This window comes from Phodopus roborovskii, unplaced genomic scaffold (assembly GCF_943737965.1).
Source record: "Phodopus roborovskii unplaced genomic scaffold, PHOROB, whole genome shotgun sequence".
In the NCBI taxonomy this organism is placed as follows: Eukaryota; Metazoa; Chordata; class Mammalia; order Rodentia; family Cricetidae; genus Phodopus; species Phodopus roborovskii.
Window position 1 is genome coordinate 15937261 of NW_026126511.1, and position 144179 is coordinate 16081439.

At 40.8% G+C, this 144179-nt stretch overlaps 1 protein-coding gene across 1 annotated transcript; it reads right to left on the reverse strand.

The window, feature by feature from the left end:
* Positions 1-1523: 1523 nt before the first annotated feature.
* Scel (sciellin) lies at positions 1524-73568 on the reverse strand. The gene is given in 30 exon segments (XM_051195257.1): positions 1524-2466; positions 3830-3932; positions 6028-6136; positions 8892-8966; positions 11260-11331; positions 12195-12287; positions 15004-15066; positions 17035-17075; positions 18777-18811; positions 20535-20546; positions 20675-20805; positions 23497-23556; positions 25136-25195; positions 28991-29050; positions 30256-30315; positions 30687-30743; positions 32272-32328; positions 34226-34285; positions 34585-34644; positions 36310-36354; positions 40392-40451; positions 42083-42148; positions 44285-44365; positions 59119-59184; positions 60708-60785; positions 62402-62440; positions 66392-66460; positions 69987-70046; positions 72714-72828; positions 73511-73568. Coding segments are annotated over 30 exon segments (1953 nt in total). The 5' UTR covers positions 73554-73568; the 3' UTR covers positions 1524-2443.
* Positions 73569-144179: the final 70611 nt, after the last annotated feature.

The following is a 144179-nucleotide window of genomic DNA, read 5'->3' on the forward strand; positions in this document are numbered from 1 at the left end:
TTTGTCCTTCCTTTAAAAGTGCACGCTTCTTTAACAAAGTCCGTTTCTGAAATGATGGGATTTCTTTTATTTGGCTTTTATAAAAGGTACCATTGTGGGTTTGAGGGGAGGGCTTTGTCACTTTGAGGGGTTTAGTTGCAGAACGAAAGAATGACGGTAGTGTTTGCCTCACAGGGATGAGACTCCAAGTCATCCCCAGCATTTGTGTAAAATCTAGGCATGGTGGTTTGTGCCTGTAATACAGTGCTGGGAAGCAGAGCTGGGAACATTTGAGGGTGACTGCTTGGCTAACAAGAATCAGTGAACTCCAGGTTCAATGAGAGACCATGACTCCAAAGGTGGAGGGAGGTAACTGGCACACAGTATCCAACGTCAACCTCCACACATATGTACATATATATGTAGTTTTACATACATCACACATGCACACATAAGGAAACTATCTTGACAGAACTATTATTTCTCTTATGGAAACTTTAAAAAAATTTACAATCAGAATTCAGAACCTGTTATTGGTGATTTGGTAATTCCTGTCCAGGAGCAGTATGCCAATCATATCATGATTAATTGATGACAAAAATAATGGAATCTTCCAAATCGTTAAAAGGACCTGCCATTTCAATAGTGGGAAAACCCTCAGACATAATGAAGCAGTCTTAATGAATCAGGAAGCTTTGTCTCAATGGTAAGTGTATATTCTGTTTTTCCAACAGCTTTTGGCTTGGTCTAATACATTATTGTACAAGAAAGTGTCCATAAACCTGCTACAGAAAAGTGAGAAATGTGTTCTCTTCAGATTTTTATATTTGTGAATGATGTTCAGATGATTTTTAATTGCTACAAAGGCATTGAGATGTTAATGTACTTTATAAAACAGACGGGGGCAATTTAATCCTTGCTTTCTGCAGTCAATTTCAACTCTAAGAAAATTATTTCTTTTGATCCACTCTGATAGCATGTAATAAAGGAACAATAAAACATATGGCTCAATTACCACTGCTTCTCATCAAGCGTGAATTAATGAATATCAAATTATTATTAATTGTTTTTTCTGGCTCCCTCCCCATAGGACCATTATACATTGCTGAATTTTGATAAGCATTTTGCTTTTAACACTTTGTGGGCCAGGGTCTAAGAGGAACAGATGCATAAAATTATTACACAGGAGAATAATTATTTGAATTTGTCACTATTTGCAAATCATGCAGTCATCTTTTAATTTCCCGAGTTTTCTCACAACTGTGTACCAGTGCCCTAGAATGTATGTACCAGGAAATCCCAGTCACTCTTCCCTCAAGAAATAGTTGCTATGTGCCTATAAAATACTTTATATGTTTAATCTTCCTATGCTAGCAATAATAATGATTCCTTGTATGATTATTGAATTTCCAACTCCAAAAAAGAGAATTCTTTCAAAAGAAAAACTGTTTTAAGCAGTTAAAAATAAGCTAATTCTCATAGCATGAAATACAACTTGTGATCAGTATAATTGACCAAAATCGTTAGTGAATGATATTCAAACATTAGGGAAACTCATTTTATTGTTGTGAGCCTTCTGTAAACATAAACTGTAACATAAACACATATAACATGTTTGTAACCCATAGCTATTACTTCTCAGATTATTTGTACACCCAGATTTTGAAATGCATGCAAAGGAAGCTTAACAAGTTACACATCATATGACTTTACCTATCACCCACAAAGCTATTAATTTCAGTTTTAAGCGTAGTCTATTAAAGATATGCCAGTGATAAACTGAAGGATGACACAGGTGAAATTATTTATGTCCCAATAAACAAATATACCAATATGTTTCTAAACAGCAAACTCAAATTTCTTTTAGACTCAGACAACTGGAAAAGCAAAGGGGACCTTAGAAATCATTTTGTCTAATGCCTGTGGTGTCACCGGGAAGTCACTGAAGAAGTCTGGAAACTTTAAGTGATTTTCTAAGATCCAAACAACTTGTCACATTGACCTTGCTGAAAAACTTCATAAGAAAATTTCTATGTGCATTTTCTTTTCTAGAAAAAAGGAGAAGTATATCTTGCTTCTATCAGCCCATTTGTCAGGGTGTCAATAATGCCCTAATACAAACTATTAGGGGAAGTACAGGCAAGAAGATAGGAAGCTTGGCTATAATGGAAAACACGATGGGCAGGCAAGCAGGAATGGGGCCTGTTCAGGGTTGACAATGCTCACTGTCATTGTCTTTGGTAACTAGAACTATGTGAGTATTTATCACTAAATCTTGCCAGATACCAGATGGTTCTTTTCATGCGTGCGACCTTATTCGAACTAGTTAGATTATTTGTTCAATAACAAAATTGTTATTTTGATACAGGAGGTAATCTTCAATGTAAATCTTTTCTGGATTATATGTTCTTAAATCGTAGCTTTAAATTCCTTGACGAAGGTTTCTCATCTCCATTTCCACATATCAGTGCTGCTGAATCCACTTTGCTGAAAATTTAAAAGCAAAGTTAGACACATAAATCAAGATGAAAATAAAGGCACAATTAAAATTTGAAAAGAACCAGTCATCCTCCCAGGGGACCCTACTGGATCAACCGGTACATCATCCCATCCCTCGGGTCCTGAGTTCCGCACTCTGGCTTTGGTCACTCATGCAGAGCCACACACGGGGTGTTTAATAAATGAGTGAGGATCACAGCTATGAGTATGCTCTTTTAAAGAAAACATTACTCTGGAGTGTACATGGGCAGAGAGGAAGACATGCTCACTGCTGAATCCTTGTTCACCAAACCCCTTACATCACATCAGGGACTCTCAAGATTTGGAGTTACCCCAAACCCACCAAGAGTCAGCATAGACTGGTTAGGACTGCAGAACTAGAAAGAAAAGTGGGTATGAGGAATCCAGAGAAAGCAGACAGAGGAAGGCAGAGCATAAACGTAATCAAGGTTATTCTTTCAATTGATTCTGAAGCCCAATAAAATGTGGGTCTCTGAATATTTTCCCAGATGTAGATACCCAGTAGCTCATTAAAGCTCATGTATTTGTGATTCACTTCTGTGCCTTTGATCCCTTGTAGGAGTCCCAAATAGTCATTCACTACACCAAAATAGGCAGGAACAAAGGCCCTTTAACATTGTAACTGTGGACAACTATGGATCTTACCCTCAACAGCAATTTGTTTCCCTTGTTCTACTTACTATTGAATGTAAAAATAAATTTAATGTACTCTCTTGTAACAATCAATTAAATAATACAGAACCTTATTTTCCTGACATATTCTGCACGTGTTTTAAATCAGCACTTAAATTTCTCATGCTTAGTTAAAAATGCATGCCCATAACATCTTGCTTTCTCCTCACTGAAGCTAATTAAGAGTCCAAATTATAGTAACATTTGTGCTTGCATTGTTAAAATGCTATATTTAACATAGAATTACATAGAATTAACTATTTCAGGTAAAAGTAACATTAAAAGTCATTGGTTGGAATTACCAGACTATATTTAAATATACTTCCAAGTCCAAGTGCAAATGGGCATCCACAGAAACGATTCAACTTAAACAGTCATTTAATCAGCAAAAGTAATTTCTGCTTCAAACTGGAAAAAAATTTAAATGAATGGCCTCTTTGTTTACAATGCACCCTGATAATACAAAAAGAATAGTATAAGCATTGACTCATGTATGTCATTAGACAAAATACTGCCACAGTTTAACTGTCTGTAGCTCCCTCTTTATTAGCTATGTTTCATAAAGTATTGACTTTTCCTGGAATGTTTATATTTATCAACACTAAATAGTCAGCAGTGTTAGTGAGAATGACTGCTGCTCACAGAGTATGACACTTACCCATCACTTTAGAGTAGCAAGGTTCACAATGTATAGTCTGTCTATAAATCCAGATACTGTCACCTGCTTGTAGATTTTCCAAAGGCTGTTTGCATATTTCACACTGAAGAAAACAGTAGATTGGGTTTATATTATAGACTAAGAATGTACCCTCAAGCACGTGAGGACAGGAAAACCTTTCAGTCTTGTAAGGCCACCCTCCTGAGGAAGAAGTCACAGACAGCCCTGGAGAGAGGCCACGGGGAGACTGAGGGCGCTTGCCTATCATCACATGCCAGACTTCTCAAATACATCTCAACAGCATCCTTCTGCGCAGATGCAGCTCAGGGAGTCTTTACCCTGCACAACTCACAATGGAACAGACAGCATTTTCCACAATTTGGCTATGCCAAGGACAGGATAACCGTCCAATGTCTCAAACAAAAATACAGATTTGTGTCTATCCTTTGCTTCTACAAGGGAGAGCTATGTGATTCAGGCACAACCTGTTCAACCAAACAAACTGCTGATCATACAGGGGTGGGGTGAGGTGTTATGGAAAGGATTAGCCTCATTTTTTTTTCTCTCTCTCTTTTTTTCAAGACTCATCTGCTGCTGATTGGCCAACTTCCAAATATGAGTTACTGGTTGGCTTTCAAGAAGAATTCACTAGAGCAAATTGCCTTTGATAGGTTTATTAAACATTTAAACTAGTTTAAGTGATTCTCTGTTACCATGGCTATAGAACAGTTTGTCTTTTTCTATGAGCATGAGGAACATTTTTGTTCTGTCATACATAGTCCCTAATGCTTAAAATTTAAATGAATCACTTAAAATATAATAAATGAAAGTTATTCCTATTTACTAAAGAAATAACCAGGAGAATTTCTCATTTTAGAAGATTTTAATAGAGTATATTTTGAAGCTAGAAATACTTTCCTGTTATAATCAAATGTTTGTTTCATTTACAGACTATATTTTTATCATGCTATATTGAGTTGTGGTTTAGCTTGTTATTTTTTTTATATTTTTTTATGTGCCATGAGACACAAGAGGAGAGGTCAGAGGAGAACTTTGTGGAAATTAGTTTTCTTCCTTACAAGATGTGGGTTCTAAGAATCAAGCTCAGGTCCTCAGACTGGCTGACAGTTAGTATACACACTAAGCTGTCTTGCTAGCTTTGTATTCAAAATAATGTACCATATTTCTGATTGCTAGGTAATTGATGATGACCAAGCAATCAACAAACAAAGTAGATCTATCTGGATAAAGGAAATAATTTTCATTAGCTGTAGAATCCATCATAAGTCCATCACTAGATGGGTCTTCATAGGTCCATCACTAGGAAGGACCCAGACTTAGGCAAGGAATTTTCAAAATGGATGTATATTAGAGAATTCTAAGGAGTTTTAAAAACTACCAGTGTCCAAAAATACTATGAAATCTTAAATTTTCTGTCTGAGTATTCCAAGTTTTTTTCCCCCTTAATCAATCCATATAACAATAACCAGTATTGAGAATCACAGCTTACTCAATGATCTATTTTACAGGTAAGGAAATCATGGCCATTGTCATTTAAATGATTGCCCAAAGCCACATGGACCAAAGTGAGAGACAGAGCCAGAATTGAGGTCTTCAGATACCCAGTCAATTGCACTGAGAGGTATGTGACCAACACACACCATTGAAAAAGTAAGAAGAAAGAGCTGAATAAAACCAAACTTGGACACATTTGCTATTGTACATCTCTGTTCCTGATTAAGCCACAATTAACCACAGTCTTAACAGCAGACTGAGTTTAAAGCATTGTGAAGCCTGAGTCCGAGCTCATGACAAAAGAGCTGCTAGCTTTATACTCAACAGTCTGTTTTCCATGACTGGTGTTGTTGTTGCATATTTGCTGCAGTACATTGTTTGTTCAAATAAATGGTACAGAAACTTAGGAATGAACAACTATTCTTCTTTTCCAGAGACTTAAGTTTCCTGGCTAAGGGACGTGTGAGGAAATGAATTCTAAGCCGAAAGCCAAGGTAGTGATTACAGGCCTTTGAGGGTGAAACTGTAGAGCACAAAGAAATACTTAGGTAGCATATTATTAATGTGGGTTATAGAGTGTTTAAAGCTTTAGCTTCATGCTAAACATTTCAATATGAATGCATATTTTTTTCTTGTGGTCGTGCAGCCTTACACTTAGTAACGTGAAATAAGTATGTGTTTACCTTAAAGCAAGTGGAATGGCAGCAGATCTGTAACTCATCTAAAATCATCTTGGTTTCCACCCCCAAGGGCTTGCGGCAGTAAGTGCACATGTCTCTTTCAATGACAGACCTGTAGTGACATAAGAATTAAAAACAATTTAAAAGTGCCATCAGGTAGGAACAGGCATATCCCCTGTAAAATCGCGTGGGAATGTGTTGATCCTGATGGAGCTTTAGCAATCACACTAACATCCCAAAACATGCTGTTTACTTACCCTCATGATAGGACTAATTCTATAATGATGTCAAGGAAACTGCACAAGGGAAAAGGCTCGGGTTATTAATTTACCAGCAATCAAGAGCATATCTGGGCAGAAAAAGATGCTCAGTTCCCAACTGAGCTAGAACAAAGGCATTCCGTGAAGCTAGAAGATCATTTTAACTAATTTACACATATTACTTCATACACTGCGGAGGGAGATTGTGTGGCCGATTAATGCAAATTTCACTAAAGCATTCAGTAGGCCCCAAATAGAAATCCATTCTGGAATGTGTTTATGAACTCATACATGATGAGTCTATAGAGTCAGGGTCATCTGAACATGTTCTTGGTACCATGGTGAGGCAGGATACAGGGATGTAGATGATGACTAAATTAATTTATTCTCTAAAGGAAGCCATGACCCTGCCACAAATTAGATGAGAGAAAAGGTAGTTTTCCTTGCCTATTTTAGAAACTTAATATTCAACTATAAGTGAACTATACATGATCAACACAGTAAAAAAAAAAAAAAAAAAACTAAATTGTGACAGAACCTTAAATAAAGATCCTTTTCCTTTTGAAAGGACTTAAAGTTGTCTTGACCAGCTTCCATAGACTTTATTGGTTTGGGGCTACTGTCATGATCTGCATCCCTGTGTCCTAACTCTTATCATGACACTGACAGAACTGTCCTGATGACTCTGACAGTACATGAATGTAATACATGTATAGTACAATACTCATGTAGCATCTCCCCATATGCTTTTCTATTGCGGTAAATAAGGATCAGGATAAACAAATAGGCCGAATAGATGTTTATTCAGGGAGAAATAACTTACAACCTAGACAGATGAACACCAGGAAATTCAACCCAATCCTCTCCTGTCCAAGTCATGCCAGCAAAAGAGCGCCTTTCCTGGCCCCCTCCGACCTCCTTCCACAGGTCACTTCCGCCCATGGCTCCACCCCCAATGGGCGTGGTCAGTGCTACAGAAGGACTATCTCACTACACTTTTCTTTAAGAAATTCCTTTCATCCTGAGAAGTTGGGATTGTTATCATCTCCATTACTTTATAGGAAGAAAACAGAGATGCAGACCTGAACGGAAGGAAGCAGTGTGATCGAGCCCGCCCTTCACCTGCCTGTGAGGCCTTCTCACCCCCAGAGCTGAAAAGAGTTAGTCCTGCCTAGCGCCACCCTTCAGTACCAACAGTTCCAAAAGAGCCAGCAGAGAAAAGGGGAATTGAGGGAAGGAGAAAGTGAGAGGAAATGCAGTAAGAGTTGATTAAAAACGTGTCTGGTTTTACACTTTCAGTCATTCCGATTGCATCATCCTAATCACTACATACATAGATATAAATATATGAAGATTTACGTATATGTAGATTACATAATGATTCATCTATATGTGCAAATTGCATAGTTGTTTATATATCTTGATACATGTTTGCAATTTTTAATTTATTCTATGATCACTTGCATATACATGCCTGGCAAATATGTTCCTGTGAATTGTCCATATGTTCATATGTGCATATATATATATGTATATATATATACACACACACACATATATATGTATATATATATATATATATCTTCCCATTTAAGACTACAAGCACATCAAAAGCAGAAAATAGTGCCTCTACATCATCATCTCATTCCATCAGCACTGACAAAAGGCCAGAGACACAAAGAAAGAAGAAATTGCCTCTTCCAACAAGATGTTCTTTTCACTGAGGAGGCCACGGATGTGGGATGCCATCAGAGAAATGGCTGCTCTCCTTATTTCCCTTAGCAAATGGGATGTCAGTTCACATTTTCAGGAATCGCTTACTGTATGCCCGCTAGCTGCTGAGGACTGCATTAGAAACTTACATTCTAAGCTGGAGTAAGTTATGTCCTTACTCCAGATAGTTATGTTTCCAGCCCTTGCTAGAGACACCGTAACAGCAGAAAAGTGGGTTCTTGTGTCATGGCCTGTTTCTAGAAGTTGGGGTGAAACACTAATGATTTCCACTTGCATCTGCAAGCCACCCTCCCTGAGTATCACCTAGAGGCCCCACGGAATGTGACGCAGTAAGGAGGATCCCCGGAAGAAAAAGCCTGGAATGGGGCCAGTTCTCCATCCAGCATTACATGTGTGCTCATCCTAGCCCTTCTAGGAACTGAGCTGAGTCCATGTGTTGGACGAGGAGATCCATGCAGCTGCCTTTGGAAAGCAACAAGGGACAAGGGTTGGGGACATTCTAGTGAGACATAAAGCCTATGTGATTATAATGTTGCAGGCAGGGGGCTCATGGGAATCACCAGCAGGAACAGGTCTGACCAGAGAAGAAATTCAGAAGGCATGGAAAGGACTTCCAGAATAATGTCCATGAAAGCCACACAGCAGCTGGGAAGCAGGTTCCTGAATGCAGAACTGTACTGTGGTCTCATCATGTATTTTCCTAACAGTTTTCTACCTGTCACCTATCAAAATCATCTCTATAATAAAGGACAAAGAAAAATATACATATGTGTATGTGCACATGAAAGTGTGTATAGGTTTATGTGTATATATATATATGTATATATGCATATATACACTTTGTGTCCGTAATGGAAATATAAGCATACTTACCTATCTGAAGTTGAATAAACAGTTTGTATATATTTTCCTGAGATATTTTCCTGATATCCATCCTTTGGTGATTTACTAAAAACATATAGGGACATGAGAGAGTCAGGACATTTTCCCTAGTATTGCCCCCACATAGGTAAGAAAACATGTAATCCTTCACACATTATATTATTTGTAATATTGCAAACACAGATGATGTCTTTATACCTTTCATTATTTAATCTGTAGAAGACATAATGCAAAAGTCCCAGCAAGTCAAACAAACAAACAAAACATCAGAACAGGTTGGGGCAGTCTAAATCTAAGTGTAAGCAACAAAGACATCATTGTTTTTTCAAATACTTAATATTTTTCTTTCACTTATTTACTAAAGTAAAGCCCACTAGCCTAGAGGCACAGGTCTGTAGCCCCACCTGCTTCGGAAGATGAGGCAGGAAGATCACAAGTTCAAGACATGCCTAGGCTAAAGAATGTGCTCAAGGCCAACCTGGCAAACTGGACATATCCTGTCTCAAAACAAAAATCAAATAGGGTCGCTGGGGAGATGGTTTAGTGGTATAAAAAAATTCTTGGTGTGTGTAAGGCACTAAATTTAATTCTCAGAATTGTGAAAATTAACCAATTAAATAATTTAAGTAAAATATTAATTAAATTAAAATACTAACACACACACACTCAAGCACCTTTGCCAAGGCTGTCAGGTTTGTTAATGTTAATGACAATAACTCACTCCTGAACATAACTCTAGAGACTTCACAATATACTGTGCCATCGCCAATGTAGACCTTAAGAAAGCTAGAGATATTAAAGGGACATCACTGTCACCTTAGTAATGGTAAGAAACAAACAGTAGCAAAGCCATCCTTGCAGAATATTCTAACCTATATATTATCTGTCTAACATATTACAGTATTATCTTTTATAGTTAGAATTTTCAAATCTGCATTTGCATCAAAAGCATGTTGAATTTGTTAAAACACAGATGGCCAGGACCCCAATGACATACTTTGTGATTCTTCAGGTCTGGGATGGGACAAGTAATTTTCACTTGAAACAAGTCTGAAGTGATACGGTTGAATTCAGCACAGAAACCACACTTGAGAATTGCTGTCTGTACACATATATTCCAATAACACAATATGCACAGATATTCCAATAACATAACACAGATATTCCAATAACATATGCACAGTAGTCTACAAAAGCAAACTATAGCCAACAGAGCTAAATAATTCAAATGTGGTTTAGTTTAATGAACTATTCAATAAATAAAAACATCTGGAAAATAGTATTTAGTAGACTATGCCTAACTCTAGAGATTTACTGTTTCTTAAAAATTGATATCACAGTTGTCGGACTTCGTTTCAATGAGATATCATTTTAAAAATCAAAATGCATTGACTCTGTAGGGTTACCAGTGTGTGAAAATAGAGTGCCGTGTAAGTATAGAATCAATGCCTTTTTCTTTTATCTTACTTGCCAACATTTTGTGTGTTGTCTTTATATCACCGTCATGCTATTTATGTGTGTGCCTACTTCTTTCAGATTCAGTAACTATTTATTATTTTTCTCTCAAATGTTTTATCTTTCAGTTTAATTATAAGATAGTAGGAATTACTATGAAGCCAAAATAGAGCAAAAATTGAATTAAGGAAAAAAATTATTTTGGAAGCTGTGTGTGTAAACTACACATGGCTTTGACCCAAAGAAGTATTGAGTTGTCCCTGGAGTTCCCATGCACACAGTTGTCCCTGGACTGTTGTCTTGGGCTTCGTTAAAGTAAACACACATGTCATGTCACATATGTCTGCATTTGTGTAGTTCCCATTACATTACCCTGTAATTAGGCCAATTCTCATTTTTTTTTATACTCTTTGAAAACTAAATGTGTTGGAATCCGTGTCCTCTGTTACACTTTTGTCGACATCTTTCATTCCAAGCAGGCAGTTTCATAGGACATCAATAATATGCAATTTGGGTCATAATACGTCAACCTAAAGATATATCTTCCATGTAAGATTAGGAGTAAATAATAAATGGAGCCTTTGAATTAAGGTGATTCAAATTAAAAAGGTTGTTAAAACCAAATGGTCACGCACATTTATGTAACAATATTTGATTACCAATCAAATTACTTACTTATTCATTAGTTATCTGAAATTCCTTTGAGTATATACAATGACTATAAGCCATTTATCGACTACTTAATATTGGGAACAACATAAATATTATATGCATAGAACTTGCAATTTTCCGAAACTATCTTCTCTATGAAAGATACACACCCTGAAACGGTAGCACCCTTACATGGCACAGATCATTCACAGCTGCAAAAAGAAAGGAAATATCAGAAGTACTTTTGCATTACCTACTCTCCACGTACGTCCTTGTATAGACAACAGTGTCCCTGGGCCCAGCATCCCTGCTTCCAGTACTGGAGCTACAATAAAACCATTTAGTTTCCTGTTAAAATGTCACTTGTTGATAAAAACAAAACCATTTTCCAATTCAGTGCAAAAAGGTGTGTGTGTGTGTGTGTGTGTGTGTGTATACTTTCTAAGAAATATATATATTACTTCTAAATCAACTCTCCCATTGAACTCTTAACACCCACTGTCTTGTTCTACTTAGGTATTATTGTGAAAACTAATGATTCAGTAAATTTGTCTTAGAGCATGAAGATCATTTTAACTGTCCAGGTATTGTATTTTAGTATCTATTTCCCTGATGCCCAGTTCATTTCTAAGCCATAGACTTCCCCAATAAACCTTAAGTTAAAAGTGAACTTTAATTGGCTATTCAAACTTCAGATTTAATGATATAGTCAGAAAGATCTTGTTCAAAAATGTGAATACCCAGGTTGGAGAGATGGCTCAGTAGATAACAGCACTGTTGAAGGGAACCCACATTTGGTTTCCAGCACCCACATTGGGTGGCTCCCAGTGACCTATACTTCCAGTTCCAGAGATCTGATGCTTTCTGGATTCTGTGGGTACCAGCAGATGTGTGATGAACATAACATAGACTCAGATATACACATAAAATGAAATCAATATATCTTTAAAAGAATGTCAACATTAATGTCATAATCATGTTTTATATATTTGCAGATATTAAAGCAACAATCACATTTTATATTCTTCTATTTGCATCCCGGCAATAATTGAGTTGCTGACTCAACAATTTCATGTAAGAGTATTTACATATAGAAAGTTTCATGCTTTAAAACAAATGGCTAGCTTACATATAAACAAATAAACACAGGGATAGCTCTGTCATTGGTTTTATAATTGTCTTTAGTACCTGAGGCTGTTTCTGGCTTCATAAGAATAGACAGAGGTTCTTGTGGACTCCTTGAGTTGAGTTTTGGTGAATCCATTGACTTGGCCATCTAACCTGCAAGATGAAACATATGTATTTGGCCTTCAAAATCAAGGTCACTTACAAGCATTTTGCTTTGTTAAGATTTTGCTATGTAGACGATATTTCTTTACATCTACCTGGTTTCTGCACAGAGATATACCATAAAGTATAGATGACTTTACTGATTCCACTGGCTCCACAGAAATTACTGTCTTACCTTAAAGAATAATCCACAAACATGGCTCATGTTATCTAATGCTATGATAGAATGTATTTTCATCAAGGCTAAAACCAGCTGAAAATAGGTTCCTTGATCATTTTCCTAACAGCCATGCCCTCAGATTTGTATCACAGATCTAAGAATTCATCAGCTTAATGAACGATCCAGGGGTTGCTTTGAGACACTTCAGTTCCCATTTGGTTTAAAGAAAGGTAATACTTTGAAGACTACAGAAGTTTGACCTAGATTTCTGCTGATCTAAAAATGTCATCATGTTTAACAGAGCATAAGCACATTCAATTTCTCCCAAGCAACAGAGGAAATTCTCAATGGAAAAAAAATAGTGGAAATTGTAGCACTTTCTCCTCATCTCTAAGTTTTGAGAGTAAAGACATGAAAACCTACACAAGAGTTCAGATTTCTATTAAGCCTTATTATCAAACAGGCTGCCTGTGGGAGGGTGTGTGCACTTCCTTGCTGGTACCCACAGACACCAGAGAAAACAAGCCTTCTCAAGCTGGAAGAGTAGGCATTTGTGAGCTATCCAACATGGGTGCTGGGAATTGAATTCTGGTCCTTTGCATGAGCAGTACATGCTTTAACTACTGATCCTTGTCTCAAGTCTTGTCCTACATAACATTTAAGGAAGAAAATGTGTTACTTGATCATCCCTGACATACAAAAACAAACAAACAAACAAACAAACAAAAAAACAAAACAAAACTAATAAAATAAATGAAAATAGTAGAAGGTACCTGGAGATATCTTAATTTTTAAATTATAAAAAGAAATTAGTCTTGGCTAAATATACACTAAAATTTCCAAGTATGAAGCTATGAATTAAAGTTAGGATAATCTTTCTCTCTGCTTTGTTAAGAAACTTTACAAAGGTGTGTGGTGTGCTGATTTTAAATGCATCAGGTCCTAACATCATAAATTTAAAGCTATTAAATTCATGTGATTATAAATGTGTGTACACATTCCTATGCCAATAAATGTGTGTGCGGAATTGTGCCGCTAATTAATTTATTGTGTACTCATCTATAACAAGTTAATTGGCATTTATTTATCTTTAAAAAATCTTTCTGCTTTAAAGGAGCTGTTTTGTGAGGAAATTTTCCAATTACAGCAAGTAGTAAAAATGTGTGATCAGCACCATCATAGAGGGTTTTCTCTCATGATTATTGGGCTATGTCATTCCACAATAAGCCTGAAGAATATTCAAATTTAGTGCTTTCCTAGAATTCATAAGACCCTGTTTTCAAACTCCAGCCCCACTAAATAAATATTATGATATTCAAATAACATGATACACAGTATAAAATTTAAGAAATGCACAGCTTCACAAAGAAGAAGGCCATGGGTGACCTTGAAATGAATTCACATTGTTTTTAGTGGTGCGAACTTAAAACATCACCAGTTTATAAAATGCACAAACAGAAGTGGGCAAGAATCTGTAAACACGACTGTTCTCGATTGAATTAAGTTCCCTCAAATTCATACACCAACGCCACAATCTTTGACGTATTGTTTCCTCGCCAATGCTGCCTATAAAACCTTGTTTCGTGGACAGAAAATGGAGCAGCTTTTAAGTCAGCTTAAAAGAAAAGTTCCTTAGCTGCGTTGATCACTTCTAAATAATGTTTGGATGAGGTTGGCTATGTGTCAGTCCCGTTCAGTTCTCAAAAGTGACTGCACCTCTACGAGCAGCAGATCCTACTGAACACTTCTTTTCTCTCTTTCTGTCAGAGACTCTGTTGGGGTCACAACAAAAAGGCACACATTATCTGGAGAACCAGCACAACATGGACTCTGTGGGATGCAGGAGCATCTTGCAGACAGTTGGGGAAAGACACCCAGCTCGTCTTTCCATAACCATTCCACACCTGGCAGAAAATACCAACAATATTATTTCTTACCCAATCACAAAAGCTTAAAAAAAAAAAAAAAAGCACAGGCATCTTGGGAAGGTTAAAAAAAAAAAAGAAATGAATATTTTTAGTCTTTCAACCATGTGGAAGTTATCAGTTCCTCCCTAACTTAAGTTGTGTGTCACAAGCAGGTAAAGCTTCCATCCGAATATTCCTCTTAATGCCAAACAGGTATTGCGGTAAAAGGAAATATCAAAATGAGATTTTGCTTTGTTGCTATGAGAAATTTATGTGTGCTTTTAACATGAGATATTCAAGAAAGAGAGTCACAAGGTACTCCTTCCCTACTGAAAACCCACCAAGCGACCGTGAGTAAAAATAAACGCTCACAACCCAAGTAAAGGGCTTTGAATTTTCATGACACCTTTTATACCAAGTAACAGGATGGAGCAACAGGAATGAGAGATTCTAACACAATCAGAACATTGTTAATTTTTTCTGTGTTAGATATTAAGCATATGGTGCTGTAACTTTTCTGATTTGGATAGTGCTTATAAAATGCTACAGTGCAATTCAACTCCTCCAGAAAATTTTCTAAACAATCACTTGGGTACAAAAGGAATTCCTAAGAAATAAAGCCAATTGCAACCAATCTTACCTTCCATTTTTATTTTCAGATACATGAGAATCAATTTCAGTTAAATTTTCTAGGCTCTGGTCTCTAAAGAAAACAAAAATACATAAAAACAAAAGCATAGTGTGTATATGTGGTTTAGTTGTAACACAACTGTAGGAAATTTAAAAATTACAATAAAACATCAGTACATCTTCTTAGACATAGTCATTTTTGATTTGTAAGTGTTCAGGAGGCTGGAAACTGTATACTGAGCTATTTAATCTATTGGCTTGTAGGTAAATATGCAAGTATGACTGGACTATCCATGAAGAGTGGATATCAGCCTTGCCTAGTATGTACAAGGTCCTGGGTTTAATTCTAGCACCATCAAATGGGTGTGGATTTTATAAGTGAAAGAGATATCACTTTTGGAAAGCTTAAGAAATCCAATCTGAAAAGAGTTTCCTGCAGCACTGATCACATGTTCACATGGATTACCTCATTCAGACCTCACAAGATCTTGCAGGACTGGCACCTCCAGCTTGGAAACACTGAGTGAATGTCCTAAAACCCAAGAACTAACTTATAGGAGAATGAAGAACTGAGTGCATACTACCCACCTACAAAAAAAACAACGCTCGGAAGTTTCTAGCTGGAGACCTAATTGACATTGTTGGGTTACAGAAATATAAAACCTCAGACTGACAACTGAATAAGAAATTGACAAGGTAGAGGATGAATGTGGTGATGAGACTCTCAGATCTTAGGCTCAGTGACTGACAGGCTGACTCGGTGACTGACAGGTTGGTTCCTCTGGCATGTTATCCTACATTAGTCATTTGCATAGTAACCTAATGTCAAAAGATCCTGTTTGCTGTTTTCATGAGTTTGGGAAAAGCCTGTGTCATGAAGCCTACTGAAGAGTGAAGCTCATTTCCTCCCCTACGTCCTTCAGTACGTAATTCCTTAGGCTTCTTCTGTCAAAGGAGACTCCTAATATCCAGTACAATAAGGTTTTGGTGAGGAAAACACAAGTCATGGCACAATGATTAAGTTGTGAGTAAAGCAAGTACAAGAAGAGTGATAGTTAAAAGGATGTGGCAATGTAGCAGTGAGTTAGTGGTAAATAGTTAATGGAATGCCGTAATGTCAAAGTGAGTTAGTGATTCCACGGTCCTGAGGGACTTTTAAATTTTCATTTCAGTCCTAAACTTTCCCATCGTTGGAATTAACACCAGTTCCTATAATTCTCCCTTCTCCTGCTCTAAAATGTTGTATTCAAATAAAGTTACTAAACAAAGAATCAGCATGTGGATTCTCACTCACAAAATTAACATTGTTAGGGAAGCAAAATGCAATAAAGTATCCTCGTGTATATGTGGAGATTTAATAGTAATTGATAAACTATGCAAATTAGCCAGCATACTTTAGCTTCTTAAACGTCACACTTAAAAAACTATTTGTGTGCTTTGAAAAACATAGAAATTAATTTAAATATCTTTAATGTGAGTTTTAATATTCCAGGGAAACTGTAAAATGTACAGTACTTCGGGATTATTAATGGATGTTATAATTGAACGATAATGTAAAATTCAAAGCTGGGTTCCCCCACATCATCAGATAAAGCTGAACGTAGTCAATGCTGCAAATTTATAATGCAGATAGAAGACTCTGAATTTGCCTAAATGATGTTTTTCACCAATCATTACACAAGCAACATTGTCATATCTGAGGCTACCATATTATCTTAACAGCCTCCACCAGAAGTGGGGCTTTCCTGGCTTAACGCTGGAGATATGGACTAACTATCCCAGCATTCCTTCAGGGTGGCGATAGTGGGTGGTGAAACATCACTAGCAATTTGCAGGGTTCTTTGGTGCCTGTCTGGAAGCAGAAATTTAGAACATTAATAATTAATCTAACATCAGTTTATTGACTACAGATAATGGGATCGCTCACTGGTGCTGGCTCACATTACTACTAAAAGCCATGCTGTTTCTCGTTGAACAAATGGAAATTCTGTGTGCATCTGCATTGGTTCTGGCTGCTGCGTTCCTGGGATCTCAAGGATGCTTGTGTGTATTTCTGATGGATGAGTGGAGCTTATTCAGTCTCTAACTGTGAATTAAATATGCAGCTGCTGGCAATGTCAGCAAAGTCACACAAAAGATCAGATCCACTTCTGCTTTGTCACTAAATGACCAGTGTTTGTGTCACATTGCACTGCTGAGGGTCTTATGGGGGGTTCATCCCACCAGCATGAGCTTTAAAAGTCCCTTTCTTTACCTATGCTGAAATCATGAGGATGGCATAGCTCCATGGTAGACACAGGTGGCTGAATCAATCCATAAATGCACTCTTCTAAAATAGTTCAGTCTTTTCTATTTGTCTGCTGTGTGATAATTCTCGGCCATTTATCATCCGATCTAGTACACTTCTAAAGAATAGTCAGACAAGTTACCTTAGCTGACCAAACTTCCATCACAGAATTCCATGATGCCTAATTTTATTTTTTATTCTTTTAAATAGTAATATATTTGCTTAAGAAAAAAATGTCCTCTTTCTGTGGATTTCTGGAAAAGGAGTTGCTAGAGTACAAACTACCTTTTATAAAGTTTGCCTCTTGCAGTAAAACCAGAGGCAAGACTCTTACAAGAACTGCCATTCGATGGAGATAGGCAGGAGACAGGAGCTGGAGGACATGTCTCTTGATTACTCATTGCACAATGTGACTATTAGACCTGTTACCAACATGACTGGCAGTCTCCCAAGACTTCCACAGACGACAAAAGAAACCCACCCAAATAATTGGACTTAAGGCTCACTCAACAGGAGGGAAATCATTTCTGGTACTAGAACCCTAGATATCTTCAGGGTTAATGCGATTTTAGACTTTAGAAAACAATCTACTGCTATCACTTTTCTAGATCTGCATAATTTCTTACTACATTCTAAATCGTATCCTTATATCCATAGATACTCAGAGAAGCACATGTCACATGCTATTGTGAAAGACTGCAGGAATAACAGTATCTTCTCCCAGTACCACCGGGAGCAGCAGCTTGCCTGGGTCCCCTTCCCTTCCAGAGGCAGCCTCCCTCCCCAGCCTTGCCAAGGCATGTGTGCCTATGATGGCTTCCAGCACTTGGATGAAGAGTTCTCAGATCTCCCTGATAGAGGAAACATCTCAATCTGAATTTTGAGTCATCCTTAAGAAACTGTTTTTAATTTTTTTTTAAAAAAATCTATAAATATAATAGAACAAATGATTGGCAAATGAACACTACTAAAAACGATTTCTCAGAATAAATTGCTTGAAAACATTTTGTTACAAAATAGGTGCTATGAAGATTAAATGAGACAACAGAGGCGGGAAATCTGTTAAAAACTAAACGGTGACAAATATGCGAGCATTTAAAATGAAGTTAACTCAATATATTAAAGGGAAAAAAGGAATAATAGGGAATAAACCTTCTAGAAGCAAAGGTGTGCTTAAAAGTCACAGCTTGTTTACATGTAAGATTAATCACAATGGATTTCGGTGTGACTGCTCAGACTCTCCATGGGCTTAAGAGAAAATGCTAAGACAAATGTCAAAGCTTCCCTCTCTACACGCTCTACTGAGTGTAAAATAAGACTGTTCATCTAAAAATCTAAAACAGAGATATTCAAATCAGTATTTTGAAAAGCCCAGGAAACACACACACACACACACACACACACACACACACACACACACACACGGGGGGGGGGGAGAAGAGAGAGAAAGAGACAGAGAGAGCTTGCAAGAAACTATGCCCTGACAACATTAGAACTTTAATATTTTCTATTTGATTCGCTCTTGTGAGTGCTGATGGATATACATTGAACTAATTATAAAAACCTTTAATAAGGGACATATCAAAGTCTCAGAAACAAAAGCCAGCAGACATAAACATATGCTATGTGCTGCCACTACTTTTTTATAAAAGGCAACACTGTGTCACCACAGCAAGGAGCTAAGCAATGGTTCCGAATTCCCTCAATAAGTGACAGATGCAACTTATCTCAATGAACTGGAAACACTATTTCCAGGCCTGGATCCCGTGAACATGTGAATGCAATGTTTAAATTTTATCCAGAGAAAATATAACAGCTTCCTTACACAAGTTTCTGATTTGATTTTGTGTTACTGATGGGTTACAGGGTGTACCAGGTATTTAGGCATTATTTCCATGGAGGTTCAGACTCCAAAGCGTATTGTAGTGATCTGTACATTTGTGCTATTGTCATCCATACGTGATCCATCAGACCCTGTCAGACCACTGAGGGACACTTCCCATCCCAGCTGTCCTACAACACAAGCCCCAACCTATCCCTGTAGCCTCCTGGGTTTCCTGAGACATCTAATGAACCTTCATCTATTTGAAGATTGAAGTCTGTGCTGTGGAGTCAAGAACAGAATTCAGCTGGAAACCACAGGACCTCATAGAAGATAGAATTTTTTTCACTCAAGCCTTGATATTGTCATATGCAAACGAGGAGCTTGAACCAGACACTGCCTACAGCTCTGTCCTCTCTAACATCAACTCCGGGAACACAGATGTTACTGCATGTAATGTTTTATTGCAACAGCCTTCCGTTTCACTTTTCTTTCTAAATGCAACTCACTGACAATACATGCTATGTTCAACCAGCAGTACACGGGGGCTCCTAAATGCAATATATTAAACTGACAACCTATTATTGTCTTAGCGTAACATCTCTCTGCCCTGGCACATAATTAGCGTTAATCTATGCTAATTGCCTGCTGTTAATAAGATTGAGTATGACTACCAAATTCTCTTTTTGGTGTCCGTGGCCTGTAATTAGACCTAACATGCAAGCAAAATGACACCTAGTGATAGCTGTGAACCCAGTAGGTGCTCCGTGATTAGTTACTGCCTCAGCAATCACGGAACTACTATCAGTCTTCCTTAATTTTCTCTGTGACCCTGAACAAATCGTTTGACCTCTCCGAGTCCTTGTCCCCTCTTCTGGAAAACAGATTCAGCTGCAAAGGTGGTTTTCAAAGTTGTGCCCATCAACTGTGCTAAGATTTCCCATGTTTCCTCCATCCCTTCAGTAAGGTTTTATGACTTGTATAGGTGTCAACACACTTAAAAATGGAAATTATGAAAACATTCCCAAGATTTTATACAAAAAATACTTGTACACACACACACACACACACACACACACAATTTGACTTGTATATAATCAGAGATAAAAAGTGAATTTAATTACCTTAGAGAAACTACAGAATTATTTACGTTCATATACATTTTATAAGCACAAGTCCTGTAAAGAACAATAAGCCTCCTACACTTTCTAGTGTCCTCCAGAAAACACTTTTCCACAAAGAGTAAATGCACTCACTACTAGTGATGTGTCAAATGAGGCATCTTGGTTTATTCCACAGCTATCATTAATAAATCTTAACTTCAGAAACAAAAGCTTAACATTAATACTTTACAAACCAAGCAGAATGTACCAGCTCCCAGCCTAGCTATATCTCTGCCTCCCCTTGGTTGGTCCGTTAATTTACTTAAGACTAGGAGAAGGCCCTGCTATGTACATGGCTCATCTGCCTGTGTTTTGCTATGTCTAAATACTGAAATTACCATGTAATTTCCAGGTACATATAAAAATAGTGATGATATTTCAAGAATTTCATTGAATTTTCCCATAAAACTGATTATGGTATTTACATTCATATTCTGTTTAGTTGAAAGAAAAACAAAATATAATATTTTCGCTTACCCGGCAGTAGTTTTGACATCTTTGGGGCTTGTATTAATAAGTTCATCAAGACCGTGTTGATTGCTAAAACAAAGTAAAAGGAAGGGTCAAAGTCGGTAAGAAATTGTGTGCCCATGACGGCACACAGGTAATGGGAATAGAATAAACACAATGTGTTACAATGTGTCTATCACAGGTTGTTAGTTACTTTTGGATTTGATTTTGTTTTCAGACAGGGCCTCACCACTTCCTTTATAGAACAGCAGGCTGGTCTTGAAGTCTAATGCCTTGTGACTTAACCTTTCTAAGAGTAAAGGGGTGGCTAGTACCAAACCTTACAGAGTTTCATAGGGAATAATACGCTTCCTAGACCCAGATCCCCAAGAAATGCTGAAGATGCACCACATTGAACCCTGCACACTCTCACTCTGTCCCCTGGGCATCCTTCAGACGGAGCTCAGGGCAGCTGCAGGTGAGCCTGTGTTCTTTCCCTGAGCACCGCAGCTCCTTCCATACCAGCATTATTCTCACAACTGCTTTATGAGCGGCAGCTTGGAGTTGCTCCAATACATAAGCCATCTCAATTTCTCAAGAAGAGAAGTATGTTCAATGCCATGCAAAAATATTCTCATTAACTCTAAACCCGTTATAGTGCCAGTTTTCTCACAAAGTCATTTAAATATTAATCCTGTAATTATGAGAAAGCAGCAAACTGATATTTTCAGTTTATTCATTTTTATACATTTATAACTTATTAACTAAGAGTTTGCAGTATTAACCTACTTATGTGATTATTGTCGCACAAGGAATTTCCCAAGTAGTAATTATACAGAATTAGTATCGGTATTACCATCTTAAACAATATTATAGTGAAATAAGTGGAAGCAATAATAAGAGAAAAACCCTGTCTAGCATTTTATAGATTAACAAATCATGTTCACATTTTTTATTTCCTCTTTTGAAATATCTTTAATCAAATAATCCTACTCTTTTCCATAAATTGGAGGATTTTTTGTTTGTTTGTTTGTTTGTTTGTTTGCTGAGGAGGCCCCTTTGATTAGAGTGCCCAGGTCTTAGGTCCTGAAAATAATACATTGTAATATCAGACAAGGTCAACTAAGAACAATCATTTTATACTTCTCACCCTTATTATCAAATCAAATTCATATTTAGTAACTTAAAACTCCAGCACTCCAGCATGACTTGAATCCTCAAAACAAAACAAAACAAAAAAAAACTTTATTATACATGGTTGGCAAATAAAAAAAAGCCACACACCAAAAATGAACCAGACAAAGTCTATATGTCACAATGGGTTTCTCTACAGTTAGAACAGCCTTTCAGAGCTGGAGCTCTGCACTGCATTCTATACATTCACTGTAAAGAAATTATTTGGTTTCTAAATTCAACGTAGGGCAAGAGGTTTTAGTCTTACTTGGGTCATGAGAACCTCAGGACAACTCAGCACTAAAGGTCAGACACAGGATGAGCATCTCCAGCTTAGCCTTACTAAGATGAAATTATTTATGCAAGGCAGGGCAACTGGCTGTGTTTGAAACGTTGCTTCAACGACCCTGAATTGAATCACCTCTCCCTTCCAAATACAAACTATCAAGGCTAGGGAGCATCTGACCAAGGCCCGCAGAGACAAACTCCTCCTACATACTGGATTTATAACAAAGATTTAGTAGGACACAGACACTCTCGTTTACTTACAAGGCATTTTCTACTTGCTTTCACAGTAGTGGCATGCAGTTAGGTGAGAAGTTACTTTGGCCTCTCACACCTGATCTATTTGCTACTTAGACCTTTGAGCAAAGCTGCTGTGGATCTCTGGTACAGTCTGGATGTGCTTTGTTGTTTGTTACAGTTGTCCACACTGTAGTAAAACAGAGCATCCCTATTCTAAGAGACAGGAAACAGCTGGGAAGCCACTATCTACATACCGTTCACGTCTAACTCAACTCAAGCTGACATAGCAACGTATGCTCATGATTTGGTTATGTTTCTTTGTTTACTCGACGTGGTATGTTATAGGGAAAGTTCTTTCTATATAAGAAAACAAATGTCATTTTTACTTTTCAGGGGATCAAATGTGATTTTTTTTAATGGCCTCCTAGGCTAGGGACATAGCTCAGTGGGTAACACTTGGTACACAAGCCTGAAGACTGTAATTTGGATTCCTACGACCCAGGTAAGATGCGAGGCAGGCGAGATGGAAGGTGAGAACACAGACAGAGATTCCCCAGAGCACACTGGCTAGCTAGCTATGCTGAATGCTAGCTGGACTAGTTCCAGTCTGTGAGCTGCAGTAGAAGGTAAATGCAGCTGGGGGAGACACACTCTGTCAACCTTTGACATCGACATGCACACACAGTACGTAAGTCAGCCCCCACACGTACACACACACACACACACACACACACACACACACTGACTTCCTAACGTTAGAGTTGGCTGGGTTTCAGATCAAAAGAAGAAAGGGAAAAATGGAGGAAGAAGACAGGGGAACCTTTGTCTACTGCACACTCTTATTTGGGCTGCACCAAGCATGGAATACATATGCTAAACTGGAATCAGTTCACCTCTGTATTTCATGGAACCCCTATCTCCCTTAGCCAGGGAAGCCTGTGTAGGGGTTTCAGTACCAGACTGCGGGGTGGTAACATACCTCTAAGGAATGTCTCTAGCACAGTATGAAGCCTTTCTCTGATTTTTAAGAGTGAAATGGAAAAAAAAAAGAGGGGGGAGAGAAAGATGTTTCATACAACTTACCCTTGGTTAGCTCTGTTGGTTGTGAGCACAGCTTTGGTGAAATTGTCAAGATTTTGACCCCTTAAAAATATAGAAGAAAGAACGTTACTAATTAAATGACATAGAATGGTCAAAATTATTTGTTTAAACTGATAAATATTTTATTGCAAAATATTTATTAAAACCTTGACACTAGCCATTTTGTTGAAATTTAGGAATGGAATTGGTTTTGAAAGTATCCAGTGAACACAACAGCTCTGGCTCCTCAGCTAATGACAAAGGCAAAGCCCAAACAAGCTGTCCAGTCCTAACGAGTCTGAGGTGACACCCAGACACACGTCTGGGCTCTAGCCTATCAGGGTCACCCTTCTTCTGCATTGTCCTTCTGCTAAAAGGAGCCAACCAAACACAATGTTTCCTGTATTCATTGAAAAGCAACTCCACTGTGCTGAGAGTCACCTGACAAAACTCTAGAGTAACGTCAGTCGGGATCAGTCTTTACACTTGTAAACAGTGATCAGATTAAAATGGAAAGGGGGACATATTAAATCCTACCCTTGAAAGCCTTTTCCTGATGTCAAATTATTTTTTTATATTTTTTTATTTGAATTTGACACAAGCTTATTTTAAACATCGATTCCAGTTCCCGAACCCTCCCCTGTTCCCCCACCAACCCCCATTCCATCCCCTTCCTGCCCCCCCAGGGAGGGTGAGGCCTTCCATGGGGAGCCTTCAAAGTCTGTCATATCATTTGGAGCAGGGCCCAGGCCCGCCCCCATGTGTCTAGGCTGAGAGAGTATCCCTCTATGTGGAATGGGCTCCCAAAGTCCATTTGTACACTAGGGATAAATACTAGCCTACTACCAGAGGCCCCATAGACTGCACAGTCCTTCCAACTAACACCAATTTCAGGGAATCTGGGTCAGTCCTATACTGGTTTTACAGCTATCAGACTGGAGTCCATGAGCTCCCCCTTGTTCAGGTCAGCAGTTCTGTGGGTTTCTCTCAAATTATTAAGATCTTTGGAACTTTAAACAGACAAACAAACCAAATGAAAACCCACTTGATAAAAGTAGAATTAAATCAACTAGCCATTTTCCTTTGAATCCTATGAACCTATATGCCCTCAAAATAAATTTTAGGATTAAGTTTTGATAGAAATCAAGACTGGTCTAAATTTTCAGCTGACAGGAGTAAAGTTCCAACCTTCATACACATCAGTGATACACTGGCTTCATTTCCCACTTATTCTCAAAACAAATCCCATCATTAGGCCATGGTTGAGATTGTTTTTCATTAGTGTATTTTGGAACAAAGCAACGGTTTACCCAAAAACTTATCCTGTCTCCAGAAACAGCCACACTAATCCTGTGGCCTCAACTCAATGGTGTTTTGATAATAATTCCCATTTCCAGCACGTTTGTTTTAAAAGGATCTTATAGTCATTATCCCACTTGGCCCTTCTTGCTCTCTGTTGCCAGTGATATAATAAGCACATATTCATGATGCTATGACTGCTAGCTGCTGCTCAGTGTCTGTGGGACCCGCTCAGAACCCCATCTTGTAAGCAATGAGCTTCAGACTTTCTGGGTCCAAGAATCCCAGCTCTTCTGCTACATATTAATCAGGAAAGAAGAGAGATAAGACATAATTCTCTTACCCTTGGTTACTCCTGTTCACTTCTGGGGTGACTTTGATCAGATTGTCAAGGCTCTGGCCCCTTAAAAACATTTAAAAAAAAAAACATTTAAAAACATTTAATACTTGTCTCATAGAACATTCCAAAAGCATTCTCTCTTAGTAGCAACCACCAACATGTGTAAAACAATTTTTTTTTTTTTTTGGTGTTTTGAGACAGGGTTTCTCTGTGTAGCTTTGTAGACCAGGCTGGCCTTGAACGCACAAAGATCCACCTGCCCCTGCCTTCCGAGTGCTGGAATTAAAGGCCTGGGCCACCACCACTCAGCTTAAAATCTACATTTTGTTAATATTCTTGGTAAATTTTCTATTATAAAACTGCACTAGGATAAATATACCAATTTGTTTGAAATGAACTCTACACAACCTGGTTATCTACTTCTGGAATTTATAACTCATCAGAATGACACATTGTAACTGATTGTTTGGAGAACAAACAATAAGAAAGCTAAAGTGTATAGACTTCTGAAATGTACCAAAATGCAAGCCATATTGTCTGAACTATAAACTCCACGGTTGCTGAAAACGCTTGAGCACTTTTCTGTCGGCCTTAAAAACACGCCTGCTTCTGATCTTCCGGGAATGATGTTCCTGTCGCTGCATACGCATGTGCTTTCCACATACCAGCAAGCACTGTCTGATCTACAGAGAGTACCACATGGGGAGAGGGGCCTCCTCAGAAGCAAGCATTACCACTCTCTCTCCACACTCCATGACCCCACCAAGATGTCTCTGAGGTTTCATTTACACAACATCAAAGATACAGTGTTTCGAAGCAACCAGATGTTGACCCAAGTTTTTTTTTTTTTTTTTTTTTTTTTTTTGCTTGATCCAGATGTCTCAAGATGATATTCAGACTAAGGACAGCAAAGAAAAGATGTGGATTTTCATCACTACAATAACAAAATGATTAACCCCTCAGAAACAACTGCTGCACTCTGTTGTTTTTCCCCTAAATAAAGCCTATGGGATTTGAATCACACGGTCCTAGGGAAATAACAGAGTGTAAGCACCGTAAGCCCTTCCTTTGAGAGTGTTGGTTGAGGAATTTGCTTTCATTGTATTATGTAGACCTCAGTCTCTTTACATACTAAATGAGCCCTATAACTGTGTAGATTTAAGTTCTTATTGCATAAAGTCAATAAAGAAAAACCAATTAATGTGGTAATCTATTATAACTAAATACTATTTATGTGCTATAGCAGTCCACAAATAGCAAAGACTGATGATCTAGGCTCTGCCAAGTGGTGGGATAGATCAAAACAGACACAGAATTCGCCTACTTGAGGTTTTCATTCCAAGCTGGGGAAAAGCAGAGCATAGACAAACATCTAAGTGAGAGGCACAGTTTTTCAGCTAACAATATATGCTGTTATATGTAGTATTGAGGATAAATGAGGGAGAGTGTATAATTTAACCATATTTAATAGTCAAAAAATGGCCCATTTGAAAGGAAGATAGTACAGTGACAGTATTCCAGGAAATGGGCACAGCGTGTGTAAGTGCCTCAATGCAAGAACAAACCTGAGATTTAAAGGGTTATTTGATAAGAATGTATTGGAAAAGTAAAAGGCTGTCTCTAGGCATTAGAATTTTATTCCACCCAAGATGGAAAAATAGTGAAAGCTTTTTAATAACAAAGACAGTTTTCTATCTATCTATCTATCTATCTATCTATCTATCTATCTATCTATGTCCCTGTCTCTATTTCTTTCTCTTCCCACACGTGTGTGTCTCTCTCCGTGTGTGTGTGTGTGTGTGTGTGTGTGTGTGTGTGTGATGACTTGTGTTTTCCTATATCACTCTTCATGTCATTTTTTGAGGAAAGGGCTTCATACTGAATATAGAGCTCACTAATCTGATTTAGACTAGTTGGGCAGCTATGCCAGGGACCCTCCTGTCTCTACCATCCTAGGACTGGAAATACAGGACTATGTAGAAATGCCTGACTTTTTTAAGAATTCTGAGAATTGAACTCAAGTTCTCATGCTTTTTATTGACAGAGCCCCTAACTATATATTTAAAATATCTACAGAGTCTCATTATGTAAAAAGTAAATTGAACATGCTATCCTTAAAAGCTCATAGAAAGCACATACGAATACGGACACACATTTCATGTGTTCACATGCATACATACACTCATGTATACATACACTCATACATACTCAACTACTATTTTATATATGTAATAATTCACTTGTATAAAATACATACATGCACACATTCATGTACATATCCACCTGTGTACATACACAAGCACATTCTCTCTACTTGTAAGCACACCCATGTGCTTATGTAGGAATAAACAAATGTAAGCAAGCCTTTAAAACATATGCATATAAGTATATATCTAATCATGTGCACACATATCCATTTCAATATATAAAGGATAAGTTTGAAGTGTTCCAATAAATATTAAATAGGAAAATAATTTTAGATGTCAAGATGAACTAAATGTATGAAGACTGTCTAGACCATTATGAAAATATAATCTGAATGTTTTCCTAACACTGACTTCTGATTCATTGGTTTTATTGAATATGTGCTGAGCACCAGAGTTCTATGATTCCTCTTTGGTAGATGAGGGAGACGCTGGCTAGTTTTATGTCAACCTGACCCATGCAAGAGTCATTTTGGGAGTGAGAACCTCAATTGAGAAAATGCTCCTACGAAACTTGCCTTTGATCAAAACTTTGTTGCATTTTCTTGATTGATGTTTGATTTGGTACACCTGCCCCATAGGCAAGTGATGCTACCCCTGGGTGGGGTGGTCCTCGATGGCATAGGGAAGCACACTGAGCAACCATGAGGAGGAGCAAGCCGGTAAATAGCACTTCCTCACGGTCTCTGCACCAGTACCTGTCTCAAGCTTCCACCCTGTTTGCTCCTGCCGTGATTTCCCTTAGAGATGGGCTGTGAAGGTAAAATGAACCATTTCATCCCCAAGTTGCTTTTGGCCATGCTTCATCACAGAAAAGTAACTTAAGACACTGAGGAAACAGAGCCAAGTGACGTAGTTGGTCAGGCGCTGAATTTGAAATGAGGCTTTCAGATTCCCTGTTCACATTAATTCCTCAGTTATCTTCCTGATCTTCCTGAACCACTCAAGGAGTCAAAGAGACCAATGTTTTGTTTTGCTGCTTCTTCTTCTTTTTTTTTTTTTTCAAGAGTTTGGTTGCTTTGCCAAATTCACTGGATGGCTGTGCCTCTGTGCCACGTGGTCAAAAGCAGGGCAGCTTGGCAGCGTGTGCAGCAGCTTTTAGCTGGCTGAGCTTTGCTCTGCCAGCACAGCCTCTGGGGCATTAGTGACACATTTCAGGATCAACAAATAATATCATACACTGAGTTAACTAAGTGGAAAAGAGTTCATGGAATTATTTGATACACTATTTTCAGCTACATGGCAACAAGTTCAGTTTGAAAATACAGTTCACATGTACACACACATACACATGCATATATACTCTGCTCTTACATACACATGTGCTCTCATGTATCCCTCTACTAATACATTCACACACTTTTATAGATCTAATTCTCATACATATGCTTCACATACTATCCATACACATACACACTAATGCAAAGTAAAATAAAATAGCTGAGAAGCTTATTCAAAACTTTCTTGTAATTTCTCAAAATTACCAGATAACAAATGTCACCAATGTCACAAATGTCACTCTTATCAAACTGCTTAATGAAATGTCTTTGAGAAAATAAATGATCCGTTTGGGCTTCAACTCATTGCCCCAAACATGAACAATAGCATTCTAATGTGCATAATGCCTGGCAGGAGGAAGCTGTAGGCACATTACCTCTTCATATTTTTATGTGTTTCAGGATTCATGTTAGTCAATCCATCGATGTCTTGTTTGCTTTGGAAAAGGAAATGAGGTCTAATGAATGTCACTAAAATAAAACACTAGTCAAATTAATAACAGCTCAGATATTAAGAAGTGATAAATGCAAAATTTCTCTGCACCAGTGTGAACACCTAAAGTTCTAAATAAAAATGACAGTTATCTGATATCTCAAGCTGAAGGTCACTGCAGGTTGTTCCGTTGCTAACAGCTCACACACACACACACACACACACACACACACACACACGTGTACTGTCTATTCTGTTCTCAGAACACGAGAGCATGGACACTTCTTCCTGAACAAAGCCAGTCTTGTGTGCAGATCCATCACGTTAGGTCCCGCCCAATGAGCCACAGGGAAGCAAGGTAAGTTAAATGAAGTTATTCACTGGAACCAGACTGCGTACAAATTACTGTCCAATAAACTGACACAATCTTTGTCTTTTTTAGAATGATGATAATTCTAATTTTTATAATGATTTAACAAAATTAAAAATGCTAAGAAAGCATCCCCTCATATAACCCTCCCTATCAATCGTGCCCATGTCAAAACCTTTTAAATATCTTTTGCCTCAGAGTAAATTATTATAAGTAACAAAGCAAGACTTAAAGACGAAACCCATTACATACTAGGGGACATAATGCTTCTCTTCTTACTGGATCTACATGCTGCCCCATTAAAAATCAGGAGGCATGTAAGCTATGCTCAAAGTGGACAGTGAGGGATGGCAGACATAGGGACTGGGTACAAAAGGCATCATAGTTCTGGACAAGTGATGCAGCAGTGAGTCCTTCCTCCCATTTAGGTACCAGTCCAGCCTTGTCTAGGCTGTGGCTGGAAACCATCCTTAGAGGAGGAGACCTGTGAGAGTCTTAGTCAAGACTGGCTTGGCTGACTATGTCATTCTGGAAATGTACTTTGAAAACTTTGAAAACTATGTGAAGGTTACATTTGTTAGATAAAGAATTCTACTCTCTCATCAATCCTTAAAAAGAAGCCAATGCCCCAAATCAAAGAGAAAAGTAACTCAGTATTAAATATTGAGACAATTATTTTAAAATAAATATGTTAATGGAAGACAAGGATGAATGGCCACATCTCCCATCATATTGGTTAATTTCATACTTTAAAATATGGCTATAAAGCTAAAAAGTCAAATAATTTGCCCTCTGATTATTATGTAGAAATCAGATTTGGGGACATTAGTGAGACTCACCCAGAGGTATTTTCATGTCCTTTGAGGTTAATCTTCATAACATTATCAAGATCTCTACTTCTTATGAAAAGAATGTTTGGGTTAGTTTTATGACATTTCCATAGAACCAGATACATATCATCCATTCAACATTTTTTTTTTAGTGATCAATGCAAGCTTTCTGTGAAAATTATTATACTGACATCAAATACATTTCAGCATAAAGTTGACCAAGTAATACAAATAAATCTCCAAGGTTTTGTCATTCTATATATAAATGTAAATTTCAGTGTAATAAAGATACACTCTTCAAAGTATATAATAAGGCTGCTGAAGTAAGGCACAAAAAAGAGAAGGCGTATTCAACGCTGTGATTCTCTCCACACCAGTGAGAAGGTCACCAGTTAAGCCAAGAGAAGCCTGAGACTCAGAGAGAGCCAAGCAATTCTCACCTTCTGCTGTTTTTATCTGCTGTGGCACTCATTTTCGTAACTGGTCTGAGGTCTTGGCTTCATAGGGGGCAAAAAAAAAAAAAAAAAAAAAAAAAAAAAAGCCATCAAAATTTATGTCAACACCAAGGAAACCATGTCTGCCATACAGGAACACTGACACACATATGACTTCACATGGATGTGGCAGAGTGTGCAAGGCCTGCACAGGGTCAAGCCAGATGGGGTCCCATCACTGAGAGGGAGAAGTGATCAGCTCTCTTCCACCTCTGTCCAAGAAGCTCTGCCTAATCAACAACAGAATACAAAGGAAAAGTCTTCTCCACTGGAATGTCACTGGGTATATAACCCTCGCTTAAGTAGGCTCAGCCCCTAGTAGTAGATGACCAACACGAAATGAACTCAATGGTGTTTTAGAATTTGCTTATCTTATATTGGGAATTGCTCTTATCTTACTGGTCTTTTGTACATTATGGTTTTGTTATTGTTATTGTTTTTGTTCTTTTTTTTTTTTTTTTTGCCTGTTTTGTTTTTCTAAAGAAAGAAAGGTGCTGAATTGGGTAAGGAGGTGAGGAGAATCTGGGGAGGAGAAAATGGGAGAGGAAACTGTTCAGAATATATTGTATGAATTTTCAATTTAAAAAGTTAAGTCAGATTACATGCAATATTCTCTGAAACACCATTGAACTGGCTAGTTTTATATCAACTTGACACAAGCTAAAGTCACCTGAGAAGAGGGACTCTCAATGAGAAAACGTCTCCATAAGATGGGGTGGTACAGAGAAGCCTATAGAGCATTTTCTTAGTGGCCGATGGCAGAGGGCCCAGCCCATGGTGAAATGTGCTGTAAGAAGTTTCTAGAAACAACTGACCAGAAAGACTTGGTGCTAATTATCCTTGGCTTACCTTTGTGTGTTCATATATGTGGTCTGTGTTTGTATTCATGTGTACGTCTTGTGTGCATGTGGGTATATGTGTACAAGTGTATGATTGTGTACATGTGAACCTTTGAAGTCAACATTACGTTTCTTACTCTATTGCTTTCTACCTTACATCTGTTACTGAACCTAGGGGTCACAGGTCCAGTTAGACTGGTTGCTCACTGAGCTCTAGGCATCCCCCTGTCCCCTGCCCTCTAGTTCTGGGTTTCTGATGCTCCCCATTTTCCAGGCCTTCACATGAGTTCTGGTGATCTGAACTTATGTCCATATGATTACACAGCAGGTTTTTTACTGGCTCAGCTCTCTATCTCCCTACCCTATTTTCTAGCTTCTTAATTAATTTCCACAGTGGCACTTGACTTAAACATCATGTCATTTTGCATGCAATTTTTCCTTTACATTTCTTGATTCACATTTTAAAAATTGATACATTCTTATTATTTAAGAAAATATAGAATGAGAGATTTGGTAGAGAATTTTCATGGCTCTCCTTTAGAAATGGCATGGATTGCATTCTTTTGACCCACTATTTCTGAATCTAAAGAGTTCATCTGTAGCAGAAAATAACTATAACACCCAACAGCTGACAAGGTGTAAAATACTGGCCAAGACGAAGACCCCCCTCCCAATGAAGGTGTTTTACTCACCCTTTCTCCTTGTCTGTCCTTTGATTGATTTTCTTAAGACTCCCAAAGACTTGATTTCTTCAGAGCATTGGGGTTGAGGAAAGAAAGTGTGTGAGAGAGAAACTCAGCGGCATGTTCAGCATCTCTTAGGACAGCTGTAGATTTCTCACAGCAAGAATGAGATGCAATCAGGGCCTAAGATCTTAGAAGCACCTAACTTAAGGAGCATGGAATGTTAGCCAGACACCTCAGTATCAAGATATCAACCATTACTCAGTTACAACTGAATCAACATGAAAGCAATCTTTACCACCAGGCCTCAGCTTTTTCTTTTTGAGGGTAGATTAGAGGAAGGCTAACTTTAATATATGCATGGCGATTTTTGTCATATTTAAGCACAAAAATTCATTCAATTAATTAATCAACACTTTAAATTGAAATATTTTGAGGACTTGGAGAAGTTTCTTGAGCATCCTGAATGGTCTAGCATCACCTTGAAAAGTAGAAATAACGGCGCTGACTTTAGTACCTTACGCAAACTGATCACATAGAATGAGACTTTAATATACAAAAATCTAAGATTTGTTAGAGGCTACTGGTTGTTCATTACTATAACCAAAGTGCCTGAAAGGCTGAGGCAGGAGGATTGTGTATGAGACTAATTGGGGCTACGTGGCAAGACCCACGTTAGAACAATAACGAACTGAAAGCTAATCCCCTAATATGACAGGAATGACCAAGTGCTACACGCTGACATTTTCATCTCTGACTGGTTTCATTGTGATAAATTTACTGGCATATCAAGTTCTTTCACTGCAGATGAGAGAATACGGACAAAAAACGAGAACTTGGTCCCTCTTATTCCTTGAAGGGCACTTACTCCCGTTTCAGGTCAGGTGTCATCAAGCTATCCCACATTATATCACGGTCCTTCCCTCTTCCACGTCCATACCACGGCTGGGAAGGCTCACCCTGCTTTTCCTGTTTGCTACCATCCTTTTGGAGCTCTCTCTGTTTCTCGTTTCAAAACATCCGAAATCTCATTTTCTCCTCTAAAACACAAACTGACATGGCAAAACTCCTGACTGCTCTCCACCTGCATCCTCCGTTTGGAGGAAGTCACCTACAGTGCACCAGCACGCCTGTCTGTTACTGGGAGCGCTTCCCATCATAGACGCTTTGCTGCGTGTTCTGGATCAGAGAGCCGATATGATGGGACTGACTTGGAAAACGAGAGTATCATTCTGTGCACACACTGGTGCAGATAAACGGCTTCAAAAAATAAATGTGACAACCAAATGCAAAGTAAGTGGCCAGTCTGGGGGAAAGTGGAAGAAACCTCATAAATCCTTAACCTTTGTCATTCTTGACTGCCCAGAAATTTCATTTAATAAGGCTGTCAGAAATGTTATTTCTTTCGATGTGAAATAATATCAGTAATAAAAAGCCCACTTTCTAGTTTGCCATTGTGAGTCTAAAGTTGCAAATTCATCTCTCAAAAGCTACTAGTTTAGGTTTAACCCACTACAAAATTTCTGAATGTCTTTCAACATTAAGGCATTTACAAATACCTATGAAAAGATAAACGTCTAAGACGAGTCTTCTGCATATTAAGGACTTCAGTGTCAAGTGGCTCCTTGCTAGAACCCAAGTGCCTGTGGTCAGTACACTTAGTTTATAAGTTTCCTATAGTAACAAGGTGGGCTTCCTTCATTTTTAACATTAAAGGGTGTGGAGATCACCTAGACCACACTCTTCTCCTTATGAGATGAGGAAGTTGAGGCACGTGACTAGATCACTGAGATCCATGATGGCGGCAGAGCCACTACGAGGCCCCCAGCTCCTCTCTGACCCTTACTCTGAGTCCATGCCACCAGACCGCTTGACCCTGGCCAGAGAAGGTGACCTCCTGCTGACAATACATGGCAGTCGAAGGAAGGGTCACCCCAAGTAGCCTGCCTTGACTGGCTCTTACCCTTTGCCATCTCTGTCCAACTGGGAGTTCATACAGATGAGACTTTCAAGACTCTGGGCTCTGGAAACAAGGAATTGCAATAAAAACCGCATGTTGAAGTGAAATGGTGAGGTATCTTGAAAGGTCAGATATAATAAACATTTTCTATGAATTGCTCATTTACTCTCATTGAATGGAAGAGCAGAGATCCTTCCGGGCAATTATGTCTGAACTAAATGTACAATGCCGGGAGAGCTAGCCCATCTGCTAGTGTGTTTGTCTGCCAGAGGATGCAGCTCCCCACCACCACCTCTGCTGTCTGAAGGGGCAAGGCATGCAGTCTGCGGCACCGGATGTCCAGGACGGACAGGCACACTTACCTTTTGTCTACCGGCTGTGTCTTCAGGTTTGATCGGAAGAGGCCGTCAAGACCCTGATTTCTTTAAGTATATTGATTAAAAAATATCATCAGTAATAATAACAGATGCTTAGCTATAAAAAGCTTATACCAGTTTACATGTAAAATAGAAGCTGGCTGGGAAAGATGGAGGGATGTTTCTGGAAATTGCCTTATTCTACACGGGTTTTCCCAAACTCCAAGTTTAAATGTCAGTAAGCCTTAGAGGAAGAGCAACCAAAGAGATGAACTGGGAATACACAGGCCATGAGCGGTTTGTAGAAATGCTGTTGAGGCCCACGAAATGTTTCCTGTTTCTTCATCTCTTTTCCTTTTCTAGATAACTATGTGCCGGGTACTCTGCCTGCCAGCGTGTCTGTGCTCCATGTGCAACCTCAGTTCCTGTAGAAGTCAGAGGGCATCATGTCCCCTGAAACTAGAGTTGCAGATGGCTATGAGCCATTATGCAGGTCTGGGAACCGAATCCAGGTCCTTTGAAAGAGCATCAAGTACTCTTAACTTCTGAGCCATTTCCAAGCCCCTGTTTTCTTTCTGTTTTTGAAATTAAAATATAATTACATCATTTTCCCTTTCCCCTCTGCCACCCTCTCAGATTCATGGCCTCTATCATCTTTCTCTTTAATTGCTTTAACACAAGTCAGCATTTATAAAGCTATCTGCGTTGTGAGACCATGATGTTCCAGGGTTTTCTGAAAATGTCCTGCAACACTGGCTCCAGCCTCCCATGTGGCTTCCTCAGTGGGTGCTGGGATGCTGTTGATGTTTTCCTTTGCTCTGTCCAGACTCCTTCACTGCCTATACCTCATGAGGTCAGCCACATGCTCTCCTCTACACCTGCCTCGACATCTCCTGGTCTAAAACCTCCTGTCTGTGAAGACAGGAAACTGAAGAGCGGCAAATCTAGGTGAGTTGCGGCATTCATCCCACAGATGATGATTTTCAAAGCAGCATGTGAAAACCATATTTCATAGAGTTAGGTCAATGAAGCCAATGGACAGTTCTTTATTTTGCTCTTCCCTTTGCTATCTGCTGGCCCTTTCCGTCTCTGCCATTCGTCTCTCCTAGAATCTTTTGTTTTGCAATTCCGAGTGACTCAAAACTGGGAGATAATAATAACAAAGATACCAGTGGTTTAACTCCAAATATTCAGCAGTCAAGTGAGACTGGGTATATATAAATATATTTGAATACCAGAAAATCTGACATATGTATAAACATACAACTACCTTGAATTTCTTGGAACATGAAAATCAAAAATACTTAAATATTAGTACTTTAATAACTGATTATTTCTCCAAGCTTTTAATGCAAGCTTCTGTGAGGTATTACTGACTATTCAGATATGCTGATCCTCCTACTCTAAAACCAAACATTGTTTTGTTTTGTTGGGTCTTTTTTGGGGGGGAGGTTGTTGTTGTTTTCTTGGGTTTTTTGTTTGTTTGTTTTTGTTTCTGAGACAGGGTTTCTCTGTATTGCTTTGAAGTCTGTCCTGGAACTAGCTCTGTAGACCAGGCTGGCTTTGAACTCACAGAGTTCCTCCTGCCTCTGCCTCCCAAGTGCTGGGACTAAAGGCGTGCACCACCACGGCCCAGCCCCAAACAGTGTTTTTAATTCTTAAAAGATGATACAAGGATTCACAATGTTTAACTCAACAATAACATGAAAAACAGAACTTTTTAAACCTCACCTGTTCAAGCTTTTGCTCATTCTGATGAGATTGTCCATTTCTTCACTTTGGGAAGAGACAACAAAATCAAATATTAGTTTTATAAAACCTTCCCAAATCAAAAGGCAGATTCACTTTTAAATAGTTCTGAGTACTCGGAAATAGAACATGAGCCTCCATGTTAATTATCTGTGAAACTCTATTTACCCTCAAATGCCATGCTGCCAAAGAAGCCTCTTAGTTGAAGTCTTGCCTGTGTGGAACGCTTGTAGCACGTGGGGTTTTGTGTCTACTTTGTGGGGCTTCACTGCAGTATGTATTACAGCAGTAGCAATTGAGCTTTTGTTGACGTTAATGTACCTTCCCATATGCATTACTTAAAACGCAGGACTGTATTTTACAATGCACCCTGTGGGTCTTTAACATGTTACCTTTAGATAGATGTTCAATGCTCATTTTTAACGGAGACAACAAGTACAGGAACACTGGCTAATTATAGAGTCTATTCTCACACAATGTAGCCGCACAGAAAATAAACTACTCAAAAGACACTGGCTTATTTCTTAAACTCCACTGCGAGTTCATTCTAGGTCAACTAAACTTGCAAGCTTGTTTCCATATTTGAGAACGGTAAACCCCCTTTCTGGCAGCCTTTTTTTGGGTGTGGGCTATTCAAGCTAAGCTTCTGTATTGGAGAATTTTCCCTTAAACCATGGCCTCAGCTGTGTTCTCCAAGCAGGGAGCAGGGCTGGGGTGCTCCCCGAGAGTGTTCTTTATGGCTTCCTCCTGGGTGCTCCTCACAGTGTGCCTTCTCCACAGATTTCCCCCCCCCCCTTCTTCCATCTACTCTCACCCCGTTCCTCTTGCCTTCCTCATTTAGTGTTTCCATCCATGTATCTTGGTTCTCTATCCTTGCTGCTATAGAATCACACATGTCTCCAGCTTTCTTGAGTCACCTCTGGTGTGGACCAGGAGACCAGTATCTATACCTTAAAGCTGCTAAGCCAGGGACATCTATACTGCCATGATTCATCACGTGACCCTGCTGTATTATTGCCTCAGCTCATGTTGCTACAATTTCCCCTTAGGTAATATAATAATATGTTCATCCTTAAAAAGAATCAATAAGTTAATATATAGTTCTGAGCATAATGTCAAGAAAATCATAAATTCTCACCTAATCTTTGCCATTATAATAAATAGGATCAGGTCAATGTTTTTCATGAAATGCATGCTTGCTATAGTCACCTTTTCAATCGAATTTGTAGACAGTAAGATACTGTCAGCGTAGGAGAGACAGAGTGGATGAGGCTGTTCTGTGCGGTGAAGATGCTAGGTAACCCACTACTGCCAGAAGAACTATCCAGGACAGCCCTGTTGGAGACTTTCTTCACTATGTTCAGCTCACCACCAAGATGTAGATGATTCATTTAAAGCAGCTTTGTACATTTAACAATAAGACTGAAAGTTGAGAATGAGTGCTGTGATGTTTGAAAAACAGTTGCTGCCCTTAACAAAGAAGGGGAAGAAGCAATATTCTGCCTTCATGGGAAACAAACTCCTAGTGTCCAAACATGGTGTTCTGTTATTGTTTCTCGCTTGGAATGCTACCTGATAAGCAGAGGCTAGCTGAAAATTTCTTTCTATCCCAAGGGAAAGTGCAACTGTAAGAACCCTGTGCATTTTGGCCCCGGACCTTTGTGACTGGCATGAACCACAATGATGAGATTTTTGAAGAGTCGAGGTCTCTGGTGTTTATCACAAAACAATTAGCATAAATCATGAGAAGACATCCTGTAGTAAATTAAACACCATGGAGACAGAATTCTGTATGAAGAACCCGAGCTCTCAAAAGGACTGCAAATTGATAAAAAGCTTTGGATATTAAGTTTCAACATTGTCTTTGCCACAAATTAAATGCCCTTAATCAGATAGCAACAGCTCTCTATTCCACAAAGAGCAGCTGCGATAAGGAAGCTCTCTCTATTCCCTTTGGAGAACCCATAGTGCATTTCCCCGGACCATGTGAAAGCCGCATTATCTCCCCATGATTAATGTATGTCTCCGTGAGATTTGTGCCTGTAGCTGGGGACCAACTGCTGCTCTCACTGGGTGGAGTGACTCATGCCACACAATTGCTACTCTTCAATGCCAGTCACTTGTCTTCCCCTCACTCTCCAACTTAAAACATGTTCCATTGTTACTGAAAACAACATAGTAACCAGGGTATGGCTGGGCCAGACCTGTAACCCTAGATACCCAGAAAGTTGAGGCAAAAGGATCACCAGTTCAAGGCCTGCTTGGGCTACAGAGAGTTCAAGGCATGGCTGGCAAACTTAAAGGGACCTTGATTTGAATTTTTTTTTAATTGAAAAAAAAAAAAAAGCTGAGGAAATCTCCATGACAGTTTACTAGCCTGTCATGTATAAGGCCTCGGTTTAAGTCTCTGGACTGAAGAGTATACTTTGAAGTAAATAATAATAATATCAGAAATATAGGAGCTTAAATGAGAGAAAAATGAAACCTGAACATGAGACATGTACACACTTTCCGGTCTTCATCTAATACAGAGCTCCTGTTAACCACAGAGAAAACCAAGAGCCGTTGTCCCCTCTGGTGAGGTCTCACTAGTACAGGCTGTCCTTTTCCCTCAGCCTCCCAAGTGTTGAGACTGAACATATGTACCGACACATCCGGACTTTTGGAGCTTTTGGTTTGTTTGGCTTTTAGTGAGATCCACTCTAGCCAGTTCTCCTCATTGCTTAACTACGTTGAACAGGGAAAAACATCTCGCATCTGGGATTAAAGCAATGAGATTTTTGCATCCGGGATTTTCACGTCTTCCTCCTTTGGACGAAGCTGCATGTTCTGGTGTGAATTATCTCTGGTGTCTAAGACAATGTGGCTTCCCTGATGGTGATGATGCAAGGGGTGACCGTGAGATTAGAGGGAAGATTACATGTTTATGCAGATAAGAAGGATCAAAGGCAAACAGGCACAGTGCAATAGAAACCTCAGGTCTCTAATCCCAGAGACGGGCAAGAGTCACACCCTACTGAGTCACGCAAGGAAAGCGTCATAGGGCAGGTGATTGTGATTTGAGACCTACGTCTTGAAAAATGGTAGGGTTAAGTTAGATGGGCATGGTGACATCGAGACTGGCAGAGATCGCCGCACGGAAGGAATGGCAGAAACAAACATGTCTAGGAATTGTAGAAAGATGGTGCTCCAAGCTGGTATCAAACATGGGATAAATATGTGGGTGAAGTCAGAAATGATTCTAGAACCGAATTATTCTTAAACCAGGTTGGCAAACATAGTCGTGTGTAAGTAAATGGGCAAGGCAGGTATTTACAGAAAAATATCTGGCACTCAGGGGCAGGCATGGGGACAGAAGGGAGAGAAGCCAGAGGAGTAGAAGTAAATTTGAATAGCCATGCTAATCTCTTGTCCTGGACACAGTGAGGGTTTGAACTGGCACAGGGCCATGCATGGACAAGAGACACTGTAGACGTTTAGGTGATACAAACCTAGACTTCACAGAGGGTAAGGGAAGGAAGACCCAAGAATGACTTTAGAAGGTCAAGCCTGAAGAACGGAAGAACAGGAACAGGAAACAGCATGTCTGTGAAGAGAGGTGGACATGGCACAAGGATATTTGGAATGGAGGTGCTAAGGGCTATCTGAGTTAGCAACGTGGATATAGGCCTGGAGATCTGATTGAGACCCGAGGTCACTGGGAAGTGTAGATTCAATGGGTGGTCAAGACGGGCGTCCATGAATGTCAGTACCAACCACTATGCAGGGATGCTCACAGAGAGACACTGAAAGGGCTCTTCTTCTACTTCTTCTTCTTCTTCTTCTTCTTCTTCTTCTTCTTCTTCTTCTTCTTCTTCTTCTTCTTCTTCTTCTTCCTCTTCTTCTTCTCTTTATCCTTCTCCTTCTCCTCTTCCTCCTCCTCCTCCTTCTCCTTAGTTATATACATACTACAAGCAGCACTGGGGATTGGCTCATGTTTAGAAATGACAGGGACAGACGGACAGTGACTAGCTTTTAGACACAAAAATGATGGGAAAGCAAGTTTGAGAGCTTTGGGATCTCACCCCTTGTCAGTTTTCTGAAGTGAAGCAGCCACTCTGATGATGTCATCGAGATCCTTGGCCCTTCAAAGAACAGAAAGAGAAGCAGGGTCAGTGGGGATGGAGAGAGACCGTTGGAGCCAAACTTCCTAGAATTCCTGGTGAAGGAAAGAAAGTGTGGTCCACAGTCAGGAGTGGTGAGTGTAATGGAATCATGACTTGGTCCCATCATCGCCACTCATGGGAGACACAGACACTAGCATCCTTCATTGCCACTGACTTCCTTCCCTTCGGTGGACTGGACCATCAAACTCTCACAGAAGATGCACAGGCATCACTTGACACATGCAACACAATGTGGGAGGTGATAAAGGTTCCACAAAAATGTGTAAGGACAGGGAAGTCAGATTCTTTTCAAGTCTAAGGTGTATGTGTGCTCTGTGCTTCAAAGCAGGGCTCTTCTGAGAGTCAAAAGGACAACACAAAAGAAATTTTACTTTGGGAAACAACTTTGTCATTATTTCACTTATTATACCGATGGAACTATGAAATAGTAATGTCATAATTTTTAAGTTTTTTGTTTTTTTGAGACAGGGTTTCTCTGTGTAGCTTTGGAGGCTATCCTGAAACTCACTCTGTAGCCCATGCTAGCCTTGAACTCACAGAGATCTGCCTGCCTCTGCTTCCCAAGTGCTGGGATTAAAAGCATGTGCCGTCACTTCCTGGCCATTTTGTTTTATAAAAGAAAAAAATCAGGACTGGAGAGATGGTTCATCCATTAGATGAGACTCCCCCCCAGAATAGTTTCTTAGATTACAATGTAATTACATCATTTCCTTCCCCCCTTTCCTCCCTCCACACTATCCCTTGCTCCATTGTCCTCCATAGGGAAGAGTACACCAATTGGTTATCCAATACCAAATCGTCAGTCAGCCTTAAAATTGCACATCAAATAACATTATACAGAGTACAAAATAAGCCATTATCTTTCCTAAGTAATAAAGACGAAGGAGGTATACAAACAAAACATATCCAAAACGAATGCTAACCTAGATAGGATGTGCAAAACAGGTGTGAATCAGGACCATGGGGAAATACCTCCTTACCAAATTAATCCACAAGATGGGTGAGCTTCAGGACAGGCTGAGCACAACTGCTACAACCAGAACCTTTTGTAGTACAAGTCAGCTAAGCAAAACTATTTCCCCTTGATCATTCATGCCCACGCATCAACAGTGGCCTATATCTTGATCATTTATCCTCCCCCCACCCCAGCAACAGTTAGTTATCTTGAAGCAAATACAGGAAATGCAGAGACAAGCAAGCCTCCTTCCTTCAAGGGGTTTCATCTCATCCTGTCCTTATGTTCAGACAATTTTGGATCCCCAATGTAAATCTTAAGACAAATTTAAAGAACAAGAACCTATAAAAGCATGAATTACCTAGCCAGGCATGGTGCCACACTTTAATACCAACACTCTGGAGGTAGAGGCAGAAAGACCTCTGTAAAATGGAGACTGGCCTTATGCACATAGCAAGTTCCAGGGCAGCTAGGGGCACATATTGAAACCCTGTCTCAAAAACAAACAGTGCACTTATTTTAGCTGAAGTTGACTAGAAGACTGATTTTATCCAATTTATTATTTGAAAGGACTCCAACAAAGCATGCTTTACCACTGGTACAATTACACACACGTAGACAGGGATGTCTGTACCTTATATTCTTTTCAGCATGTCTATTGGCTTCTTCGTATGCACCGGCTGTAGTTACATGTATCTGCCTAGATTTTTAAAAATAATACGTGTTAGGTAAGAAACTCTTTAATGTTAAATTATATATATATATATATATATATATATATATATATATATATATATGAGAATACATTGTGGTCAGAAATATAAATATTATTGACAAAAAAAATTTACCTTAGTTTTTTTTTTTTTTTTTGTATTGGCTAAAATTCAACCATCCCCCTTTGTGAATGTCTAAAAAGCACAAGGTGCTAATATTATTACATCAACTGCTTTTCATATATTTTAAACCATGAGGTACATTTAGTCATGTCTGATCTAGACATTGTTCATTTTATTTCCATTCATCAAAGTGTTTTGTCTCTAACTCTATTAAATAATTATATAACATTTTAAATATGAAGAACATTTTCGTTGTTGGGTGCCAAAATGATACTTTTCATTCAAGACTTACTACATATGAATACTACCAAGAAATGTATTTGCTCAGATAAGACAGAAATAAGGTTGCATTTCAAATATGTCTACCACACCAAGAAGGGCAACATTGAACCAACAGTAGTAAATTGTACAATGCTAGGCTGTCAGAATTCATAAGACTTCTCTCTTTTCCTTAGACTGTGCTTGACCTACTTATATATTCTTGCTTATTCTCAAGAAGCTATATTCAACTATTTTTTGTTCTCCTGAGGACATGTGTTAATTACTTCCCTTTCATACTCTTTCATTAAAATCACCACGCTGTGATTAAAGTAATCAGGGTTTTAAAAACATGCATGTTGTCCCAATTTTATTTTTTGGATCATTACTGGAAGGTAGAAAGAACAGTAAAAAGTGGATTTGACCAATTCCTATGGAATTGAGCCTTTTCTGAATATAAAACATGTGCCACCCTCTGGTGTCAATGGTTTTAGAACAGAACTTAGGTGGTAAAGGAACCACCTTAAAAAAAAATCTGTTCTAATTATGGCTTAATTTCTTAACACTATAAGACTAAGAGGACCAATCAGGTAAGACAGGAAACTCGAGATATTGCTCTTATGAGATAATTATAATCACTGCAAAAATGAAAAGTTATAAAACTAATCCATATCATTAATTAGTTCAGTGAAAAACTATTCTCCTGACTCATTAAAGCAATATCCTAAGGACAAAATTCCAGGGATCTGGAGGGATTTTGTGGGTAGAAGTTCAGCTCTGGGGTTTTACCCCGCTAAGGATGAACCATGGTGCCACACACACCAATTCTTTCGTCAGTACTCTCTAGCAGGTTACCCTCTTGTTTAAAAAATGATTCTATAATTGTGACTTAGAATAACAGTCCTATAATTGCATCTTACATGGCATCAAAAATCCCCCTCAAGAGGCAAAAATCACAAAAGCAGTATCAGCAGGCATTCAGGCAGATCTGACATGCTCAGTCTCCACTGAGACACTGGGATTTATCCTGACGACGCTAATGAAAAAATGGCACATCCATCTTGAAAAGTAGTTCAAGAGTATCAAACTATGTAACACAGACACAGAGGAACTGTCAAACCTCCGAATGTGTTTGTAAGTATTAATTACAGAGTGACAAACGTTCAAAGTGGTAAAGAACGTGGGTTTTTCCCGATGTGGAGATCAGTTATTTGGACTTTTCTTCAATAATTATGACAGTTTTGATATAAATCAAAAATGCTTTAGTTGAAAAACAATCAAGGAACATCCTAAAGGTTTCTCTAGCATAACTGAAGGCTTGAGTAGTAACACAAAGCTGTAAGAATATTCCTTATCACAACATATAGCTCTTAATGAGAAGCTTAACTGCAAGACAATGGAAATGAAATATATTCTTATATGTTGTTTAATGTGGTGTATATTTAATAGGCATGAGAATTCATTTAAATCGGGTGCTAATATATAAGAAACTTCATCCAAACTCTTCCAATTCCACTGTCCACGGCTGTTTCAAAGATACAGTTCCCTAACACAGGTAATAGCCATCACTATTCTAAGCAAAAGTAATTACATATACACACAGAATTAGAAGTTCTGTGAGCCTTGCATTAGTGAATGTACACAGAAAGCACAGCCATGCTTTGCACAAAGCCATTCATAAATCCTTTACTGTCATTTCCCTTCAATGTCCTGGCAAGACACTCGGAAGGGCAAGTTCTTACCTATTATTCCGTCTCAGTTGTTTAGGAGACGCAATGGGAGAACAGGGTTTGGGAGGTATTGGAGGGTGAACAGCTGGATCCCTTTTAACAGAAAACAGCAGTTCATTACACCATAGAAATGTTACCCACTTTTACCTATTCACCCACAACATCTATCATGTACATGGAAATATCACTTAAACTCATGACCCAATGTATGGAATTCACAGAGTACAAACTCTAAAGAAGTCAATTATTTTAAATATGGGTATTTTAAAGTAACTACAGCTGGAACTATAGCATGCCCTTCAATTAGTTTAGTATTTTGCTAGTATATTTAGCGAGTCATGGCATAGTAAATGGGTCTCTGGTATTAACGAATAAGTTTCTTTAGGGATTATGCCAACTCACAGGCAGACATAGAAACATCAAGATAGTTCTTATGTTATAGATCTCAAAGAAAACTTGGTTTGGAGAGTTTTACATGATTCTTAACTATCAGTAGATGATACTCCAATGATAGCAAAACATAAAATATGCCATTAGTCAACTTGTAATGAGGCACCAAAGTAGACCCAAGAGATTGCACATGGCTGAGTGATGAGGGGACCGGAAATGGGCAGAGATGTTTAATTTTGAATGAAGTCAGCTCCTTACCAAAGCCAGGTCACTCTCCAGCCTCCCACCTCTCACCCCTGCCCTTCAATGCTTCTCTGTTGCCCCAACACTGAGTTCTCTGCACCTAGTGAAAAGTGCCCAATGGTCTGATCCCCTAGTCCTTTGTGGCTGCTGAGTGATATGCACTCGACTACTACAAGGCCACCTGCATTGCCAGCTCCATGGCAATGGGTAACTCTCTTCTGCTTCTTCATCTGTAATAAGCTCTCTAACAGGATCATTGGGGGATTTTCAAGGCTGAATGAAATCATGGCTTTGGTCAGCAAGCATCACTTGGTACCTTTCTCTGTGCAATACACTATGAAGTCAATAATGGCTTTTGTTTCCAACAGGCAATATGTATACAAATAAGTGCAGTTGTATAAAAGCAAATCAGAGTAAAGACATAGAGTAATGGGAGTAGGGAGAGGACGTAGGATGGTGGGGTAGGGACTCATATCTTATTAGCATAGCTTTGGAGAGACCTGCGGGAAATGATAAATACTCCCGAGGACATCTGGGACATCAGCTTAGAGATGGCATTTGACACTTGAAACTGTATGAGATAACCAAGGGAATTAATGCAAAGAGAGACAAGGATGCCTGCCTCACACCCCGTGTTATTTAGGGGTCAGGAGAAAAGAAGATGAATTGGGGGGGGTACCCTAGAAACCAGCCCAGCCTGACTGGCAAACCAAGAAGACAAGGACTGTGAGACCAGCATGGCTGTGGCAGGGTGGCCAGGTCACCCCGAACCCTGACAGGACATTGCGTATTTGGGGGCGCTGTTGTGCACACTATAGGAGTAGATTTAGGAGAAAACATAAAAGAAGGAAGAAAGATCGATTTACAGTAAGGTCCAAGGTCATGTGACTGTGTGCATACATACATGTGTTCTTGTGTGCGTGTGTGTGTGTAACTGTCTGTCTGTCCGTGTGTGTGCATCTGTGTGTTTGGTCTTTGATAGAAGCACAGGTCAGATCGTATCACAAGGCAGAGAGAAGACCAGAGAGCAGCACAATGTGGTGACACTGGACAGGGATGGGCATGGTAGCCCAGGATTGCAACAAGACATTGTGGAGTCTAGGAAGGATGGGAACAGACATGGGATCTGGAGACTGTGGCTCTGTGGAAAAGATGCCATGATCCAAGAGCTGGTGTTTAAGGTGAGGAATTGCCAGACTCAGGACTGGAGGGAGAGAGCTGAAGAGATGAGACATGGCGGTAAGAATAAAGCTTAGGGAGTGACATTGAGTGGCCATTTACAAGGGCCCGGCCCGTGTGCAGTTAAGATAGAGAGAAGAAGATCTCTGGAAAGAAGGCCCAGAATGTAAAATCCCAGAGATGGTGCCCTCCACATAGATATGGAGATCATCAAATACTATGATGGGCTTGGGGTGTTTAATGGAAAACAGAGAGTCTGCGGTCAAAGTCTCTGAAGACTGGGTGTCTCAGAGGCCTTCAGAGGAAGCCAGTGAGGAAGAAAAGTCCATGACAACATGGCTTCCAATGAGAGATAGAGCTTAAGGAGGGAAGAATTAAAATAAAAGGGGAGTAGAGACAGGACCAAACAGGATCCCTTTCTGGCAGAAGAGAGGAGATAAAACACACTGACAGGATGAGCAACGACTGAGCCAGGCTCAGGAGTAGGGGAGTTTGATGATGATGGATGCCAGCCAGTGTGGTAAGTTTGATTCAGGTTGTTATCAGTGTGGTGACATCAGCGATCTCAGAATTTGTGATGATGGCCAAGTAGCTGGAAATGACCTGACTGGATTTCTTATGGTGTCAATGGACACATGCCTTGGGGACATGATGGATTTTGTTCTGAGGCTCTTGAGGATCCCGGGCACAAGGGTTTCCCAGCTCTTGGTTCCATGGCAGTAGGCAGGAGTCACTAGAACAATCTGTGTGGAAATACTCTCCCCATTTTACTTAGTGTCCAATTCTACAGCTGGGATGATCTCATTTACATTGGCCCCATCATCTTTTCTCAGAAACTATCCTTGTGATGGGCACATACATCAACTAATAACCAGTAGTGTATCTCTGTGGATTTGCTGATCAAATGCTTTTCTTCCAGAAACAGATGGAAGATAGGGAGTAATCAATCCAGGTAACACTAGGAGCACTGGCTACACAGACAGGCAAGAGCGTAGTTACCATACGGAAAGGACAGTTACAAAAAATGGGAAGTAGGTCAATGCTGAGCTTTGTTTATGTCAGGTCCACATCAATGGAATCTGAGACGTCCTCTATTTTTAGAATGGCTAAGGCTTCAAAAAGGTGAGTGAATATTTGTTGAGTGAGTCTGGGCAGAAGACATTCGGGGGGGTCTGAGATGGTTGGGGTAGTACTCAGGAAAGAAAGATGGGTATGAGGCCATGAAAGCCAAGAACAGTGGAACATGCTTAGTTCCCTGGGTGGAAGGTTTACACCCTGCTGGGTCAGCCACAGGGCAATGCCCTGCGAGCTTCGCTACTTCACCTCAGAGGGGCTGCTTTGACAGCCACAGATGATAGAACCCAAGCCTGGTGTGAGGGGAGGATGAGAAAAGTCATTCACACTGTGCCAGGAACATTGTGTGATCCAAGCAGGGGGATTGAAAAATGAAAGGCAGGCAGGAAGCTGTGGCCTGGAGTGTTGCGGAGAGAAGGAAACAAAAGACGCTTTTTGGAGTGATCTTAATCCAATTCTTCTTTGAGACGTGACTGTTGAGCGTGCATGATGCCCCCACTCTCTCCTCCACCCTTCCTGGCACCCTGCAAGCTTTCACAGAATCTATACCACATGCCAGTGGATGTCATTGGAAAGAGTTGCTTCAAGGAATAAAACGGCGTTTTGTCAAGAGAAACACATGAAAACTTTCAGATTGTAGCACAAAGACCAGAGCTAGGAAGGGCTGTTTATGTTGGCTGTTTTTCACAAGCCTCTGCAAAGACCATTTCTGGTTTCATTGTTGCTATGGGGTAACATATGTGTCTTGGGACTCATCTCTTACTTCAGCAAAGCCTCAGTTCCACCAAAGGCAACGACACTCATATTTAATTGTGAACGCCCCTCTCCTCTCGCTTCTTATTGCGTTTCTTCTTTCGCACACACAGAATTTCCCTTCTAGCAACAGCAAAGGGGGCGTATGCACCAAGAAGGAAGCTCTCTGCTGCTCTGGCCACCTTGATTGACGCCTGGTACAATGTGGCCCCACCAGGATGGACTCATTCCCCTGAAACCATCCCTGAAGCAACATTGTTGCTTCTATAAGTGGCCTGGGTCATGGTGTTTTATCACAGCAATAGGAAGGTTGTTAATACAGTGAGGACCCGCTACCCCCCAAACCACAATTCCCTATATTGAAATCCTCAAATACCAAAATCTCTAATGTCTGCATTCCTTAAAGTCCAAAATTTCAGAAAATAATTCTAGGAAAATAATTTGGCAGGCTCTCACACACATAATTTTATTAGTTCTATAAGCATAATATATGAGCACCCTCCCCCCCCCCCTCCCAGAGCTAGAAGGTCATGTGATTTCCCTTAGGTCACATAGCTGGCAAGCATCTCGGCAACATTTTGGTGCAGTCCTTTCGATGTCGTATGTTCCTTTCCTCTTTATCAATCTACATCTAACCAAGTATTTTAAATGCAAATTTATCTTCCAAAGGCTGCTAAGTCAGGCATGGTGGCACATCCCCACACTCCCAGCCGTTGGGAGGCTAACGCAGAAGGATTTGGAGTTCAGAGCCAGAGAAGCGGCCATTATCAATCAGTTCTACAAGAACTTGCACCGCAGCTACCTGTGTCTCGGTGTTAGGACAGACCCCCCCTTGCAAAGAGTGGGTGTGGCCACCCACTCTTGCAAAGAGCACAAGGCAATGTGCAAACGGAAGTGACTGTAATGATTTGTGACTTTCTACTGGCTGGGGGTCACTACTAAACCCTAAACACAGTCAGAGTCCCACTATTCCTGTTCCAGACTAGTTTTGCAGCCGACTTCCTGTGAGCATGCAAAGGATGCTACTCTTCCTGAATCTCAGCTTCTTTACCTACAAGAGACAGGCTGCTGTAGGTCTCTGCATGGCCATCCAAGGAGACAGTTCCTGCCGAGAATTGTCCATCCCTGGAGGCCCTGGCTACTTTTGATAGATCAAGTAACTTGACATTGAATGTCCGGCTTTTTCAAATGTATGTAGATGCTGCTGTGGGTAATCAAATTTATTTTAGCATTGATCTAGAACCTAAGTCCACAACAGTGAGTTCCCTAATATGGATGTGATTTTTACCTCCCAAAGGCTGTTCTGTCAGAAAGATTGGTTCCTGGTATGGAAATATGAGGAGCAGAAACCTTCTGGTGGCAGGCTCTAGTGTAAAACGGCTAGAGAATCATACAGTATGGATCCTACTTGAGCTCCCATAGAGGAGAATTAGTAAGAAAAGAATGAGCCTAATGTCTCAATCTGGTAGCCTCTCTCAGGAGACCCTCTCCTCTCTCAGACACTCTTGGGATAAGGTCTTCACCAGGACCTGGACATACGAAGCCACCTGATCTAAGATTTCATTTCCAAAGCTATGAGCTAATCTCTTCCAGATAAGAACAGAGCTTCAGATTTTCCCCTCTCTTGGGGGAAAATTCTACAGTTGGTCAATAGATACAACCTATGAAATATTAGTTCAGTCATACTAGCTTATAGTCCTTAGCTTTGCAAAGAGGTGGTAATAATAGTATAGCCATCATCAGGTGGGGCGGAAAAAACCACGTCAACTCTAAAGTGGTACCTTCTCAGAATGAATTGACCATGTAGACCTCTATGTAAAACACGAAACTAAAAGATAAGTAGGAGAAACTCCTTGTAACCACCGGCTAGACAAAGAATTGCTAGACATGATACCAAAGGCACAATTCACTAACAAAACCTGACCAATCAGATTTCAAGATGTTTTTGTTCTAACAGATATATGGTTAAAAGATTGACAATATCAGCAATAGATTGAAAAAATTGTTAAGTCACATACGTGATAAAAAGATGTATGTTTTCTAAACTCTCAGAACTCAGCAGTAAGCAAATAAGACACCCAAAAGGCAAAACACTTGAAGGTATGCTTCAAAAGAAGTTTTGTATACTTCACAATTTGCTTGTACATTTGACAAACAAGCAGACAAACGGACACATTGCAAGTTTCCAAACCATATTGAGATAAAATACATATTAGAATGGCTAAAGGTTTTTCTTTTTTTTTTTAAACTGGAGATAATTAAATCACATTAAGGAAACAGAGCAAGTAGAACTCTCATCCTTTGCTGGTGTGCATGCAAAAGGGACAGACGTTTTGAACAGAACCTGTGAGGTCTTTACAAAGGTAAGCATGCACTTATCACCCGACCAAGCAACCCACTCATTGCCGTTTGCTTAAGAGAATCATCAGTCACGTGTGCTCACGTAAACCACGTGTTATGTTTTTCCATCACCGAGTGGGTAGGGTGCGTAGATGAAGTGTTCATCTCTACAACAGAACACTACTCACGATAAAAGGAGACTGCTGATTCACACAAGTACTTCGATGTGTTGTGCGTGCACTACACACATTCAAAAGACTGCCACCATCTGAATCGTTCTGTGACTCTTTTTAATAGTTGACAGAGGAGAAGACAAACAAGTATATCCCCCCACTTTCCAAGTAAAGACAGTCTTGAGACAAATAACAGTCTTTGCATGCTCTCCCATTTCAAATGTCCTTCTAAGACACTGTGGTCACAATTTCCCCGTCACCCAGGGCTCCCTGCCTGCAGCTTTTACTCCAAAGCCAGCCCCCTTCCCCTGCTTACTGTACAGGGTAAACCTCCCTTGCCTTACTGAGCTCTACCTCTGCCAATATCAGTAGGGAAGAAACCTGATTTAGGTAACTCTCACTACAAATGGATTACCAGAGACAGCCATTTAGATGTGCCAGGTAGTTTGTGCTTTGAGCTGGAATATAAGGTCTCTAATAGAGATTTGGGCAATGCTGCTGGAGAGTGAAGCCCATCATTCTTGTCCAACCTATCTGGCTTTCGTGGTTGGGGCAGGATGATATTTTGGCAAATGACAAATCTAGGTATCGTGACTCTCCCAGAGTTTTCCTCATCTCTGCTTTGGGCCTGGAACATCTCTGCTTCAGCATCCTCAACTGGTCTCAGGCAGACAGAAACAAGGGGGACTCCAAGGACTAAGAGAGGAGCCATGGGAAACTGGATTGGGCAGTTTTGGTTTTCACTTGTTTGAATATATGAGCTGCTTAAAATTGATGTGGAGAGGCCCAGGGCTGCCTGAGTTGTCCCTATGCAGCTAAAGGAAAACCAAGTCTTTGCTCAAGGTCAAGGCCTTTACTTGCTCATGCTGATCTAGCTTTCTCATTCTACTCCAACGTTACTTTAAAGAAATAACAAACCTTTATCCAGGTTAATGTTTTAATTATTTTGGATGGTTAGAGTATGTAATCTGGACATGTGGGCATGAATTTTCAATTATCTATACTCTGGCATGTTGCCGAGTGTTAGACAATATTAATACTTGTGAGAGATTCTAGTTAATGTAAAGATTTTTATTGAGATGAAAACAAAATCTGTGTGTGTGTGTGTGTGTGTGTGTGTGCCTGCGCGTGCGCGCATGTGCACGTGCGTGCGTGATCAAACTCTGTAGAGGAGTTGACACCGATAGAGTTAAAAATGCAGCGCATAATTAGAAAGGTTACATTTTACCATTTATAGTTACAGACAGAAAATATAACTACAGAGCAAGGTTGCTATGGCAACTTGCTTCGCAATCAGGATTTTTTTTTTCTCCTCTAATTCTACCAATCCGCTGACTGGAAGTGGAAACCATGAAAGAAGAGGTTGTAACAAAACAAGGGTGACAGAATGGTGGCGTGTAGAAGAAAATAGTTATTTTCTCATTTTACCAGGTATGTGTCCACTGTCTTACTTTTATCTAAAATTCATTTCCTTCCTTGTATTTGAAGATGACTCCAGAAGGAAACATACTGGCTTTATTTATTAGTACTGGAAATGGAGCCAGCGGCTGCCTTGCTCTTCCCCACTCAGCACTCTGGATAGCGTTTATGAATATTTATACTGTCTGTTAAGCGAGCACTTTAATATGTCTTAACAAATCGCTTGCTTTGCTTTCAGTCACGGTCTCAGTGTGTGGCTCAGGCTGGCCTTGAACTCATGAGCCTCCTGCATCCACTGCCCATGTTGGGATTGCACCATAGTACCTGGCTAGCAAAGTTCTTAAATGAATTGTGTGTGTGTCATCTAACCACTAAACCTCAAAAATCTTCCAAGTATTTGGAAGTGTTTGAATCCGTTAAGATGTAACGTTTGGTTTAGAAGGCAGAAGGCTGTGTTCCATCGCTGTTACATCCATGTCCCATGTCTTCTGTGTGGTACTTATCATCCGTTCTTTCATTGGCTCTAGCCTAGGAAACACTATCACGTGACAAAATGTGAAGTTAAGAGCCAAATAAAATTATACAGATATGAATTAGTGATTTCTGACAAGTTGCTTTGTGTCAGACTTTCTGTTTTAAATAAAAGCAGTGAGGGAGAATCGGCCAGATAGTTTCCCGTATTGATGCGTGTACTTTCTTCTACTGGAGCTTCACACTAGCATGTAGTCAGAGTCCAAATGTCAAAATAACACAGTGTGGTTATTAAATATAAAGCTGGGACTCCAAACCTGGAGCTTACCAAAGATATGAACGCAAACACCCATAATACTTTCTGCCAGCAGCCATTTCACCGTAAGATATCAGGTTTAGAATGACGGGATTCCCTACCACTCGGGAAGATGCCTGATAAAAGATGGCTAGCCAGAACTCCCAATCCAGGGTCCCATGCACACAGCACACTTGTGGCACTCACACTACGCTTGAGCACACTCGACATGCGCCATCGTTCTGCCATCAGAGTTTGAGTCTTCCTCCTTTACGCTCCCCTCCACCTCACTATGCCTTAGCCTTACTCCTTTAACTGTCACCTACTACATCACAGATGCCTCTTCCATTGCCTGCTCTTATGTGCTGCCCCATATTCTGGCGGTATCTCCACCTTTGTGGTCATCAGATTTCCAAGGACCACTTGAATTGGCCTCCTTGTTCACTGATCCCTGGTAGCTAAGTAGGGGTTAGGTCTACATCTCTGCATTTCTGGCATCGACCCAAGCACTTTCTCACACATAGACAGAGGTCAACAATTACTTTTTGCAACGGAAAGAAACGGGGGATGGTAGAAAAGTATTTAGCCAGCCATCAAGGCAAGCACATAGGATAAGGTCCAGCTAACGGCAAAGACGCAGAGGGGGTGACAATCTGAGAAAATTGCATTGTTTTATATACATTAGGAATTAGAATCCAAGGGTGAATATGTGATTGTTGATAAATCACTATAGATGCATTTCTTAATGCTGCGAAGGATTACACGATGACTCCAATTATTTGATGAAAATACTGCAATAATTGTTTAACGCAATGTACTATTAGCTGCCAAATGAAGATTATTAACAACAATGTTTCTGAGTCCAGCTTTCAGTGAAAAATACATCCCTTGAACAGCATCCCGCATTCATTCCCTTGTTTGATATTTTCTCCATAAGTAACTTCTTTCTAAATATGCCATCCCTAAGTTAGGGCCCCTTAGCATCTTACCCGGATGCCTCCCCACCCCAACCCACCCCCACACCCAAGCATTTCTTATTGCTTGAGAATTCCCTGCACAGAAATTCTAGTGTCCCGGAATCTGCCTGCTCAAAGCAAAGCACCCTAGCAGCATCTTCTGTCCCACTGTACAAGCCCTGGACAATCATTTCAGCTGACACCGAGTCATTGTATCATTATGCTTAAAACCACATTGGGTTCGAAAGTCCTTCCTTGTGTAACTTTTCTGCTTTTCTCCCGGGATCTGTCCCCCAGAAGTTTGCCAGGGGCATCAGATCTCCCATGGGAAGCTGATGCTTCTTCTGTGAATCCACACTGGATCTTGTGTTGTGGCTAAACTGGTTGTTTATGTCTGTAGTTTACACCTTTAGCTCCAGGCTGCTGTGGCCCCTAGGAGCTGTGGTACATGGGTTTTCCAGCACACTCCCAAATGGCATTATCAGGACACGTAAGCTCCCCCCTTATGACCCTTCATCTCCCAGGAGTCCCCTCTACTTCTCTCCTGTGAGTGTAACCCATGTGCTATTTATTGCCTTTTGAGAGAGTCTCACTGCTCTGAACAGGCAAACCGCTCAAAGCACCAGCCAAACTAAGCTCAGCGTGCTACTGCCACCTAGTGACGACTTTTCCTAGGTCAACACTAATCTTGAACAGGGGAGTCAATGATAGAAGCTATCAATGTGGGTTTGTGACTTGAAGTAGTCTTGTTGCAAAAGGGCTGAACTTGCAAGTCTGGAGGGACAAGTGTCCTTTGGTGTCCCGGCATTGATACTGATGCTGAAAGTCAGAGCATGCCATCGGCTGTGAGCTTTGGGAACATCAATACATAAAGATTTGGTATAGGGTCTCGGAGAAGAAAAGATGACTCAAGGAATTGTTTAAAGGAATGTCTAGTCTAGCTGTGCAGTGTGAAAGGGCAAGCCTCTGCAGGACCTGCTAGATCAGCAGCTGGAGGGAGGGGGGATCAAACCCAAGGCCATCAATGACCTAAGCAAGAGCCATTCCCAGGAGATGAAGATAATGGAAAACAGCAAAATGCAGATGGAAATCTTATGCAGGGTGCAAAAGAGAGGAATACCAACCAAGTGGATCTGAGGAACCTGCCCAGAAAACGTCAAAGACTGTATTTTTAAAATGAAAGATTTGAATACAGGGAAAACAGTGTAGCAGAGGCTTGATCCTAGGGGCAGGAGAACAGACAGATGGGTGTAACAAAGTACAACTAATAAAGTTAAAAAATTTTATTCAGTCTCGATAAAAATGAAAGGAAAATATTTGCACTAGTGGCATCAGATAAAACTTCAGAGAATATAAACCGGCTGACAAATCTTGATAATTCAAAACATTGTGCTGGTTATTTGTGTTTCAAAACATTTACAAGTGGGTAAGTAGAGTGACCTCAGAGATCAGCTGGAAGAGGGAGATGGGTTTGCTTAAGCGGATTTTATGTGCAGCGTCCACTATTATGGATTTGTCTAACGTTCATCCCAGATAGAATTAAAACCTTTACATCTTTCAATTTTGCCCTCTACTTTCTTCAATTATTCATAGCCGAGCCCTTCATTTCAAGACTAATGTATATAGAACAGAAAATTATCATGTTTAAGAAAATTTTATTCTATGAGTCTTAGAAATTTTTGTTTGGAAATTATTGAAACCAAAGCAAAGTCATGAGCAACAGCTACGTGATTCAAACAATTTATCACAGTTTATTTTGAAATGTGAGAATCTTTTATTCCTTTTCCTTAATAAGAGTAAAGCCAAACAAAATTAAATTTTTTACCCAGTTTTATTCTTGACTCTTAAAGAGATTTCCTTAAAGAAATTTGAAGGTGATGTTTCAAAAATTAAAATTGGCTTTTGTGCCATTCACATTTTCTCCTGTAAAAAAATGTTTTTGCTTTATTGTTTACAATTTGGCTCATCATCGGGTTTTGGAATTTTGCACATAGTTAAGGAAAGGAGTCCAGACTTAGCTATTGGAAATGTTTAAGTTACAGGACTATGTAAAACTTAGAACATATGAGGGATTTGGGTTTGTTTTTGTTTATCTGCTGTTTTTTGTTTTGGTTTGGTTGGGTTTTTTTTTTTTTTTTTTTTTTGAGACAAGTACTTTTTTGTTTAGCTATAAATGTGATTTTGGTGGGGAAGGGTAGTTTGTTTTGTTCTTGTTATTGTTGCTGTGTGTGGCCCTGGCTAGTCTGGAATGCTCTATGTAGACCAGGCTGACCTTAAACTCAAGGAGATTCACCTTCTTCTGCCTACCAAATGCTGGGATTAAAGGCGTGCACCTAGGCCAAATGTGATTTAAAACAAAACTTTATTTTAACTGAGCTTTCAGACTGGTGCATAATTGTTTAAAGTATAGCCTCTTGTTTACTTAACTATGTAGACACAGCTATAGTTAAAGATGTAGACATAAAAGTTAGTATGCACATACAGATAGATTTACAGTCACAGGCATGAGCATCCATGTGTAAAGATAGAGATAGACAATAAAAATATGAAATCATGCCCTTTGTTAATAAGACAGGTCGAGACCCTTTGTTCCGATTTCTGTTTCATTAAACAAACCTTCAATCCAAACACAACTGATTTTGATTTCTTGACTAGCACATTACCAGGAAGCAAAGGTTGCAGGATGTGAAAGGTTGCAGAGAGGGCTAGGGAAAAATGATTGGGAAGAGGCTGTCTTTGGAATGGTGGTGCAGTCTTAAGGTCTGTTTGAGCATTCATTGGGGTCAGAGATAAAGCAGCATGTCAAGGACAGACTGCATCGTGAAGGCAAACCTGTGCAATAAACAGACAGCATTGAGAGGAGCAGTAAGGGGAAAGTCAGTTCTCTGAGAGAAGAGGGGAGGGAGGGGGGAAGAGAGAAGGGAAATGACCCCAGGGCACTAGCCAAAGATAAAGAGAAATAATTTAACATTATGCTCCAAAGGCGTTAACAATCATAGTCCCCCGGTTTTGTCTGTCTATGACCTATTCTCATTTACTTTGGTCCCTTTGGGAACAGAGACCTGTTTTTATAGCGTTCTCTCCCTTTTGTCATTAATAATCGCTTCTATTTTTTTTCAGTATTTATTAGAAAGTCTACCTACCAACCCTGGGATAGGTATATAAAGATGAGAAGCAGACACTGTGCCCCTACTCCAAGGAAGAGCTCCTTAGACTCAGACCCTTGCGACACTGCCAATATCACCTCTTTCCCTGATGTTCAGTGAGAAGTCCTTCAGTTTAGACAGTATGCAAATAACGGGAGCAGAGAGTTACATTAATCAACAAAACCTAACAACTTCTCATTCCTTAGTTCTAAGCCGGATGTTTTTTTCCAACGGAGCATTATTATTCATTCTATCTTCCCTGTAAGGCACGTTTAGCAAGTTGATGAATTGTTAGGGCTGATAGCCAGGGCTGCCAGCTTCAAGCAAACCCATCCATACCATCTCAACAGGCTTTGCATACATGAGAACTTGACTCATGACCAGCCCTTACCCGTTTTTTACAAAGTTCATTGCAATGACAATTTCTATTAATATCAGGAGCAAGAAGAATGGGTCAACATAAAAAGTTAGTTTATACTTCCAGCAAAAATACCATTTGTTTGTTGTCTATCAAAGAAAAAATTGAAGCTGGGTGGTGGTGGCACATGACTTTAATCCCAGCACTTGGGAGGCAGACACAGGTGGATCTCCGTGAGTTTGAGGCCAGCCTGGTCTACAGAGCAAGTGCCAGGAGAGGCTCCAAAGGTACACAGAGAAACCCTATCTCAAAACACCATAAAAAAGAAAAAATTGAATGGATCTCCTGATACTTGGGGGTGTGGGAGTACTCTAACCAACAAAGGGAAATATGGATAGCTCTATGAATACTGTCATCTGTAGAGCAATTATCTAGTAATACCCTGAGGAAAAAAGATGCTATAAACTAGAAATAAAATCACACTTGGAAGTTAACATAACTGGAAGTCACCTGTAGATATGTATGCTTAGAAACAAAACATTTTAAGAGAAAGTGGATGTTATTCTAAATTATGATTATTCAATATGTTCTATAATTTGATTGACATGCCATATCTATATATAAATATATAGAAAGATTCAGAGTTGGATGTGGAAAGTAACTTAATTTCTTTGACCAACTAAAGTTGATTTGAGTCTTTACAGATCTAACTTAAATTATATGAAAGTTGAATTATAATATTATGTTAGTACATTGAATTGATATATTATGTGTTATATAGTATATTATAAAGTTGGATTATAATAAATTATATTATATATGGGGGAATAGTTTATTTCCACATGTTTCCATCATTTGGGGGAAAAAAAGAGACATTGGGAGCCTCTGTGGCAGATGAACATTTAGAAAATATGCCAAAATTACATTACACACACATACAGTTTCGTAGTTGTAAGCAGGACAAAAATCCCACTGAGATGTGGAAATATTTTGGCGAAGATATTCTCGGCTTCTGGCATGAAAAAATGTTGGATATCTGACCTCCCCCTCCTGTGTTAGTGGTGACACTACGGGATTTCAACACTTGTAGAAGACGCTGTCTCTAAGAACCAAAACACAGGCTCCATGTTCTGTTTTCTGAGAGAGCCCAACAACCCAGACTATTTGATACAGGACTGACTACTGAATCCTTCCTTGTTGATAAGCCATGCAGGGCAACTGTAGAATAAGGGACCCTTCACAAAGTCTACAATTTTAATTACATTTCTTCCCCAAAACAATAAATGAATGGAAAACACTCATTTGTCACTTCACGTTTACAAGGAACTTGCCATTCATACCCTGGCTGGTCAGCTAGGCTCATCACAGCCTGGAAGCAGGTGGCCTCACAATGGAGACCATGTTTGAAATTTGGCTCCGTTCTCTCCCTGTCCCCTGAAATCCCCGTGTGGAAGCCTTGACTGAGAATGTGGCATGATTTTGGGAGCAGGGTCTTTTCAGGTATTGTACGTTAGTATGAGGTCACACTGGAATAAGATGGAGTCCTAACCTAATAGGTCTGATGGTCTTAAAAGAAAGAGAAATGTGGACTCAGCTATATGCACAGGAAAGATGCCACGTGAAGATGAAGGCTGCATGGGAATGGCACACACAGAAGGATGTCTGCTCAGGCTAGGGAATGTCAACTACTGCCAGGAAGCCAGCAGCTATGCGGGAGAGCAGGATTCTGTCACAGCCCTCAGGAGGAGCCAATCCTGCTCCCATTGGGGTCTTTCACAGTGAGACAACACATTTGCACTGTTTATGTCACTGTATTTGTAGCACTTTGTCACGGAAAACATTGCAAATTAATATGGACACCTCCTCGATTCTCACAGCTTATCACAAAGGCACTGATAAACCTGAGCCCACTCCCACCGGGCACTGTCTCCTTCAGAGTTCACAAAACTGCCACCGACTTATTCAGAAACATCCACAATGACATGCTGCCAATGACTAATACAGCATTCCATCAGTGGCACAGCAGTTACATCTGACACCGGCCCTTACCTTCTGCTTGCTCCTGTGTTTGGAGAGGCATTGTGGCCAGGAGGGGGTGGTGGGAACCAGGACTGTCTGTTAAGAAATAACACCCGTCATAAGCTTAGCGTTCGAACGGCTGATCCCACCCATCTGGGGGTGAGGGGTCAGCTGATAGCTAAAAAGGCAACAAGATAATTTTGACAGGAAGCCTTGGAAATAAAACGAGCGGCATTTCATAAATGGAGTATGAGGAAGGGATCTTGTACTTCAGGCTCTCCCCCCCCCCCCAAGTGTACTGCTTTTTTTCATTTCCTTTGACACCAAACAATGTGGACATTTCCTGGAAAAGTGAAAAGCTGGGAAAGAATACTAACTGTCTGGTCTAGATGGCAGGTTTGTGTGTGTTCACCACGTTAGCCTCCCTCCTTTTTTTAACCTTCCTGATCTAGTTCACAATGGAAACAACACCTTTATTCTCCAGTTAAAATATCATGTTCAAACTGTAAGACAGAACACCCTGACAAGGATATTAAGACAGACATGAACAACACAGCAGTGCTGACCTCGGCTTCCACATCTGCTAGAAACAAGACCTTATAGTGCAAGGATATAATCTCATTTAGCTGTAGCCAAGATCCCTGTTGAGAAGGCTACAATAAAAGGAATTAAGGGTAGTTACGTGGGCCAGGGACTATGAGGCTAAGGAGACCCAGCGTCCCGGCCAATATTCTGAAGTGAAATGATTTGAGTTGCTTAATACAAGTTTCGCCAGTTGATATAACTTCAACCTAGGCATAACTGTATGCTAAAAAGTCTTGTTGTGTTATATACCACACTTTCTTCATCTCCTCCATCGTTGGGTACCTCAGATTGTTTTTCACAGCTCAGCTCTTGTACTGGAGTAAACGCTGGTGTATTTGATTGTGTTCATTTTGGCTTTTAAAAAAAAACTAATTTCGGCTCGTTTGCTCTCTCTCTTTCTCCTGCTTTCGGTTGGCCACCAGCTACCCCCCTCTTCTCCTCTCCCCACCTCTCTGTCCCCCTCTCCTCTTCTGTTCCCGGTGCCTCTATGTCTCTTCCCTTCTCCCTCACTTCCTTTCTAAATAAACTCCTCATTTAAGCGAAACAAACAAACAACGTATTTTCTCATATGTGTGATTGTCTGTTGAGAATATTTCTTTCTGCACTCCGTTTCCTTCCCATTTATCTGGAATATATTAGCTTAGAGTCCTTTGAGTTAGTAATTTCTGTTTTATGAGTCACATAAAAACCATTTATGTGTGTGTATACACACACACACACACACACACACACACACGATGAAAACAGAGAAATTGTCTAAAAGAGCAAATAAAACACAAGGTCCCCAGAAAGGGTCTTGACTCTGCTTTAATGTAAATTAGCCTAAGCGTAAAGAGCCAGGGAGGATGCTATGGGTGCATGGTTATTGGTTATTCACCAATGGTCATCTCAAGTTAAGCCACGCCCTGGAGTGCAACTGTACGGAAGGCTGCTTGAAGTAGCATAGCTCTTAACACCTAAGCTCACCACCAACATCATCTAGAGGAGCCTGGAGTACAGCACAGCCAGAGGCGGATACCGGGTGCCCATCTTACCTCTTTTTCTTCACAGGGGTGGTAGCAGGCGTGGGGGCCGTCACGGGAGTGTTTGCATTAAAGGAGCCGCCCAGGGGCCTGTTTAATGGGTACAACAGGTCATTGCCTTCCTCTATCGTCTTCACCACCACCCCCCACCCCCGCCTTTGAAATACCATTGACTCATATCCCAGCCATATCTACAATAAAACATTTCACTTGAGGGTGGAAAGCAGTAAAGAAGAAAAGAACCCTCTTAGTTTACCTGTCCCGTACACTATCAGGCTTACATAGCTGGTTAAAACATGAAAAAGCAACTGGCTGTTTAGCACCTGGTGTTAACCGTGTGAAGTTCAGGCTAAACAGTTGTGACATGTTATAGATTAGTGTACTAGTGTTCTCTTAATTTCAGTATTTTGTTGTGACTGACAAGAGTTATTCTGGCTTTTTTGCATTAGAAATATCTTAAGAAAAAATTGAAAGATACACATTGGTAATCTCCATTTGGCATTTATTCTCCATTTTGGCATATGTTCACATCTGCAAAAAATAGCAATGACCCAGGGCGTGTTTTCCACATTAAGACTGGGATCCAGCATGAAACGCATTTTATCCATAAATACAGTTTTAAAGGTGACTAAGTTAAAGTTCATCCCATATGCCAGGGAACAGACATTTCATAAATTTGTGGTTTAATGACTCCCTGAGATTGCACTGAGGGGACACACTGATATGAGGGGCACTGGGGACCAAGGAGAGGTACAGGATGAGGGAAAGTTGGTTGCCTGAGAAACGGGAAATCAGGCCATTGTTTTTATGTGTACGGGTGTTTGGCCTGCATGCATTTCTGTGCAACACTTGCACTCATGGTGCAAGAGGAGGCCAGAAGATGTCATTAGACCCCCGGAACTGGAGTTACAGAGGGTTGTGAGCTGCCATTTGGATGCTAGGAATCAAAGCTGGGTCCTCTGAAAGATCAGCCAGGGCTCTTAACCTCTGAGCCCATTTTTAAATATAAGACTGAAGGCATTGATCTAAACTTGAGTGATTTTTTTTTTTTTTTAGAGTAATGATAGGTAAGCTTTTTCAGCACAAGTCCTTCATCCTTTGAAGCCTATTTTAGTTTTTCTCCTCTTGCCATCAGCTCTGCCAACACCACAGGGCCTACTTGGATTCCAGTGACACTTTGGCCTGAGGGCTGGAAGCTTCAATAGGACACACACACACACATATGTAGATATCTACATATGTGTGTGTGTGTGTGTGTGTGTGTGTGTGTGTATACACACACATGTATATATCCTATTTTAGATTCCAACCCCAGTTCTCCCTCCTACCTCCCTCGCCTGCCTCAGGCCCACCCACAGTCCACCCCTCCTCACAGGGAAGGGCTCCCATGAGGTGTGAACATAGTCTGGCACAATAGGTTGGGGCAGGGCCAGGCCCCTCTCCCATGCGTTAACACTGAGCATGGCGTCCCACCACGGGGAGTGGGCTCAACAAGCTAGTTCATGTACCAGGTTTGTATCGTGGTCCTACTGCCAGGGGCCCCTCAGCTAGTCCAGGGTTCACAACTGTCTCCCACATATGGAGGGGCCTAGACATCTTAATAGAGAGAGTCTCTATGGGCTTAGGGAGAAACCTGGTGCTAAGGAAGCCCCCAAGAACCCACGGCCTTGATCAAGGAAACACACGTCCGTTAGGAGAATACTTACGTCCTGGTTGATTCTTGGGTCCTCAACACAGACAGTGTTCTGAAAGAAGAAACGATGGCACAGTTTCAGCAACAGTGAAACCCTAGTTAGTTCTTCCTTTCCCTGTGCTTGTCCAATAATTAAAAAACTAGGAAAAACTAGAGGTGAGTTGAGAGGGAGAAATAGCGGCACTAGTTGAATAAATTTTGTGAGGTGCTTTCATGGTGTTTAAAATCTCCTGTACTAACTCCCAAGATACTCTATTTCTTCAGAAAAGTCATTATTATTATTAAAGTCCGATGTCTTGAGATGTTAGATTTGATCATTTCAAATGTAAAATTCCTAATCTTACCACCAGAGCGCCTTAACAGAGACACAGATGAGGTAAGAATGAGGGCCTCAGCAACGGAGCCTCCGGGTTTGGAAGCCGGGCAACATCTTATTCTGCCATGAGCAAAATCAAAGGTTTTACTTAAGAAATGTATACTAAAACTATGACGGGTAATGTGGCCTGCACAAGGCTTGCACCACATCAACCAGTCAACATTGCAGAAGGTAGCGAATACGGGATCTAAGCCCCGCCCCTAACCAAAGAGGCAGTAACAGTTAGTGGCTTCTAGAAAGTCGAGGATGAGAAAGCGTTGGTTGTCCGCCATGTTACTCTGATGGGTTAGGGTGCTGTCTTTGAGAGTGCTGTCCCTGGTGGGTTGGCAATGCTCCCGGGGATGATGGCACACAAATAACTACACAGGCAGCACAGATTTCACTTGGGCTGTACAAAGGAGCAATAACCACGCAGCGTAGGGGTGGGAGCTAGACAGACGGTTCAGCAGTGAAGAGCTCTGACCGCTCTTCCAGGGGCCTAGGTTCAATTCCCAAGACACACACGGCAGCTCTCACTCTCTTCTGGTCTCCTCCCAACACCAAGGCCTGCACATGGTACACAGATATACATGTAGGCAAAACACCCATGAGCACAAAATTAAAACAAGGAGGAAATGTGAAAGCAGACATTGGGGACAGGAAGAAGATCTAGGAGGAGTTAGAGGGAGGCATGGCAGTGAATATGATCAAAATGTATTGTGTGCATATATGAATTTTTTTCAATGAATTAACTATGTATGTTTTAATATATAGAGGCTAAAAATTTACATAAAGATATTAAACATGACTGAAAGTTGTTAGGTAAAAAAATAAGTAACACAAGCCAGGCATTGGTGGTGCACACTTTTAATCCCAGCACTTGGAAGGCAGAGGCAGGCAGAGCTCTGTGAGTTCGAGGCCAGCCTAGTCTACAGAGTGAGTTCCAGGACAGGCTCCAAAGCTACACAGAGAAACCCTGTCTGGAAAAAAAACAAAAAGTAAAAAGTAAATAAGTAACACTTAGAAAGGATTATATTGAGCCTTTTCTGAAGTCCATGAGTGCTGTGCCTATTGGTTAGTTGGTCACCCGAGCTTGGGGCATTAACTGTTTCAGGGTAAGCATGTCCATCTGACGCTGACACACAACACAGAAGTTTGCATAAACATTTAGCTTATCAAACTTCTTCCAAGTCTCTTTTCTGTCTCAACAATTTTATAGTTAATTGCCTTTTTTGTAAAGAGAACTTTTCTGGAAGGGGAATACTCTCTCAGCCTAGACACACGGGGGAGGGCCTGGGCCCTGCTCCAAATGATATGAAAGACTTTGAGGATCCCTCATGGAGGGCCTCACCCTCCCTGGGCAGTGGAAAGGGGATGGGATCGGGTTGGGTGGGGGCAGGGGAGGAGGGGAGGGTGAGGGAACTGGGATTGCCATGTAAAACAAGCTTGTTTCAAATTTAACTTTAAAAAATATTATCATAAAAAAAGTAAACCAGGGGAAAAAAAGAGAGAGAACTTTTCTGTGTTACATGTTACAATACTGGAAAGTAAAAGTTGACTGATGAGGCTATTGTTGTTCACCTTCCCAACTCATAGAGATCTTAACTCATTTACTATTTTTCATATTTTTGTAGTTCAATGAGAATACGTCCTACATTGGTAAAAAGGCATCAGTGAAATACTTCAGTCATCTTTTTAAAAATTCTGTAGCATACATATGGCCTTGTGTCTGCCAAACTAATTTCTTTTTGTCCTGAGCACACAGAAGCCACATTTACAAACTTAAATGGTCATAAAGTTGGAACCACTCAACTGGGTTCTAAAGAGTGTAGCTAGAGATGTTGTTACCCAGCCCAGACTCACCGTAAAATTCCCTGCATACATTTTATGCTCATCCTTCCCCTCCTGCTATAGTTTTGCTGCCCATGGGCTGAAGATGATAACATTAAAACATGGAAAGCATTTCAGAGAGTGCCTGAGTCACTCTGGACACTAGGCTGTCACGAGTCAAGCAATGATCCATTGTGTTAAATCATTTAGATTTGGGGAGAAGGGAGGATGGACTAAAAACACTCTATCTTGACAAATTAGTCTACTGAGGTTAGGCCGTAGGAGAGAACCTACTGCTATTATTCTGTTAAATGGACATATTATTAAATTAGCTCCTAATCACTATAACCAAACATGAATGCATCTGAGAAGCTTCTATTTTCAGTAGGCTGGGATTGACACATTGACTCACAACTGTAGTAAACGATGATTAACACAGAGACCCACAACCAGCTGACATGTAGGGAATAAGACACTGCAGAATATTCAGCCCCAAATGTTCACACCTGTACCACAGTCCCTCCTCTCAAAGCTCAGGGACCTCACTGCAGAAGAGGAGCCAGAAAGAGTGTAAGATACAGAAGCCGTGGGCGGATACAAGGAAACAGTGTGTTCTGGACACAGTGGGGCAGGTGAATACACACTCGCAGCAGTCATGACCATATGCACACAGCCTGTGCAAGCCCACTCCAGTCCAAACCCCAGCACCTTAAGGTGGGAGCTGGGCAGGAAGTTCCTTGGCAATTGTTATCTCGAAGAGAGAGGTGGTTTTCTCTAAAACTGTACCCCCTGAGACGTTGACCACACTCCGGTGGAAGAGCCCATATCAGCACAAATTAGTTTTGATAGGAAAAAACAAAGGAGGACGAGAGGTTGAGTGAGGGTGGTGGCCTGATGAGAATGTCCCCATAGGCTCATGTTTGAATACTTGGTCCCCGGTTGATGACCTGTTTGGGAAGGATTCGGAGGTGTGGCGTCACCAGGGGTGAGCACCATTCCCAATGTGCTCTCCCTTCTTCTGCCTCATGGCTGTGATCAAAATGTGAGCTCTCAGCTTCACCTGCCATCATGGACTCTAAGCCTTTGAAACCAGAAACCAATTAAATGCTCTTTTATAAGCCACCTTGGTCATGGAGCTTCATCAAAGCAATAAAAAAAAAGTAACTAATGCAGAAGCTAATGTGGAATGGTGAGACCTGGGTGTGGATGGGGGGAGAATATCATCAAAACAGGCTGTAGATAACATTTTTACTTCAAAGAAATGATTAAAAACAAACAAACAAAAAAGATCCAAGGGAAAGCTTTAAATCCACAATAGAACACTAGGGGGCGCCCTAACATAGTCTATTAAAATTAATCTCCACACTAGCTAAGATCTTTATTTTTGATGCCACATATTATTTAAACTCCTTTAGCACAGATCATGTTTCTAGCAACACTGCTTATATTTACAAGTAGTTTCCTAGGAACTGCTGCCTCTCCACCATTATAGTTGAAGAACCCAAGACCGGATAGTAAGGGCTGGTATTCCTCAGTTAAAATTTAACTAACAGATTCCATGCAGGGCCTATCCTACCCATACTCAATACTCTCACTAAAATCACAACTTATAAATAAATCCACTGTTCCCTCTGGGAAAAGACTATATCTAGCTAAGATGCAGTGAGTTGAGGAGAGAATTCGGTGTTCTGGGACTTTTCCTCCCTTGAGGTAAAATAACACCAGTAAACATTCCCACCCTCCCTGTGTCTTAGGAATGGGACTTGATGTTAGCACACAATGGGTTAAAAGCACTGACATGGTTCCCAAGCACCTCACCTGTCCAGTGTGTCATCAGATCTGTACCGGCTAATCGTGGCTTTCCGCTCCTCTCTCTCAGGTATTTTCCTATAGCAAACATAGTTACCAAGAGATAAAATTAGCTCACAAAACCTACCATAAATTTGACAAAATAGTGACCCACTTAACTAGGAAAGGTACATGTTAGCAAGGAAATACAAAGATGGCATACACATGTCTTCCACATTTTGCCTTGGATAAAATAAATTAGGTCAAACTCAGTTCCTGCTGCTGACACATGACACGTCACTGGTTCCAATGATTTCTCCGTGGTCTCACAAAGTGCAGGCATGTAGCATCCTCCCGTAGTGAAATGTAACATGCTCACACTGAAGCTCAGGAAATAGGACAGTAATAACCAGTGTATGCTCTTCTGAGCTGGAGGATCTGATCATCATGTGTGCTTTGCCCTGTTTTATTAGATGCTCTAAGCCCTCTTAGGGAACCAACTCCTACAAAGCTTTATTTAACATTCAGCACCATGGACAGGCACAAAAGCCAAACACTTGTAGCAGAACAAGCAGAGAAGGAACAGAAAACCCAGAAAGGAATGGAAAAGAGAGAGTGAAAGATGAAATGATGAATGTGTAAAAGGAAGAGCGATGACAGAAGTTAGGAGAGGAACAAAAGGAAAGAAAAAGCAGGAACAATGGAGGAGAAGAAAATAAAGAGAGGAGGCTCAACATCGAGAAACATGACCAAGCAAGATGAAAGCTAAAAATACTTTCACCCAATGGACCAAACAGAAGCAAGCTTAATGCTTCTCAGAGTCTTATGATCCACACAGAGCAAGCTTTCTGAGAAATCATGGTGTGATTTATTGTGTTTGTGCTTCTTAGTTTAATTTTTAAACTCAAAGTAGTATATAATTCTTTTAATTGGATGTAGGCAATATACAACACATTTTGCTAACTAAAAATGCATCTTGTTTCCCCACTAAGGACTAGAGGGACAAATTACAGACATATATCCCAAGGCAAAAGTGCATGATGTGGTAAAAGAAATTTGGGCAAAATTCAAGGAAGTAATATCTTGAGGAAACTGACTTTTAAATAGAAGAGCCAGAGGATTTCCTGATAAGGTTCAAAAAGATAAACAGATATGAGCGTTTACAGACAGGCTGATTAAACAGTGCAGTGAAGGCAAAAGCAAAGGAAAGGAAACTCTACTACATTTCTCAAATTCTGAAGACAACTTCCAAGCGAAGAAGGCATGAAGTCATAAGAAGGCCCTCTTTGAATGGTTTGTTGCAAAATGACAGAGTGCTGCCTATTATGTGAAAAGTTATGGATTCTGCTCTCAATATTTCAAAACAAACAGGAAAATACACAGAGCAAAAACATAAACAATCTTACAACAACAGCCAGCCCATCCACAAACACCATCACTTTAGATTGTGGTTGGCTTTGTTCTTCCTAGCTTTTAGCATAAGAGTAATGCTTCCTGAAGTTCTGTGACCAATGGACTGTGGGGAATTAGAGCGCTATCCATTATTTACTTTCATTTTCTCTTCTCCCCAACCTTCAACAGGGATGCAGATTGAGTGGAATCGGGAGTTGTCATGTATCCAGTTCTCAGCTCGATGTCTGGCTCCACGGATATTCCGTGGATGATATTAACCTGACTGGCATGATTTCATGATCTGTCTGAGGAACTACACAGTGAGATTTTCTAGTTTCAGATGATGGGGCCATGTTAGCTCAGCTGTTCCAGCTTTTTCTACACACTGTCTCCTCTGCTGGAAACCCCGCCCCTATGCCAGTCAACTGGCCTCACTTCAAAGCTTCCTCCTCATTCTGTAGGCAGTGACATCCACCAAAGACCACTTCCTTGGTGGGGTTTGGGATCATACAGGCCAAAGAAATCTCTCCCTGTTCTCTGTTTCCATGACTCTGTCATATATCTGTTTCATAGCTATTCTTTATGGTAAACCACAGTACTGTGGCTCATGATCTTTTCCATGAATGTAAGAGCTTCATACTGTCTGAGGTTGCCCATGCTTCCTTGGGCTCCCAGAACCCAGCAGATGCTCCAAGGTGGCTAAGTGACCACCACTTGGGGCTGAGTCCGGAAGTGACAAGCAGCATCATTTGGGCCAGTACCAGGAGAGTCTGTGGTATTCCTTATGGAGACTTATTCTATGATATTAGTTATGGGTCATCTCTAGGTTCACAAAACCCTGTTACTAGTGATAAAAGTTTGGTGTACTACTTTAGCCAAAATGCAAGAAGAAGAGTTCAGGAAACATATGATTTTAAATGTAAAGTTAGCATAGGTAGCATCAAGGTCCTAAGGTGCATGGTAGATATGCTGAGAAGACAAAGCTTGGTTCTCACTGCCACAATTTAAAATGGGAATGTGTGTTTTCCAGTGTTCCAGACAAACGCTATTTAACTGCATGGAACAATTTCCATTGGTTGCTGGGCTCAAATAATCAGTTTCTCTTTGCTTGGTGAAACAAGGGCCCACTGTAAACCAGATGCCAATCCCCAAAATAATGAAGTGTAAGGTGAAATCACAAAGGGTGACTCCCTAGACCATAGGACATTAAATTAAAATTCCTTCAGAAAAAAAAAAACTCCATTGGAAAATTGGTTATCATACTGATGGATCAATATTTTATTTTATAAAATAGAATTGTTTTAAAGTACTTTCAAAGATGGTAAATCAGAAAGTGGGGGCAAGGAACAAAATAGAACCAAGTATGTGGCATATGTCTAAAAATTGTCACAATGAAACCTATTATTTTTATACTAACTTTAAAAACAATTAAGACCAGCAGTTGAGCTGAAAGCTGGTAAGTTAGGTACCTTTAGAACAGGTCAAATTTGTGAAAAGGTTTGAAATGGTTAACAGAAATTCACACTTATAAGATTCAAGAAAGGATACTTATCAAGGTGTATACTTAGTTATTTTATTTTTAATCCACACTCCCTTACCAATGACTTCTTACTGGGGCACAAATACAAGCCACTGCACCCGATGAAACTTGACTGCGATGAATATTTAGGTTCTTCTAACAGGTGTGGCTGTCCCTAAACCTGTGAGCGCAAGCCTGCACCCATGAGAATATTATCTGCCTGATGGATCTGAGATTGTTCACATCACTGTGACTCCTCGTTTTATCTGAATGTTACTATTGATCCATACCTGTCAGTCTACTTACTAACACGGATAAGTCAGTGTTTTGCCACAAGCCTATGGCTTTCATCAAAGAACTGTGTCGCCCCACATAGCATATGAGCTCTGAAGCTGCTTCTGTAGTTTTGGCTTCCTTTCCCTACATATCAAAGATGTCTTCTCTGGGCATGTTCTTATGAGAGCCATTTCTCTCCCTGCCAGTGCAGTGGGATAAGTTGATTTATGAGCCTCCTGCAGGCCATAGTTCTGGGAGCTGACCCAGTGCAATTTTCTGGAACAAAGCCCTAATAATATGCCAGGTACCGTTTTTGCACGTGTATGTGTTGAAGAAAGCCCAAGGCTCGCTACAAGTACTCATCGGGCTTGAGTAGGTTTTCTCTCTGAACCTCCATTTTTGTTTTAAGTGATGTAATTGTTAGTTAGAGATGCTCACCTGTCCAGTGCATCGTGGGAGTTATGCCGGTTGAGCACCACCCTGCCATAATTTTCATCTCTGCAGAGAAAGACCCAAATTAAGTTACATCAAAAGTTACCATAATGTTTGCTAAGCACTAAATAAGAGAGACAGGAAGAGAGTGTACAACTTCAGGCAAGGCTAATTTATTTTACTCCGTGCCTAAGAGTACAGCATAAATCTAAATTAACCAGTCACAACTTGCAGGAGTAGAGTGGAGCGAAACAAGTTTGACAGTACAAAAGGCCATTTGTCCCATGAGATTTCCTCATGATTCAACAATGAGTCAGTGCCTTGTTTGTTGTGATTGCTTTCTTTCTTTTTAACCAGAGTATGGGAACATAAGGCCATGGACTTTGTGTGTATTGGCTCTTTCCCACAAGAAGAAAGGACAGAAGAATTCTACAAACGTTCTTCAGGTTTAATTAAAGCCTGTTATGCCTGCACATTTTGATGGATTTGAGCATTTACCTTGACCAAATATAGGGGAACAAGTACTAATGTTTCAAATGGGGGAGATTAGTCACTTGCAGGAGACAAAGCCCACTTTGGGGACCATGGGAACGCATGTGCCTTAAAATGACTTCTGAATGAGAAGGGGAAGACATTGCCTATACTAGTCAGATGAGGTCATTCGTCAGAGATTTTGTGGCTTTCCTAAAATCACATGGTTACCAAGTGACAACGGTGGCTTAGGACAGATCCTTGTTTCCTGTCCTCTATACTCTTTACAGTCAACCCTTCAGCAGAATTTTATACATGAGTTGCCAAAGCTATGCCCTTCCTACTTTATAGAGTGGACACGGAAGTGCAAGCAACATTAGGAAGTAGCCTTGAAAGCCAGCAGAGGACAAGTGCCTCATCTCCTTCCCGCCAACCCCCCAAACCTGAAACACCACATTTCTCTGCTTGAGCATTACCATTAATGTTACCCAACATTCTGAAACTATGTTTAATAAAGCTATAAAGGAAACTGGAGCCGATAATTAAAAAGAAAGGTGAGCAGAGAGACTGAAACAAAATAGCAAAGCATACACCCTCAGCAGGCTGTGGAGGGAAAGTCCCCTCTTTCCTGCCATTCTGCAAGATTCAAGAAAGCAGAGCAGGTACCGGGCACGTTCTCACCTGAAAACAAACCACAGCACACAGCCCAGAACCAGGCCAGTGGGAGCTAGAAAAGTACCAGAGCCAATTTCCCCTTCACTCTGCAGCTACCATGCCATCCAAGCTAGCTTCCCTGGGCCTGATTAGGAGGCTCACTTGGCATAGAATCAACATTCCTACCTACCATGATTTATTGCAGGCATCTCTACCTTCACCCCTCTGCATAAATGCTTGGAAGCCAAACTTTATTACTTACATTTGTTATGACATGGCCACTACAGAAAAGGAGAAGTACTCTCACAGAAGAACTAAGTGCAGATTTGTGGGAAGGAGAGATTGTGGTCCAACAGTGCTCAGTCTAACAGTGATTGAGTCTCTGCACATCACTAACAGTCCTTAATAAGATACAATAACAGAAGGCAACAGATGCTTTTACTACTTATTGCCTGTCATAAGTATGTTCCTCAAATAAGCATGTTTGGATAGTGTGTAAAAGTTAGATGCAGTCTCTCAACTTAGGGCTGCTAACACACAGTGTGTTTGAGAGTTTTGGCTGTGAGGTCTATCCCTCACACTTCAGGATGTTTAACAATACTTTGGACTTCTTCTCACTAAGTGTTAGGGTTATTTCCCAATTTGGTGACCAAAAAGCACCTCCCAACACTGCCAAATATCCCCTGAGGTAAGATTGCCTCTGATTAAAAGACTGGAATAATGTGCAGGCTTAATTTTTCAGTCTGATTTGTATGTAAGGATCACAGGTAGATGTTAAGGCATTTGACCACCTGTTGACTTTAAATTGTAAAGTGGTTTGGTAACACGGGCTAGACTCATAACCATGGTGCTATTCACAAGGTACAAGAAGGTTTACTTGTTTGACACAAGTTAAAGCAAATATGTATTTCTTTAAAAAAAAAAAAACTGGCATAATGGAAAGACAATGGATCATATTAAAATATCAATTCCACTGTGTGCCATTTGGACAAATGACATAGCTTCCCAGAGCTGTAGATTTCTCTCCTATAAAATAAGATTACAATACCTACCTCATATGTTTATAAGACCTTGTGATGCTTCATAAACCAGATACCAAACACAAAGCTTAACACATAAAGAAATTACAAACTGTATCCATGGCTATGCATCATTTATAATTCATAACTAATTAATGATAAAGATGGACCTGGGTTATATGCACACCTATCATAAATCTGTTGTGCAATAATCTTTTCGTACACTGTGAATGTGTGTCACTCTGATTGGTTTAACGAAAAGCTGAGTGGCCAATAAGAAGATACACTTGTAAATCTGAAAAGTTACTGGCACGATCAATACAACATAGAGGGGATTAACCGCTGCCTTTTGGGGAACTGGGATGTCTTGCTTTCTTTCCAGCGCACAAAGGGTGAGCAGACACCTATTCCAGGTGATAGTCGTGCTCCCCTCTGTAATAGCTCACATTATTTTATATGTGCAGGTTTTCTTAAGAATGTGGTACCACTGATTCATGTTCACCAAATCGTTCAAAAATGAGACTATGCAGTCAAGTGCTTTTTAGATGGCCCTATCATCCAGCCACCGCTCCTCCCCCTCCACGCTTACTTTTCCTCCTCGGGGCGTTTCTTTATCCAGCTGTTATCCTGTAAGAAAGCCCTTCTTTTGTTCACATCATGAAAACCCTGCTGTCTCAGTGGCGCCCCCTGGGTGCGCTTCGTATCTATGAAGAGAAATACAACAGCCGCGGTTCAGAGAAGCACAATGTGGGGCGTTCACCAGAAGGTCTTGAGAGCAGCATCTTGTTGGCCTCCTCTGCACCGGCAAGTCTAGTAGCAGGGTGCCCCAGCAAGAAAGAACAAATCCCACACCCCATCAGCAAAGATAACAAATAAAACTGCTCAGGTGCCAACTGAAACCTCCAGAGCAGCTCAGGAGGCCCCGTCTGAGGCCCAGAGATTGCAGGATCGTTAGGCTGAGACAAACCCAAGTAGGGCTTAGTGGCCAGCCATTCTGCCCAATAGAAATGTGCCTTAGAAAGACACTGTGACTCGGGTGCACTTGATGACACATCTCACAGGCACCAGGGCACCAAAAGACTTTTGTGTTGATTTTTAAGTTTTTTAAATTACAGTGGCACAAATGAAAACTATAGCATTTTAAACACGTATTTTAATATTTTAAAGAATTTCAAAAATGAGTACTATGTTTACATCACATTCTCTTCCCCATCTCAATTCTTACTTTAAAAAAAAAAAAAAAAAAAGCCTAACTTAGGCAAAGCTAATATAATGAGGCCATTGTAAACAATGCACATCTAAAGTAAAAACTTATGATCTACTAGTTGCTTGTCTTATATCTTAAAGGTTTTTTACTACTATTTTAGTAAACATTATCTGCATTACCATTTCCAGTGGGAGACTTTTTTCTTGAGGAAAAATCCGACATGCTGGATTGCAGTGAGGATCTAAAATAAAAATGGGGATGAGAGAAAAACACAGTGATGACATTAAGAACCTTCAAGGAGCAATTGAATTGCTAAGATATATTTTTCAGTGATGGTGGCAAAGCCTGCAAATATAACAAATGCTACATAAAGCGCCTTCCGAGAATTTGAGGCTATAACTGTTCCAAGGAACTTATTTTACTTATTTTATACACGGAAAAAATGAGGCCCAGAGTGTTTCACATCCCCAGGGCTATAAAACACGCAATTAAATCAATCCAGTTTTCGATTGATTCATTGATCAATCCATGAGTGTGCACTGAGTACCTGCATTGAGCCTGTCCCTGAGATACCAATAGAAGAAGCAAGCACGATGTCAGACAAGTGTTTGGTCATGGTAGATGGACAGAATGGCAGAGGGGAAGAAGGCCGTAAGACGGACTTACTGATCCCTTCTAGGAAAATCAAAGTAAACCCAGGCAACTGGTGGCCATGAGAAGGGAAGTAGCAGGGTGCACAGATCTAGGGAAGCCCTGGAGATTCTAAACAACCATCCCATGGGGAATCTCCAGGGTCCCTAGCCTTGGCCAGCCACCATTATTAAAGTCTGAACAGCTTAATACAACCCAATCTCAGTTCTTCTGCAACTGATGCCATTTCCCAGAAGCTGTTCATAGCCCCTTCTTATATTTACATGTGTTAAAAAAAAAAAACTGTATTTGATAGGAGCCAGCACAATTTCTCAGCAGGTAAAGGCAACTGTCACCAAGCCCGTAACCCGAATTTAATCCACATAATCTGTACTCAAATGGGTGGAAGGAGAGAACTGACTCCCATTGGTTGTCTTCTGGCCTCCACACATGTGGGCAAGCATACACAGACTCACATAAGAAATAAATGTTAATCCCAGCACTCGGGAGGCAGAGGCAGGTGGGTGTCTGTGAGTTCGAGGTCAGGCTGGTCTACAAAGGTAGTTCCAGGACAGGCTCCAAAGCCACGGAAAAACCCTGTCTCAAAAACTAATAAATAAATAAATAAATAAATAAAATAAATGAAAACGGATCCTTAAAGACTATGGTAGCATAAACACAATTGTGACTGGCTGTAGTATTTGTGTTCATGCTTTTATCCGCTTCTTAAAAGAAATTAAAATGAGAACTAAAAGAAATTAAAATGAGAACACACGAGAATTTTAGGAGCATTGCAGACCTTAGGCACTGGGCCTAGTCAGTCTCCAGTTACCCTCAAAGTGGGGTTTACAGCTGTAAATCCAGAAAGTCCCAAGCAAATGGGGACAGCTAGTCACACTAGATAGGTACTCAAGTCCTTTGTGGCATCCATCTCACCAGACAGCGTACTGAACTTGAAGGACCACTCAGTCTTAACTAAGAAGTAAACTCTATGTCCAGTTTATCACATTCGAGTTCTACAATCATAACCCTGAACTCTCCCCATGAAACAGAGATAATTAAACTTGTCACCTACCTCAAAAGGTCATCGTGATGATAATGATCAAATGAATAATGTTCACACACAAAAAAGTACCTTGCTAAAATATAAATGCTTCTTAGCACAGTATTATCAGCTATCGTACAACCTGGAAATGCTAAAGTCCTCTACCTCCATCTTTTGATGTCAAAAGTACTTCCATCCATATTGTCATGGCCATAAGGACATGTCCATGTAACCTGGAAATGACTGATGTCCAGCCCCTTGTCTCAAGGCAGAGACAATTCTGTGAGGATAATGCGCACTTGGGGGTTACTGTGGGAGCTCGCTGAAGCTCAGTTGGCACAAAGCATATCCTCCCTCAGCTTCTTCTGCCTCCCATTCCTCACCTCCTGCTCCTGAGACTGTACCTGCCATAAGTCACAGACACCCAACGTCCCTCTCAGGCTCTGTTCTAAGGAGCCACATAGACAACAAAGATGAACAGCAACAATCATAGTCACTCCTTTCCTAAGCTGGGAGTCACCGTGGGATCGGGTTTCTCCAAAATAAAGCCAAAAAAAAAAAAAAAAAAAAAAAAAAGGCAAAGTCAAGCTGTTGTGAGACTCAAAGGAGGACCCATGTAGAGTGTCGAATCAGTATTCAGTAACTCTCAACCTTGTGCCTTTATGTTTTGCTCCGGAAAACAGTGAGCAAACACAGGAAAGAGCGAGAGTGTAAGAAAGGGATAGGACAAGCTCTGAACACGGGCAAATGGATTTTCAGTGAGTGTGGGGCTCACTCATTTGGAGGTTGACAAGCTGCGTCACAAAAATAAAGAGAAACCTAAACACAAGCAGTGGGTTACTGAGATGTCTCAGTAGGTGCCTCCCACCAGCCTGGTGAGTTCAGTCCTCAGGATATACCTGGTTAAAGGATGGAACTCACTGCCAGGGACTGTCCTCTGACTCCTGCATACATGCTATAATAAGTGTGACACACACACACACACACACACACACACACTAATTAATTAAGAAAGAAAGAAGGAAGGAAGAAAAAACACATATCTCAATTACTCACTAATTTTGTCTCAATTTTATCCTTACTTCCTGGGATTCCTGGCTTGCCCATTTCCTGTTTCCAAATGGAATCTGGTAACTTTTCCTTTTTCTTTATTGGCTGACAAAGATGGAGAACATCTCAGCTGACAGAACTATGACTCTGAGGTGGTCAACATATTGACTGTATATTTCATTTCACAATTGCAAAGATTGCAAGTTCAATTGTAAGACTAGGAACAGGGTAAGCAGAGGAAAGACATTATATAACTAATCTGTTTACTGGGTTCCAGTGAGCAAGGCTTAGACTTTCTCTTTTGTTCCCAGTGTAGGGACATTGCCTAGCTATTTCCTACTCTGAATCCTGACCCCAAATTCACTTGGTGAACTCTAACCTTACATCAGACTATGATGATACTTGGAGATAGTGACTTTTAAGGGGTAAATTAAAACAAGACCTTTGGGGTAGCAAGGATCATTCACCTGCAAGCCAAGGAGAAAGAACTCAAGTGAACCTGAACACACTGACACCTTGCTTTTGGACACCCAGCCTCCACAATTGCCAGACAATACATTTCTGCTGCTGTGTAGCTCACCACATCTCTGTGTGGTGATTTTTGTGGCATCCCTAGAAAACCAACTCGATGCTTATGAAAGGAATAATGTCCTACTGCCCCTAATTTGTGCCCTCAATTTCTTTAACTGTCATACTACACAGCATTGGCCAATGTCATAAACATATGTTAGCTGAGCCCCTGCTTTGAGTAATGTACATCATAGACACTATCTCTCACCGTCAAATGAACTCAGCGAGGTGGCTATTATTATTGCCAACACTCAGATAAAACATGTGAAATTTGGGAGCACTGTAACTTGCTAAGCCGCAGAGGCAGACGTCTCAAACAAAGTAAACTCTTCTCTGAGCACCCAGCCATCATGAGTCACTCAAAGACTAGACAGGTACCCTGGAGATAGAGTGACAGACATGGTACTCGTTGAGGGTCTGCCTGACTCATGGCATCTCGCAAGTCCAACAAGTTCTACCCATGACGTATCAGAGCAACCAAGGTAGCCTTTCAAGGAACCATGGCTACAGAGGAGCCTTGGTGGAAGAACCACTGTTGTGTATTCTTGAACATTATCTGGGTTATAAAACATTGGTCAACACAAAAACCTGAACAAGAGTGGTCACAGCAACATTTTTCTTATAATAGCAGAAGCCAGTGGAACTAACCCAAACACCCATCAAACGAACGGATAGTTTGGCATATCCACAAAATGGACTCTTGGTCAGGAATACACAGGACTGAGGTACCGTTTCATGACAGAACATGGATGAAACGGGAAACAGGTTAAATGAATGGATCCAGACATGAAACAAAGGTGAACAATAATCTATGAAATGTGAAATAGGCTCTTGGAAAAGAAAATTAACTTGTGCCTTTTAGAAGGTAGGGCAAAGGAAGATGCTGCTAACAGAAATGAGGCTTCTTTGGGGTAAAAAAAAATGTTCTAGAATTAGACAGTGGTGAATTTTTTTAAAGCATTAAATTTTACACTTTTATCTGGGAAAATGTTATGGTATAAGAGTATGGTATAAAACAACCCCACACTAAAAACTGTCAGTAGGCACAGGACTCATGACAGCTCGAGGGAGAGCCCCCATGGTTTTGCCAGGATAAAAGGAAGATTTTATTTCACAGGATTACTTCAGGTCCATCTGGGCTTGTATCTATCCAAACCCTGAGAAACATCCTTGCTTAAAGCCTTCTAGCTCCTAATGAGATCCCAATTTCTGTTTCTGGTTTAGAAACAGAGTCGCCTTCTTTTTCAAGAAAGCATGAATGGGCATCAAAATGAATATGCCAATCCCATCCGAGATTATGACCATGTGAATTATCAGGGGAGATACAGCAGATTGTGTGGCAATATGAGACTATAACGTTCTACCATGTTGCAAAAACATGTAACCATTGGGTACCGTGTTTTCTGACATTTCATTTAGTGTGCTATATAACAACATATATATATAATGTGTGTGTATGTGTGTGTATGTGTGTATTTTTTATAGTAAAATATTGGGTAAATAGGGTAGTTAGTGCATATATGATAAGTATATACTATACTATATATAGTTTATTTACAAAACAAATGCTGTAAGTAGCTATTTCTATATCATTGAAGTTAAAATTCAATGTATAGAAGACATACTTGTTCTCATTTAAAACATATTAACCTCATAATATGTATGCCATATTTTATCCATACCACTTCTGCTAGCTTTCAGAACAAATACCTTCTGCATGTTGTAATTTGCCTTATCATCTACTGGAATATTAATGATGCCTACTAATTTCCATACTTCCTCATATTTGTCTTTATACTTCCCTTCTATTTCAAGGTCAATGTCTCTTTTCCCTTTTGCATCCCATTTTTGGCTTCTTGTTAGGACCCCAGAACTTTCTGTTTTTCTCAAATTCTCATAATCTACTTGACTACTAGCTAGTTTGAAGTAAAATATGTTTGGGCAAGGAGCACATTAACGCTGAGTGGTGGCCCAGAAGAGAGTGATGAGCTGTGATTTAGCCTCAGGCTGAGTCTCAGCTGTGGCATTCATTAGCCACGTGGACCAAGTCATTACTCTGCCTCAGCAAAGTGGGGGTTAGATCGGGTTTAAAAGGTTATTGTGATAACTAAGATAGCACTCTATAAATTATAAATTACTATAAATCATCTAAGCTATTATTGTTGTCTGAACTCTCCCCTTTCCTTACCAGAGCCTACAAAGGCAACAGATGCCTAGGTTGAGAATAAGATTGAGTGAGACATGGGCAAGAGTTCAAGGAGAATTGAATGAACACTACCTACCCAGGTTTGGAGCCAGAGAGCTGCGTATCATGGAAGATGCAACGAGACAGAAACTACAAATCCAGAGAAAGAGAACAAGCCTTCCTCTTAACTACGTACTCCTAGCCATCTCCCAGAGGTTCTACAGTAGAGCCCTTGGGCATTTATATGACATCCAAGCCCAGTCATTAACAGAGAGGAAGAGGTAAAGGACTGGAAGCTGGACCAGATGTCTATGTCCTTTAAGCAAAGGCCTTCTGAAGAATACCTCGTTACCAAAGCATGAGACTGCCACACCTTCCGGGAGGATGTTAAGTCTGTCTTGTGGGAACTAGTCCTAAATAAAAGCAAGAGGCAATTCCTGTTGTTTTGTTTTGTCTTGTATGTAGCACTCTGTAAGACGCTGACAATGTGACATTTTGGAACTCTATCAGGATCGTACTCATCCAGCATCATCCCCAGAGCCTGGCTGCAAACCTGATGAATGGTAGAGCTATGGGAGAAGGAAGCACTGAGCTACTGTAAGAAGTGTGCTTACAAATGTGCCCATACTTGGTGTCCGCATTTTTACTAGTTGAATGCCAGTTACTTTATCCGCCACGTCTTTTGTCAGCTGGTAAGTCACTAGATATATAATTGCTCTCATATGTGGGGCCACATAATGTTCTTTATTTTTTAAAATGAAGTTTTATGGTCTAAAAAAGCTTAATGATCACTGCTTTGATTTTCATATTTACAATGCCACCAGAATTCCAATCGGACCTATAATTCTAGCTACAGGGAACCCTGCTTGGTCCACAGAGCATGTTCAAGGCCAGCCTTGGAAAGTGAATGAGATCTTGTCTCAAATTTTAAAGGGGGGAGGACTGGGGAACCTGCTCAGTGGTAGAGTCCTTGCACAGAATGAAAAACAAAAGGGAACATTCTTAGGATACAATGCTTCTTTTCAAATTAAAAATATTGCTCACATGTGTTTTAACTGTGTGATTCTTCTTATAATCCAATGGCCAGCAAAGGAGCCCTGTGCACATGGGAAAGGAGGAAAGGAAAAGCCTGGATACAGATAATCAGGAAGTTTTTAGAGACTCGTGACAGAATGTCGGTCTCTCTAGTACCCATTCTCCACATTCCCCTTACTCACAGAGAAAACCACACTTGCCAGCTGTTAGCATTCAGGCGTCTGTACTGGCCTGTCCACGTGGTTCTGACAGGATACGCCCTCAGCTGCAGCCACTAAGAGCATCACCTGTGCACACTCACAGTGTTCCCTTTTAAAAGGGCCCTGCCCACCTCCCATCTCTCTCTCTGTCTCTCTTTCTCTCCCCTCTCTCCCCTCCCCCTCTTTATGATCTCTTTTCCTAATTTTAAAAAAAAAAAGACAAAAGACAAGTTCTGCTTGAACCCTGTCTTCCTGTCAGTGATGCTTTTCTTAAATTACAACACCGGCCTCTGTTGAAGCTACAGGTGGGCACATTTATAGTTCAGGCTACCAAGGCTGAAGAAAAAGTCCCTTTTTGCTTCCAGCTGCTCTTCTCTGAAGGTACCAGTGGTTACCTTGGACTTGACAGGGTCATAAAGCTGCCACAATTATCCTGGATTACCCATCTTTAAATGTTTCTCCTAGAAAAATAGCAAAGCTCCTGTTATTAAAAATTTAGTTGCTTCTCATGTTTGTTACTCAAGCCTGAATCTTTCCTTCCATGTTTTCTAAGATGTATGGAACAAATAGGTTTAAAATCTGACAGGGGTCAAAAAAAAAAAAAAAAGTCATGACTCTTAATGGTGAACAGCATCTATATCTGTGATCTAGGCTTTTAGCAAAGGGGCCATTTGTTGAGTTGCTACCATGTGCCAATCAAACACATGATCTTTTTTTAGTCTTCTCAGATGGGTACTATTATCTCTAATTATGGGAGCCCAGAGTGTAACCTGCACAGATCACAGAAAGCAGTGAAGCGGAGCTGTAATTAAGTGTATATGACTATAATGCAGTAAGTGGTTCTACTCAAAGGGCTATGTGACATTGACCACATAAGGCATGCAGAGAACCACTCTGGTATACCAAAAGATGAGCAATGATGGAAGGGTGGTTGGGGGTAGCAACACAATGAAGGCCACCTCCAGCCCCTACAGACAGCTCAGCCTGGAACTTCTCTGCTCCCACCACACTGAAGCCAAGTGTGATGACACTAGTCCTGATAACGCTATCTCCCCGGGGCCATCTTGCTGCCAGACAGCTGAGCAATGCTTCCTATCCATTTCCAACGCTAATGCTGTCCATTGATGCAACCTAGATAATAAAGGAAGATGCATTGCATGCTATTTTCAGGTAATAACAGTTCATTAAGAATTCTGCTTTTTCCTCTGAAATAAAAATGACTGATACTGCAGAAATAAATTTTTTTATTATTGGATTTAAGTGTTATTAAAGTAATGGTTGCCTGCTCAAGGGTTCAAGGTGGGCAAGGTCTGTTCTGTGGGCTTTTTTCTGTCTCTGTTGGAGCCTCTCCCACATAACTTTCCTCAGCCAACCATCATCTCCTTTGATCAACCCATTTGGTGGTCCAGAGCTGTTTCTAGGGGCTTTATAACGTCCATAACAAGCCTCTCTCATCCAGATCCACTTCCCCAGACGTTTTACTGCAATGGATCTCTTCTATTCTGCTCAGGCTAGAAAGTAACATATTTTTCATGTACAGATATTTCTTAAGCAGTTACTAAAAAGGAATCAACAACATACAATGTAAAGAATATACTTATTAAAAATGATGTTTGGAGTGACAGACTTTGATGATTCCCCCATGAGAGGGTTCATGCTCCCTGAGGATTGGTTGGGGGGTGGGATGGGAGCATGGGGGGAAATGGGAGGGAGAGGGAACTAGAATTGGTATGTAAAATAAGGTCATTTTTAATTTAAATGAAAGTGAATTAAAAATGATGTTTGGGAATGACCTGTCAATCACAAGTCTCTCAAATCAAATGCTAAAAATTAACTACAGCAAATATTATTTTTATGGAATTCTTTTTAAGGAGTGAAATTGCCTGCATTTTAAATCACTCAACATCCAACCAGTTCAGGCCACTTTAGTAGTCTTGGTTCAACTAACTGGGATTATTCCGTAAAAAAAAAGAGAGAGAGAGAGTTATTTATTATCTATACAGTGTTCTGCCTGCATGTCAGAAAGGGGCACCAGATCTCATTAGGGATGTTTGTGAGCCACCATCGGGTTGCTGGGAATTGAACTCAGGACCCTGGAAGAACAGCCCGTGCTCTTCTGAGCCATCTCTCCAGCCCCTGGGATTATTCTTAAGGGTTGGTTTCCAGTCTCATTGCAATAAAGTTTATACTTCTTGGGAGAAAGATGAAACTCCTCAAAAAGCTGCTGCCCAAGTCCATGCAAAACAGTGGCATAGTCAGCAACTGTTGTGAGTTGCTTTGGGATTATAGGACAGCAATTATATTTTAAACGTGGAAATTCATAGAAAAACAGTGCTCCAAGTTGGAACCACAAAAATCACCTTTTGGTTTTGTTTCCAAATTCCTCAAAAGAGCATTATGGTATGTTTATAATTATAATACAGCTTATAATTGAGGAGACAAAAAAATCCAGTCCAGGGTCTTACAGCCACCCAGAGTTCTGGACTGGAAATTCTCATCTGAAATCTAATGTTCTTACCACGGTACTCAAGTACCCATAACCACTTATAGTTTAAAGAGCCATAGATGCCGTGTTCAACATTCAAGTCCAAATTTTTAACTTTCAAAGCACTGAGTGCCTGAGCTGAAATTCCATGCATGGAGCCAAACTTCTCAAGGACAGTAGCAAAAACAGAACAAAATAAAGTAAAAGAAAAGCAAATGTAAAAAACTGTCAGCCACCAGCCATTTCCCCAGAAGGTGGTCCTTTGCTTAGACTGTTTGCAAGCTCTGCCCAAAGACATCTGTCCTTAGGTGTTAGACGAAATCACCCTTAAGCTTTGAATCAAGAAACCAAGCAAACTTCTCCGTTCCTGGATGCTTTAGAAACCAACCACATGCCTGCTTCTTAAAACTGCACCCTCTCCACCCTCCTTTTGCTCCAGTCGTCTGGGATGTCATAGTTTGCCATTGTTTATTGTTTATTATTATTTTGCATGCTTGGCAAGCACCCCAGCACTGAGCCTCATCCCTGGCATTTTATGGTTTTAATAGTGACTTTTCCTGGGGCAGCTTTCATGTCCATCAGTTAACTGTTCCCCTTGTCCACCTCCAAATCCCTCAGCTTCTGGAATTCCCTAGGCCACTTCCCAGTTCGCTAAAATGCCTCTTGGCTGAGGTGAGGTTAACAATACCTTTATCTCTTTCTGCTAGCTTTTTCTTAGGATGGTGTGGTGAGAGCAAAAACTTAGACAGGATGGGTGAAGGGTACAGAGAGGGAAGGAATGGAAAGTGAAACAGAAAAGAAAAAGCGTACAGCCGAATGTAAATTAACAAAACAGAGGATAAAGGAAGAAAATGGAAAAAGAAAGGAAAAAACACCCTGGGTCATAGGTAACAAGTTTCTGTTTGATGCACATCATCTCATTTAAGACTCCCACATTTTTAGGTCAGTGGTTTACAACAATTATCACTACTCCATTCCTACATGAAATGCCATGACTCTATGGGGGCCAGGACGTAGAATGGAATCATTTGAATGACAATGTTCCCCCACAGGATTATGTAGTTGAACACTTGGTCCCTGGTTATGGGCATCTGGGGAGGTCTAGGTGATGCTTTGGCCTTTCAACAGGAAGTACTCAATGTCCAGGATGGGCATTGAGATGAAAAAGCTCCACCTGCTTCCAGTTTGTTCGCTCTCCTCCATGCTTATCCCTAAAGATATGAGCTCTCAGCCTCCCACCCCTTGGCCCTGCCTCCACTCTGCCATCAGGAACTCTTAGCCCTGGAACTACAAGCCAATGGAAACTCTATCTTCTTGAAGTTACCTTGGCCATGGTGTTCTATCCCAGCAACAAGAGCAGCTAATGCAATTAATGTAAGATCAGAGTCATTCGACAGAAAGCTAGGATAGGCATTGAAGGACCATTATCTCAGGATGAATGGTTTGCCTGGGGTTACATAGCTGGTGAATTACGCAGTGGAGGTTTAAACTCAGACCAACCTGATACTGGCATTTCTGTCCCAGAAACATAACAAACTAAGGGGGCTGCAGTGAGTGGAAAGTTACTGGACTAAGGGAAATGGTGAATAGCATAGCAGTCCCTTTACAGCAGAGCCTTGGGAGGAGTCAACAGCTACATGAGTTGGAACAGATTTTCAAAACTCATTTTACCTAAATATTGTGAGATCAGCAAAGGGTAGTAACTGGATAGGTTAACTACTCCAGAATCTTTTTCCAATTTAGGGAACTCCTAATGCATTTATGGAAATGGCTGCCTTTTTTTGGAGCACTTGCCTAGAATATATATCTGTAGAATGGAAAGTGGAAAGAAATACAGCAAACTGTGTCTGGAAAAATGGTATAAATGGCATTGGCCTGAGTGGTATGCACTTTGGTTTAGAAAGAAGTCCTGGGTATTTTGTTCCTCAGAAACCACCTTGACAGGCAAAAATCCCCAGGAACAGGAAGAGGACAACTGCTGTAAAAGTATTTTCAGAAGACTAGTAAGAGAGACCAATAATGACAGACCTGTACAGAGAACTAACCTCAAAGAGCTGTTATCATCCAAAACCACGGATCATTAGGGAAGGGGGAGACAAATAGATCTTTCTAAGTATCTTAGCCACATATTTCCTTTTTGACAAGCCTCTTAGATTAATTTGTAAATGGGTTTACCACAATAAACGTCCCTGTTGAGTTGTACCCAGTGAAGGAAATGCAAACTTCTCAGCTATTCTGGACTTAACCTATTACCATGGTTAGGAAGGGATCATTTATTTCCTTTCATGGCCTAAGAGCCTAAGCTTAACAATGGGAAGCTTGCTTACTGCTGATGAAAGGAATCCACATTTTAGCACAAATAACATCTTTTGATATCCAGATCTCTGAATGCTACCAGTTTTTTTTTTTTTTTTTATCTTTATAATGTCCTATCATAACATTGACTCTCTGATGATTCTTGGTTTTAATACATGAAACTTTCCTGATCCTTGCTCAGGATAACTGATATTTCATCTAAGTGATATCCTGATTACTGCCCATTTCCATCCTACAGAGACACTGGCTTAATACTCATTAACAAGCATTCAATCATATAAGAATTACCTACCATTTGAGTCCTATCATGGAACAACCTCTTTGAACTTTTTGCTTACAGATGTCATTTAAGCTTTTGCACACAGCATCCTTAATGGTGAGCAGTGCAGACCTTTTAAGTGAAGTTGGTTTTGTATGCAAACATTCTCTGCTTACCACGTAATTCTTAGGAACCTTTGAGGAACCCATTGCCATCTCCCAGAATGAATGTGATCCAGTGAACCTACTTAGGTTTCACTGTCTTCTAAGGGAACATCCACAAAAAGGAGATTTACTAACATTCCAGAGCCAAGAACCTTGGGTTTGGAGACTAAGCGTGAATTATTTGATTCTTGAGTTCTTGAGTGTGCAGTTACAGTGAGTAGTCAGGGCTATCGGTTTTCCTGTCTACATATAAGCCTATCGGCATTTAACACACAGTTATACAATTCACTCTTCTAATTAATCATCACAATAAAAGAATGATCCATATCTTTAAAAGAATTTGGCAACTGACATAAAACACAAGCGAAATAAATGAAGCTATCATTAGCAAAGCACATACCTGAGGAAGAGCCTTGCCCAACTCTGGAAATCATAATAGATTTGCACCATGGCAAAAGGGAAACACTGGGCAGCTGCAGGTAGGTGCATAGGAACTAATACCTACAACCTCTATTGATTTCAAAGTTCCTAAGATGAGGAAATAGAAGAAGATCCACACATGGCTGAGTAGAGGGATACTGCCATTAAGGATGCTGTGAGGAAACAACTAAGACTTCTCTCTAAGACTCCTGGGCTAAGGGTTTTACCTCCTTGCTCTTAAGAAATGCTTGGAGTTAAAGCATCCACCAACCAGATGCTCTGCAATCATGGCTTCTTGAGCTGACTGCCTGGGAGACTCGACGAAATTCATTCCACAGTATGTGCTCAATCAGTCAAAGCACACTTCTGTTTTGTTTACGAAGTTGCCAGGAATGTGACTCTCTCAAGAAGAGCTATCAGAATTCTTAGAGTCAGGGAAACAGAGCCCGCAGAATAGCAGCTGAGGTGAAGATGCTGATTCAGGGGGAGGGGGCAGACCGTGGCCTGCACATACCTCCCAGACAAGTTCATGCCAAGAGGCTGTTGGCACTTAGTATTTAACCCAACAAATACAAAAAATTAAAGGACCAAGACCAAAACGCCACAAAATGAAAATTTATTTCTATGTCAAAATCACATATCCTATAAGAGCATTGTCACATGTTGCTGGGCAAGGACAATCTTGCTTACATATCATTTACAGTTCTTTTGTAAAAACAGAGTGCAGTTCATGTTGTTACTACTTTTATGTGAAAGAAATTTGAAAAGCCATTGAAAAAATCTAGTAAGGCAAATGATGGAGATCTGACTTCACATTCTGGTTATGCTACTCCAGGCCTAGAACATTACCTAATGCTTTGTTTTCTTCATCTAGAAATTCAAAGGGTAGAGCCAGTAATGTGGCCAGCGGCTAAAGACCTGATTTGATCTCTGAAAACCAAGTTAAGAAAAAAAACAGCAAATGTGGTAGCACATGTGTGTAATCTCAGCATCCCTGCAATGAAGTGAGAGGCAGAGGCAGGATGATTGCCCACAAGCTCGTGAGCCAGCTAGACTGCGGTGCACTACACAGCAGAACCAGAGGAGAAATGATAATGCTATGAGGCAGAGAGAAAGAAATGACTCCTGAAAACTGTCCTCTAATCCCCGCATACATGCTATGGCATGCAACATACTCATACACATCACACATGTACAGACACATATACACACTAATAATAGAAATAGTCATAAACAAGCTTTTTTTAAAAAAATGCAAAGACTGGGCTATGATCCCATGATTTCCTTCCAGTTGAAAGTTTACAGCAACAAGATGCTAAGACTTACATATACCTAAATTTCTATAAAATTCTGACCTGTTTCCATGCATTCTCTGTATATCTTGACATTTAGAATCCAAATGTCTTGGCAAACTCTTAACTGCTTAGCTTTTCCAATATTTTAAATACCAGAGCATAGCCAATATCAGAAAAGCCATATCTATGTGGCCATCTACAGATGTGAAAGACAGTTTTCAACTTCATGAAAAGCAAAACTGTACTCCACACACGCTAACCTTGGGCTTCCTGCTTCCTACACATGTAGAAAAAATAAACCATCAAACTCCTCAGTAAACTTCTGGGAACTGAGCACTGACATGTCTCAGGCACCAACACTTTGGTGGCTTAGTCAGTCGAGAGTAATGCAACCTCAGTTCTTAAATAGAGCCAGCTTTGCAGGAAAAAAAGGGCTGCTGCTACAAGCTGTACTTGATCTCCACTACTCTGTACCATAAACAGAAGGGATAAAGGAAAAAAAGAAAAGAGAGTCAGACAAGACAGCTGTTTTTTAGGCATGGGATGGGCAGAGAGGTTGAAAGTTGCCTCTGTATACTTAATCCATCCTCAGGCTAATTCCGAACATGCATACAGACCGCTGTCATATCACCCACCCTCACTCCATTCCGAGGTTCTCTTATGCAAGCAAGGGTGATTTTCTTCTTTGAAAGAATAAGGCTGACCCTGTGTGCAGTGTTTGTCACAGTTCCAATCAATAAAGTTTAAATTTCTCTAGAAGCATCATTTCTGAAAACAGGAAGTTCTTATAAAACAGTTTTATGGACACTGCAGAGCAGCGACCAGTGAGTGCTGACAGCTCTATTATCTTCCTGTGAATTCCCAAGCTGCCAGCCCCCACGGGAAATCCAAAGGACTCTCCGTTTCTGTGATGCCATGATAAGTACTATGGCCAAGTTAAAAGCCACGGGGAATAAAAGAGCAGAGCTACCGGCACACAGAATGTTCATCAGAGGCTGTCAGAATTAAACTGGAAGCAAGTCAAAGACAACGCAGACAGCCCTGGTCTGAATCGTTTGGAGGGAAAGCAGAGAGAGTCATGCAGGAAAAGCAAAGCAGTTGTGTTTATCTTTGCAAATAGAACCCAACTTACCTCTCTTGCGCAGAAACTCGGGACTCTTGGCTAACCGGCCTGCAGTGATTCCCTGAGTGGATCTGACTGAAACCGATGGGCACCCGGAGCTTCCCAGGAGCAGTTCCCACCTCCACCTGACTCTGTTAATGAACAGCTTAGAGGCTTCTCTCTCAACACTGAGTCACACAGGGAGGAGGTGGGCGGTGTGAAAGAGGGTGTTGCCTTGTCCAAATACCAGCTCAACGAAAACAGTCTCATTCCCCGGCCTACTGTCTCTGTTGGTGAGTCGTTCGTGTAACTTCAGTGCTATGCCCCAAATGCTCTTGTTTTAACTGTTAACTGTTATCCATGACACACAATACTGGCAAGCTGCCACCCCAGCCAACCACTTGTGAATATGCTTTTAAAAAGCAAAAGAGGCCCAAAAAAAAAAAAAAAAAAAAAAAAAAAAAAAAAAAAGAAGAAAAAAGAAAAAACAAACAAACAAAACCTCAGGTAGAAGGCATCTCTCCCTCCGTCCCTACCCATTCTACCTGGGATGTGAGGCCATACACATCTGGACAGGGAACATCTGTTTGAACTCTGGAACCAGAAGGTACAGCAGGAATCCTTTATAGAAATTCCACATCAGAGACATCAGAGGAATATCACACCCCAAATGTAAGAATCCTCATCCTTATATTGTCTCACAATATATTTTAAGAAATGAAATGTAAAAGAGACACAGCAAGTTGGCTCAGTGGGTAAAGGCGCTTGCTGCCCTGAGTTTGTGCCTCAGGGCCCACGTGGTGAAGGGAACGAACTGATCCCTCCCTGCAGGTTGTTCTCTGACCACATACGGAGTCTAACATGCATATCCAAACATACACACACTAAATGCAATTTTAGTTAACGTCTAATGTGATAAGAACGGTTAGTTAAACGGTCTCTTACAGCTGATGGTGGCATAGATTCCTACATCACAGCTGCTTCTGTTGTGAGGAGGCCAGACACAGAAGAGCATCCCGGATGGGGGTTCCTCTCACAGACACTGAAATGCGCCTTTCATAACAGCAAGGAGGACTTAGGGAGCTTAGCATCCTGAAAGATTGCTAAAGGGAACTGGATCATCTACGTTTCCTGGTTTGTCATCTTAATTCACCAGCACACCAACTATTAGCCTCCTCAAGGCTGCTCCTAAAAACTACACTCCATCTTGGCTGTGCCCATGACAAGAATAACAGGAAGTAGGGACATCCCGGTAGGAGAGCCAGACAGTTGCAGGATGGATTGCAACTGATCACTTCCTGATTGCAGGAGATCACTTCATGAATGGTCCTTAATTCTAGGCTGAGAGGGTTTGAAAATCTAAAGCAAAGGCGATTTTCATGATGAAGCACATAGTTATGACTCGTGATGTACACAAAATATTTATGTTATTTTGTATGTGTTTATATGTATGTGTGAGGGTAAGAGGCTGTTTGTATATAAGCACGTGAGTGTACATGCATCTGTACACACATCTCATATGCTAGAAGTTGATCTCAGGTATCTTTCCCAGTTGCTCTCCACCTTAACCAGTTGCTGGGATCCCAGTTGCTCTCCACCTGAAGCAGGCCTCCTTGCTGAAGATCCCCAAGAGTCCACCTGTCTCTGCTTCCACTACTGCAGGGCTAAAGTTATAGACTCCCCCCACCCATTTTACATGGGTACAGGGGACTGAATGCAGTTCTTTACGCTTGCACTGAACGTACTCTACTGAGAGATCTCTGAACTATTTTTAAAACAAAATTTAAATTTGTGCCAAAGTGATAAACATTGATTAGAGGAAGGTTGGGATATTACTAACCCCCACGAGAGAATTGGAAGACAAAATGCCACCTATCTCCTACAAGATCAAAGGCAATCAAAATCCCCTCATGGATGGGGTAGATGGTCTCCAGACCTCACCCCACACTGAGGAGTTATTGGCATCACAGAGTTACTGTGGAGGAAGAATTGTTCCTTATTAAGGACAAGACAGCTGGTAGATTTCCCGCGCCCCAGCAGATGGTTCACCCTTGCCATGTGAACAATACCAACTGGACTTAGTATGCTATCAAGAAATGAAAGAGAAAGTGCATAAATTTGGAAGGGGACATGGTGGGAGAGTTAAAGGGACTAGCGGGGATAGGTATGATCGATCATATTTCATTGTACACATGTACGAGAATGTCAAAATTAAAGAAAAGCTCATAAAAAATAAAATAGTTATAGTCAGAATTAGGACTTGATTAAAATTGAGAGAATAAACAGTTTCAAGATATCTTGTATGGACAAGTAGTAACTTACATTACAGAATGCTTAAATATATGGTTTTGTCTCTCATAAAATACAGAAGAAGAAAAATGACATTTTTTACCTCATGTTAAGGATTAAAAAAAAAATAGCTGTTCAAGATACATTTGGGGTATTTGAGTTTACAAACAATGACGTCTCTGTGTAATTAGTGTTTCTTCCTCCTTGTGTTTCGGGACACCCAGTTTATTAAGCCAGACCTGTATCTTTCAACTCTGATTTAAAAGAGGACTCATCCTAAACACTTGAGTGAAACCCAGACTTCATACTGAAGAGGCATTCTTCAGTGTGACTGTCTAGAACTTGTGAATTTCTGAGGAGTGTAGAGAGGTCAAACCCGAAAGTGTCCGGGTGTGGTGGCAGCCAGGAAGTCATGACCTCAGTTTCACTCCAGCCTGATCTGCAAAGCCCTGACAATGTTTAGAATAACCAGGTTTGGCCAGGCCCATTGCACAATGAGTTCTCAAGGGCTCCAAGTCTAAGCTCACAAGCTGCAATGGCAAAGGTTTTATGTCGGGTGGCCATGTCAAATGATTGGTGGTAGCTGCCTGGAGAATTTGAATGAGGTTTCTAAGACAAATCTGGATCCCCCAAGATTGCACCATAGCATTTTCCACTGTAGACCTTGGACCCTTAGACATCGTGATGACGTGTTGCTTTGTCCATGTATTCTAGCTAAGGAAACACCGGCTCCTGTGAGCACTTGTTCTACATAATATTTGAAAGAGAAAACATGTGCATTGTACTTTCTATGTGCCGAGCATCACTCTAAGAAGCCTTCACATATTATTTTAATAATTGATATTGAGTGAATGTTACCCCTGATCTCGAAGACGTTACAAAATTGACAAATGCAGGTCATTATCTATAGTCTATTTTTCCTGGACTTTGGGATTTTTTTTCCCCCCTTAAGAGGACGCTTCACTTTTCTTGCAGGTGAATGGAATGAATGCTATATGCCAGTTAACACAGAAGACATCATCAGAGCAGTAATTACGGGGGTGATTTCTCTTGCTTGGGAGTAGATAGCAGCCATCACTAATGCATTGCTGGCAGCACTGCCGAAGGTGCTTAATGCGCTTCATGTGCCATCGTGACACATGGGAGGGCACAGCACAGACCCATGCGTGCTGTAGAACACTAGTTTAAGATGTGTTACATGCATTCATGCTGTGGAGCATGTGTTTAATGGCGCTCTTTTCTGTTGCATTTGTTTAACTCTGTAAGGCTGCATTCCTTGGCCCGCCTGAAACACCTGATTGGTCTAATAAAGAGATGAACAGCAAATAGCTAGGCAGGAGAGAGGGATAGGTGGGGCTGGCAGGCAGAGAAAAGGGAGAAGGAGAAAAAGAGAACAGAGGAAGAGGGAGAGAAAAGGAGAAGGAGAGGGGGATGCCAGGCCCAGCCTGCACCCAAAGAGCAAAGAGTAAAAAGCACAACAAAAGAACAAGCAAACAAAAAACAACTACACATGTGAGCCTGGGTTTAATTTCCTGTGCATTCGGCACTCACCATGAGCAAATAATTTAACCCTTGAGCCCATATCTTTCTTGATGCATTGACGTTTGTAGCTACTATCTCTTTTCCAACTGGATGGATCATTTCAAGGTGTTTTTGTCTTGAACAAACTCTAAGCCTATGCTGTAGACAACATCAGAAGGAACCAAAGAACGCAGTCCTAAATCACTGCTACTTTCTGTACCTTCTTCAAGTTCAAAGCAAGTAACAGAGATCTTCTCTTCAGTGAGCATAGCTCTGCTTTGGGTGACCCAGGGCACAGCTCATCCAGTTAATGGCAGAAAGAGAAACTGATACAACTGGATAAGGAAAATCTACAGCTAATCTTTCTTTGGTACTGAAGTTGAAAACCCATACTTCAAAGTTTTGATTTCCCCCTTCTATTCCTATGTCTACCAATAATAAATCCACATGAGAAAAATACAGACAACCACGTTGATTAAGCCAATTAAGAGTATATTATTAAGCCAATTAAGAGTATATGAGTCCTTTAATTTTGGCTGGTGACCAAGAGTAGGCTCATGCCTCAAAGACTCTTGGTGCCAACCTTAGGGGTACAGCAAAAACCACAGGTACATCACCATTAGATGTAACCTTGCAACATTTGTTTATGCAGAACATAGTTATTTCACAAACATGTCACTAATTTTGACATACATTCTTTAGTTATTTTAGTTTAAGTTTTCATAAATATTAATTATTTTGGTGAATACATCTGGACCATGGTCAGGGGCATTTCCAAGGCAGATGTGACTGTTGGTGGGGGAGGGGTAGAGGGTTGAGAACTGTGTAAGCAACCTCAAAATGAAGTCCAGAGACAAGACGATGTTAACCTTAGTCACTTCACACCAAACCCATCCAGTTGTCCCTGAAATCCTGGTTTCTCAGAGTCTGCGCATTATCTGTGTATGCCCAAGTCTCAAGACCTCTGTAGACAGGCATATACTATTATGTAAATATGGTTTGACCATCCTGACTTCAGACTGAAAAAAAAGGACTGCATGGGGACTAGAAGAACAATCTACTTTTCCTTCCACTGAACAATGCAAAATAGCAAGTTATTTGACTAATTACAGTCTTATTTTTAAAATGTGGTCATTCTTTCATAATTTATTTTTCAGTATGGTTGTCCTCAACTCTCTCCAAACTCTTTTACTTTACCCAAATTTCTCTATTGCCAAATATCTAATGGAATTACATGATGAGTGCCTTGAGACCAGGGTCCTCATATCTATCATATTAGTGCTTCTTGATCATAGTAGCCCTTGGTGTTCTTTGGCTGAATGAATGAATAACTACAATAAATAATAAGTGGTTTCCTTGATACCAAATAAGGGGTATGTTTTGTAAACAGAAGTTTAATATATCTTTTTAAAAATTATGACCTGATTTCCTTGTTCAATTTTTCTATCTCTGTCTGGAAGAAAATAAAATTAGCTCTGATACTCACTGCTCTCTTCAAACAAACATTTCTTAGCATTTAATAGATATTGCTCAAACAATAATTATCACAGCATCATTTATTGTGCAGTGTTGAAATCTCCATCACCATTGTCTCTTCCTTTATAGTCTCCTTCTGTTCTAACCACATCCAATTAGTTGGTCCCACATCTCTACTTGGTTGACCCTCCCTTCTCCTTGACTGCCATTGCTACCTCTTTCAGACTTTCAGAGAACTACTTCAGTCAACCCTCGTGTGACATACTCCCACTTAAAATCATCTCCGGGTGACTCACTTAGACGCTTCCAGTTTGTAAGGCTCACAGTTAAGTTCTGGAAACCTCTTGAAATCACACTAACAGAACCTTTGCAGGGAAGAACCCACAAAGCACAACATGATAATACTTAGAACCCACAGTGTATTACAGGAAAAAGATGTGACTGTTACATGACAGTGAGGGTGAGCATCATAAAGGGTGAGCATCATGTAAAGGCTGCCTTACAGTAACAACAGAGAGGCCATATGTGAGCTTCCTTCTCTGAGATTCCTCTCAGCAGCCCCCAGCTTCTCTCCAAACTCAACCACTACTGAGTTATAAATATAATATCCACCTGGAGTTGGGATACCTGGTAGCCTGATGTTCACATGGGAACATTCTACTATACAAGCTGGCCTTATGGGACCTGACCAGATAAAAATAATCTCATCCATATCAATAATCAATACTTGCTAACTGGTACAAACCATCTTGAAACTCAGAGTGCACAGACACAATACAATACTGTTAGGTCTGGGGAGAGGGCTTAACTGGTAAAGTATGTGTCACAGAAGCATGGGGACCTGAAGTCCAATCCCAAGCACGTATGAAAAACCCAGATGCAGAGGCACACATCTGTAACTCCAGCACTGAGGGTGGAGGAAACAGGCAGATCCCTGTGCGTGCGTGCGTGCGTGTGTGTGTGTGTGTGTGTGTGTGTGTGTGTGTGTGTGTGTATACAGGCACACACCTGCTTCCATGTGCCTATGGAGATGAGAGACAACTTTGTGAGTTCTCACATAGCTTGCTGAAGCTTATGCTCCACACTAGCCACTTTGCAAGATTCCAGGCTACCTCCTGTGAGAGCCTCCCAACTCAACAGAGGAAAGCTAGGATTATGGATATGCACCACCACATCCAGAGTTTAACATGGACGCCACCAGAGATCTAAGTCTATCCATCAGGCTTGTGTGATCAGTGTCTTTATGTGCTGAACTATCTCCCCAGTCCTAATTTGCTTTTTTTTTCCATTTTTTTAATTTATTTTTCTTATTTTACATATCGATCCCAGTTCCTTTTCTTTCCCTCCCTCCCTCTCTTCCACCCTCCCATGCCCCACAACCACCCTCCCATCCCATCCCCCCTCCCTACACTCCATATGTAGGGTGATGCCTTCCTGGAAGGATCATCTAAATCTGTCAAGTCATTTGGAGTAGGGACTAGGCCCTTGCTTTTTTATTTCGTGTATCCTGTGCTCTTTTAAATTAAAGTTTGATATGCTTTTAATGTTTTCACCACTGACTTCTATTGTGTCTACTAGATAATCATTTTATTCAGGAAGATTATATATGCTTATATTCCCGTGTCTTTCACAACAACAAAATTTAACTAATACCAGATAAAGAGAAGGTGATGGCAGGCTAAAACATGACACAGCTATGCTTATCTATATACAAGTGTTACATAAATGACATAATAACAACTTGCGATTCCAAAAACCCCCAGCAGTTTAAAACATGACGGCTATTAAAGAAGAAAAAAAAGATACATCTTACAGAACGTTTCCTCCCCGTCGGGTGAGATTCATCCCAGCAATTTAAGAAACCTTCAAATCTAACACTAGAGAATAAAATATGACACACCTTGATTCCCAGCATAGATGAACCACAGGTGTGTCTGTATGATAGCATCACACAACAAACGTGATGACTCTACACGTGCAACTCAGCCAGAGACATGAAATCTTTTTCTTAAAGGCTAGGTAAGAAATACTGGGACCCTGCTGGGCGTCTGAAAACACCTGAGCCCCGGTGTAGGGTGGTGGCAGCATAGAACGGAAGAGAGGGTGGCAGGGTGCCCTGCCGCAGCAACAGCCGTGGCGACTGATGCCTAACCAAACCCTGACCTGTGCGGAACCGTCCTAGTGCAAAGACTCCTCTTGCTCTTCTCTCTCTCCTTGTGCAAGGAGGATGCCAAACGAGAAAAGGAGCGTAGGGTTTAGCAACAATTTTGTTTTACAGACGACGATAATGAGCTTCTGAGTGGTCCGGGAGTCTTGAACAAGATTCATTAACATAGTTTGTGTGGAAGTGATATCGCTGCCCATTCAAGATTATGGGATACATCTGTACCCATGTCCCCTTCTAGCCTTTCATAACTTATCTGATTTCATCCTCCAAGCTTCCTTTTCTCTCTTCTTAATTCTCCTCCCTCCTTTCCTCCCTCCCTTCCTCCCTCCTTCCCCTCTTTTCCCTCCTCCCCTCTTCCCTCCTTCCTTCCTCCCTTCCTTCCTATTTTTCTTTCTTTATTTCTTTGGCAGTTTTTCTCTATGTAGTCCAGGTTGGCCTTGAATTTGCTGCCTCCTGCCTCATCTGCCTCTCAGCATTTCTACTGTTCCTTCTACCCCTGCTCACGTTGTTCTACTTCCCATCATACAATGCTCCACAATGGCTGTGGGAAGCCTTTTCAGTCATGTCTCCATATCCTTTGTGCTGAAAGGTAAACCCTCAAATTCCTACCAGTCCATCCGACATAGCCACATCAACTGACTTGCCTATCCAGCCTAACTATAATTCTGCAACAGAGAAACAGGGAGCGAGTCTTGACTTCACACACCCATGGCCAACCCTGTGGAGAAAGGCTGGGAGTGTACATGTTTGATCTCTGTTATGCAACAACGTGAATCTGAAGAAACCGGTCACCACAACCATAGGGCCTGAGCCAAGTCAATGGACTCTGTGTTTCTTCTCTACTGTGGGACTCCTGGTGAAGCTCAGTGGCTCACACCATTGCCCAAAGCAGAGGGCCAGAGCAGGGCCACAGAAAAATAGGAGGACTTCCCTTCACTCACAGCCAAATGCCTGATGCTTATGGGAAGCACGCCAATATTGATTACATGAGCGCCACCCATTTAATTTGACTTGTTTCCCCAGAATCCCTGATCATCAACTATATGAAGGTGGATACAGAGGAATATAGAGACATTCAAGGAGTACTTCTTCACTCAGTAATGTATTTTTTTATGAGCTTTTGATAAGTACTGCAACTAGACTCTATCATTAAAAGACAGAGCCATTAAGTCTGAATGACAAGCCATGAACCTCGCAGGATAGGGGTGCCGCTGATGTGTTCATATTACATAAACAATGATAATTCTTCACACATCTGTGTGTGAGTGAAAGCCACCATTGCTGACCCATTTCCTTACAGAGATGGGTGTAATCTACTCACTGGTTTTCAACTCAGATTCTAGAATAAGGTGCGTAAAATTTCATTATCCTCAGAAACATGAATTCCCTCACTGCATTTTCTTTCCCAAATAAACCCCATTTTGTTATCTGTTAAATTAAGTTTTGTGACTGTTAAAGATTCAAGAGAAAACATCTGCCTTACAGTAAAAATAACTCCCATTGGGTTCCAATAAAGCCACTGCTGTCCTTCTAAAGCCTTATGACTTCCAATAGTTAAAAATAATAATAATGGAGTCCCTCGGGTGAGGCAACTCATAATAAATACAGCAATACCCAACAGTAAGGACGCAGATTGTAGAATCCAAAGAGGAGCCTGGCATGTCCCTTTGTCTTTATCCTCTCAACAGAGACCTGGGAAAACGGTGAGCTTTTGTGGGCGCTCCTGGAATAACCCCAAAAACACAAGGAAGGAGTATCATCACATGACACATAACTGTGACTTGTCAAGAGCAGAGGCCCATCACAAAATGTTAAAATCTTGGTCCGTCATGTTAAGTGAAGCAGGTTAGACCAGAAAAGCAAATATTGCCATGTTCTCACTTAAGTGTGAAAGCAAAAATGTCAACTTCAGAATCCAAGAACAGAACTCTGGTTACCAGGGACTGGGAAAGATAGGGGTTAGGGGGTACAAGAAGGTCAACAGGCCCAGGGGTGATGTTAGATAGGAAAAGTAATCTCTGATATTGTATAGCATAGTGAGCTAACTGTGGTTGTCACATTTAATTAACAATATTTCATTACTGGTAACAAATAGTACTTCGAAATAGTAAGGATTATTTTGAATGTTCCCAACACAAAGAAATTGTAAGTATTGGGTGTGATAAATTATACCAATTTCCCTGATTTGATCATCACACATGGCAGACACATTGAAATGTCATTCTGTCATGCCTGTAAAATGTGAAAAATCATCATGTGAGAATTTAAAGCTATCACAGTAAGAGCATCAGTAAAAACACATGACCAGTCAAGGGAGTAATTTTCTGAAAGTAAAAGAACTTATTTTAAAATAATAACCAACAACTATCATTTACACACACACACAGAGAGAGAGAGAGAGAGAGAGAGAGAGAGAGAGAGAGAGAGAGAGAGAGAGAGAGAGAACACCTCCAGGCAAATTCCTAACTCCAATACACACCTAAGGTTCCCAAGTTCTTTGCAGGGTAGCTTCCTGGGTCCACAGAAAGGTATGCAGTCTGCCCTGTGCGCTGACCCGCCCTCCACAGCCAAACTTGACAAGGCCTAGCAAACACTGTCAAAGGCATTCTTTGGGGGTTTGTGTAAAGGCATTTGGCAGCAGTGTCTTCCCCATGAGGTGTGGCACAGAGAACAAGTTCCTCAGCTAGAGGCACGGGATTATCTAGAGTTTCTTGAAAGGAAATTACTATTAAATTGTACTTACCCTGAAACCTATATTTATGTTGAAATGTTTATACACTTCCTCTGCTACTGACACCTTTAAGATTAAGAAAAAATTTTTTTCACACTGGCAAGTAGTTTTAGACTGACCCAGGTGAGGCATGGATGCAATGCTGGGAATGTTGCATGACTGTCTCCTGCTTTCCTCACAGGGTTCCCTCTGTGGAATGCTGGAGATGGCACTGTCCTTTTGCAGGCCATCACGGTCGCTGGAAAAGGCAAGGACTTGAGAGGAAGAACTCGTCTCCAAGCTCATCTTTTTTACCTTCATTCCTACTAAATCCAAGCTGAAGTTACATGCTGGATATGTGGTCTGCTTACTTGTGCGGTCTGCTGCTCTGCTGACTTCCCATTGGTGCTGAGAAGTGGCGTGCCAGGTGAGTGAATCAAGGGACGTGCAGAAATGAGCTGTGCTACCCTTGTTGACTCTCGACAGGACTCAGCTGTCACGGTCTGTGAATCATTTGTGAACCATGTGTGACCCTCTTGGAAGCCAGGATGGGAGGGGTGGGGCACTGAATTTTTTTTTTTTTTTTTGATGGTTGTTATTTTGAGTTCATAACGAGGAAGACTGAGTGGATCATCCATGGGGTGAGGCAAATGAAATAATTCAGGCACTTCCTATATGCCTTAAATGACCAGCTGAAAGACAAGAAAGATACAGGAGGAAGCAATTATATAAAATCTTCGGGACATTAGCACAGGGACTACATCACAGTGACCTGCAGACACTGTCTGTGATCACTGCTGATTGTGTACTGGAACAAGGGATGCTACTGAATAATGAACGGCCCACAGCCCTTCTCACTCTCCAGCCCCCTCCAGTGCAGACCTTTTGAGGTCTGGCCTCTCAGCTTCACCCTCTAATCATCGTTTCTATTTCCCCAGAGGATAATCAGCCTAAAAAGACTCATAGATAAAGATCAGCTACACAGCGTGGTCCCTGTACAAGACAGAAGAGGGAACTGTCCTCTCTGAAAAGTCCGTCCATTAGGTGGTGAAAGAACAGACAAGATGGCAGGGGATAATACCTTAGGCATCACAACTCAGTGATGAGCACAACGCAACTGCTATCCAAAACACAAAACACGCTTGATTTACAGTCCCACAGCATAAAAATACTATGATTGCAAACCCTCTATAGGTATATTTGTATTTACTTTTGAGAACTATAGTTTTGTGTGTTTTGTGTTACACAGATTATGTAAGCAACATCCACAAATATACCAAGCAATGGTGTTAGATGCATAAAAGAAACATGCTAAATTAATTTGCATCACCCTCCATGGGCTACACAGAAAATTAAATAAAGATAATGCTTAGAATATGAAACTCCAAAATAGTACATCTAAGAAAAAGCATGGAGTGGGAGGTTATTAACTCTATTGGGAAAAAAATGTAAAGGAGTGACAAATAAATTGTGAGATAAAAATATTTTATGAGTTAGAAAAATATGATAATATCCTAGCAGAAGCTACTAGGCTTCCACCATAATTTGTTTTCCTTTTCTTCTATGATAACAGAACTGTGAATGAGCCCATGGCTGCCCTGCTACAACAGACATTTCTCAGGCCTTTTCAGCCCCTCCCACGGAAGGTAAATTGAGACACTGCTTCCAGCCTTCACCAGGCACTTTCCCTTCCCATTGGCCAAAACCAGGGTGTGGCATCAGGACCACACAGGAGGTTTCTGGGTTATTGAAGGCCTTCACTCCACCTATGTGGATTTAAATAGTGATTACAGTGTGTAAGAACGCAAATTTGGATTGAGCTATATAACCTGGCCGTTTTACTGTGTTTATGGTTTGCTTCCCCTAAAGCCTTTTATTTTTCTTTACAAAAGACTAACCTGGTTACAGAGATCCAACCTTACTGATGCACCACATTTTAGGCAAGAGATAACACTGCTCTGAAGGAGCGTGGTGGTGAGGGCACGAAAGCAAAGTGCATTGGAGATGGAGGGTGGTGAAATGCAGAGGGGAGGGGGATAACTCTGGATGTGAGTGCCCAGAGAGAAGTATTAAGAAAGAGTCCTCGTGTTCTAGGTCCATTCACACGAGCTGACCCGGGCAGTAAGCCTGAAAATCTGGGTCTGAGCTGGGGAAAGAATCTTCCCTGTTCTTCGTGTTCATTAGGGTAACAAGCATGGGACCCTTAGCTGGGATTTCTAAACTCCAAGCCTTTATCTATGTCTCCAGGCTTACCTAAAACACACAGAGCCCAAAACACACCAAAACCCCTCAGAGAATTTCTACACAGTTTCCTGGTATCATCGAAGGGGGGGGGGATTAAGTGAACAAATATCAGCTTCTCATTTCTCTCCTCCAAATAATCTTTTCACTTTATAACTGTTGGTAATGTGTGATTTAATCCTGACTTTTACTCTTCTGTGGTGGTTATTACATATACAATTCTTATAGATACATTTCGGGTATACAGTGCATACAAAACACTTCACTGCCCTAAGAATCCTTCTCCACTTATTCATGCCTTAAGCCCCCTTCCCTAAGCCTTAAAAACCACAGATTTATCTTAGCATTCCTTTAATTACTATTCCTGCAGTTCTGCCTCCTCCCAAAGATTGCAATCATTCAACATGTAGACTCCCCAGACGAGCTTTTTACACTTAATCACATGATGCAACTCACTGTTTTTGCTGAGTGTTAAAAACAAGAAAACTGCGGTCATAGTAAGCCAATTTTAAGCTAACACTTTCACTTACCAATAACTATCACACATATGCATGCATGCATGAATGTAGACATGCACAGTCTCATGTACACATATAGACACACATGTCTGTCACTTAAGATTCATACTCAGCAATATTAAAGTGCCAAATACAAGAAACACTGAATTTAAGTACAAACCAATTCTAGTCATTCTCAAATTAAGTTTATAGCTTTAGGCCAATGGAATACACAAGAATGCACACTAATAACTTTGAAACTTGTTTTGTTCCTAAAATAATACTTATGGAGTGAAAAGGAGGCGAGTATACAACTAAAACCAAGAACTTGTCTTTATTGTATTCTAAGGTGAATTTTATTTGTGTGTGTTTCTGTGTATGTATATGCACACATCTGTGTGAAGGTGCCTGTGGAGGCTAAAAGAGGCAATTGGATCCCTTGGAGCTGGAGTTTACAGAGATTTGTCAATGGTCTGACATAGATGCCTGGATCCAAACTTACGGTAAGAGCAACAAGTGCTCTTAACCGCTGAGCCATCTCTCCGGCTGCAAAAAATTCCTTTTAAAACAGATTTCCTTATAGTGAGTGCATGATTTTACAATTGACTTATTTAAAATAGATTTGCCTATTGTGATGATATGAATGATGAGATTCTGAAACAATTCAGATGTATCATAGGCTCGAGCGGTGAATTAGTGGGTTTATGTCGTTGAAAGCCGGAGTCCCGCTGTGGACGAAGGATCACACAAATATGGTTTTTAAAAAAGGAATGCATTGCAAGAGGAGTGGGAAGGGGAGGGGAGGGGAGGAGGGAGAGGAAAGGAGAGGAGGGAGGGGAGGGGAGAGGAGGGAGGGGAGGGGAGAGGAGGGAGGGGAGGGGAGAGGAGGGAGGGGAGGAGGGGAGAGGAGGGAGGGGAGGGGAGAGGAGGGAGGGGAGGAGGGGAGAGGAGGGAGGGGAGGGGAAGGAAGGGGAGGAGGGGAAGTCTCTTGCCTAATGTAAATAGCTAAGTCCTGGCAAGTAAATGTGGGGTGGGGAGAGAATGAAAAATCATTTTGTACTATCGTAGTATCAAAAGGAAGGTTGGGTCAGACAAGACGTATGCTAAATCTAAAAACAGATTTTGAAGAAGACCAGAAACTTGGCACAGACTTAAAGGGTCTTACCACACATGCTGCTAATTAATTTCAAGTTTAAAACAAAGCAATTATACAGGGTGAAAGCTGAGCAACACTTTCACTTATTAACATCAACAGTGAGGAGCAGATGGCCTTTCTCTGACTGCACATAGCATACCTTGAAAAGGGCACGATGCCCTTGGAGAAGTTTCTCATGCAGAATGCACACTTGACTCTAACCTAGAGGAAACAGAGGACCAATGAGGAATATTTGAGTAAAAAAGAGGAAAATGTCAGTCTTCAAAATGCTATTAGGAAGACAATTGAAGGTTATGGAAATATCAGAGCATACATAGATGGTGAATTAGTGGGTTTATGTCGCTGGGATTAAAGGTGTGTGCCACCACCACCTAGTGAGAACCAAGGCTTCAAAATCATCTTTCAAAACATTCCTCTTTGATAAGATGTCCAGCATCTTTCTTTCAGAGAGAAAAAGCACCTTCAGCATCATCTGAGATTACATTTAGACTGAAGTAACAGAGTAAACATGCCAAGAACTTGAGGCAGAAACATAAGCAGTTAAAGGGACTGTCGGTGAGTCATCAGTGTCCTGGCTCCTTCTGTTTTTGTGTCCTGCCATCTTTGCACATCTATTCCATCCTCAAAGGCACAGAGTTCCAGGGTTCTACTCCTCCAAGCTTGCTTCTGGAGCACACCCATCACATCCATATGCGGCAAGTCTCCTTTGCTAAAAAGACTTAACCAGACTTCCCACCCCAAGCTTTCCACTTCCTTCTTGTTAGCCAGAATTTAGTCTGATGGTCACATCTGACTGCAAGTGAAGATGGAAAATTAAACTGGAGATTTTGCCTCTTCTGTCACCAGGCAGGATCACAATTTTCCAGCCTGCCTGGGCTACAGAGCAAATTCACATCCAGCCTGGAAAACTTAGCAACACTGTCTTAAAATACAATGTAGGCAAGGGGGACATGCTCAGTGGAGGAGCAGTTGCCTAACATGTTCAAGGCCCTAAGATCAATTCCCAGTACCCCCAACCAAACACACACAGGAAGGGAGAAGTATTAATATAGGGTTGGGAATTATCGATATCTAAATACCCATTGTGTATGTGCAGTTGTTTTAATTACAATACATTATATTTTGTCTGTGTTCGTATTAGTTTTTCAAAAAACAGCGAAGCCACTCTCTTTTGTGTGATAACATTAGCTGAAAGAGAAAACTGGTGTACAGAAAGAAAAAGAGCAACAAACATTCTCAGTTTTATTTTAACAATAGTCAGGCACTTTGTTAGACAGAGGCATGAGTGCATAAATCAAAGATCCCTGACTTCACGAAGTCTTCAGTCCTGGAGGGTCCTTGCTCAAGGAGACCTTCATGTCAATGTACCCCTCAAACCCATGCATCTGGCCACTGTGTTTTTACACTAACAATTAGCCCTTCACAAAAATTGCCATCTTAAAATTTAGACCTACAAATACAAGGCCCAGAATCAATACCTTTTGTAGTTACGAGTTCTATTAAAATTGCTAGTAATGACTCCTAAAAGTTGAATAACACGTTCAGTAAAATAGAATTTTCATTGACAATATTTTTTTCTTTAATCTTTTTACCTAAAATGTTTTTCATCTTTTGTTTGTTTGTTTTGGTTTTTTGTTGGTTTGTTTTTCAAGACAGGGTTTCTCTGTATTGTTTTGGAACCTGTCCTGAAACTAGCTCTGCAGACCAGCCTGGCCTCGAACTCACAGAGATCCACTGCCTCTGCTTCTCGAGTGCTGGGATCAAAGGTGTGCGCCACCAACGCCAGGCTAAAATGTTTTTCCTAAAACAATGTTTTCATCGCATTTTACCTCTCACCAAATCCCTTCCAGATTCTCCCCACCTCCCTACCCATGTTTTCTCTCCTTCTAAAAAACAAAACAAAACAAAAAAAACAAACATAAAACAAATAAAATAACAGATAAGGCAAAAAATGATAAAATGAAATTAAAAATTAAAAGGCTATGGAGGGGGGGAGCCATGGAGGTCTGTCCTGGATTATGGTTGATATCTCCAGTCACACCCCATTGGAGAAAACGGATTTCCCCTTTGCCAGAAAATATCAATTGCAAATAGCTTCTTGGTTAGTGGTGGACCTTGTGTCTACTCCCCCATCTGATGTGAGCTTGTGCAAGGTCTCTACGTGTGGTACCACAGTCTCTGCATGTCCATAAGTGCATCAGTCCAGTTGTGTCTCGGAGAAGCTGTCACCTGGTAGGCACCCAGAACCTCTGGTTCTTGCCATCTTTTTGCCTTCTCTTCCACGTGGATCCCTGAGCCTTGAGGGAAGGGGTTTGATGACAGCATTCCATTTAAGACTGAGTGCTCCAAAGTCTCTCACTCTCTGCACGTTGTCTGATTGTGTTAGTTTCCACCTCTTGCAAAAAGAAGCTATCTGCCACACATTAGACGATCTATGGATATAGATATCATTGTGACATTATGAGCCATTTTATTGCTATGTTTTGTCAGAAAAATAACACTAATATATTTTTCCTCTAGCCCCATGACCTATCTAGAAAGTCCTTGACCACTTTAACAGTATCAGGCATGAGTTGCACCTCATGGAGTGGGCCTTAAATTCAATCTAAAGGTGGTTGGTTACTCCTATGTTTGTGCCAGTATTGCACAGTGTATCTTGCAGACCATTGTTGTAGATCACAGGGTTTGTAGATGGGTGACACTGATGGCTACTCTTCTCCTCCAGTAGTATGCAGAGTACCTTTTAGTACTATGAGTAGTAGTTAGTAGGGATGAAGCCTCTAGTTGGGCACCAGCTTGTCTTACCCATGTTTGATGACAAGCAAGTAATGTTGTCAGCAAAAAAAGCTTTACCACCAAGTTATGGACAGCAACCAATAGCCTTAGAGCTTATAGTTTTATAAGTATATATAATAATGAGTTATCACAACTTTGAAACACTCAAATTGCCCAACAATTGCCTCAGTGTATCAAGCAACACTGAACGCAAGGCAATCATCTGGATATTATTTTTCTACTTGACGGAACAAACAACAAAACTTAATTTGTTCCTAACTTGCAGGGGAGTTTGGCACTGTGGGAAGTTCCAGCACAGTTGCCTAGCATATTGAAGAAAATGCTACCTCAAGTAAAAGGTGGGGCTCTAAGACAAGTAAACAAATGCCATGCCAAGAAAGATAAATACGCCCTCTTTTGAAGATTACTCTTAAGTGTCTCTAAAACAAGCCAAAAAAAAAAAAAAAAAAAAAAAAAAAAAGAAAAAAGAAAAAAGAAAAAAAGCATCTCACCCAGGCTTGCTTCATCTCTACCTTACTCTCCCCTCCTTAATACTAATTTGTCAATTACTGCCCAACAATTCTCTCTTAAATTGCAAAAGGTCATAAAAGGTCTACAGGTAGATAGTTAAGGGTGAATATAATTATAATATATGCGTGTACTAAATTCTCAAAGAATTAATAAAATAGTATGCATTGTTTCTTAAAAGAGAAAATAACCTTAAATCCCTAAAAAAAAAAAAAAAAATTGGAGAATTGACTGACTAAAATCAGATTGATGCTTTTTGACTGTCACCCAGGCTACTCTGTGATGGAGAACAGGCAGAGATGGCATGTGTGATATATGTGATGTCTCTTGTTGGGAGCACAAACAATTCAAGTCACAGTGCATCTTCTTGTTTGAGAAAAAGGCAGAGGCGTCACTTACTGACAATCACACCTAGATTCTTTGATTAATGCATCTGTTACTAGGGAAAGCCATCCAACCTGAAAGGTGAGACATCAAGTCTTGGAAATGCTTTTGGGGATGTCCTCCCTGCCTTTGAACAAAGGGGACTTTGAGTGGTTCTGAATCACAGTTCCAAAGCACAGGCCCACAGTGACCACAAAGCACAGTGAGTCTCGTATAGACCATTTACCAAGCAGCAATACTTGCCCAGTAATGGTTCCTGCTGTGGTACAAGCTTTGAACAGAAGTTTTCTTTTACAAGACTAAAATAAACAAAATTATGCACAAGCATTACCAGAAACAGGGTGAAGATGTTGTTCCTGAGATAAAAAATGGAGGGCAAAACACAAAGATCTAAATGCTACTAGATTTTCCCCTCCCTTTAAAAGTGTTGTTATAATATAATGAAGTCAACATTCCATTATAGTAAATCCACCTATAAGATACCAGTTGAGCTGGAAATCCTCACACTTTTATGATCTTTAGTATTATTAAGTTTAAATAAAAAAAAAAAAAAAGTAGAACCAGACATTCTCTACAGAAAAACACATGATCATGCTCTTGGTCCTTAGAAATCCAAGTATTTCCAGGAAGAGATGGAGTTAATGGTTTAGGGGAACAGAGGGCATTCAGATCTTTAAGAGGACAAGATCCGTACAACTTCTTTCTAATGAACAAATTCACTGAGCAGGACGTGTCCCTGTGTAAAATTTCCATGCACATTTCACTTGGGAACACTAGAGGGCAGCAAAGTAGGAAAAATGGTGAACACTGCCATCTGTGCTTTTAAAAGAAAACCATTGTTTTCATTCGAACGTACTCTACTACTGTGTTGGGTGGAAAGAGACTAACTGATTTCAAAAATGTTTGGATTTGAGTCCCCACAACACCAAGTTCACTTCTCAAAAGTATTATCTCTGTCAGAACGGAGTTGAGAAAAATAGTAAAAGCCCAAGTCAGGTTTGAGAAAAGGGTTTGGGTTACACAAACGTGTTATTCAAGGCTTATTCAAATTCTGTGTAGGAAACTGCTTTCCCACAGCCCCGCTGGCTTTTTTTTAGTGAACCGATGCTCTCAGAAACTAAGGAAAAAAGAAGTGCATGACTTAGTGTATTCTCATCCGCCATCAAGGAAATATGACGCAAGAGTTTTATTATATATAATAATAAGCTCTCTGGGAGTTCTAGCGGTTAAAAGTTCATCTGTTATCTATCTCTTCCCTTCAAAGGAGCCGGGGGGGGGGGGGGGAATGAAATGAAGCAAATATTCATGTGGGAGAGGGTTCCTCTTCTGCTGCTAGTGACTAGGATCAAACACGTTTCACACGTGCAAAACTTTAGGATTACTTTGAGTTACTTATGGTGACACCTGAACTTGAACCTGTGACAGCCTTTATCAACTAATCTTCAAACGAAGGGATTATTCTTATTAGGAGAGAAAAACCATGTCTCGGTGATTTATTAGAAGGATTTGGTTGAGGCATTTTTGAGTTTAAGACATATCTATTTCACTTGTTTTTTGAGGCAGGGTTTCTCTGTGTATCCCTGCCTGTCCTGGAACTTGTATGTAGACCAGGCCTCAAATTCAAAAGGACCCACTTACATCTATCTCCTGAGTGACAGGATTGAAGCCATACACCATCGTGCCCGGAATGTTGCTTTCAAAGGACCAGCTTTAAAATAGGAAAAACAATGAGATTTGTTGCTTTGTTTATGATGTCTCTGGAAAGTCAAAATTTTTGTATGTCAAATGATCCTTAAATCTTTTATTTATCTGTAAGAACAGTGAGAATTCTTGAGTGTGACTTAGTTCTTAGTGTTTTCTGAGTTTTAATAGCTGAGATTTTACAAATCCAGGCTCAAATTTAATGATGCTTAATTTCCTACATTTTTTTCACTCAGTAATGGGCTCTGAAAAAATAATCTTGAGTTGTAGAGTGACTGCAAAATGTTATACCTGTATTTTATTTATTTATGAGTTTCAAAATGGAACAGTCCCATACATCTTAAGGTCCATAAGCATCACAACATTAATAGTAATAAAACTATTGTAGCCCTTTTCTTCCCATTTTTGGGTTTTGAAATTGGCATACTCAACCTAAGAATTATAGAGTACAGCAATCCCGTGCCCTATAGACACTTTGCTAAACAGAAAGGGAAAGTCTGTTTTGTACTACACATTTACAGTGTGTGGAGTGGTTTCTACCACGTCATTTCCTTATTTTCCTTGCTAAGTGCCATGTCTCTTGAACTAGGATACAGCTAAGCACAGCAAGCTTGATGAATAGAAAATGAAAAATGCATCCTGTCTGAAAATAAATCGCCATTAAAAACTGCATAAAATCAACAAGAGAATCTGAGTTGCATTAACTCTGAATATTCTGACTCAGTGAAAGACTGCTTGAAGTTAGGCACAGGAACAACTTTGGAAGATGAACTGATCACAGAGAGAAGTACATGTGATGTGAGTCAGAAAAGCCATTGAAAGATTAAACATGAGAATGCTGTTAGTAGTAACCCTGTTTTACAAATGACTGGACTGATTTGATTTTCAGAGTGGAGCTTTGCCTCTATGTCTCTGAGCCCAAAGCTTGGAGCTAACTCTTCTAGTTCAAGAGTATTAATTTTCACAGGTGAGAAGCACAATTTGCATTGGCTGTGGTAACAGAGACAGTGATGGACTGGTCTTTGTTCTCACTAAAGCCATGGGCAAAGATTACAGTCAGGAACTAACGTTAGGAAACTGTGCCACGACCTGCACACCTTTATGACCAACCTGACAGGAGATGAAATGATAAACACACAACAGAAAAGCTGGGGTGGGGTGGGCAATGTGTTCTGACGGTGAGTTTTCCCAGCACCCCGGAAACTCAGGGCATTAGTTAGACATAGCTGATAGAGGAGGCAGATTGGCTCATCTTGCTAGAGGGTCTCTGTCGGGGAGCAGTCTCATACTGCAGTGATCTGGGAGGCCGAAGCTGTGGCCATTACACACTGCCAACATCTGTAGAACTATGAGAAGGCCTTGCTACCCCAGGGGTCTGAGGCGTTGTGTCCTTGACATGGCTGTACTAATGTCAACAGTACACATTCACTTAGGACTTCATCTGCTCCCCAGTTTACCATTTTCACCAAAGTGGTTGAAGCGATGGAGTCCATCAAGGCAACATGAGAATTTTTAAAAACAGAAATGAAATACAACCTCAGTGCATCTCTGAGGGTCCTGACATTTACCAGCTTTTGATGCAGCTGGAATGGGGTGAGACCCGTGCATCTGCATTTCTAACAGGTTGCTACCGATCTACTAGCCTATGCACTGACTGCTGAGTTGCAATGTTTACCTCTTGGTTCTTTGTCCTATCAGTTTAGATATATAGCTTTTGGTCAAATGAAAGTTTGACACCCAAGTTTTCAGGTTCCACCACATTGGAACAGCCGGCTGTACCGGGAGTAAAATGTATCACAGCAGGCTTAAAGTGAGGTTTTAGAGATTAGAATGGCATTTAGGTGGAGCGCTATTGTGCAAATCTCCCAGCACACCTCCCTTCTGACTCCCACACTGAACCTGGCTCATCCATTCTCAACCTCTCATCACACAGAATGGAAATGAAAACACCACAGTCACAAGGCTTATTATAATGCACAGGATACAAGGTTTATTATTATTATTATTTATTTCACACTAGGTTATAGGGAAGATGGAAGTATGTTTTTAATCTGATGTGTGATTATCCACCTTCTCAACCTTGAACACAGCAATGAAATTGAGCCTACAATCAAATTTTCGTTCTGCGTTTAAGGTGGTGTTTTGGTGCACACAATGTGTCAGAATATGTGCTAAGTATTTAAATGAACTGTGGTCTTTGTTTTTCCTGGTTGATACCACAGTTGACCCTAGTTTAAAGATGCTAGAAATAGGGATTTATGAGATGATGAAGCCCCGAGGTCAGTCTGAATGATAGCCTGAACTCCTAGCCACTTGGTCCCTTCCAGTGGTCCTCCTGAAAAGGAAGAATTTCTAAGTTTGATTTTGGATTTTATTTTAGAAAGAACAAATTTGAGGATCTCCTCCATAACACCATTTCAAGCCAATAAGACAGTTCTAGTTTGGTATGGGAAGCAGTCCTACTTTGTACGGAGCATGGCCCAGATCACCAAGAATTGTACAATTTCTAATTTAATTTACATGACAGCAATTTACTTTACCTGTGTGCATGTATGGTCCTTTAGAGAATCAGTTTACTTTATGCATCTATCTACCTCCCACAACAAATCTAATTTGTAGGCACGGTTCCTAGTAGCGGCTGACACTTTCTTCATGCACCCTATAGACAATGAGTATGTAAAATTAATACATACTTACTCAATTATTGTTTACCTCATGCACCTAAGGGCTAGCATGTGTCACACAGAACCTCTCCTTTGTACGCTGAATCACTTGGTGCTGTTAAGGCATAACCATGTCATTAGAGGCTTTCTAGAATGGGTGGAATAAGGAAACATACACTCTGAGGGGAAACACCCCCCACAGTGTTCAAGCAATCCATAGAGAGTCGGTGTCCTCTTGGCCTCCCAGACAGGGCACCAAGTCAGAAGGTGAATGCAACAAGTAGGATTAGGTGAAGAGGTTATGGCACTTGTTCCAAGGATGATGAAAATTTTCATACCCCTAATCCTACTCAGTGAACTTCAAAACAAGCACTTCCTTAAGAATAGTCAATGTCAAAAAAAATCAAGTAAAGTTCCTAACTTGTAGATGTCCTCACACTGATCCATTAAGCCTACCCTACATTTTTCTACATCACAAAGGAGTTAATCCTCTAGGCAAGCATTCAAGAACCCTGTATATGATCCACTATGGAATTTTAACAACTAGACATTTGTTAAATCGGGTAGGTTACTGACAATGTTTCTCCTTTGCTTTCATTTTAAAGTTATTGATTAAAATTAATGGGCTCCTTTGCTGAAAACTCAGTACATTTGGAGACAGAATGGCTCTAAAATTCTTAGGTAAAGATTTAAGTGTGTTGTATCTTTTAAAAATATTTTTATAGGTTATTTGAGAATTTCATACAATTTAATTATATACACCCTCCACACCTTCCTGCAATTCCTCCGGGATCACCCTACCTTCCTACCTCCCCAACATTTGTTTAATTACCCACACCCTGCCCGAATACTCCTTACTGTGGGGCCATCTACTGGAGTGTGATGGACCTACTCTCTCTTTCTAGAGCCATCAACTGTCCACAGCTCCTCAGTTAACTGTGGGCATTTATGAACGTTTCCTCATAAATCTAGAATGTTGACAAGCTTGGTTTTGTACAGGTCTTGTGCAAGCAACCACAGTTGCTGTATGTTAATGAGAGCAAGGGTCCTATCATGTCCAAAAGACACTGTTTCAATCCAGCCCTCCTCCACCTTCTGCCCCCTCTTCATTAATAGTCCCTGAGCTTTGTGTTATAGACACGTCATTGTGCCTAAGCACTACACTGACACTCTCCCTAGGTGACTAGGCCACCCAAACTAGGATGGCAAAGGCTGCTTTTGTCTCCAAGTGTCTGCTGTCCCTCTTCCTGGACAGCCTGTGCCACACAATAAAGCACAAACTTCTGTTTTTCTTAAGGATAGGCAAAGCTTTAGGATGTTCTGGCCAATGGGGTTTAGCAGAACGTTGGGTCAAACAACAGGAAAAGCCCTTGAAGGGTGGGAATATACCCTTTGACCTCCCCTCATTTGAAGCAGCTGGTGTGGGACTCTAATGAGTTGGCCTCACAAACCTCAGGGAGAACTCTGCCATTAGAGGCAATGAATGGCCACATTCAGAAAACAAAATAGACCTTACATCATTTGAATTTTACTGGCAATAATTTTATTTTTGATATTATTATATAGTTACATCATCTTCATTCCCCTTTGCTCCCTTCAAATCCCAACATATACCCCTCCTTGCTCAATTTCAAATTCATGGTCTCCTTCTTTATTACTTGTTGTTACATGCTTATATAACCTGATCAGACATATCCAATCCATTTTTTTAAAAAGATAGGATACCACCATGTATCCTAGACTGGCCTCAAATTCACTATGTTGCCAACACTGGCTTTGAACTCTTGATCCTCCTGCCCTAGCTACTCTAGTGTTGGCGTTCCTGAAAAGAGATCTTTATGGCCTTGAAGAATCAAGTCTATGCATTCAGTGACAGCAGAAAAGGAATTCTGTCAACAGCTACATCGGCCCAGTCCCTCATTAAACCAGCATCACCAGGTGCAAAGCCTTCAGGTCTGGTTATAGGACCCCTCCAAGCTGTGGTAAAACTATTGACCCAAGAAAGAGTCGAAATCATTTGTTCTTTTTATTTTGCTAAGTCTGTGGGAATTTGCCATGCATTAATATAGTGCTTACAGAATTTCCCATGATCTAAAAAAATAAACTCTGCAGTTTGATGGGTTGTGTTTTTCTGGAATGATCACTGCCTGTTGCAAAAAGAAGTCTCCTCGGTGAGGGAAGACTGCTCTTACCTGTGGGTTTGAGGACTAAACACCGATAAAACAGGCTCAAGGAAGAGCATGAAGAAGTGGTGCAAAGAAAATAGCACCCAGAGGACCAGGGAGTTTGCTGTGAGATTCTGTCTCCTAGCAACATCAGAAGCTACACCCATAAAGTCTCACCAACATGACTGCTCGCATATGAGACGAACAAGGAGGACACCAAAGACATGCCAAGCTGAGTGGGGGACGCCCGCGAGACCTCGAGCCTCACAAAGAACTACAGGCATCTGAGTAAAGCTGGGAGTAGGCGTGGTCTTCCTCGGAAAGGAACATGTTAATTGTCCAGTACCAAGCAGTCATCCATAAAAACATACATGCAAATGACATTATATGGACTTAACAGGTTATGTTTGGGGATACGTACATGCACACAAATACATATATGCATGTAAAAGCAAGTAATGGTGGGGGGGGAGAAGCCATGAGATCAGGAAGGGGTATATTCAAGGATTTGGAGGGAGGAAGGGAAGGACTGAATGTTGTAATTAAGTCACAATCTCAAAAAGAAACAACAACAACAAAAAGCTGTGAGTTTGAACTGAAGAAATTAAAAAAAAAAAAAACACTAAGGAACATCGATATGGCTCAATCAGGATGGGCTTCTAGGAAAGAGGGCTGAAACTTTTGTTCTTCATCTGTTAATAAAGAAATACATAGAACAGGAGGATGGATTCCAAAGTCAGGCAGCTCAAGGACAAAGGCTAAGGCATCTATGTAGCTGAATGGATGGGTCTTAAATAAATGTGTTGAAAGACAAGCCTTAGCTAGAATCATTCTCTCACAGAACTAATTCACGGAAACTATCCCTGACACAGGCGCCCGTCAGGCCACCCCACTGATTAATGACAGCAAAACCAAGCAGAAAGGGAGAATCCGAAACCAACAATACAACTATCAATCAAGCACAGAGATGATAATGTCCGCGTATCTCGCAGTACTTGACTCTAACACAGCTCCATGGAGACCTGCTGAGCAGCTGAACACTTTAAATGTAACATCCAGAATGATCAGTGCAGAGGACCACAGGGTCAGTTAGCCCGAGGGCTCAGAGCAGCAGCATCTACTGAACAACCACAATGAGCTAAAGTTTCCGCCATGTGTATCATAGATTCTCAAAGGCATCTTTCTTCAACGGCTGTCTGCCTCTTGTACCAATGAAGGGGGTGAGTAATCTCTTTTGAATACTTGAATACTTTAAGCCCCCAAATCATTCTGCTTCTTCCAGAAAAGTATGTTGTTTCTATTTACTAGTGTGTGTATCTGACATTATGCATTATTTATTATTTCCTCAATCTGTGTTTTATGTTAGTCATAAGAGGCACAGAATTCCCATATCAGCTTTAACCCCTCAATTTTAATCCCAGTGGGCTCCATGAGAAATGAAGACCAGATGACCCCTCTTCTCACCCCTAATATATATTTTTCCCCATAGATCAAGTCACTGCCTGGCATATCATACATGTACTTAATAACTTGTCTTCTTCCTCCAAATTTTTATTGTTTAATAATCACTCCACAGTAATGAAAATTACTAAAACAAGAATCAAAACTAAAAATAGTCGACTTATATGATGCAACTATGCTACTATAGGCTATTTGTTCAAAGCACTCTAGGTCAGTATGTCAGGGGATATGTGCACATCAATGTTTGTTGCAGCCTTGTTCTCAATTGCTAAGTGACAGACTCAACCCAGGAGCTCAACAAAAAGGAGCAGATAAAGGAAGCAGGACATGGACCCAATGCAATTTTTCTAGGCATAAAGAAGATAAAAGTTATGTTATTTGTAGGAAAAAAAACACACAACTGAAGATATTTACATTAAATGAATTAAGCTAGTCTTGGAATGATATATCATGTTTTATATCATTTGTGGCCTCTCTCTCTCTCTCTCCATACATATATATATATATATATATATATATATATATATATAGTATTGTATGTATACAAATATGTATGTATGTATGTAGATATAGATATAGACATGATACATGAAAACAGAAGAGAAACTGTGCAGAAGAACAAAAAGGACTAATATTAGGAGGAGCCATGAGAAATGGGAGGAGAGGAGCATGCTCACTACATAACACATATTTTTATGGAAATGTCCTCATGTACAAAAACAACTTGATTTTCCACTTGCCTTCAGTTCCTAACAATGTCATAAACTCTAGCTCACCACCCCCTAGTTTTCCGCAATGCTTTTAACCTCTCTTGGCACCACTTTCTAGACAGGATTTTCTAGGTGCATATGAAACTGTCCTTAGCTAATTAAACAAGATAAAATAAATTATTTTAAAGATGCTGGGACTTTCACGTACATCCACAAAAGGCTTGAGACGCATATTTACGAATGTTACAGTCGTAACCAATTCCCAGAATCAAACACTAGGGTCTATCAAGCAAAGCTGTCTGGAAGCACCTGCTAACACCAGACATCATAGCACATTCAGGAACCCTTACTACTAGATAGTGCTGCTGGAGAAATAGACACTGTTGTCCTTGGGAGATGGCTGCTACACCATTCCTAAGTATTCAAGTACATTCTCAGATGCCCAGTGAGCAGAGAAGGTGGAACCCGATCCTCAGCCCAACTCTGGGTCCGAATAACAAGGGTGTGGAAAGGTGAACAGTTAGCACAGCATGTCAAGGAAAATATTGGTGTTACGAGTAAGTTTTCCTGCCGGCCTGGACCCACCGCAGCGCCAGTCCCAATTAACACAGAGACTCTGTATTTGATATAATGCTGTTGGCCAGGTACTTGTTTCTTATCGGCTAGCTCTGTCTTGAATATTAACCCATTTCTATTAATCTAAGTGTCTCCACGTGGTTTCATCTTACCGGAGAGTGGGGCCGGCGTCCTGCTCTCTCTAGTTTCTACATGCTGACCCCTCCCTACCACTTCCTCTTTCCTCCTTGTCTCCTAGTCCCGCCTATCTTGCTTTCCTATTGGTCAACAGTGCTTTATTCATTAACCAGTATGAGAAACATATTTACAGAATGACATCTCCCATCATGTTGGGTTCTTAGTCTTGGGTGGAAAATAAAAACTTTAAAAACTGTAGCATCCTGCCATGTTGGCTCAGTCAGAGGCGGCTGACCTGAATGTATGCAGAAGTGGGCTTCGGCTTGCCTGATTCTTCACTTCCAATTTCAGTTTTCCTCTTTTTTTTTTAAAATATCTTTTTGTTCCGTTCAATTTTTAATTAAAATTTTAGATAGCATACTAAGTAATGGGTTTTATTATGGCATCCATTCACGACATTATCATATTTTCTTCTCTTTCTGACCCCCTCCTGCCCTCCTTCCTCTTCCCTGTCCCCACTTGACTACTTCCCTCCCTTCTTTCCCCAACTAGTCCTTTTTCTGTTTGCTTGTCACGCGCATTCTGTCGCCTTCTCCGCGCCCCGTTCTAGGCTGGCTCTGCTGGCTTTCCATGACCAAACACAGACATGGGACTTCTCTTACATACATTAAGTACATTGGGATGGGAGCACTGAAAGCTATTACTTGAAACATTCCTCAAAACATAATGTATTCATTAGGCCTCTACTTGGCAAAGTATTTTATTTACCTTTTCATGTATTTGTGCTTATTCTCTCCAACTCTAATTATTTCAAGTTGTTAATTATGTTTAATAGTACATTTCCTCCAAAGCAGTAAACACATATAGTACACACACACACACACACACACACACACACACACGTAGACAGGACACAGACACACACATGCTCACACAGAGAGAGACACACACATGCAGAGAGTTATGGACACACACAGAGAGACACACATATACACACAGAGACACAGATACACACAGAGACACACACAGAGAGACACACATACTCACACAGAGACACACACAGGGAGACACACATACTCACACAGAGACACAGATACACACAGAGACACACACAGAGAGACACACATACTCACACAGAGACACAGACACACACACAGAGACACAGACACGAACAGAGACACATACACAGGCATGGACACACTCACACTCTGAGTTAGTATCCCAAATTATAAATCAAACATTTTATGCTATCAGAATAAATCCAAGAATGTGGGAGTACCAAGCATGATCCTCTACAACTTTAAAGAAAATTTGGTGAGAGCCTTCACTGTGATTTTCATTATAGACTGAATGTCCTAGTGCCTCCAACATTCATATACTTGGAGGATAATCTTGAGCCAATGGTGCAGCTTGGTGTTACCCTAGCATACAAGAGACTCAGGATTCAAGGCAGAGCCATTTTTAGTAAGATAATGGCTGTTTAAAAGAAAACTGAAGTACACACACATACACATACACAATACACACACACACAGAGACACACACACACACAATTAAACAGTTTATATTAGTGAACAATGATTTGTGAATCCAGCCGGTCAAACCAGAAGTAGAGGTGCAGATGTCAAAGACAGCTGTTATGGACTGAACACAAATACAAGATAAAGGAACTGTTCAATGAGATCCAGGTTTAAGCATCATATTTAGTCTATTTTGTTTAAAAAAAAAAAGCCCATGTTGTATATGTTAATCTGTGAATTCTGATTGGTTAAGCTTAAGTTTCTTTTTGTTTGTTTGTATGTTTGTTTGGCTTGGGGGATGGGGGCATTCGAGGTTTCTCTGTGTAGCCTTGACTGTCCTTGAACTCTCTCTTGTATATCAGGCTGGCCTCAAACTCAAGAGATCCACCTGCCTCTGACGACTGAGTGCTGGGATTAAAGGTGTATGCCACCATGCCTAGCTAAATTTGGTTTTTCTTTAATGTAGGCATTTCCAAGAAATAAACCAAGTTAAACTTTGCTTGTGTTCTCACATCAAGCAGATCAAGACCATCCATATGGTTCATGTCCACTCGGTCTAACTAAGCTTTGTCTGCTCAGAGATTAACTTTTACAGTGCCCTTAAAAAGGATCCCTTGTCCTTCTGCCTTGTGAGTATACACCGAGAAGGCTGTCATAAATGAACCAGGCAGGCACTTGTCTATCAGACAACAAATATGCTGATGCTGGGACTGTGACCTTCTCCATCTCCAGAGCTGGGAGAGGCCAATCTCCACTGTTTTATGATGTAATTCATCCCTGAAGACATGACTTTATTCTATATTAAGCTGATCTCAGAGAGGGCACTAAGTGTCTATGACACCAAACAGAACACCACAATTAGTAGCTCAAACAAAATTTTCACCTATGAAAACTAGGTCACTTCATAGAAAAGCAAACCGTAGTGTTGGGCAGGGTACAAGCGAAATGTAATAGATTTCCTATACAAGTCCCACAAAAAAAGAACCATGCCACTAAAACCAGCCTGAGTTAATTAAAATGCAGTGATAAATATATTTAAAGTGTGTATTATTTTTAACCCACTGGAGTCATGAAGGCTATACCCACTAGATTAACAAACTCCCTAGGTATAATTTAATCATTTTACTCTTTTTCCTCAAATTTCTCGCTGACTCTCAAAATAGAACCCAGCTTTACAAAAATGGAGATAGTATGAGAAGGCTATTAAACAACGCCTGATTTAAATCACGGAGAAGTCTCTCCCCACTTGCCCAGGGCTAGAGAGTGGTGTTTTCCTGGTGTCTTATCACATACTAAAAATTCTATCCTCACAGCAGAAGAGGAAACATGGTCTCCTAGTTCTCCCATGTGACGACGCTAGCAAAGCACGGGGCTTCTCAACATTCATTTTCCACATTTGCAAAATGACAAACTCAGACACTGGGGTTTTCGGCTCTGAAAGATTGTCACCGTCGAGCTGCCAGTCCAGTCCCTTGCAAGTGTTGCTCCCCACCCCATGCTGGAGCTGCCCATTTGGCTTCACTGGGCAAAGTCGTTAGCCAAAGGGGGAAAAACACCAGTTGTACAGCTGCAAATTTTGAGTCAGGTAAGCCAAAAATAATCTAGTTACTCAGCATTTGCAGAATGCTGTATCGCCTCTTCAAGCTGTATCTGGCCATCAATCAACACAAAACATGATCATAAACAGCAAGAAGCAGCGGCATGAGAAATTGGCATTGACCAAAATTGTGTTCAATGGGTCAAAAGCAGAAAAAAAATAGAGATGTTAAAATTGGGGGGTGTATGGTTATGCTTATGTAAATCACAAACCATCTTTCCGAAGGGTTGTAAGACAGAATACTTTGGAAGGAGACACCAAAGTCTGTATTAAACCCACTTCCTATATCTGGGTCCTTTCCCCTCTATATTCCGCTCACTCTAGTTCAACTGAACCTGGAGACGAACTGTCTTCTGCTCATGCAGGTGGCCTGGTATGGGCCCTGTTTTGATCTTCCCATGGGCCACTTCCCCCTTATAATTAGGCAGTTGCATTCAACCTGTCCTGGTCATTCACTATGCATGCCGGTGTTTTCTATAACCTTCAAATAAATCAATAGTTAAAATCCACCTGCCTTGCCTTTCACATTCACCATCTATCTGTCCTCTGCTCTTTTGTCTCTCCATTCACCAGCTTGCACACAAACATGCCTCGGAGCATCCTCCCTCCCCTTCTCTGTTCCCCCTGGGACTCTGCCTCCTCTTAGAAGCCTACCATTTCCATTTCTGTTTCCACCTGCTCCCCAAGCCCATTCTATTGTTTTCTGCCACATTTTAGCCTTTCCTGGGCCTGGTGTTTCATCTTGCATGAGTGAGACTCCTTTGGGACATCACAGTAACCTATCAGCTCTGACCTACCACCCCCCAACCCCAGCTCCCTCCACTCATTTACAAGTCGACACATTAGAGATGACATTAACTGATGACTGAACTTTGATTTCGTTTGAGGAAAAAGATTTTTATTTTAAATAGTAATAACCAAATAAAACATCATCTTTGGGGTTGGGGAGATGGGGAGATAGTTCCATACAGTGTGCTTACCTTGCAAGAATGAGGACATGAGTTCTAGTCTAGGACCCACATTTCAAAAAAAGTGCTGAGGCTGATGGTGCTTGTGATCCCAGCAACAGTGGCATGTGAGACCCCCTGAGCTCACCAGCCAGCCAGGCTAGCCCTGTGACAAGTCCCAGGTGAGAGAGAGAGCCTGCCTCAAAGAAGAAAGGGGGGCAGTTTCCTAGGAACAACACCTAAGTCCTCGGACCCTGTGAATGCACATATGTGCATGAGCACCAACACACACACACTCACACACACTTATACACACTTATACACACATACACACACTCACACACACTTATACACACATACACACACTCACACACACTTATACACACACTTATACACACATACACACACACTCACACACACTTATACACACACTTATACACACTCACACACACTTATACTCACACACACACTTATATACACACACACTTATACACACATACACACACTCACACACACTTATACACACATACACACACTCACACACTTATACACACACTTATACACACATACACACACTCACACACACTTATACACACACTTATACACACATACACACACACTCACACACACTTATACTCACACACACACTTATACACACACACTCACACACACACTTATACACACATACACACACACACTTATACACACATACACACACTCACACACACTTATACACACACACTTATACACACACACACTCACACACACTTATACACACACTTATACACACATACACACACACTCACACACACTTATACTCACACACACACTTATACACACACACTCACACACACACTTATACACACATACACACACACACTTATACACACACTTATACACACATACACACACACTTATACACACACTCACACACACACTCACACTCACACACACTTATACACACACATATACACACATACACACACTCACACACACTTATACACACACTTATACACACATACACACACACTCACACACACTTATACTCACACACACACTTATACACACACACTCACACACACACTTATACACACATACACACACACACTTATACACACATACACACACTCACACACACTTATACACACACACTTATACACACACACACTCACACACACTTATACACACACTTATACACACATACACACACACTCACACACACTTATACTCACACACACACTTATACACACACACTCACACACACACTTATACACACATACACACACACACTTATACACACATACACACACTCACACACACTTATACACACACACTTATACACACACACACTCACACACACTTATACACACACTTATACACACATACACACACACTTATACACACACTCACACACACACTCACACTCACACACACTTATACACACACATATACACACATACACACACTCACACACACACTTATACACACATACACACACACTTATACACACACACTTATACACACATACACACACACACTTATACACACACACTTATACACACACACACTTATACACACATACACACACACACTTATACACACACTTATACACACATACACACACTCACACACACACACACACACAACTAATGAATGCTACACAGACACAAGGGAAGTAGATATGCAAATAATTGAATGATACCAGCATGTCCGCTGCAGTAGAGACATGATTTCAGTGTAGACAAGCAAGTCATTTGATCTAAGACAGACAAGTACAGATACCTCTGCAGCTCAGTCCATCAAAGGGTCAGCAGAAGCAGCAAGCTGAGTACGTTCCTCTAGAACTTTTGCTGTTTCTCTCCATGCCCCCATGCAAACAAACTCTCCAGGAAACTCTCTTCTCTGAAGTTCTTGCAGGCTCCTGTAGATACGTGAGCCAGCCATCTATCCAGTGAATTTCCTATTGAGGTTAAATGAAATGGAATAATTTTCTATTGCTTGCAAACAGGGACCCAAACAGAACTCCTGTAGTTTTGGCTCTCACATCTGAGCTGCTATTGGCTATGGCCTTTACACCTGCTGCCTTTGGCTGCAGCTCCCAACTGTAATATGCTGAAAGCAGGGTGGCCAGGCCTTGGGACCAAATTCACGGCAGCTTCTGGCTACAGATCCACTGCGGCCTCTGTGTTCAGGAGAAGGCATTTCTCCCCATCTCACAGAGTCTAAAGCAATATTTCGGGAGAGTTGATGTCATGTTTGTATCCTGAGGGAATGAAGACAGTCTGAAGATACCTGAGAAGGAAGAAGGGAAGGAGCCAAAGACAGAAGCAGATACGGGGAAGGAATTTGTTTGGAAAATAGGAGGTATCCCTTCACCCTCCCCTGGAGAGAAGAGATGGGAGGGTGGTGTTTGTAAACGCAAGCACTTTTAGTTAGCTGAGACAACTGCACAGAGGCACAGAGTTATGTAAACAGTCTGGGCCATGATAGCCAAGGTCATCTGCTGAGAGAGAGAGAGAGAGAGAGAGAGAGAGAGAGAGAGAGAGAGAGAGAGAGAGAGAGGAGGGCTTGCTAAGATGAGTGAAGTCTTGGAAAAGCTGCCCTGAGAAGCTGGAGAGGGAGGCCACCGGTAGCTGGCAGAAGGATGCTCAAGCTGCAGAGGCAACTGTTTCTGTTTGCATCTGCTAAGAGCAATTAGCCACACAGACACATTTTAGACAAAGGACGCACAAGTCATCTCTGAAAGTTTTCCAAGGCAAAATCAGGGACTTGCAAACTCAAACCGATTTCACAGCACTGCAAGAGATTGAATGTAGCTTTTCAATCTCACAGCTTTGCAACTATTCAAACTGAGCCTCTTTGCTGGTCCAGAAGGTAGGAAAAGTTGGATCAAAGGAAGCAGGAGACTACTGAAATCTGTTTTTGAAGAATCTGGACATTTGTCTGATCCAATTCTTTTTGACATGAAACTGGCAACTCTGCATACTAAAGTATGAAAGAAAATTCAGGCAAAAAAAATGCCCTTACAGGATACTTACCAGATACCAGATAGTCTGGTAAAAATAACTACTAGAGCATTTAGAATTAATATTTCTATCAATGTTGTTAGTGTGATTTTTAAAATAATTAATATTGATGGAAAATGTAGCCATTCAAACACTGAAGGGAGCAATGGAAACCTCATGTCCCAAGCCTCTAAGGCACACACACACCTGCTTTGGGCACACTGTGCGTGTGGTTGTGTGCAGGGATGCACACACAATGATTGATTCTTAACACGCCCTGTCTGCTGGATCTGGGAAGCAATTGCGTGGATACATCTGTCGTAGGCTTTATTATAGATTGCCAGTTAGACTCATGAAGTACAAATGTGTTTCTGATGCATCAGGAAATGAACAACAGCGTCAACTGGCCGGGCCCAAAAGAAGACAGCATCTGGATACAAGTCAGCATGCAATTTTAGCTTTTGTTGCATTTTGAATGAAATGCAACTACCTACTTAAATAATTGAAAGCTGGTGCTCTCAAAGAGGCCCTCTTGTTTATAATTAGAGTGGTAGGGGCCATTGCACAGAATATCAAGAATCTGGGTAGAATTCCAGAAGTAGTTTTTCCTTCTAATTGAGTGATTCAGACAAAAGTAGTTTGATCATCATCATCAGAGAGAGAGAGAGAGAGAGAGAGAGAGAGAGAGAGAGAGAGAGAGAGAGAGAATTCTTCAATAGTATGACACAGGACTGCTGATTTCCTTAACTCTTCTGAGATCTGAGGGTTTCAAAATGAGTCAAAATAGAGATTAAAATCTATCATCCATCTCTTGTTCAAAACAAATCCCCAAACATCGTTTTCTTCTAAGATGACTCCTAGGCAATCAGATTTTTATTTGAGACCGGATTTCCTCTGGAGAGAAACAAAAAGATAAATTCCCATTTGAAACTTGATGTAACTCATCACATCCGCTAGAGGCCAGTCACGGCACTTGAGGAGATGAGGCTAGTGCTCCGATCTCAACCTTAAAATGAAAGCCACTGGCAAGATTTTTAAAGCCTTTGCTTGACAAATAGAAAGGGGTAAGGGGACGAGAAGATAGCATTTTGTTGATCACATTCGTGTAAAATTAAAGAGAAACGGCAGTAGGTCACACAAGCCTGTGCACGTTTTTATTTCCAGGAGAGCAGGCTCCTGCCGGTGCCTTCTGATGACAGTTGTAGGACAGTGATTCAGCATGTAGGATGCAATGAGGTCAGGTTCTCAATTCACTCTGTGATTTAACCTGCCCACGAAATAGCGGCGGGCGGGGCGGCGGCACCACAACAAACACCAGTCACTGCCACACTACCTTGTGGAGCCTTTCACTGCCGCTGCATTGGCAGGGTGTGTGTGTGTGTCTGTGTGTGTGTGTGTGTGTGTGTGTGTGTGCACATTAAATATAAGTGATGCCTTTTTAGATTGAGAAGTCAAAATGATTCTTTAAAAAAAAATCCCACAGTTCCATTTAACCCACACTATTTGTAGGAGGTGAGGAAGAAGTGAGTCACATGACCACAGAAACAAATCGCTTATGAAAATGCAGATGAAATGGTTACAGGCATGGAAGCACTGGTCTCTGATGCTCTGTAAACAAATAATAAACTGGGCTGGGGGTGGGGGAGACACACTCAAGAATTGATCCTAAACACTTGGGGAAATATCTGATCTAAAGCTGATAAAGAATGTTAATGTCTTAAGCATGTAATCTTTTCTGTTGGTCCCATGCTCAAATGCTGCTCTTAGCCATCTGAAGATAGAAAAACCCTGTGTGTTGTGATGAAGTTCATCGGGACTCCTTTCAGACATCTGTTATTGCTGAGCTCGGGATGAGAATGTGACCACAGAGTTTGCAAATGTTCAAAGCAACTGAAGTCTCCTTGGGGACTGAGGCAGGCATGTGAAGGAGGAAAACAGAAGTCATGCACCCAATGCTGAATGCCAATGGCCAGTGGCCATCCTTCCACAGATGACATCCTGGATTCTTGAAGGAAAAGCCTCTTGGATGCTCTGAGAAACACCCAAAGCCTAGTTCTCCAAAGTAAAATGACTTGACGCAGTCTGTTGGCAGGAAAAAGAAATAGCAGAGAAACTTAGCTCTGTGGCCATTTCCCCAACCGCCTGTCTAAAACATGGCTGCAATTGACTTATTGAAAATATTTTCTCATACTACATTTTTAGTAAGCAAAATACTTCTCACACGAGTATAGAGAGAAACGAATCATACGATCAAATGTTAAGATGTTCTATAATGACTCTTTTGATCACATTTTGTTCTAATTTCCTCTCTGAGAATCTTTGTGACCTTGGACCTGCTGTTCCTAGTCTTTCCACAACAGTGACTTGAGTGGGGACAGTGAACCGGGAAGTGAGGAAGTGTTTGGCCACGTGGGTTCATTGGGACCCTTCTGTTTACAGTAAGAGTTAACTCCTACAGTTCCTGAAGACACCTTTGTGGGCCACTTGCTCTGAATGCCAAAGGCGTTTTACATACCTACTTCTACTGCAGGCAGAGAGACCAGACTACACCGTGCAACTTTCAGGACAAGCTCATATGCAAGAGTGAAAGAAAGCACGGGTCTTGGGGTGCCTACAGGTTTTGGATATTTTGATACCTGGGTGAAATGTGCAGTTGGATAGACTGCCGAGATTTCCCTCTGAAGCTTGCCTGGTCTTGCCAGAAAAGAGGAGTGCACTTCCGTCATTCCTAATTGTGCCTTTTAGACTGTTTTATAATTATCGCACGCTCCTGGAGCATAGATGTGTCTCACATGCTCTAAACCTTCCCAGAACCACATTGCTCGTCAGCAACCCACTAAAGGGTGACTGCGTGAATGAGATCGCACGGCTAAGAAAGGAAAGGGCTCACCCCAAACATTTCCCCAGTCATACTTCATTTCCAATGTTCTACCCAGAGGTGCAACCCAGAGCCTGTACAAGTGTAAGTTAAGAATAAAACGATGTCAAGATAAACAGTGAAATAAAGTTCTTGGTTGTTTGTTTGTTTGTTTGTTTTGTTTGTTGTTGCTGTTCAGAGATGGGAGGGAGACGTCAAAATTCAGTGTAATCTCTCCCTATATAACAGCACCAAACGGACATGAAAAATAAGTGTGGCGTACTTGTGTCCAGGGTCCCTTCCTCCCTCCTCCCCTCCCCCTCTTCTTTCCCTTATCTTGTTTTATTTTTCTTCATTCTTATGTTTTTAAAAAGGTAAAATAAAGACACTAGTGTTACTCCTTTTGAGAAAATGCAAAGTAAGAGAAACATGAAGAGACCCAGCACCCCACAAAATGACCAGTGTAATGGAGCTGTGGTCAGTGTATAATACTCATCATTGTGTCACTGGGGGGGGGGTGGCAGACTCATGATTTTCGTCATTAACTGTGTATCTTTTAAATGTCAGTATACTTTCTGAAAGTGATACTTTTTTACTTAGCACACAAAGTAACAGGTTTCCTTATGGTATTTCTTACATAGTTTCTGTGCACCCTCCCAATCTGCCTTCACCTCTCTGCCTCTCTCCATTACCTTCTCCTTCCCATATTTCTACTCCATTTAGATGTCACATTTATTCTGTTACCCTTCACACTCCTTCCCTCACAGCCTGTTTTTCCATTCCCACTGGCCTCTTTCCAGTTCTCTGGCCTCTACCCACACTCACACCCACATAAATACATGCAAATAAAATTTAGATGCCAGAATCCACATATGAAAATGAACATGTGTTATTTGTCCTACATGGTCTTATTTATAATATTTTCTAGTTCCACCCCTTTTTTTCCTGCATATTTCAATTTTCTTTACGGCTGAATAAAATTCCATCATGTATATGTATGCACCACATCTCATTATTCAGGGTTTCCGTTGACGGACATCTAAGCAGATTTCATCTCTTTGCTATCGGAATTCATCACTACAATTCATTATACCAGAACACAATAGTTTTCCAACTGTATGGATTTTCGAAAATGTTGTACATGCTCTTCAAAGCCACAATGATTTTTCTTAATGTTGTAGGATCATTTGATTAGTAAAATAAAAGGAAGGAGCTGGCAAGGTGACGCATCAAGTAAAGTCACTAGCTGCCAAGCCTGATGACCTGAGTTCATCCACGGTCTCCACATAGTGGAAGAAGAAAACTGACTCTCACAAGCTGTCCTCTGACCAGCTGTGACTGTGGACTCTCTCTCTCTCTCTGTCACACACACACACACACACACACACACACACACACACACACACAGACACACACATACATGCCAGACTGGTCTACAATAACAAGTTTCATGACAGCCAGGGCTACACAGGGAGAGCCTGTCTTAAAAAGAAAAAAAAAATCAGAATAAAAGGAGAGATTGACTCATGACATCTGTGACCACAACCAGTTAATTTCTCACCAAACTATTTTTCCTTTTTACTTGAGCACATTGCTAAAGGACATGTCACTACCACTTTTACCCTTGGAGATAGCCTGGTGCAGAGTGTTGGTCAGGGGAGCTGGAAGAGAAAAATGACTACATCCAGGCTTGGTACCAACCCCCTCCCATCCATCTTCCTCTCTTTGTTTTTCTACTTGTATTTCTTCAGTTCTAAGCATCTAGACGCCTAAGTTTCTACTTGGAGGTAAGTTACCCAGAAGACTTAACTAACCAGGCTAAATTCTGTAATATGAACAATGAACTTTCTTTTTGGGAAATTTTCTATGCAAATTTTAAATTTTGAAAATTTGAAGTACTATTTAACTTTCTTAAATTTGCCAAAAGCCACTTAGATTTTTATTTCTCACCTATAAAAAGAATGTACCTAAAATTTCCCAGAAAAAAAAAAAAAAAAACAAGAAAGTTACTCCCAACTAATTTTGACCTCTGCCAGCTAAATTGCCAGACTGAAGAAGCTGTCATTACTCTACAGATCTCCATGGGCAGAATTAAGCAGGAATGCAAGGGTCAAGCTCTCTGGAAGTGTGGATGAAGATAACTGTTGGGTTCTCCCTCCTGTTAACCCAGGCAGCATGTGCATGGTAAAGACACTAGGAATATTCAAGTAAAAAAAAAAAAATGTAAATATGGGGGCTGGAGACATGGGTCAGTGGTTAAGAGTCCAGAGGACCTGGGTTCAATTCCCAGCACCTACACAGCAGCTTGCAACTCTCTCTAACTTCACTTGTAGGGAACAAGTACCCTCACTCAGACACACATGCAGGCTAAATACCTATCCATATAAAATAAAAATGAATAAATTATTTTTTAAAATTAGTAAATATAAGCTATATGCAGGAAGCCAACAAGGAGGGTCTTCTCATAGTACATAGGTAGATGGGAGAGGGTGGAGACCCACAAACAACCAAGTTTAGTAGGACAATTAACCAAAGGATAGAGAAAAGCAGGGTGAAGAGGACAAGGATATGAGAATGGAGGTGGGGATCAGGGATTGGAGAAATCCCTAAGGCTCCCCCTAAAAGACTCCAAGGAAAGCCAAGATTCTGGCCATGAATGGGGAGGAAACGGTAAGAGTGATCTTGGGCCTTCTCGGTATCTTCTCCATCATTATTCACGGTCTCCTCTGCACCCGCCTCTTGGCTCCCTTGTCATGACACACCCCTTCCCCGCATCACCAACCCTCTTTTGAGACAACAAATGATTTTTAGATTTTGCATGGGGAGTTTGAAGCACAGCCCAGTGAATTAGACACTGAAGACAGAGTGGCCACTTCCTCAACCTTCTCCACCTTGAAGCCTCAAGGGTTACCCCAGACCTCAGCATGCAGCCGCAGGCACGCTGACCTGCCGTAGCTCAGCACAGACCAACCCACCCGTCATGCCAAACCATGTGCTCCTATGCAGCAATTTTATTCAGATATGAAAATAAATAAATCTAGCCCTCTGGAATTTGCTGCCACTGAGGAAGATTGAGCAATCAATTTCTCTAAAGGGAACACCCATTTTTCTGGGAAATTTTAAGCACATTCCTTCCTAGAAGAGAAAGGAAAGACCGAAAGGCTTTTGGCAAAATTTTCAGACCTAATTGTCTAAAAAAAAAAAAAAAAAAATGACATTTCACAATGGTAAGATGGTGTGTCAGTAAACATTTCAATCGGATGCTGTGTGTTCTCAGCAAAGGTTCCCAGCTACCTTTACTCCTCATTTGGCCCTGAGATGCTGACTTACCTAATATTGGGACAGCCAAGGCCTTGCAGAGGACTAGATGCCTATACTTAGTCCTTCTGTTTAAGGTCATTAGACTGACTGGAAGCAGGGCTTATTTTTTTGAGTCATGGAGCCTTGAGCTGGATTGGTGACTCTGCCCTTTGTTTATCTATAAAATGAGAGTAGACTGGTGGGTAAAGCTATGCTCTCCTGCACCCCCTTGACTGTCATCTGAGTCAACAGAAACTCTCTTCGTTTTATATTTATCCACAGTGGAGGGGCTTTCTTAGCAAAATAGTGGGATCTTTCTGGCCTCTCTCTCTCTGAAGTACCGTTCGATAAATTCTCTGTCACACTGCCCTGATTTGTTTCCGCTGACAGAAGCAGTCACACTTAATGAAATATTGAATATTTATGCGTTATTCCTTACTATTTGAAATTATTATTTTAAATCTTCATTGCTTCAACTGTTAATCACACGGACACACCCCCACTTTCACAGACACGTTGGACATAAGTTAGGTGAGTACTCAGGCTTTATCGGCTTGCTCCTTACTACAGAGTACAGTATCTATGAGTCAGCGCATAATCACCACGTTTAGTGAACAAATGCACAAACTCAAAATGCGCTGTAAGGCACAAGACTGATCTTGTTGGCCTTAGGGTACTTCCCAACAATGAGGAGATCCCAGAAGATAAAGGGGGCCTTATGTCATAAAGCCAGCTCTGAGGGGAATGTTGGAGAGACAGGAGTAAGAGCAAGAGCAAGAAAGAAGGTTTTCTTTGACCTCCCACTAAGAACAAACTCAGCAGCCAAGGGATGCAATAGAGAAACATATGCACTTTGCTTTTGTATTCTGGTATCCCTAATAGACACATTAAGCCGGAGGCCATTTTTACTGGGCTCCCTAAGCCATTTGAAGTGTAACAAGGTGTTAGATCTGTGATACCTATCTCCCAGTGGCAGTGTGAGGATTAAAATGGATTAAAGTACATCATGTCTGTAGCATGCTGCTACCGAACAAGCATTAGCCTTGGCTGCCTCCTCTCCAGGAATCTTCGGCATCATTTTGGGCACACATCGTTCTCTGCAACATTTAGACATGGCCTCAGAGCTCATGTTTGAAATAATCTCCTGTTGCTGCATCTCTCTTAACCTTCCCGCTTCTCAGATCCCATCCATAACAACAGTGAAGCTTCCAAAATGAGCTTCTCTGTTTGTGGTTGGCCCACCATAATCCAATTACAGTCACTGCTCCTTCCAAGGCCACCCTGACTTCCCTATTGTTAAATAGAAGCACAGTCAGGGCCGGAATCTTTTCAGTAACCCACATTCTTTAGCACTCATTACTTGAATTCCTTTTTCTTGGTCTCGCAGACACCACACTCAGCACACCTCCTCCCCGCTGGTACGGCCGCTACTTTTGTCTCTGAAATGCTGACTCTTCCTCTGGCAGCTGGTCCTTAAATGCTGCAGTGCCTTAACACACAGCCATTTAAACTTCTCTTCCTTCAATACCCTCATCCATTTCTATGTTTTTGGGTCTGTTTCTATGGCAGCTCCCAAGTTAATTTCCTCTCGTTTTTGTTCAGTTCCAGGTCTGCCTATTTGAGGGTTTATGTGGTATGTTTGCCTTAAAGGCATCTCAAGACTTACGTGCACAAAATCAGGTTCCCCCAGAGCAGCCTAAACCAGCATGTTCCCTCTCCATTCTTTTCCATCTTGCTAAGTGGGATGTCCATTCTCCTAGAAAACAAGAGATCTCTTCCTTAAGTATAGTGACCAGAGTACCAAGTCCTGCCATCCTTTCCTCCCAATCTTTCTCCTCCTAACCATCTCGATTTCCTTTACTATGACCCCTACTTCCATCACCTCTCATCTAAAAATGGTTGACTCTCCATCAGCTTTCTCCTATTGTACTTCACTATTTGAATATAATCACGGCCTAAAATAATACTTTTAAAATTAATTCTGGTCATAGCAAATAGAACAGAATTTAACTTTTTCAGATTCAACTCAACTTATCTAGCTTCATAAAAAATCCTTATCCTTACCAGGCAGCAAGGATATTTTTTTTTCTTAGTTATTATTCTATTGCTGTGAAGAGACATTGTGGACAAGAAAACTCTTTAAAAAGAAAAAGAAAGCTTTTAAGTAGGGGCTTGCTTACAGCTCCTGTGGGGGGGGGGAGGCGAGTGGTGTCAGGCAGGCAGGCAGGCATGCTCCTGGAAAAGTAGCTGACATCTTGCTCCACAGGAAACAGGAGAGGGAGAGACGCTGGTCCTGGTATGGGCTTTTGAAACCTCAAAGCCCAAGCCCAGCAACACACCTCCTTCAACAAAGACACACCTACTCCAACCAGAACATACCTCCAGATGTTTCCAGTTCATCAACTGGGGACCGAGCATTCAAATATATGAGCCAATAGGGGCCATTCTCGTTCAAACCGCCACTGTCCTCTTCCTACCTCTGCATCTTCTGAGACATTTCCCATCCTTGAGCCTTTGCATACCTAGTTCCCCTACATAGAATGGTTTCTTTTTCACTTGCAATCTCCTAGGATCTCTGAGGGGCCCCCGTTCAAGAATCATTATAGTTAGGGAACCGAACCTAATAAATTCTTTATATTTTCCTGTACATTGTTCTTTTCATATCTTTTAACATGATTTGTATTTGTAGAACCAACACTAAATGTTGGTTGCTACTACCTAGCACCTAACACAGGTCTTGGCATATAAGCTGTAAAATAGAATTTATTTTAACTTTTATCTGTATCATTAAAATAATTTTCGTATATGTGTGTCTGTATGTGGGTGTGTGCATGTGAGCGCAGGTACCCATGGAGTCCAGAAAAAAAAAAAAAAAAAAAAAAACTGTTGAATCTCCTAGATTTCGAGTTACAGGCTGTTGAGAGCCAGCTGACATAGATTGAGTCCCATGGAAGAGCAGTAAATCACCACAGCCCCCAGATAACAATCCAGGAAATACCATCATTACTTAGTTGTAGTAACATTGAGAGTTACAGTAGCATCGCCGTAATAGGCAGAGGTGTTTGGGAATTCAGAAGCATTCTTGCTTTGGAGGGATATGGTGGAAGAACATTCCTGGAAGGGTTTGCACTGACACCTGAAACCACACGCTAGTGTTTCTCGGGAAAGTTACAAACGGCCACTTATAAGGTCAGGTCTAATACAGTAATCGGCAATGAGGTTGTGAAAGCAAAGGTTCTGAGTTTTCAGATTGACGTGCTTTTATTGCTCTTGTCCTCTAGCCCCACAATGCTTCCTGCCGTTACCAACTCTCCACTGAAGGGGGAGGTCCTTCTGTATATACGCTTCTCTTATTGGCTGATGAATAAAACACTGATCAGCCAGTAGAGGAAGGAAGATGGGCGGGGCTAGAAGACGAGGAGAACGCTTTCAGAGAGAGGCAGAGAGGCTGTGAAGAGACACCATGTAACTGCCAAAGGAGTAACAAGTCCAGGCGTTCTCCAGTTAGCCAAGACCACGTGAAAATACATAGATCAATAGCTATGGGTTAATAATTAAGACAGAGCTAGGCAGTAAGAAGCCCTAGCCATCAGCCAACAGTTTAATAATCTATCTAGGGTCCACATGCTTATTTAGTGCTGAAGGGCAGCAGGACCCGGCAGCACAGAAGCCTCCATCTGCATTCCATCATGGAATTCATCTCACCGAGATGATCACCTTCAGGGAACATGTAAAACTCTCCACTTTGAAACTGATTTGGGAAGAAAGAACTGCACCTTGTCTGAACCTGACTCTGCTGCTATTCACAACTTCCAGAACCTTCCCTTTAGTAAATGTCCTTAAGTTTCCATGTGCATTTCTGCTTGCACCTCAAATGTTTTCACTTTTAAGCTCAATGCAGCATTACAAGCTACTAAGCATTCTCCACAGCCAATGTTTTATACTAAATTGCTCCATCTCTAAAATTAAACAATACTGACATTTTCTGCCAAAAGTTAGTGATTATTAACATAAAGACGATCATACTAAGGGGAAAACCAGAAGGGATTTTAGAGTCCATCAATGACATGTCTAGATACTTTCAGTCCTGTCTACTCACCTGTCTTTTAGCACCATGGTAGGTGTAAAAGCCTGAGATAAATTTCACACAAGTGTTTGCGTGAGAACCTGAATTATAAAATGCCTGATGGTTATTTTAAATTCCAGAAACAAAGGTAAAATTATTCACACACAGGTATTATTGGCTTGAAACTTTGACACATAGAGGTAATCTTGAAAATTATTATAACCAAAAATAAATAGGAAAACCAAGACTCTTCAGGCACAATAGTGACATGGGATATCCTTCAGTACACTGTGAATATGTGTTGGTTGATGAACAAAGCTTCTTTGACCAATGGCAATGCCGAATATAGCTAGGCAGGAAATCCAAGCAGAGATATGGGGAGAAAGAAGGCAAAGCATCTACAGTTTGCCATGGGCCACACAGTGATACACAGATTAATAGAAATGGGTTAATTTAAATGTAAGAGCTAGCCAGTAATAAGCCTGAGCCATCAGCCAAACAATTATAATTAATATCAAGCCTCTGAGTGAGGCTTAACAGTGTAAGTGGCTGCAGGACTGGAAAGAAACCTCTGATCACACCATAGAGAAGTAAAGGAACAATGAGAAATAGCTAAGCAATAGGATGAAAGGTATATACACAGATTGGCCCTAGCAAGTAAGAAAATATTTCATAAGTATCTCCACTCATTGTCTAAATGTGCATTTCTAAATATACCCAGAAAGCAAAAGGCCATGCAGTGTTCCTATCTTTAATGTAACTGGTGATGTATATAAGCTTCCAAAGGGCAATTTTCAAAGAGGAATACTACTTTTCTTAATTTATATTTAACATTTGAAACCATAACATAAATCCAAAGTTTAACTCTGTTATTTCTGAATTCAAAGGCACAATGATGAATGCTAAAGTGAATGGCCTGCCAAGAAAGATACGTAAGTTAACACAAGCCAAAAGCTTCCAGACACACTTTAGTCAACATTAAAGGAGCAAAAACAGAATCTGGAAAAGCTGAACTTATCCCATATGAAATTAAGAAAAGGTCCAAACACGGAGATGCAACTGAAATAAGTTTAAACGTCATCCTTTCATTTTTCTAAAGTATGGGGAAATGTATGTAACATGTAACTTGCTATTTTTGCCAGTTTTAAGCATATACCTTGTGGCTTTAAGTCCATTCACTTTGTTGTGCAAACAGTGTCTTAGTCCACCTCCAGAAGACTTTCATCCTCTCAAACAGAAGCTCCCTGCCCAGTAGACATAGCTTCTCATTTCCCGTTCCTTCTACCCTTGGAAGCCAAGCATTCCGCTTTATATCTAGGTGAATATTACTCTTTGGGGGCACTTCGCATAAGCTTAATAATGGAACATTTACCTTTTGCAACTGTCATTTCACTTTGCATAATGCCTTTTAAGTTTCACGCATAAAGAATTTCAATACAATAATGTTGTGTTAATGTTCCATCAGCTTCCCACATTGGCTTCAGCCGTTCCTCAGTAGACTTGTGCTGCTTTCTATGGTTGGCTACTGGGAATTAGCACCTTCTAAACTCTTTTTTTTTTTTTTTTTTGAAGCATTTCCTGTAGAATGCAATCTGGAAACCTGTCCAGCTGAATTAAACAGATACCCATTTTCAGTCAAAAGGAAATTTAAACAGGTGTCATAGTGGACAGACACCCTTGTAAGTCCAGCTATTCAACAAGCTGAAGTAGACCCCGTCCCAAAACAAAGTGAAAACACCGGACAAGTCAGGAGAAACTCCTACCTTCTTCAGTGGTAATACAAATACCTTCTTATGAGTCACAAATTTCAATGGTTGAAAAGTATATTGTTCTTTTAACCATCATCTCTGCCAGGCATCAGTTTTAGAGTGCATGTAATGCAGACTGCCATCTAGTTACTAAATTCTTGTTACTGAATGACAATAGCCCTTTTGCCAAACTTACCAGGACAGTAACAAGAAGAGAGGACAGATACTTCTCTCCTGATTGAGCAGGGAATTAAATTTGTATCGACTCTATGGGCATATACACACTTCAGAGTCACTATAGTCCAAACAACAGCCAGATTGCAGGGTAAGAGAGGTTCTATTTAAACCCTCTGTAAAGAGGTTTACTTTTAAGATTCCACCATTCAGATTCAGATGAAGTCTGAATGAAAGACTCTCCTAAATTATGCCATAAAAAAATGTAATATGGAAGACACCATCAAGCTCACCATGGAAAACTCTTTGTTTTATATTAAACCTAATAGCAGTGATTTTTTTTTTCATCACATCAAACATCCAGGGTCCTTAAAATCATCCTTAAGAGTAAAGAGATTAACCAACTAGTAGCGTCCTACATCTTTCCAAAAGGAAGGACATGGTAAAATTTAATAATTTTTCAAGGCAACTTCCTGAGAAGTTATTTTTTTCAGATCTTCTGGCCCCAGGGACGAAAGACCATAAATCCAAATCCATCATCCCAGGAATTGCTATGCTGTTGGAATGGATGAGTTCATCAGAAGGAAGATTTTTTTGATAGCTCACTTTACTGAATGCTCCTCAGAGGTGAACCACGGTTTTGTTTGGTAATACTTACACCTTTTCGCAGTCTTGTCCTGCTTCATATGATGAGAATTGGATCACCTCTCTCTAGTTGAGCTTCTCTGAATGTTCAGCGCTGACTCTCAATGGGATTTTTATCTTGAAGCTACAGAGGAATAGCTTTTGGTTTCTGCCCTGTAAGAAATTCATAATGAGACACCCGACTGTTGCTGCTAAATGAGTGCCACTCAGAGATGACAATACTGGCATCTGTTGCAAAATGCTGTTTTGTCTCGCCAACAGTATCACATTTGCAATAGGAAGGAATAAGGATAATTCACTTACCTCTATTGTCTAATAAATGATTCAGTCCATGTAGTGAGTGCTAAGCACAGTTTCCTGGTTCCTGGGGCAGCAGGGAGACTATTCACGCTCCCAAAATAAAATCAATGGATTTGAGAATGTATTATTTCTTACTTTTTAAATATTTGTACTCACTGGGCCTCTGTTATGCCTTTGGAATCTTCTGTGGGCATTTGGTGGATAGAACCTAAAGTATTTCTAGAACAAAGAAAGTGAAGGAATCCTGGAGATGAGCTTCTTAGGCTTGCAGCTCTGCCTGTGATATTATTGGGAGCATAAAAGGTGTGGAAATAAATAATGATTATATGTGTATATATATATTCATGTATATACATAATATATATTATACACACAGGCACACACACACATAAAAGCAAAGAACACATGTGACAATCAGGCAGAAAGTTTCCCATTGCTTCCTATTACCTGACTGGCCCTGCATTGAGTGTTTCCTACATGGAATAATCTATAAGTTCTTGCTTAGAGATATTTGCCAGCACACTTAGTTTTACTCTCTCCATGTTGTTGCAATTATTCAGCAAAGTATACCTCAGACAAACAAACGGGATAAAAAGGAAACCAGTTAAGCCTGGAGATTCAGTTTTCCATTTATGGCTTAGATGAGGAAGGCTATTTTTTCCCTAAGACTTTTCCTAAAGCAGCCAGCTGGCTTGCATTTCCTAAGCCAGTTCCAGTGTGTGCTCTTGTGTTCGCAGCTGAGTCTCTGTTATTTGGCAACATTCCTTGGTTATTTAACCCAAATGGAAACAAACAGAAACCACAGTTATGTCCTTAGATGAGCGTATAGTCTAGTTTGTTTCATGAGCACTTACTCAGCAGCAAACACTCACACAGGTCATCATACGCAAGGTGAGAATCCTTATCCTCTCTTTAGCAAGGCAATAAAAAGCTCAAATCCCCATCTACTTGCTGGCATAGAAACACGTACAAAGGAGTATAAACACAGGTAAGAGTGGAACAGAGGCAAAACCACCCGGAAGTGAAGTCTGGCAAAGGAGACAAAGGAGCGGAGTACAAGCTGACTTGTGCGCATGCTTCTGTCTTCTTGCAGCTCAAGCCGACTTGTGCGCGTGCTTCTGTCTTCTTGCAGCTCTGGGGATTCAACCCCGGGCTTTGTCCATGCTCTGCTACTGCACCAGATCTCCAACCCCCAAACCTCTCTCGAAACAAAAATACAAGTCTCCGAAATTTTTGCACTAGTGCTTCCGACAATATGTCTACGTTGTATACTAAACCTGTGGTTACACATGCATAAAAGCGGCAGGTCACGGATCGGAGGTGGCACACACCTTTAGGGCAAGCACTGAGGAGGCAGAGGCAAGTGTGTCTGTGAGTTTAAGAACAGCCTGGTCTACAGAGTGAGTTCCAGGACAGCTGGGGGCTACACAGAGAAACCGTGTCTCAAAAAACAAAAAGAAAAAAGCTAGAGTTTAACTAGTGTCTAGGAACTAAATAACCATTTCCAGGGACACTTCCGTGTCCAGGGAATCTATGTGATAGGAGCTGGACTTGGCTCATACACAGCAGAGGCAGAAATACACCAGGTTCCGACCATTTACTAAATGTATACAGTGGCCACAGGAAATCACCGAAATGATACTTAGTTAGCCAAGTCCTGCTACTCCAAGACCAGTCAAATAAGTGGGAGATCCAACACGGGTATGTTTACGTTTGTTCTGTGTGGCTTCTGCTGAGCTTTCACTGTGACTCACCTATTGCCTGCCGCTTCACCGTTAGCTCCTTGAAGGCAAGGACACTATCCAATGCGGGCTCATGCCTTGGAAATAGTTTTCTCGAAATAAAAGAAAATCAATTAAATAACGGCAAACATTTTAGAGCAAAAGTTGTTTTTTGTTTAGAAATAATAACCAAATGTTTTAAAGATAAAATGTGTAGTCGTTCGCTTGGCGTGCTCACAGAACGATCTTCCACCCAAACTTCTAAAGACCGAGGCCTTGTTTCTGTTGAGGATGGGCTTTGATGCTAACATGACCATGCCATTCAGATGCCCACGTCTTTAGCACAGGCCACTATTCATCTGTTCCTGACCAGAAGCTCAAGAGTCAATAAGACTCATAGCCAGGGGACATTGCCCCGTCGGCTCATCACAGCACATCTAATGTCTTAACACCTTCATCAAAAATTATTGAAGCTTAATTTTCAACATGAGTTTGATAGAAAGATTCACTGTGGCCACATTAACGAATGCAAGCAAGTTAAAATAAACAAAAAACAAACAAACAAACAAACAAAAAACCTTATTAGGGTGTCACATACATATACACAATTTTAAATACTGAATTATATTATTGAATTTTAATGTCTGCCAAAATTATGCTTTCAAGATGAATAAAGCATAGTTTGGTAAAGATGTTGTGGTTGGGAGTAGTATTGCCATAAGTTGTGGTTTTCAAAGGTTTTCACCCCTGCCCTGGCTCCAGTTGCTGTAACTGTATTTAATATATTGCCACATATTAAATTAAAAAACAAAACAACTAAACATTAATGGATTGCGTTGATTGGGAAGGTCTGCACCACCATAATCTAAAACAACCGAAGATGGGTTAACCGAAGCAAAGGGAGGTGTTATGAGGCCATGTCACAAATCTAACCGTGTATTTTAATGGAAGATCTACATTAAGCCTGCCCAGGCCATTCCCTCAAAGGAGTCCACGATCGTAATACACATTTAAGGAAGAATTTTCCTTAAAGTGCCACTATCTGGCAGTCATTAAGAATCATTCTGAGCGATTGGAGAGATGGCTTGGTGGTTAAGAGGGCTGTTGTTCTCTCAGAAGACATGGGTTTGGTTCTTAGTGCCCATATGTAGGTTCACGACTTCCTGTAACTCCAGTTCCGGGGGATTTGATGCTCTGTAACATGAAAAACAAATGACCCAGAGACTGATATTGGGGTTCAAGCCTCAAGCTGAATATCAGAAAAGCAAAGCAGCTGGCCACTAGTTTCTTATCTCTACCTCAGGCTGAACGGTCTGGTCCTGGCTCCACCATCCACCACCATCCTCCACCATCTCTCACCAGGTCTCAGACTGCTGCCTCTCCTCAGTGTGGTTAAAGTAGAAAAGCTCTTATCTTCAGTGTGACTGGAGACTGAATGTATCTCTGATACCTTGCTTCTGTTCTTATATACTCCCCTGATGTTGGGATTAAAGTTGTGAAATATAGTGCTCTTTCAGAATGATTTACTCTTGTGTAGATCTGGGTGGCCTTTGGGCTCACAAATATCTGTCTATCCCTTAATCCTGAGCCCTAGGATTAAAGGTGTGTACCACCACCACCTGGGATTAAAGATGTGTAACTGGCTTCTAAGGCTTGTGGCTGACTTTGATTTTCTGAATCCTCAGTCAGGCTTTAATAAATCATAAACAATAGATCCCTACAACAGATCTCTCTGGAGTCTGTGGGACTCAGGCATGAACATGGTGCACATACTTGCATGTGAGCAAAACACTCGTATACATAAAACTGAAAAGAGAAAAGGAAGGGAGAAAAGCAGGAGGGAAGGAAGGAAAGAAGGAAGGAAGGAAGGATGGACGCTTAGCCATATCCCCTTTAACTTTCTCAGTGACTATGTCCTTATGCAATTATCTTCTCACCATGGGTACTTGGGATTTTCAGATTTAATCATATACTATTTTTATAGCATAATCAACTGTTATGGATCTGCCCATCATCTTCACTAATCAAGAGCAAGAATTATTGATTTTCCTATGGCCTAAGGCCTTATATCCATAAAAGTAAACTTAATCACTGGCATCATGTAAACAAAAAAATCTCAACAATCAAAACACATGTCTTACTAGTTTTATTTCTTTAAAAAAATTTTTTTTTTTAACTCAGCAGTGGTGGCACATGCCTTTAATCCCAGCACTCAGGGAGGCAAAAGGCAGGCAGATCTCTGTGAGTTCAAAGCCAGCTTAGTCTACAGAGTTCCTGAGTTCCAGGACAGCCAAGGCTACACAGAGAAACCCTATCTTGAAAAACCAAACAAAAACAAATTTTAAATATCCATTTTAACATTCTGTACATTGTTTCCTGATCATTGGTATCAAAAAAATTTCTTGGCGACATCAAGAAAAAATATGTAAACAAGTTTAAAGATTTTTAGAAATATAAATTTTGTGTCACCATTTCATAATTCTTAGCTTCCTCTGCTCTGAATGTGAACATCATGCAAGTCACATTCATGACCAGTTCTCAGGGAAACATCTTGGCTTGAACATTAGAGTCTGAATGTCATCTGCTAATAAGATTTGAATTCACATTATCAAATTTTCTACTAGGAGTCCTGCTCCCTCAGGTTGCTAATAATCTCTTGTCTACATGACCTCTTTCTCCTGGTAAACTGTGGGTTCTTCAAGGAGAGAATCCATGAGACAGGTATATTAAATATTTGTATGTATGTAAAGCTAGTAGCAAAAACGCAAAATATATGTTGATATTTTTCTCAGAACCACACACAATGTGTATTACCCACCTGAATATTCACATAAAGAATTCACCCTGATGTAGAGTATAATGTACTCTTAGGTCAAAGTTTATATATTGTACAGTTCTATGCTTAGGGAAAGGAAGATCGACAAAGAACTTAGACCAAAAGTTGGGGAAAGAGTCAGAATCTATGTGGTTATTTGTTACAACAGCAATGGTAAACTAATACAAGGTCACTAATCTCTCAAGGGTTTGTTCCCAATACTAAAGATGCACTGTGATGATTGAACTACAGCACAATCCACACTCAGAAAAGTCAATGTAGACTAGAAGAGGGAAGGGGATGTTTTATTGATCTATAATTACTCTGGGAGACTCACCAAATCAGGTCATGTATCAGGAGGTTTTTCTCTAGCTACTGTAGGGACACCCCTACCGAGTTAGTAATTCCCTTCTCCTCTGAGCCCTTTCAGTCACCCCAATGGCCTGTGTTTATCAGAGCTGATTTTATCCCAAGATATAAACCAGAAAAAAGAATTCAGTTTCTGCTTCAAGAATTCCTCACTCTTCAAGCATCCTCTATTCCTGAAGTGTCGCTGAACACTATTCTAAACAGGCATGGCCCTTTAATTTTATAAATTCCCATTTCCTGTGCCAGGTGTTTACCAAGAAATCTAAATGATCTAAGACAATGGTTTCTCTTCTCTCATCTACAACAGTGAAGTACAGTTTCAGTGCCATTTTCTATACATGCAAGCTCGCTGGTCTAAAAGCTATTTTGTAAAGCCTGGTGTGGTGGGTTATGTCTTTAATCCCAGCACTCGGAATGTAAAGGCAGGCAGATCTCTGAAATCTAGGCTAGTCTGCTCTACATAGCAAGTTCCAGGGCAGCCAGGGATACCCAGAGAAACCCTGTCTCAAAAACAAAACAAAATGAAAACAAACAAACAAAACCAAATAAAAGCAGTTGGTTAGTTAATTCTTTAAAGGCAGCCTGACCTCTACCTCCAGGCTTCCATCACTCCTAAGTGGCGGAGCCAGGTTGAAAAGGCCTGGGCCATACAATTGGCAGCGTGTGCCCTGAGAACAAATGGAAAGTGGGTGGATTTCAAACTAACCAAAGGGATACAACTGAGCTGTCTAGGGCCTAGCGAATTGGAATAGCTAAAGCGACACTTCTCATGAGCCCCAGAAGAGAGAGGACCTTGTGACTTCCCTGGGAACCCAAGTTGGGAGGGGCAGGGCTTCGATATACACACTCAGTAAAAAGGATTGCCAGGGGTCGGGGCCTAGGCCAGGGGGTCGGGGCCTGGCCTGGGGGTCGGGGCCTAGGCCTGGGGGTCTTGGTTTTGTTTTGTTTGTTGTTTTATGTGCAGATCATTTCCTGCTTTAACAATAGAGTGCCACAATAACGATAAATTGTCTTTGAGACAAAGGGGCCCTCTTTTGCTCTGACTTAGTGAGGAGGCAAGGAAAAGTCAGGATCTGATGGAGAGTTGAGTCCTCTTTACCAGCTTTTGCCCTGGCAGCTCTCACTGGCAAATATTCAGGTGGGAAGTGCCCATCTTCACTGCCCCGGGCAAACTTGAGCAAGGAGACATTGTTGCAACACTGTGGAAACTGAGACAGAAGGCAAAAGGAAAGCTGACTTTCACTAAACTGCAGAGCTCTTTAAAAATTGCTATTATTGGAGAAAGTCTTGGGTGTTAATCTCGGGAAATTTCGTGAAATGACACAATGTTTTGGGTCCTCCTTAGATGCTTTTTCTCCTTGGCTGTCTTCTCTTGGCCATCCCAGAGGTCTTCCCAGAACCATGTTTCCTGGGTCACAGCTTGCTGCTAAAGGCTTCCCCACGTTGGAAGTGGATCCCATTAAATCCCAGATGACTAAGAGGTACTCTGCCAGCAGCTACTCCCTGCTTGCCAGGGAACTATCCTCCGTGGTGACTGTGCCCTTCACCATTCTGGGTATGAGTTCCATTATGAACAAAGAGGCTTGTCAAACAGCAGGAGTCAATGTAGTAAACGTCTTCTTTCTGAAATCCCTCCATAGTGTGAGTGCAGCACTGGGATCCAACACAGAGCATCACTGATGACAGAGTTTCTGTTCTGTCCCACAGTCACTTAGTTCCAAATACACACAGAGAGACTTATATTCATTAGAAACTGTTTGGCTGATGGCTCAGGCTTCTTATTGGCTAGCTCATTCCTAATTATTAACCCACATCTATGTATTGCTCTGAGGCTGTGGCTTATCCGTAGTGCTCCAGAATGTTACTCCTTCAGTGGCGTCTCCCTGGTGACTTCTCTCTGCCTTTCCTCTTCTCAGAATTCTTCTCGTCTGGTAGCCCACCTGTACTTCCTGCCTGGCTACTGGCCAATCAGCATTAATTCATCAACCAACAAGAGAAACAGACTCACAGCATACAGAAGGACATCCCCCATCACATCATACTAAGCAGAAATCAAGTAAGTACTACAGGGTCCTCTCTATTGACTTGCATAGGAGCAAAGTGTCCGGGAAGCGTGAAACTATCGTGTCACCTGATGCATCAGTTGGGTTTTGTTGACTTGAGTGCCTCCCCCTAGCTTCCATGGTATTAAAAGTCACCATGGAAGTTTCCAATGGACAGAAGCAACCAATAGGCCTATCCAGCTACGATGCTATGAACCCCAATGACCATCATGATCTCTGATTTTTTTTTTCAGTATACTAGGTTTAATTTCAGAAGACCCAACAACCACCTCAAAGAATTATCCTGCTTTTCCACAGCAACATTCTCCTGCTGACAAAGATGCTCTTCATCTTCCCTTAGAAAGCTGCCTAATAGAATTTCACTGTCATCTACAAACAGCCCCACCAGGGGTTTATTTTCAGTCTCCTTTAATGCTTTCGGCACATTTTTATAACAGAACAACCAGATTCACAAAGAGGTGCTGTACATTGTTTATCAAGGGACAGTGGCTTTCGAGAAGATGTAGACATCTTCTCCATCAGTTTATAGAAATTAGAAGGTAATTTCTATAATACAAACACCATCATCGTCCCTCTAGCCTACATGGGGCCTACGGCTGCCTCTGAAGCCTCAGGGAAAGGTTCATTAGTAGGACAGGCTGTTTAGGAGATGGTTTGCTGATATGTCTAAGGCAAAATAAACAACAGTTGCCTTTATTGCTATCAACACTGGGGAAGCTATTTTAAAACCACAGCCCGGGAAAGAATAAAACACGTGTGTTGATCATTGTGGCAGTTGTTGGTCGAGATCTATCTTTTGTGGGTTGCTACTAGCAACAAGAAAATTAAGCTAAAGGAATTTTAATCAAATAAATACTGCTTTGTACCTACTGATCAGACATCCTCGTGCATTGTAAAGCGAGTAGCAGAAATTACTGATCTGAGTTGTCTGGATGGAAACTTTAAAAATCTTGAAACAGCAGTCATCCATCATGAGATGTAAATGCTGGAGCCGGGAAGAACAATATTCCGTTGAGCGTGTGAAGCATCTCTCAGCTCTGCAGAACCCGAGCAATGAGATTTACTTCCTTGGCACGCACAGAGGCAGAGATAAAATTAAATACCCAGCATTTGAACCAGAAAGTGATGTGAGCCCCAACAATGCTGATGGTAATCCTGAAGGCTTCGATCCACTGAACACATCTGACCTTGCAAATAAAACCTTAATAACAAAAATCTAATAGTACCAATATGAAATAACTGAAGCCTACTTGAGCATTCACGGTCCTGGGCAGTATTCTGGATGCTTAGATACCATTGCTGATTTCTTCCTCATGTGTCTATGGATATGACAGATGATCAACCTTCCTTCCTACGGGAAAACAGAAACCCTAAGGGGATTAATAATCTGTTGAAAGTAGAAGTGTCAGTACATGTCAAGGAAGAATGGAACCTAGTTTTGTGTACTTTTATTTTTTAATGTTTATGAGTGATTTGCCTGAATGTATATTTGTTTACCACATGTGTGCCTGGAACCCACGAAGGCCAGAGGAGAGTGTCAGATCATCTGAAACTGGATCTATAGACAGCTGTGAGTCACTATATGGGTGCTGGAAATCAAACACTGGCCCTCTGAAAGAGCGGCCAGTGCTCTTAATTACTGAGGCGTCTCTCCAGCCCCTGTGTGACTTTAAAGACTGTGCTCCTTTTATTCACCCACACTGGTTCTTAAAATATAAAGTGGAGAAAACTGCTAACTGCCCAGCCTCTAGAATTAGAGCTTTCAGGAGGGGTTCCTAGGTGCCAGGTGCTTCACTTACATAATTCTTCAAAAGCACTTGTGACCATG